This window comes from Erythrolamprus reginae, chromosome Z (genome assembly GCF_031021105.1).
Source record: "Erythrolamprus reginae isolate rEryReg1 chromosome Z, rEryReg1.hap1, whole genome shotgun sequence".
In the NCBI taxonomy this organism is placed as follows: Eukaryota; Metazoa; Chordata; class Lepidosauria; order Squamata; family Dipsadidae; genus Erythrolamprus; species Erythrolamprus reginae.
This window is the reverse complement of record NC_091963.1, coordinates 147,592,602-147,736,432: the sequence shown is the minus strand read 5'-3', so window position 1 is coordinate 147,736,432 and position 143,831 is coordinate 147,592,602. Positions and strand designations below refer to the sequence as shown.

At 45.2% G+C, this 143,831-nt stretch overlaps 4 protein-coding genes and 1 long non-coding RNA gene across 7 annotated transcripts in view; 4 read left to right on the top strand and 1 right to left on the bottom strand.

Moving 5' to 3' along the window:
* The window catches only part of JPH4 (junctophilin 4), a 40,386-nt gene extending 20,514 nt beyond the window's left edge, over positions 1-19,872 (top strand). For both annotated transcript variants that reach the window (XM_070729769.1, XM_070729768.1), the window contains exons 4-6: positions 467-585; positions 6,250-6,848; positions 19,316-19,872. In XM_070729769.1, the coding sequence (XP_070585870.1) occupies positions 467-585; positions 6,250-6,848; positions 19,316-19,396 (799 nt within the window). In that variant the 3' untranslated portion in view covers positions 19,397-19,872. The remainder of the gene's footprint in view (positions 1-466; positions 586-6,249; positions 6,849-19,315) is intronic.
* A 7,883-nt stretch (positions 19,873-27,755) lies between these two features.
* Positions 27,756-64,405, top strand: AP1G2 (adaptor related protein complex 1 subunit gamma 2). The gene is made up of 22 exons (XM_070730063.1): positions 27,756-27,918; positions 30,512-30,716; positions 33,529-33,653; positions 35,234-35,375; positions 35,937-36,033; positions 37,055-37,131; positions 37,271-37,366; positions 38,284-38,364; positions 39,771-39,869; positions 40,186-40,241; positions 43,728-43,841; positions 43,936-44,076; positions 44,192-44,246; positions 44,469-44,591; positions 49,036-49,125; positions 49,758-49,888; positions 51,992-52,096; positions 56,951-57,101; positions 57,713-57,830; positions 60,247-60,413; positions 62,387-62,485; positions 64,180-64,405. The coding sequence occupies exons 2-22, from the start codon at positions 30,513-30,515 to the stop codon at positions 64,282-64,284; spliced, it is 2,376 nt and encodes a 791-aa protein (XP_070586164.1). The 5' UTR covers positions 27,756-27,918; position 30,512; the 3' UTR covers positions 64,285-64,405.
* A 5,528-nt stretch (positions 64,406-69,933) lies between these two features.
* On the bottom strand, positions 69,934-75,290 carry THTPA (thiamine triphosphatase). Of its 2 annotated transcripts, none has more exons than XM_070767073.1 (3): positions 75,128-75,290; positions 72,845-73,456; positions 69,934-71,660 (listed from the first exon to the last, which is right to left on the bottom strand). In XM_070767073.1, exons 1-3 carry the CDS (start codon positions 75,183-75,185, stop codon positions 71,518-71,520), a joined length of 813 nt encoding a protein of 270 aa, XP_070623174.1. In that variant the 5' UTR covers positions 75,186-75,290; the 3' UTR covers positions 69,934-71,517. The 2 variants fall into 2 exon arrangements, with proteins under 2 accessions (XP_070623174.1, XP_070623175.1); XM_070767074.1 differs by lacking the exon at positions 75,128-75,290 and adding an exon at positions 73,656-74,085.
* LOC139175790 (uncharacterized) lies at positions 75,107-79,491 on the top strand. Its single transcript, XR_011560570.1, has 3 exons — positions 75,107-75,443; positions 77,161-77,271; positions 77,842-79,491. It is a non-coding gene; the product is annotated as an uncharacterized lncRNA (long non-coding RNA).
* A 1,838-nt stretch (positions 79,492-81,329) lies between these two features.
* Positions 81,330-125,225, top strand: ZFHX2 (zinc finger homeobox 2). The gene is given in 11 exon segments (XM_070767062.1): positions 81,330-81,365; positions 105,593-108,033; positions 108,965-109,434; positions 111,095-111,326; positions 113,330-113,395; positions 114,375-114,424; positions 116,444-116,644; positions 116,871-117,003; positions 119,195-121,380; positions 121,382-122,636; positions 123,298-125,225. Coding segments are annotated over 10 exon segments (7,821 nt in total). The 5' UTR covers positions 81,330-81,365; positions 105,593-105,647; the 3' UTR covers positions 124,140-125,225.
* The last annotated feature ends 18,606 nt before the right edge of the window (positions 125,226-143,831 follow it).

Sequence of the window (143,831 nt, the reverse complement as noted above, 5' to 3'; positions counted from 1 at the left end):
CTTCTTTCTCCATTGACCCAACACTTACTCCATCAATTCTTTGAGGAGGAGGATGAAAGGCCACCTGAGGAGATTAAGGGAGTCTTTAGAAAGGTCTTTCTTTCCCCATTGACCCAAAACTTTGTCCATTGATTCTTTGAAAATCATGGAGACCCACCATAAGAGAATAGTGTTTAGAAAAGACCTTCCTTCTCCTTTGACCCAACACACTTTCTCCATTGATTCTTTGAGGAAGAATCATGGAGGACCACCATAGGAGGATAGAGTTTAGAAAGGACCTTCCTTCTCCATTGACCCAACACACTTTCTCCATCGATTCTTTGAACATCATGGAGAGCCACCGTAGGAGGACACAGTTCAGAAAGGACCTTCCGTCTCTGTGGAGAATAGAAGAGGAGGAGGAGGAGAAGAGAGTCTTTAAAAAGGTCATTCTTACCCCATTGACCCAAAACTTTCTCCACCTTAGGGCTACAGATGCTCGTCTGAAGGCTGCCGCTGCCCTCGGGGCAGCCGAAAAAGCTCTAGAAGCGTCCCGCTTGGCCAAACTTTTGGCTCAAGAACTACAGCCCATTCTAGCTGATTCAGGTGAGATGCTCGCGTGATGGGTCTCCAGAAGTAAAGATGTTTGTGTGCCAAAAGAGGGGGGCCGGGGGGCACATGCATGCGTGCCCTCACCCATAATTCCATGGGCTCCCTCGTGCATGCAGATGTGACACCCACCCACCCCACTCCCAGCACGCGATGACACACCCATTTCCCACCCTCCACCGGCTTCAGAGCCTTTCTAAGAGCCTGGGGAGGACAAAAACAGCCTTCCTCACCCTCCCAGAGGCCCTCCGGAGGCCGGAAATAGCCCATTTCAAGTTGGCAATCATCAATAAACTGGAACAAGATGTTGGTGTTCAATAATGCTCCCAGAGTCTCGGCAAAGCCGTGTTTTCAGGGCCTTTTGGAAGGCCAGGAGAGTGGAAGTGGTACGAATCTCTAGGGGGAGCTGGCTCCAGAGTGCCGGAGACACCACAGAGAAAGCCCTCTCCCATGGCCCCGCCAGCCAGCATTGTTTGGCAGACGGGACCCGGAGGAGGCCGACTCTGTGGGATCTGATCGGTCGCTGGGATATGTGAGGCAGAAGACAGTCCCGCCAGTAATCTGGTCCTAAGCCATGTGGGCTGTGATGGGCTACCAAAATTTTTACTACCACACTGTGGGCGTGGCTTATGCATTTTGTTTCAACATCTTTCAGTGCAAATTGAGGGTAGAGCTCCATTTTCGCTACCCCACTGCATCCAACCCCTGTCCGGGCAGTAGCCCACCCCTGATTATCTACTGTATAAAGTGTATGTACACACACACACACACACATGCACAGCTCTTCTAAAATTATACACATTCAACCTCATTTACTGCGATAGGAATAACATACCCAGAGCCCAGAAGGGAAAAAAAGAAAAAAAAATGAAAATTTTGCTACCGGTACTACCTACCTGACCGTACCCATAGGAGCCCATCACTGCATGTAGGGCTTTATTATTATTATTATTATTATTATTATTATTATTATTATTATTATTATGTCAGTACAACACAGCAAACCGCCCCGAGTCTTCGGAGAGGGGCGGCATACAAATCTAATAAATTATTATTATTATTATTATTATTATTATTATTATTATTATTATTATTAAATGAGATCACTATGCTGGATTTCGTATTTCATCACCAGTCGGGCGCTTCCCAAGCATCTAGGACTGCGTGATGTAGCGGCGAATTATGTTTGCCAATCCCAGTCAAGCGGCCTTTTGCAATTGACAGATGGAGATTTTGTCAATTCTGATGGTTTTCAAATGTCTGCTGAGATCCTTTGGCACTGCACCCAGCGTGCCAAGTACCACTGGGACCACTTTCACTGGCTTATGCCAGAGTCGTTGCAGCTCGATTTTTAGATCTTCATATTTCACTAATTTCTCTAGCTGCTTCTCCTCAATTCTGCTGTCTCCTGGGATTGACGTTATTATGATGATGATTATTATTATTATTATTATTATTATTATTATTTATTAGATTTGTATGCCGACCCTCAACGTAGACTCGGGGCGGCTCACAACAGTAACAAAGACAATGTAAGAACAAATCTAATAATTTAAAAAACACTAAAAACCCCATTATTAAAAGCAAACATACACACAAACATACCATGTAGGCTCTGTAGGTAATGACCAACACTTTGAATTGTGCTCGGAGATCGACCAGAAGCTAGTGCAGCTTGCAGAGTGTTGGAGTAATATGAATAATAAATAAATAAGTAAGTAAGTAGGTAAGTAAATAAATAAAGGCACACACAGCTGCGTTCTGGACTAACTGAAGTCTCCAAACGCTCTACAAGGATAGCCCTACGCAGAGCGCATTGCAGTAAGCAAGCCTCGAGGTGATGATGGGGTGAGTGACTGTGAATGGAGATTCCTTGTCCAAATAGGGCCTCAACTAGTGCACAAGACGTGCAAATGCCCCCCTAGTAACAGCTGAGAGATGTTGTTCTAGCCTCAGCTGTGGATCTGGGAGGAGTCCCAAGTTGCTGGACCCTCTCTGATGGGGTCAAAGTTCCCCCCTTCCCCAGGGTAATGGATGGACAGAAGGAATTGTCCCTATGGGGTAGAACTCACAACCACTCCGTCTTGTCAGGGTTGAGCTTGAGCCTGTTGACTTTAAGACATCACTCCTCCATCGCATCGATTTAAGTGGTTCCACCCCAGGCGCTTAGTGCACCTAGAAGGGTTCCAGAAGAAGCTTGGGGAGATACGTGAATCCCTTGGCCACAATCCATCTGAGTCCCTTGTAGTTGCCTGGAACAGGGAAGCATCTGGGGCCCTGGATCGGACTGTACCTTTGTGATCACTCCGTGGTGGTGGATCGAGGAAACCTCCCTGGTTTATCGAGAAGCTCCGGAAGATGAAACACCAAAAGAGACATCTAGAGTGACGCTGAAGGTCCAGTAACTCCAAATCTGACCGAACACTACTAAGAGCCTTTATTAGCCTTATTTATTTCTCTTTATTATTAATTAGCCTTATTTATTTCTATTTATTATTTATTTATTTAGTGGCGATACTGGCAGCAAAATGCATTTTTCCCGCATTTATTGCTTCCGCTGACTTGCGCGACTCATTCCCTCCTTCAGGTAGAGGGAACAGAGGACCCCTCGCAAGGCAGAGCTGAGGAATTTGTGCATTTTCTGTCGGATAAAATCACTCAGATTCGGATGGACGTAGACTCCTGATTGGGCAATGCGGACAGACACGACCTTATTGATCCAGACCCTGCATTGAGGGTCTGGTTCAATAAGGTCCAGGAGGGAAGTGTTTTTAGTTTAGTTTAGTTTAGTTTAATCAGATTTGTATGCTGCCCCTCTCCGCAGACTCGGGGCGGCTCACAGCAACAGCAATACAAGACAAATCCAATATTAAATTAATTTTAAGAACACCACAAGTTAAAAACCAATCATACACACTAGCATACCATACACAAATTTTATAAGCCTAGGGGGAAGGAACATGTCAATTCCCCCATGCCTGACGACAGAGGTGGGTTTTAAGGAGCTTACGAAAGGCTAGGAGGGTGGGGGCAACTCTGATATCTGGGGGGAGTTGATTCCAAAGGGTCGGGGCCGCCACAGAGAAGGCTCTTCCCCTGGGTCCCGCCAAACGACATTGTTTAGTTGACAGGACCCGGAGAAGGCCAACTCTGTGGGACCTAACTGGTCGCTGGGATTCGTGCGGCAGAAGGCGGTCCCGGAGATATTCTGGTCCGGTGCCATGAAGGGCTTTATAGGTCATAACCAACACTTTGAATTGTGACCGGAAACTGATCGGCAACCAATGCAGACTGCGGAGTGTTGGTGTGACATGGGCAAATTTAGGAAAGCCCATGATAGCTCTCGCAGCTGCATTCTGCACGATCTGAAGTTTCCGAACACTTTTCAAAGGTAGCCCCATGTAGAGAGCGTTACAGTAGTCGAGCCTCGAGGTGATGAGGGCATGAGTGACTGTGAGCAGTGACTCCCGGTCCAAATAGGGCCGCAACTGGTGCACCAGACGAACCTGGGCAAACGCCCCCCTCGCCACAGCTGAAAGATGTTTCTCTAATGTGAGCTGTGGATCGAGGAGGACGCCCAAGTTGCGGACCCTCTCTGAGGGGGTTAGTGACTCCCCCCCCAGGGTGATGGATGGACAGATGGAATTGTCCTTGGGAGGCAAAACCCACAGCCACTCCGTCTTATCCGGGTTGAGTTTGAGTCTGTTGACACCCATCCAGACCCCAACAGCCTCCAAGCACCGGCACATCACTTCCACTGCTTCGCCGACTGGACAAGGGGTGGAGATGTAAAGCTGGGTATCATCTGCATACTGATGATACCTCACCCCATGCCCTTGGATGATCTCACCCAGCGGTTTCATGTAGATATTAAATAGTAGGGGGGAGAGGACCGACCCCTGAGGCACCCCACAAGGGAGTAACCTAGAGGTCGACCTCTGACCCCCCACTAACACCAACTGCGACCGGCCAGAGAGGAAATAATAGGAAAGTGAACACAAGAACAAGGGGGCACAATCTGAGGTTAGCTGGGGGAAAGATCAGAAGCAACGTGAGAAAATACTATTTTACTGAAAGAGTAGTAGATCCTTGGAACAAACTTCCAGCAGACGTGGTTGGTAAGTCCACAGGAACTGAATTTGAACTAGCCTGGGATAAACATAGATCCATCCTAAGATAAAATACAAGAAATGGTATAAGGGCAGACTAGATGGACCAGGAGGTCTTTTTCTGCCGTCAATCTTCTATGTTTCTACATTTCTAAATGACAGGGGCCGATCTTAGTCCTATTGTGTGGGATGAATTTGAGCCCACGACACCTGAGGAAGTATACAAGGTTATGGGAGCGATGAGTTCCTCCACTTGTTTGTTGGACCGCGTGCCCCTCCTGGCTGGTTTCGTCCAGCAGGGAGGTGTTATGAGACTGGCTCCAGGTTTTGGTCAATGCCTTGTTGAGGGATGGGTTTGTCCCACAACCATTAAAGGTGGCAATTGTGAGGCCCCTCCTCAAGAAGCCTTCCCTGGATCTAGCAGAACTAAGGAATGTTTGTCCAGTTTCCAACCTTCCCTTTCCACCTCATGTCAGATCAGTGAAGCAGCGGATGTGATGTGCCGGTATCTGGACGAGGTGAGGGTCTGGATAGGGATCAACAGGCTCAAACCTAACCCTGACAAGACCAAGTGGCTGTGGATACTGCCTCCGAAGGACTATGTTGACTGTCCTTCCTTGGTTCTCGGGGGGGGGGAGAGAAATTAACCCCCTCAGAACGGGTTCGCAATTTGGATGTCCTTCTAGATTCACAGCTAAGATTAGATTAACACCTGACAGCTGGGGCCACGGGGGACTTTTACACAGGTTCAATTGTGACCCTATTTGGATTGAGAGGCTCTTCTCATGGTCACTCACGCCCTTATCACCTCATGGCTGGGTTATTGCAATGTGCTCTACATGGGGCTATCCCTGAAGAGTGTTTGGAGACTACAGTTGGTCCAGAATGCATCTACACAAGCTGTTGTGAGTACGCCCAGATATACACACACTACATCAATTTTTCGCGAGCTGCACTGGCTTCCTATCAATCTCTGGTCACAATTCAAGGTATTGGTTATTACCTTTAAAACCTACATGGCTCAAGGCCAGAGTATCTTCAAGACCACCTTCTACCACGTACCTCCCAAAAATTGGTAAGATCCCACAGGGTTGGCCTTCTTCGGGTACTATCAGTTAAACAGTGTCGGCTGACGGGTCTGTGGGGGAAAGCCTTCTCTGTGGTTGCACCAACTCTCTGGAATTGGCTACCTCCTGAGTTCCGCACTAACCCCATCTTATTCGCCTTCCGGAAAGCCGGAAAGACCTGGCTTTTCTGATAGGCCTGGGGCCATCAACCTCGGGGGGATGACTAGCAAGGTCAGCCCATGAATGTATGGATGGCTATAATTATTTTAAATTGAAATGTTTATATACTGATTCACGTTCGTTTTTGTTGTGAGCTGCACAGAGTCTCTAGGGAATTGGGTGGCATAATAATATAAACAAACGAACAACGTCCCAGAATTCCCCAGCTGGTATGAATTTCCACCACCAAACTTTTTCGAAGCCAGAGGGTTTTTTTTACACCCATCCCTTCTTTTTTTAACTGCCAATCGCTTCTCCTTCTTCAGAGCCGCGGGGCCGGTTAGATTCGGAAGGCACCGACACCGATTTCCACGAGTACGACAGTCCCCACATCTACGAGAACGGCATCACCCCTTCCGACGTTACCCCGGATCCAAGCTTACCTCCAAGTTACCCTCCCACTCCGCTGCAACCCTGGCGGGGGGATCCCCGGTGGACTTGGCCTCCCTTGGAGAATGGGGGTCCTCGACAGCTGTTCCCTGAGGCCTCAGATGTAGAGGAGGAGTGGGGTTCGCGGGGCAGTTTCCCGTCTCGGACACCGCGGCTCGTTCCCGAGGGGTTGTGGGAAGGCGAGGAGGAACAGGGGCCACTCAGCAGCTACGAAGCTGAGGAAGATTACGAGAGGGTCCCTCAGCACCCTCAGCCAGGCAGCCCAGCTAGCGCTAGCTCGGGCAGCCTCCGAGAAGAGGAGGAGGAAGAGGAGGAAGCAGTGAACGCTTCTAAGACTTATCCCGAGGGGAACCAGGACGATACGGTACTCTTGGGAATTCCAGTTGGTGCAGAACTGAAGAATGAGGAATCGTGCAGGTCTTCTCTTCGGCTGGAGGGACCAGAGAGTCAACAAGCAGTCCAAAGGAGGAGACAGGTAAGTGGTCAATGCATTTTAAGGAGGGTGTGACATCTCAGATGGACATTAGATTCAGTTCTTCCTGGCTGAGTATGGTTTGTGGTAACACTGGCGAGTCTAGATGGGTGACTCCATTTAATCTGAAAGCACCAGGCCCAATGACCTAGATCTGAGCTAAATGTCCAAGATCATCTTCAGAGTAGATGGTCTTGGACATCATCCAAATAAAGAAAGAAGAACATCTAAGGATGCTGGAGACAAAGGTGAGTGCAGTTAACATTGATCCATCACAAAATTCTGCTTTGATCATATATGGTAGTCGCCACCGTCGATTTTTTTTTTACCCTTTCCTGGATACATCCCATCTGTCCAACCAGTTTTCAAGTTATCTCCCATGACCCTTTCCCAATGACAAGGTAACTGATTGAAGTTGATGGAAATTAACCAAGAAGAGAAGCAATCTAGAACTAAGGAGGAACTTTGTCCGAGTGAGGACAATTAACTGGTGGAACAGCTTGCCACCAGAGGTTGTGGGTTTTCCAACACTGGAAGGTTCCAACACTGGAAGAGAGAGGTTGGACAATCATTTCTCTGAGATAGTATAGGTGAACCTTTCCCCCCCCAGGTGCCGAAAGAGCATGTGCGTGCACTATTGTGAATGCATGAGTGCCACACCCATAATTCAGTGCCTGGGGAGGGCTACAACAGCTTCTCCCACCCACCGGAGGCCCTCTGGGGGATGGAAACGACCTGTTTCCAACTTCTGGTGGGCCCAGTAGTATCGTGTCTCACCATCCTCAGGCTCCAAAGGCTTCCCTGGAGCCAAGGGAGGATAAAAACGCCCTCCCCCATCCCTCCAGAGGCTCTCTGAAAGCCAAAAACGCCCTCCCAGAGCCTCTGTGTGAGCCAAAAATCATCTGGCCAGCACACAAATGCACGTTGGAGCTGATGTAGTGCAACGGCTTGTGTGCCAGCAGATATGGCTCTGCTTGCCACCTGTGGCACCTGTGCCACAGGTTCACCATCACTGGTGTAGGGTCTCCGGCTTGAGCAGGGGGTTGGACTAGAAGACCCCCAAGGTCCCTCCCAACTCTGTTATTTTGTTAAGTGAGCTCTTGAATCCTCTGAAGTGTAGCAAGGATTTTTTATTTAGGTTTTGGAAATTCTGCTAAGGACTTTCTCCCATCTGCTGTTCTCTTCATGTGTTGGCCTAACCCCTGCCTCTCCTGGCCAGGGATGATGGGCACTGAAGTCCCACCTTGGCAAGGTACACAAAGCACAGTTCAACCAACTTGGGTTTTGCACAAAACGGTTCGATATTTTGTACTTCTGATGAAAACTGAGATTGGAGGCAACCTTTGGTAAGTGAATCCCAAATATTATGAGAAGCCAAACCTATTGGATGTCTGCCTGTCAGGCCATTGTTAAAAGCATAGAGAGATCTGTCTAGGCCCAGAGAAAGTGGTTCATTAAAAGGAGGCTTGCTGGCCTGAATCCTAAAGTCTGAGTCTTAGTGTTGTGAGAAATCAGCCAATGGCTGTTTATTCAGTAAACCACGATAGCATTTCACAGCTAGTTGTGTGTCATGGACTAATCACTGTTGAAAGACAGAAAAATTATTTATAAGGTAGTCCTCAACCTACCACCACTATTGAGCCCCACATTTCGGTTGCTAAGTGAGAAATTGGTTCAGTCAGTTTTGTTCCGTTTTATGACTTTTCTTACCACCGTTGTTAAGCGAATCACTGCGGTTGTTAAATTAGTAATGCGGTTGTTAAGTGAATCCAGCTTCCCTATTGACTTCGCTTGTCGAAAGGTCGCAAAAGGGGACCACGGGATCCTGAGACACTGCCACCGTCGTAAATATGAGTCATTTGCCATGCATCGTCTGAAAGAAGATCACATGACCATGGAGATACCAACAACGGTTGTTACGTATGAAAAATGGTCCCTTAAAGCTCAAACATTTAAGTCCCTACTGTCCTAAGCTATGATTCAAACATCAAGATGAGCCGGGGTGGCACAGCAGGTAGGGTGCTGTACTGCAGGCCACTGAAGCTGACTGTAGATCTGTAGGTCAGCAGTTCAAATCTCATCACGGGCTCAAGGTTGACTCAGCCTTCCATCCTTCTAAGGTCGGTAAAATGAGGACCCGGATTGTGGGGCAATAGGCTGGCTCTGTTAAAAAGTGCTATTGCTAACATGTTGTAAGCCGCTCTGAGTCTGAGGAGAAGGGCGACATAAAAATTGGATAAATAAAAATAAATAAAATAAATCTTACTAAACCATGGTTAGGTTCCCAGATAAAGCTAAGGCAATAAACCATGATTCCCTGAAGGCTCCAAAATGCAAAAAACAGCCCAATGGGCGAACTGGAAGTTTGGGAAACGGGTTAAACCCGCCTATTGTAACTTGTAAATCATGGTTTATTGTCTTAGCTTTATGTGGGAATGTGGGAATCACGCCTTAGGACAGTAGGAACTTAAATGTTTGAACTTTAAATGTCTTTTCACTCTAAGGATCATTAAGCTTCTTCAGTTCTGTTCACGGATGAGAAGCGAAATGTTTTGAAAGAAACCCCCTCCCCCAAAAGTCCAGTTGCTTTCAGGAAATAACAAATGTTCCAGCGTCATCCATTATTGTAAATAGAGTCGTGGCAGCCATCTTGAATTTTTTTGTATGCCGGCCTTCAACATGCTTAATTGCAACAAAAATGGATGATTTTTGGAAGCTTAAAGCTCAAATATTTAAGTCCCTACTGTCCTAAGGCATGATTCACACACACATGGCAATAAACCATGGTTGGGTTCACAGATAAAGCTAAGGCAATAAATCATGATTTACAAGTTACAATAGGGAGGTTTAATCCTACACACAACCCAACCAAACAGATTATGGTTTAGCAAGAGGTGAAGCACACAGCTTTCTATTCACATATTAGAAACATAGAAACATAGAAGACTGACGGCAGAAAAAGACCTCTTGGTCCATCTAGTCTGCCCTTATATACTATTTCCTGTATTTTATCTTAAAATGGATATATGTTTATCCCAGGCATGTTTAAATTCAGTGACTGTGGATTTACCCACCCACGTCTGCTGGAAGTTTGGTTCCAAGGATCTACTACTCTTTCAGTAAAATAATATTTTCTCATGTTGCTTTTGATCTTTCCCCCAACTAACCTCAGATTGTGTCCCCTTGTTCTTGTGTTCACTTTCCTATTAAAAACACTTCCCTCCTGGACCTTATTTAACCCTTTGACATATTTAAATGGTTTCGATCATGTCCCCCCTTTTCCTTCTGTCCTCCAGACTATACAGATTGAGTTTATGAAGTCTTTCCTGATACGGTTTATGCTGAAGACCTTCCACCATTCTTGGACCCGTTCAATTTTGTCAATCTCTTTAGGTGAGGTCTCCAGAACTGAACACAGTATTCCAAATGGGGTCTCACTACATATTACATATTACAGGGAGTCCTCAACTTGCAACAGTTCGTTTGTTGACCGTTCAAAACTACAAATGCGCTGAAAAAAGGGACTAATGACCGTTTTTCACACTTAACGACCATTGCAGCGTGATTTACATTTGGGTGCTTGGCAACTGACTCATAGTTCATGACGGTTGTGGTGGCCTGGGGGTGTGTGGGTGGTTGTCACACAATCCCCTAAAAAGACCTTCTGACGAGCTTCTTTTTATTGTTATTGTTACTTGTAATTTTATACTGTTGTAAGCCTCCCTGAGTCCTTTGGGATTGAGCGGCATAGAAGTCAAATTAATTATTTTTTTAAAATTAAAAAAAAATAAAGTCATGAAATGGGACCAAAATTCACTCAGGAATCCTCAATCTGAGTATTGCATTGGCAGCTCTGTGTTAGCAAAAACTTCAGAAGAGAATGATTTAGGGGTAGTGATGGGTGAACCAGGCAGTCAGGCGGTAGGGAAAGAAAGTAGGATGCTTGGCTGCATAGCTAGAGGTATAACAAGCAGGAAGAGGGAGATTGTGATCCCGCTATATAGAGCGCTGGTGAGACCCCATTTGGAATACTGTGTTCAGTTCTGAAGACCTCACCTACAAAAAGATATTGATAAAATTGAACGGGTCCAAAGACGGGCTACAAGAATGGTGGAAGGTCTTAAGCATAAAACGTATCAGGAAAGACTTCATGAACTCAATCTGTATAGTCTGGAGGACAGAAGGAAAAGGGGGGACATGATCGAAACATTTAAATGTGTTAAAGGGTTAAATAAGGTTCAGGAGGGAAGTGTTTTTAATAGGAAAATGAACACAAGAACAAGGGGACACAATCTGAAGTTAGTTGGGGGAAAGATCAAAAGCAACATGAGAAAATATTATTTGACTGAAAGAGTAGTAGATCCTTGGAACAAACTTCCAGCAGACGTGGTTGGTCAATCCACAGGAACTGAATGTAAACATGCCTGGGATAACATATATCCATCCTAAGATGAAATACAGAAAATAGTATAAGGGCAGACTAGATGGATCATGAGGTCTTTTTCTGCCGTCAATCTTTTATATTTCTATGTTTCAACAACGGTCTCGCTTAAACAATAAGAAATTTCGGGCCCAATTGTGGACGTTAAGTTGAGGACTGCCGGTACGATGGCTTTGGGAAGGAAAAAAAGGGACTCGCGACACGTTCGCACTTCTAACCGCGGGTCCCTGCATCGCCCGATTGTGGATTTTACACACTTGGTGTATTGTCATTCTCTTCTATTGTGGTGGGCGCAGCTGTATCCCTGGGCCCATGTGCGCCACCGTTTGTGACCTTCCTGGCTGAGCAAAATCAATATGGAAGCTGGCGGAGAAAAGTCACAAAGGCCCGGTCACGTGGCGCCTCGCTTCATGCGCGCTTCATGAGCACCGAAGGCTGAAATTTTATTTTCCATGCTAGTCGCGGTCGCTAAGGTGAGGACTTTCCATTTTGGGCTGAACTGCAGTCTGGAGGCGGGGGAGGGGGAGGGGGAGCAGTCGCAGGAAAGCCGTAGGTTTTGCAAAAACACCCACCCACCCACCGTTGCCAGGAGCATCTCAACACCACCCCCAACCCCAAGAGAAAATAGAAGCCCCCTCCCACTCTGCTAACGCTATCCACGCAACCCGAAACAGCTCTTGTGTGAGGCACACAATTCTACAACTCCCACAATCTACCCAAATAAATTTTCTGTTCTTTCATAGTACGTCTGTCTCTCCCCCCCCCCCACTGTTCTTTCCGCCCCCCCTAAACCTCCCCAATTCTCTTCGGCCCGCTCAAGTATATCCCTGCAAATGTAGCTCTGTCCGACGACGGCAAACTATGATTTGACCCTCTTTGTGGAACCGTGGTTTATCTCCCTCCCCCCCATAAAAACCTCCTCTGGGTCTTTTCACAGTGCATGCCTTTCCCCCTTTCTCCTCTCCCCCCTCCCCAAACTACCTCTCTTACTTTTAATTTTAAATATATGTATATATATATTTAAAATATACAGTATATATTTCGCCCCCCACCTTCTAGAATATAACTAGGAATAAGAAGCAAGAAGGATGGAGGGAAGGAAGGGGGGTTGGGTTGGGAAGAACCGAAACGCCCCCCCTCCCCACCCTCCAGCATCCACAAGGGGATTGGCTAGCTGCCTTCCTCCTGTCGCTAGGCAACCGCATCCTCTCTCCAGCAACGGCATCCTCTTTGGTCCCGCCTTCTTCACTGCAGCATCGGGGTGGGCCTCGCCAGTTGGGCCGTCGGCAAAACCGCAGTGGGGGGGGAGTGTGGGGGGCAGCAGAACTGCAGGTCATCAATAATCCAGCAGTTCTGCTCTCCAGGGGTGGGGAGGCTTGGAGTCAGACGGGAGGTGTGTAGAAAGCAGCAGGAGGCATAGGCCGTGATGCGATCCGGGCGCTGGCTTGGTGGATGTGCCAAGGACAACATTATCCTCGGGGCTGAGGCTGCCAAGTGCCACGCGGGCGCCTAGCAGACCTGGGTGTCTGTGGCAGCGTTGGTGGTGCGAGTGGCCCCTCCTCCTTCTCCCCCCCCTTTCTGTATCCCATATTTTATCCGTCTGCCCGCCCTGTCGGCCTGTGTTTGCACGTAGGGGAGCAGAATGCTGGCTCAGGCAGAATTGTCTCGCTCCTCGGACAATGGTACAGCTTGCACACTTGAAAAGAACAGGCGTAGCACGCTCGGCAAGGAGGGGGAGAGGTCTTCCTCCTTCTTAAGAAGAGCTTGGGCAAGCAGTTGCCTGGAATGGCCTACGTAGGGTCTCCCGGTTGAGCCGGGAGGAGGGGTTGGGCTAGATGGCCTCCAAGGTCCCTTCCAACTTTGTCACTTTGTTACTCTGTTATTCTCTCCTCTTCCTCCTCCTCTTCCCATTCCTCCTCGTCCTTAATGGACTTAACAAATTGACAGAGTTGCATGTCATCTAGTCCAGTGTTTCCCAACCGTGGCCACTTGAAGATATCTGGACTTCAACTCCCAGAATCCCCCACCCAGCGAATTCTGGGAGTTGAAGTCCAGATATCTCCAAGTGGCCAAGGTTGGGAAACACAGGTCTAGTCCATCAAGCAGGAGAACGTACGTCTATCTCCACCTAGGATCGAACTCATAACCTCCTGATTGTGAGGCAAGAGCCCCACCTCTAGGCCGCAGCAGCTGGGTCCAGCTCCTGCTATTTCTCTTCCCCTTTTGAAGAAAGGACTGATGGATAACTGTTTGTCTGAAATGGTACAAGATGTTCTGTTTGAGCAGAAGGGGTTGGACTAGAAGATCTCCAAAGTCCCGTCCAACTCTGTTACTTCCTTTATGCCTCCTCCTCCTCCTCCTCCCCCCCCTCCTTCTCCCCCCCTCCTTCTCCCCCCCTCCTTCTCCCCCCCTCCTTCTCCCCCCTCCCTCCTCCTCCTCCTTTTAAAGAAGGGATTAGATAACCATTTGTCTGAAATGGTATAGACTAGTCTCAACATCCTTTTTGCATTGTGATGACCAAAACTGAATGCCGTATTCCAAGCGTGGCCTTACCAAGGCCTTATAAAGTGGTATTAACACTTCACTTGGTCTTGATTCTATCCCTCTGTTAATGCAGCCTAGAACTGTGTTGGCTTTTTTGGCAGCTGCTGCACAGTGCTGGCTCCTATTTAAATGGTTGTCCACTAGGACTCCAAGATCCCTCTCACGGTTACTACTGTTGAGCAACGCACCACATATACCGTACCTGTGCATTTTGTTTTGCTTGCCTAAATGTAGAGCCTGACTTTTTGTAAGAAAGCTGAGATCCAACCTAGCTGATATTCAAGCCAGTTGGTTCTGAGATAGAACCATTTGGTAGAAATCCTAAGGAAATCTTTGATGAATGAAGAGAAGAGCAACAAAGATGATTAAGGGGTTGGAGGAGGCTAAAACATACAAAGAATTGTTGCCAGAATTGGGAATGTCTAGTTTAAAAGAAAGGAGGATTTAGAGGTGACATGATAGATTAGAATAGAGTAGAGTAGAGTAAAGGAATACTGTAGTAATAGAATAGGAGTAGGAATAGAGTAGGAATAAGAATAGAGTAGAATAGAATAGAATACTGTAGAATAGAATAGAATAGAATAGAATAGAATAGAGTAGCAGAGTTGGAAGGGACCTTGGATGTCTTCTAGTCTAACCCCCTGCTTGGGCAGGAGATTCTACACCACTTCCTACAAGTGGTTATCTTAATAACTTCCAGTGTTGGAGCATTCACAACTTCTGGAGGCAAGCTGTTCCACTGATCAATTGTTCTAACTGTCAAGAAATTTCTCCTTAGTTCTAAGTAGCTTCTCTCCTTGTTTAGTTTCCACCCATCATTGCTTCTTGTTCTACCCTCAGGTGCTTGACTCCCTCTTCTTTGTGGCAACCCCTGAGATGCTGGAACACTGCTATCATGTCTCCCCTGGTTCTTCTTTTGATGAAAACTAGCCATGCCCAGTTCCTGCAACCGTTCTTCATATGTTTGAGCCTCCAGTCCCCTAATCATCTTTGTGGTTCTTCTCTGCACTCTTTCTAGAGTCTCAACATTATTTTGTTTTAAATTACATCATGTGTGCGACCAAAACTGCATGCAATATTTTATTTATTTATTGTTTATTAATTGGACTTTTATGCCGCCCCTCTCCAAGGACTCGGGGCAGCTCACAACATACAATAAAACAATATGAAACATCTTAATCCGATTAATTACTTTAAATTTAAAAAACTCCAGAAACCATAGTAACAGTTGTTTCATTCAATCAACTTTCTCTCAACAAAATAAATAAATAAATAAATCAACAAAATAAATAAATAAACAAACAAACAAACATAGCAGCATAAGTGAATCTTAAGACTCTTTTGGAAGGCCAGGAGGGTGGGGGCAGTGCGAATTTCCGGGGGGGGGGAGCTGATTCCAGAGGGCTGGGCCTCCCACAGAGAAGGCTCTTCCCCTAGGCCCTGTCAAGCGACATTGTTTAGTTGATGGGACCTGGAGAAGGCCACGGTCTCGGATATATTCTGGTCCGATGCCATGTAGGACTTTATTTTTATTTTTTTTGTAAATATTTTTATTATTTTTCAAAAGACAAACATTACAGACACAACACATAACATAAAAAGGAGCTACATTCGCTCCGCTCAAAATAGAAGTCTTCATAGTACAAAAAGGGAAAGCTTATTATTGTTTAGATCAATTCAGAGAACTATAGAAAATACCTTGTACATTTCTCTATTTGTAGACAAATCTAGTAATATATTGAAATATATATACTGTATTTTCTAAAATCATTAACTCATTAAGCATTTTTTAAAATTGAACCAGAGATAAACCCTCTCCCAGATTTTATAAAATTCTGATTCTTCTTGATTATTTAACTGCCTCGTCATCATATCCATCTCAGCACATTCAATAATTTTCTTAATTACATCCTCTTCTTTAGGGGTTTCCATTTCTTTCCATCTTTGTGTAAAAATGATCTTGGCTGCTCCAGAATATGAGTTATTAAAAAAAAATATATTTTTTATATTTATAATTTGTAACACCTAGTAAAAAAATTCTGGGGCTTTCTTTATTTCTTGTGAGGTGATTTTTTTATTATTATTATTATTATTATTATTATTATTATTATTATTATTATTATTATTATTATTATTAGAAACATTGAAGTCTGATGGCAGAAAAAGACCTCATGGTCCATCTAGTCTGCCCTTATACTATTTTCTGTATTTTATCTTAGGATGGATATATGTTTATCCCAGGCATGTTTACATTCAGTTACTGTGGATTTATCTACCACGTCTGCTGAAAGTTTGTTCCAAGGATCTACTACTCTTTCAGTAAAATAATATTTTCTCATGTTGCTTTTGATCTTTCCCCCAACTAACTTCAGATTGTGTTCCCTTGTTCTTGTGTTCACATTATTATTATTATTGTTGTTGTTGTTGTTGTTGTTGTTGTTATTATTATTATTATTATTATTATTTAGATTTGTATGCCGCCCCTCTCTAATCCATCTTTCTACTTTATTCCAGTAGGGTTTAGCTTTTTGGCAAGTCCACCATTGATGATAATAAGAACCAATTTCTTTTTTACATTTCCAACAATTTGGGAATATATTTGGGAACATTTTTGAGAGTCTATTAGGGCAGTGATTTTCAACCTTTTTTGAGCCGCGGCACATTTTTTACATTTACAAAATCCTGGGGCACACCACCAACCAAAATGACACAAAATGACATCCTAAGACACTCTCCTCTCTTTTTCCACCCCTGTCTCCTCCCCACCCTTGTGTGTGTGTGTGTGTGTGTATACACTTTTGAACCATTTCCAAAAACAGGTGAGGGCTGGGGGTTTTTTCTCTCTTATTCTTTGGGTGCTTTTTATCATATGCAGCGGTCCCCAAACTACGGCCCGTGGGCCGCATGCGGCCCACTGAGGCCATTTATCCGGCCCGCAGGTGAGTGACACAACACAGTGTTCCATCTAATTTTCTATGAATAAAATGTGGTATTTTGTTAGTAACTAACATCAATCATTAAAAAAGTTGCAAAAGTTACTTTTCTAATTTTGTCATCCAGTTACATTCATTTTCTTTTAATTAAATTCCCTCCTTAATGTTCCTTCAAAAAGTACACCAATTATATTTCTAACTTATTAACCATTATGCCAAAGTGCTTCCTTCTTTCTTTATACATTTTTCTATAAGCCAAGAAAACCTGCAATCAGATGTTAACAAAAGAAAATTAAAAACAAAACATAAACATATATGAATTTCAGACTTCTTCCCCCGTCTAAATAGTACATTCCCATTTTGTTTTTTACTTTAAAATAAGGTATGTGCAGTGTGCATAGGGATTTGTTCATAGGTTTTTTTTAATTGTCCGGCCCTCCAACAGTCTGAGGGACACTGACCTGGCCCCCTGTGTAAAAAGTTTGGGGACCCCTGATCATATGCTTTAAATCAAGAGTCACTTCTCTCTCTCTTTTGTTTCTCTCTCTTTCCTCTCATTCTCTGTCTCAATCATTTTCTCATTTCTCTTTTTTCCTCCCCTTTTTGCTCATTTCTCTCTCTCTCTCTCCCTTCCTCTCCTTTTCTCTCTCTCTCTTGCTTTCTTTCTCTCTCTTTCTCTCTCTTGCCTTCTTTCTCACTCTTGCTTTCTCTCTCTTTCTCTCTTTTCTTTCTCTCTCTCTCACTCTCTTTCTCTCTTTCTCTTTCTCTTGCTTTCTTTCTTTCTCTCTCTTTCTCTCTTTCTTTCTCTCTCTCTTTCTCACTCTCACTCTCTCAACAAAAAGTTGCGAGACCGGAACCTGAGCTTCCTTCTTCACGGCACACCTGACCATGTCTCACGGCACACTAGTGTGCCACGGCACACTGGTTGAAAAACACTGTATTAGGGGGTAGATGCCATCTATAAAACATCTTACTCTGATTCTCCTTGAAGGAAACTGATTTTGTTATTTTCCAATTATATGTCCATACTCTTCCCCATGTATCTAGATCTATTTCTTTTTCAAAATTCCTGCGCCAACTTATCATGTTATCTTTTAAAATCCAATCGATTGTTTTTGAACTAATCAAATATTTATATGCTTTCCCAATCAATTTTCCTTGATTTTTTATTAGTAATTTCCCTAAAACATTATTCTCTTTTCTGAATGTATACATTCTTACATTTTTTGATATCTAGACTGAATCTGAATCTGTAGGGCTTTATAGGTCATAACCAACACTTTGAATTGAGTCCAGATGAGTAGATTGACTTTGAAACTTAAAGATAAACAAGATTCGGATTATTATAAAATTTGGGGGAAGTTTTATGATTGGATAGAAAATTAAGAGACACATTATGTATATACGTATTAGTAACTGGTTAATTTTGGAAAAATTGAAACAAGAGGATTTGATTTAAGCTTTGCAAGCCAGATGACAAAGATGAGAAATGGGGGTCGCACTATATAATGATATAACACAAAACTTACTTATTTTTTAGACTTAAACATACAGAACTTTATTTTACGATGTCGGTGATCTATTATGAATAGTTTCTTTTATTAAAGATATATAGAAACATAGAAGTCTGACGGCAGAAAAAGACCTCATGGTCCATCTAGTCTGCCCTTATACTATTTTCTGTATTTTATCTTAGGATGGATATATGTTTATCCCAGGCATGTTTAAATTCAGTTACTGTGGATTTATCTACCACGTCTGCTGGAAGTTTATTCCAAGGATCTACTACTCTTTCAGTAAAATAATACTTTCTCATGTTGCTTTTGATCTTTCCCCCAACTAACTTCAGATTGTGTCCCCTTGTTCTTGGGTTCACTTTCCTATTAAAAACACTTCCCTCCTGGACCTTATTTAACCCTTTGACATATTTAAATATTTTGATCATGTCCCCCCTTTTCCATCTGTCCTCCAGACTCTACAGATTGAGTTCATTAAGTCTTTCCTGATAGGTTTTATGCTTAAGACCTTCCACCATTCTTGTAGCCCATTCAATTTTGTCAATATCTTTTTGTAGGTGAGGTCTCCAGAACTGAACACATATATGAACTGAACATATATAGAGAGAATTTTAAATTAGCTATATGATATAAGATTAAATTTAGGTAAAAAAAGATTTTATCATTTTTTACATTGCTGTAACCTTTTGTAGTAAGACGGTGAGGGGAAAAATTTAATTTAGAATTTTAAGAATTGCTAATAATGTATAAAATTAACAGGAAATTTTACACGGGGAGAGATAAGACCCTCCATTGAGCGAGCAATGAGAAAAGAAAAGTTTGTATATACAGTAATTGATTTTAAGCATTGTTATTGTGTTTATAACTAAATATTGTTTTATTTCATGGTGGAGAAAAATAAAAAATAATCTTATACTGGAATTGAATCCAGAAACCAATTGGCAGCCAATGCACATACTGGTGCATGCAATATTCCAAGCGTGGCTTTACCAAGGCTTTACAAAGTGATATTAATATTTTGATCTTCTCTTGCAGGAGTCTCACTTGTTGGTCGTGGCCGCCGTCCTGTTGGTGGACGTGAGTTTGGCTTACCTGTTCTCTCTCTTGCTGGCTTGAGACGGGATGATGACCGAGGACGGAGGAGCTCTTTGTCGTCCTCCCCCTGCCCCCCCTCCCGTCTCCCCTCCCCGTTTCCTCCTCTTCCTCCTCCTCCTCCTCCTTCCCCTGCCCCTACCTCACCCCAAAGAAGTTTGATAACAAACTCTGATCTCTTCCTCCCTTCTCCCACCCACCCGCTCCCTTCTATCTCTTTTTTCACATGTCTTTTACTCCCCCTACTGATCCAGCCGTGGCTTCTGGCTGCCTCTTTAAAACTATAAACTTTCTAGATCGTTTACATCTAAAGGGCTCTCTTTCTACTGGGGATTTTCATTCCCTTCCTTCTGCTTTGCGCTCACACATAAACAAGCATCTCCCTACCCCTGCTTCATTCATCCGTCCGTTCGTCCGTCCGTCCGTTCGTTTTATTGGGTTCTTTTTTTCATCCTTCCCCCCAACCTTTTATTCCCTTCATTGTGGAACCGTTGGGCACCGACTGGTGAAATTTATTATATATAAATTATATATATAATATATATATATATATATATATATATATATATATAAATGTGTGTAATATATATAAAGGCACCGGAGTAAAATTGAGCGAAGGTCCAAGGAGAAAAATTTACCTTCTGGAGAATTAAATATTAGGATGGTTGAATTAGAGAGATTGTCAAAATTCAGTGACCAGTTTGCTTGGAATGAAATTACACACACACATACACACACACAAACAAACAATTCCTACAAATTGAAGTTATAATTTCTAATTTCTAATTTATTAATTTGTATGCCGCTCCTCTCCAAAGAGTCGGGGCGGCTCACAACACAACATAATTATTATAGTATATATATCTATATATATCACATGTTTTTGCTGTATATTATATATATATATATATAATATAATAATAATAACAGAGTTGGAAGGGACCTTAGAGGTCTTCTAGTCCAACCCCCTGTTTAGGCAGGAAGCTCTACATTGCTTCAGACAAATTCACTACTACTTCACTTCTTCAGACAAATTCAAACAACGAAAGTTGTTGGTTCAGGGTTTGTCCCTCCAGCTTTAGAAATGCAGGCAGTTCTCAACTTACAACCAGAATTACCATGGCTAAACAAGGTGTTTTTTAAAAATAAAATAAAATAAAATAAAATAAAGGAGTCGCACTTAATTTTATAGCCTTCTTTGCTGTGGTTGCGTATTGGTAGCCAGCCAGGAAGGTGATCACATTATCCCTGGGTCGGTACAACCGGCCATAAATGTATGCTGGGGGGGGGGATAAACCCCCGGATTTTGTTCACCTGACTTTGAGGATCGTTGTAAGTGCGAGGACTTTTTTTCCCCCAGAGGACTTGTAACTTTTAGCAGATTTGATCCTGGGTAACCTTGGAGGTGGTCTTTAAGTACAAGAACCAATCCTAAATCCTTTTTTTCCCCTGGCGCCCTTGTAACTTGGAACGGTCGCTAAATGAATGGTTGTAACTGGAGGACTACCTGTATAGGCAGGAAGACGGTTCCCATTTCCTCACACAAAAGGCGGATTGGGGTGGGGTTTTTTCCCCCCAGCCTTTGGCTTTCTCCAAATAGATGCTGTCAAAGAAAACACCTGTCTGTCTTTTAGAAATTTGATAAAATGGTGGACAATGTTTTGGTTCCGCCCTCTTTATTTCCTTCCCCTGATCTTTAATTCTCCACCTTAAAAACTAAAACCAAAATACCCTTTTCCTCTGTCTTTGCTTGCTTCCTCTACCGCCGCCCCCCCACTTTCTTTTCAAACAAACTGACAAGGGGGGGGGGAACCCCACCAACCGACTGACAAACCAGACCAAAAGAAGAAACGACAAGCCACCGTCGCCACGCATCCGTTTCATTCATCTTAACGCTTTTATAAATCCTTTTTCTCGCAGCATTTGAATATTTTAAAAACACACGAACAACAAAAAAAACACCTTATAAACTTTTTAACGAGAGAGGGTGAATAGGAGATTCCTGATGCTAGGGTTGGGGGGGGGGAGGAAGGAAGGAAGAAAAAAAAAGGACTTTGGAGAATTTGGGAATTGCGCTGATTTCCCCCCAAAAGGGGCTATGTTGGATGCGTAGGGGTGGGAAAAACAGAGGATGTTTCTGGACCATGCTGCGAGATGATTATCCGAGGAAGCGGAAAGAGGTAGGTAGTATAACGAAGAGGATGCTTCTCTTTGGGGATTATTCCAGCCCCGATTCCTGGGGGTTGCAAAATAATAATAATAATAATAATAATATATATATAAATATATATATATATATATATGACATGGAGAAATTGCAAATTTCTGAGAATGAAGCACTTTAAACAGGCGTGGGCTGTTTCCCACCCATCCATCCCATAAGAAGGTTTACCAGCCAAGAAAGCAAAATGACTCTCCTTTGCCAGGGGTTTGGGAGTTAGGGGCTGGATGGTGGGGAGAAACAGGAGAGATAATTTGCCTTTGGGGGGGAATGTTGACACTCTCCATATGAGGGGGGGGGGGGAGAAAGAAAAGCAAAAAAAGAGGGGGGGAGACAAAAATACCCCCCCCCCTGAACTCAAGAAAAGCTGTGCCTTTGGAAAGAGAGAAAAATGTGCAATAGAAAAAAAGCTCCTGGAACAGCCTGGATTCAAAATCAGATGGAAGATATTTAAAAGGAAAGAAAAAATATCCGGATTTTTTTTTTTTAAAGGCTGTGTCGCGTGCAATACAGAAAAATGCCTTTGGGATATGAAGCGAGGAGAGGCAATTTAAAAAAATTAAATAAAATAAAATGGCAGATGTTGTCAAAAATGAGGGCTTCAGAGGGCAGGGGTCGAGGGTGGGCCCCCGCCTCTCGTTTCAGTTTGGTGGGTGCTTGGGAACGACTGTGGAGGCACGAGAGCCGCGGAAGGAAGAAGAAAAAGAGGGTGGTGATGTTGCGTCCGAGGTCCTTTGGTTTAGGATGGTCTCTCCCTTGCCCCCCCCCCACTCCGTCCGCCCCATAAGGAATCTCTTGTTTGGCTCTTTCCTGGATTTTTGCATGAGGTTGTGACTGAACCTTTGCTGCGTGCCGTGTATACCGAGAATGTCTGTATAGCCAAGAGAAAAAATAATAAAAATAACAAAAAAAAAAAGAGGAAAAATAATAATAATAATAATATGAAATAATCCTACAAATAATCATGAATAACCCTTCTGTACTGGATTTTCTACTGCCTGTTTCCCACCTTCCCTGGCCCTTCCCTTTTTTTCTTCCTTCCCCTTTCTTTCTTTCTTTCTTTCTTTCTTTCTTTGCCTTTTCGACTGGATATTTCTAATTTCGTGTCTTTGGGATTGAGAAAAACAAACAAACACACACACAAAAAAATTAAATAAGTCTTGCAGGAAAAAAAAATAATTTAATAAAATATATTCATTAAAAAAGAACGATGACAATTCTGGAGGTCATGTTGTTTTTCTTGGCGGAGGGGCGGGGGGGGGGAATCCACGTCGGGCCGCACGGTGGTTTGGGATTCCGGGTAATGGTGGAAGTGAAAATAGTGAAGGGGAAACAAAGTCATTTTTAAGGGGAGCAGTGCTTTGCATGTACATGTGTGAATGTGTGGATGTGAGTTTGCATAGGCATTTATTTACTCATTCATTCATTCATTCATTCATTCATTTATTTGATTTTTATGCCCCCTTCTCCTTAGACTCAGGGCGGCTTACAACATGTTAGCAATAGCACTTTTTTAACAGAGCCAGGCTATTGCCCCCACAATCCGGGTCCTCATTTAGGCATACAATCCAGAGATGTGTTTGGATCGGTTCGCCCAAAATTATAGCACCCGGTGTGGACCACACTATAGTATGGTAGCGAAAATTGCGATGCGCTTGCAGCTATGTGTCCTCGATGCATGGCCCCCGTGCCCCTGCGTTCCGGCACCCTGTGCAAGATTTGGCTTCTGTGCATGCGCTGCAAGCGAAATCCCATGCAAAGATGCTCTTGTGCATGAGATTTTGCCAATTTTTGGCATTTTTTTGCTTCTGCACATGGGCGGAAGCAAAGAAATCGCCAAAGATCAGTAAAACCTTGCGCATGCAGGACCGTTCACTTAGCAGCCATTTGCAGTTATGACAAATGAAATTGAAGAGGGGCAGGTCAAATATCCCACAGAGGGCGCTCATGAGCTACAGAAAAACTCAACTTTTTGTTGCCCTCTAGTGTTTGGTTAACAACAGTGGCAGCCCTAACAGCTGGCAGAAGAAAATTTGTACAAAAATTGGGAAGCAATTCTGAGTTGCCCCAACTCATGCACTGTCCTGCTGAAATCATTCTGGGGTGAGAGGAAAAAGGATGAGAGAGGGAAGGGAGGGAGAGAGGAAGGCGAGAAAAATGAAAATAAGAAAAGAAAATTAAGCAAGGGAAGGGAGGAATAAGGGAGGAAGATGGAAAGAGAGAAGTAAAAGAAGGAAATTGAAGGAAGGAATTGGTGAGGGAAATGGAAGGAAGGAGAGAAAGAAAAGAAATGGAAGAAAATTGGAGGAGGGAGAGAGAAGGAAGGAATTGGAGGGGGAAGGAAGGTGAGAAAGAAGGAAAAAATGGAAGAAAATTGAGGGAGGGAAGGAAGGAACCTGAGGGAAGGAGAGAAGAAAGGAATCGGGGGAAAGAAGGAAGAGGAGACAAATAAAAGGGAAGAAAATTGAAGGAGGGAAGAAAGGAATCGGGGAGCGGGAGAGAGAAAGAAGGAAGGAGAGAAAGAAGAAAAAGAAAGGAAAAAAATTGGAGGAGGGAGAGAAAGAGAAGAAGGAGAGAAAGGAAAAGAAATGGAAGAAAATTGAGGGAGGAAAAAAGGGAACCCGAGGGAAGGAGAGAAGAAAGGAATCTGGGGAAAGAAGGAAGGGGAGAGAAGAAAATCGAAGGATGGAAGGAAGCAGGGAGGGAGGGAGAGAAAGGACAGAAAGAAAAAAGGAAAGGAAATTGGAGGAGGGAAAGAGAAGGAATGAATCAGAGAAAGAAAGAGAGAAAGGAAAAGAAATGGAAGAAAATTGAGGGAGGAAAGGAAGGAACCAGGGAAGAAGGAAGGAATCAGGGAGGGGGAAGGAAGGAAGGAGTAAAAGGAAGGGAAGAATATTGAAGGAATTAAGGAAGGAATCGGAGGGGGAGAAGGAAGGAGAGAAAGAAGGATAACAAAGGTAATAAAATTGAAGGAGGGAGAAAGAAGGAAGGAATCAGAGAGAGAAGGAAGGCAAGAAAAAAGGAAAATTGAGGGAGGAAAGGAAGGAAACAGGGAGGTAGAGAGAAGGAAGGAAGGGAAGAATAGAGAGACGGGGGAGGAAAAAGGGAGGGAAGGAAGGAAAAGAGGAAGGAAAGGAATGATGGAAGGATTCTATAATTTCTGCTCTTTATACGGATCTATGGAAACAAACTACTGAACCCGGAAACTAGGCAAGCGGTTCAGTCAATTCTATTCTGAATGTTTTTATATCTATGGTACCGTGAAGCTTCGAGAGGAAAAGCCCTCGCCCTAGAAAGGTGATTTCCGGATGACGACGCTCTAGCCGTTTTGTCAATCATGATCAGAATGGTTTGCTGCCCTCTGCCGCTTGTTTTTGGTTTTTATTTTACATCTCTGGAGTCTCCCCCGCTCTAACAGGTTGCGAAGTGGCCCAGGGAGGCTATTGTTAACCGCTCTCATTGATCCCCAGCGGTTCTTGGCTCAAAATGATGGGTTCTGTAATCCAGCAGATATTTGGAAGTCGCCAGATTGGGTGAAGCTGCGAGACGGCCAGCTTTGCAGATCCGAGATTTCATCCTCATCCTCAGCTTTCCCTTCTGGAACACGTGTAGGGAAAAATGGAATTCAGCACATCTGAATTCACCCTCTTCCTACAATCCTGCAGAAATAACCAGTAAAGGGGAATTTGCCAAAAAAAATTAAAAATCAGTAATTTGCATCAGGCTGGTTTGAAGGTTGGAGCTGGCTTTAAGGAATTGCACGGGGCATTAAAAAAGACAGTGGGAATAAAACTAAAATAAAATTGCTAGCAAAAATAGATACAGGACAATTGGATCTTAGTGCAAACTCACTCCCAGTTTTCTTCTCCCGGTAAAAGATTTTCTGCACAGGGAGTTTGGCTAAAACCTTTGAAAGTTATTTTGCATTGACTGTATTTAACAAACACAATCACTACAATCAGACTTTTCCATCTTTGACAATGTTAAAGATATGTTGGCTTCGAATCCCAGAATTCTCCAGCCAGAGTCCTGGTGGGAAGTCCTATAGTGTGTGATATATTGGTATTATTGTTGTAGCTATTACTACTTTTGCTTTTCTTAGTTTGATAGGTGTTTGTTTGTGTGTGTGTGAGAGAGAGAGAGGGAGAGGGAGATGAATTATAGGTAAATTTAGATTGATATTTGTATAAGAACAAGAGATAGCTGGATGGATTTATATTGATAGACTTGGAGGGAGAAAGAGATGACAGATGATGGATAGATGACACAGATAGCTAGACAGACAGATGATACATAGATGTTGGATGGATGGAGATAGATAGATGATAGATAGATAGATAGATAGATAGATAGATAGATAGATAGATAGATAGATAGATGATAGACAGACAGGCAGCTGATAGATGGACAGACAGATGATAGATAGATAGATAGATAGATAGATAGATAGATAGATGTTGTTATTGTTTTACTACTATTACTACTGCTATTGTTTTTGTTGTTTTGTTGTTATATTATTGTTGTTGTTATTATTATTATTAGTGATAGATAGATAATAAATATTGTAGATGATATAGATGTTAGATAATCATAGATGATAGATAAAGTGATAGATGACACATAGATAGATAATAGATGAATAGACAGATACATTTAGTTGATAGATTTGTATACACAGACGGGTAGACAGACAATTAATATAATTTTGCTTGGCCAGACCAAGCATAATTTAACTCCCACACACCTGATATTAAAACATTATCCTTCTTCATCCCACAGATTATAAGACAGCTAAAATCATTTGAAGCGAGATGGATGAGAATATAAAGCGAATGAATAAATGTATTATGACGGAGGAATGCTCTTCATTCTCTGAGCCTGGCTGTTTTCTTGCAAATGTTTCATGACTCAACTCTGGAACCTCATCAGTGCAATTCTCATTATTTTGCTGAACAGCCATCAAAAGAGCCCGACTCCAAAATGCGTCCACTATCCACTGTCAACTCGTAGTAGTGACCACATATGTTTCCTCCAGAATAATATGCCCCTAACCAGTTGCCTAGAAAATATTTACCTAGTCTTCGGAGAGGGGCGGCATACAAATCTAATAAATTATTATTATTATTATTATTATTATTATTATTATTATTATTATTATTGTTGTTATTATTATTATTATTATTATTATTATTATTATTATTATTATTTTCTTTGATAGGGAAGACCTGATATACAGATATACAGAGTTGGAAGGGACCCCGTAGGTCATCTAGTCCAGTGATTTTCAACCTTTTTTGAGCCACGGCACATTTTTTACATTTACAAAATCCTGGGGCACGCCACCAATCAAAATGACACAAAATGACATTCTAACGCAGTGCATACTATACATCTAGTTAATAATATAGTTTCTAAATGTATTTACTGTATACTCACTTAGTGTGAAACCTGGGCCTGTTTCAATGAACACAAAAAGGGATATCCTGGTAGTTAATGGTAGTTTGGGGACCCATGTTTAATTTCCCCACGGCACATTTGACTATGTCTCACGGCACACTAGTGTGCTGTGGCACACTGGTTGAAAAACACTGCCCTACTGTACCGGTAGCAAACTATAAAAGTGTTCCCTCAATTTTCGCGGGTTCGAACTTCTCGAATAGCCTATACCACAGTTTTTCAAAAAATAGGTAATTAAAAAATATTTTGCTGGTTTTTTTCTATACCACGGTTTTTCCCACCCAATGACATCATATGTCATCGCCAAACTAATAATTTTTGCAAATAAATAAATAAATAAATAAATAAATAAATTGTTAATAAATAATTATGTTTATAAATATCAGGATCACTAAGTGTCTTATTCAATGGCGAGTACCAGTAATAACGGTGAGTAAATGGTTGTTAAGGTAATGGGAAATGGTAATTTAGGAGTTTAAAGTCTTAAGGGATGGCTTGTGATACTGTCCATAGCCAAAAATTGTGTATTTACTTCCGCATCTCTACTTCGCGGAAATTCGACTTTCGCAGGTAGTCTCGGAACGCATCCCCCGTGAAAATCGAGGGAACACTGTACTGCTATATTGGCATATAAAAGACTCCTGTCAACCCCTTCCTTGCATGTCACACATCCTTTGTCCAACAGAGGGCGCCTAGGGCCAAGCTACCTCTGCAAACTCAGGTGAGCTCACCTGCCAAAGTTGGAACCTCTCCGGAACTGCGAGAAAGTTGACTGGGATCCGAAGGAGAGGCAGAGAGAAGGATCCCAGCTGTTGTTTTCCCCGCTTTTCCCCGGAACAGAAGAAAGCCAAGCGGATTTCCTGGACAGGTAAAAGAACATTTTACAGGATAATAAAGATTATTTTGCAGGATAATAAAGATTAATGAAAACAGAGACCGAGAGAGGGAAAGGGAGAAGGAAAACGAAAGTTTCAAGCGACTTCAACGTTCACCGACCTGATCAACCCAATTTGCAAATTATTATTATTATTATTATTATTATTTTCAATCGTCCAGATGGCAAATGGAAGGAAGGATCTTGGTTAATTTAGAGTTGGGCGTTGGAGGCCTCTCGAGCACACACTCAGGAATGTTTGAATGAACGTCCAAGGAGGGGTAGACTTTGAAACAGGAGTCGATCGAGGAGTTTAAGGTTTCACAAAGCAAATGTCAGGCCGAAGCCAAGAATGCTAGCAGCAAATATAATTCCTGATAGAAAGGCTTCCGGTTCCCTCAAACAATGAGCAAAGCCAGGCCAAGTTATTTGTGGGCAGAAATAGATTTTTTTGGGGGGTGGTGGTGAAGGGGAAGAGGCAAAAACCACAAACCAAGCAACAAAATATGCAGCCTTGTTTGCAGGTGGTTAAAATAATTTATATTGTTTTGATATTGCATCCTCTGAGCCGCCCCGAGTCTTTGGAGAGGGGTGGCATACAAATTTAAATAATAATAATAATAATAATAACAACAACAATAACAACAACAATAATAATAGTGTTCGACTTGTGATATTGTGATACAAAATCTAGCATATCAATCTCATTTGCTGTGTATTACTTTTTTTTGTAAATAAAATAATAATTGTTATTGTTATTATTATTATTATCATAATATTTTTTTAAAAAGTGGATTTTTACACGTCTCATGGCATGAAAGTTTTGTTTTCCGGGTTTGGTAATGACCTTTAAAGCCCTACATGGCATTGGACCAGAATACCTCCGGAACCGCCTTCTACCACACGAATCCCAGCGGCCAATAAGGTTCCACAGACTTGGCCTTCTCCGGGTCCCGTCGACCAAACAATGTCATTTGGCGGGCCCTAGGGGAAGAGCCTTCTCTGTGGCGGCCCCGGCCCTCTGGAATCAACTCCCCCCGCAGATTAGAACGGCCCCCACCCTCCTTGTCTTTCGCAAATTACTCAAGACTCACTTATATTGCCAGGCATGGGGGAGTTGAGACATCTCCCCCAGGCTTTTATATTTTATGTTTGGTATGTATGTGCTGTATGGTTTTAATTGCTCGGGTTTTATATATCTTTTCTTTTAATGTTAGATTTGTATCACTATTATATTGTTTTTATTGTTGTTGTGAGCCTCCCCGAGTCTTCGGACAGGGGCGGCATACAAATCTAATAAATTATTATTATTATTATTATTATTATTATTATTATTATTATTATTTCCTACATACTGATTCAAATAGGGGCGGATTCCTCCTACTGCTGCTATCTGTGTACTATGTGTGCAACTTTGAATGTGTTGTGTACGTGTGAGTGCATGCCAGCCATATTTTGCGCAGGAAGCAAAGGCTCATGAGGGGATGTGTGAGTGCGAGATTTTGGTGATTTTTTATTTTTGCTTTCCTGCATGCGCATGAGCCAAAAATAGCTGAACAATCTCTCACACGCACATCTCCTCGTGAGATTTTGCCTCCTGAGCATGCGCAGATGTAAAATCTCATTGGGGCATGCGTGTGTGCGCATGCAACACACCCAAAGCTGCGCGCACAGCTAAATTTTTAATACCGGTGTAGCATCCTTTACTGTTCCGGTAGCAACCCACAGCTAGATACAAATAAGTTTTCAAGTTTCAAGTTTAATTGGATTTGTATGCCGACCCTATCCGAGGACTCGGGGGGAGGGGCTCACAGCATATAAAAGAGACAGTAGTAAACAATCCAATTAACATACATAAAAAAACAATCCTTAAAATTATAATTTTAAAAAACTTCCATTAACAATTCATTCAACAATCATACTAAGAAAAATTCATTGGTCAAGGGGGAAGATCTATGGAACCCCAGGCCTGGCGGCAAAGATGAGTTTTTAAACTCCTGCGGAAGGCCAGCAGGGTGGGGGCAGTGCACATCTCCGGGGGGAGCTGATTCCAGAGGGCCGGGGCCCCCACAGAGAAGGCTCTTCCCCTAGGTCCTGCCAGACACCCAGGGGCTACACTGTCCATGTATTGATGGGATAAAATTTGAATAGAATAGAATAGAATAGAATAGAATAGAATTCTTTATTGGCCATGTGTGATCAGAGACACAAGGAATTTGTCTTTGGTGCATATGCTCTCAGTGTACATAAAATAAGAGATACATTTGTCAAGAATCATGAGGTACAACACTTAATGATTGTCATAGGGGTCAAATAATGAGAAAACAATATTAGTATAAATCTTAAGGAGATAGGTGATAGGAACGGTGAGAAGACCAATAGTAATAGTAATACAGCCTTAGTGAATAGTGGTGAGGGAATTATTTGTTTAGCAGAGTGATGGCGTTCGGTAAAATTTGATTGATTAAAAAAAAAGAGACTTGGAAAAAAAAGAAAATGAAAAATACACATCGTGCAAAGAAGGCAGGAATTTCTAGCAAATCCTGACCAGTTATTTACCTGTTGTGCCTTTCCTTTGTTTATCTAGGATGTCCGAGGGGCCGCTCACCTTGCCGCTCCTAATCCGGACCATCCGGAGTGCCCAGACGCAGGCCGAAGAACGGGAATTGGTACAACGAGAAAGCGCCAAAATTCGGAGTGCCTTTCGGGGCGACGAACCCGGGAATCGAGCCTCCAATTTGGCGAAATTGCTCTACATCTATATGTTGGGCTATCCCGCCCACTTCGGACAGGTACGTACAGCTACGTCCTCGACATACAAAAATCTGTTTAACGACCGTTCAGACTGACCTGGAAAAAGGGGACTTGGAACCGTTTCCCACCCGTTGCAAGCAGCCACATGGTTCAAATTTATTTATTTTATTTATTTATTTATTAGATTTGTATGGCGCCCCTCTCCGAAGACTCGGGGCGGCTCACAACAGCAATAAAAACAATATAACAGTGGAACAAATCTAATATTAAAAACATATAAAACCCTATCATTACTTAAAAACCAAACAGCAACATTCATACCAAACATAAAATAAAGTATTAAAAAGCCTGGGGGAAAAGTGTCTCAACTCCCCCATGCCTGGTGGTATAAGTGAATCTTAAGTAGTTTACGAAAGACAGGAAGGGTGGGGGCCATTCTAATCTCCGGGGGGAGTTGGTTCCAGAGGGCCGGGACCGCCACAGAGAAGGCTCTTCCCCTGGGGCCCGCCAAACGACATTGTTTAGTCGACGGGACCCAGAGAAGGCCAACTCTGTGGAACCTTATCGGTCGCTGGGATTCGTGCGGTAGCAGGCGGTTCCGGAGGTACTCTGGCCCAATGCCATGTAGGGCTTTAAAGGTCATGACCAACACTTTGAATTGTGACCGGAAACCAATCGGCAGCCAGTGCAGACCACGGAGTGTTGTAGAAACGTGGGCGAATCTGGGAAGCCCCACGATGGCTCTCGCGGCCACGTTCTGCACGATATGAAATTTCCGAACACTTTTCAAAGGTAGCCCCATGTAGAGAGCGTTGCAGTAATCGAACCTCGAGGTAATGAGGGCATGAGTGACTGTGAGCAATGACCCCATGTCCAAATAGGGCCGCAACTTGTGCACCAGGCGAACCTGGGCAAATGATCCAAATTCAGACGCTTGGCCACAGGTTCACATTTATAACGCTTGCGGTGTCCCAGGGTTACATAATTTCCCCCTTTTACGACCCCGACAAGCAGAGGGACCCAGATTCATTTAACAGCCGTGTTACTAACATAACAGCTGCAGTGATTCGCTTAACAACCACAGGTGAGAGAGGTCGTAAAACAGGGCCAAATTCACTTACATTATGATCCCAAATTTATGACTGCACCGAAAACAGTGACTTACGGCCGTTTTTTGCACTTGAACGACCGTTGCAACAGCCCCACAACCACGTGGTCCGAATTCAGATGCTTGGCAGGTGACTCGCATTTATGATGCTCGTAGTGTCCTTGGGGGGGTCACACATTTCTGTACAGGAGTTGGGCAGCCTATAAATTTAATAAATTAAATTAAATTTACCTTTTGATAACTTGGCTTGCCAAGTCAGCAGGGAAGCCAGGTTCACTTAGCAACCATGTGCCTAACTTAAAAACAGCTGCAGAGATTCACTTAATGACGGTGGCAAGACATGTTGCAAAACAAAGCAAAATTTGCTTTAATTTGCCTTGCTTAGCATCAAAAATTTGCAATGCATTTATTATTATTATTATTACCGCCTTCTGCTGCACAAATCCCAGCAACCGGTTAGGTCCCACAGAGTTGGCCTTCTCCGGGTCCCGTTGACTAAACAATGTCGTTTGGCGGGACCCAGGGAAAGAGCCTTCTCTGTGGCGGCCCTGACCCTCTGGAACCAACTCCCCCCGGAGATTAGAACTGCCCCCACCCTCCTTGCCTTTCATAAACTTCTTAAGACCCACCTCTGCCGTCAGGCATGGGGGAACTGAGACATCTCTCCCGGGCCTATACAGTTTATACATGGTATGTTTGTGTGTATGTTTGCTTTTAATAATGGGGTTTTTAGTGTTTTTTAAATTATTAGATTTGTTTTTACATTGTCTTTGTTATTGCTGTGAGCCACCCTGAGTCTACAGAGAGGGGCGGCATACAAATCTAATAAATAATAATGATAATGATAATGATATTATTATTATTGTTATTATTATTATTTAGATTTGTCTGCCGCCCCTCTCTGTAGACTCGGGGTGGCTCACAACAACAGTAGATACAATAAAATACAAATCCAATATAAACTATATTAAAAACTCCATTATTATAAAAAACTAACAACTCTAAAACAATCATACCAATCTCATATGTTGAGTCAGGAAAGGTAAAGAGAAAAATCATATCCCCCCATGCTTGGCGGTATAGATGGGTCTTCAACATCTTATGGAAGGTGAGGAGGGTGGGGGCAATTCGAATCTCAGGGGGAAGTTGATTCCAGCAGGCCCGGGCCGCCACAGAGAAGGCTTTTCCCCTAGGTCCCGCCAGATGACATTGCTTAGTCGACGGGACCTGGAGAAGGCCGACTCTGTGGGACCTAATCGGCCGCTGGGATTCGTTCAGCGGAAGGTGGTCCCATAGGTATTCTGGTCTGATAATAATTAATAATAATAATAATTTATTAGATTTGTATACCACCCCTCTCCGAAGACTCGGGGCGGCTCACAACAATAATAAAAACAATATTATAGTAGAACAAATCTAATATTAAAAAAAGATATAAAACCATGTAGGGCGCGTTATGTTCATACGTTGAGGAGTACCCATGATTTTGAAGGAATTCAGTAAAGCGTTTATAAATATATATGAAACACATGCATTAAATTTGCAGCTGACTCCGTTTATTAAAAAGTTTTTAAAAATCTTTTGGTTTTGGATAGACTAAGCGTAAAAATACCGCCTTTCCTCAGCAGCCATTTTGGAAGGCGCCATTTTGATTTCCCACCGTGCCCCTATCTAAATACCACTGCAAAGCATTGTGTGTGGGTGGGAAAGTACTAAATCCTCTTCTTCCTGTTGCAACCCAGATGGAGTGCCTGAAGCTCATCGCCTCCGCCCGGCTCCACGAGAAGCGGATTGGCTACCTCGGGGCTGCCCTCCTATTGGACGAGAAGCAGGACACTCACCTTCTCCTGACCAATAGCCTCAAGAAGTGAGAGGGGGGGGCTTGTTCACATTTGGGGTGTTTCCCTTTCCCCTAGTGGGCTTGAGATCAGATCTGAGACCTCAAAATCGATCCGTGGAATGGATCAAAATGGTTGGGAGATCGAAAGAGGGAGGGAGGTGGATTTCTGCACGAGATTTGCAAGATCCAAAGGGGATTTGGGTGATGCAATCACGCTAAGCCGGGGTAGGCAAAGTTGGCTCTTCTATGACATGTGGACTTCAAGTCCCAGAATTCCTGAGCTAACATGATTGGCTCAGGAATTCTGGGAGTTGAAGTCCACAAGTCATAGAAGAACCAACTTTGCCTACCCTTGCACTAAGCGGCCATGTACATCCTTGCTTCTGGCTTAAGGGGGCGCCGACCCAGCCATTGTCCTTTTGCAGCCTTGTGGGTTGAGCAAACCCAGACAGGAAGGGCATCTAATGGCGGTTAAAGAGTAGCATGGTAGAACATGTGAGCATGGAACTGGGCTTGAGGGGCTCGGAAGAAGAGGTGTCTGAAGGACGTGGTCAAAAAAGTCAAAATGGCGATGGTGACGATGCAGTCAAGGCTCCGCCTATTTCTTGAAGTGTGGGAAGCGGGGAGTGAGAAACCCTCAGACCTCAGTGTCTTTGGGAGGGGTCTGTTGTAACTTTGAACAGTCACTAAGTGACTGGTCGTATGTCGAGGAGTAGATGTAGCATGTAGTTAATGATAGATGTACCATGTAGTTAATGATAGATGCGAGATGATATTAAGATGATAGCTAGATAGTTTATAACTAGATGATTGATAGCTATTTAAATAGACAGATGATAGAAGATGATGCTTAGATCTAGTTAGATAGCTGGCTAGCTAGATAATAATTGGATAGAAGATACGGTAGATAGATAGATAGATAGATAGATAGATAGATAGATAGATAGATAGATAGATAGATAGATAGATAGATAGATGATAGCTAGATTATAGAGATATAGACAGACTGACAGAGGATAGATGGATGGTAGCTGGATGGACAGATAGATGATAGAGATATAGATAGATGATACAGATAGATAGATAGATAGATAGATAGATAGATAGATAGATAGATAGATAGATAGATAGATAGATAGATAGATGATAGAAACATAGATAGATGAGTGAGAGACAGTGAGAGGTGATAGATGGATGGATAGATAGATAGATAGATAGATAGATAGATAGATAGATAATAAAAATATATATAGAGAGAGAGAGAAAGAGAGAGATGATATAAAGATAGATACGTGATAGAAATATAATTAGATAGATGTGAGAGAGAGAGACAGAGAGAGAGAGAGAGAGAGAGGTAATAGAAATATGGATTGATAGATAGGTAGATAATGATGGAGAGATATTGATAGATAGATAACTTTGCAGCTATAAAATCCTTATTACAAAAATACCATGTTTATTTATCTTAAAGCTAATAAAACGGATGCAGTAAAAAATGTACATTAAAATACGGCTTCTCTAAAAATGATTAGAAAACAACGGGTCTAAGTATTAATGTGGAACAAGGGGCAGAGATTTCTCACACGCCTCCTCTCCTTCCCTGCCAGTGACCTCTTGCACAGCAACCCCTGGGTCCAAGGATTGGCACTCAGCACGCTGGGTTCGCTCGGCTCGGCGGCCATGCTGCAGGATTTGGCTCAGGAAATACAGCGGCTGGCAAAAAGCGGGCAGCACATCGTACGAAGGAAGGTGAGACGCCGCGGATTCATTTTCCGGGTTTCGCCATACAGCTAGCCACATCAGATCAGGTTTAGCAGAGTTGGAAGGGACCTTGCAGGTCATCTAGTCCAACGCCCTGGAGACCCTTATATCTGCCTCTACCTAGGATCGAACTGACAACCTCGTGATTGGGAGGACAGAGCTCCACCACTAGGCCACAGGAGCTGGGTGTTGAGTCCTTGAGTTACAATCGTTCATTTAGTGACCGTTCAAAGTCACGACATTCTCTTTAACTTTCAATTTGTATTGGACAAAATAAATAAGTAAGTAAGTAAATAAATAAATAAATAAATAAATCCCAATTCTTGCAGAAAAACGGGCAAAAAAAGGACAGTTTACAAAAAAAACTGGGGCATTTTTGCCTTCCCCCAGCCTTTAGGAGGCCTCCCAAACCCTTTGCCCATCCCATTTTTACATTTTTCTTACTAACTTCTTGGTGCATCTTACAGGCCGAAAAATACGGTAATATATTATACAATATATAAATAGAAATCATAATAATTCCTTTTCAAATGGACCCTCTTTTTCTAGGCCGTGGTCTGTGCTGTGCATATCGTCCGGAAAGTACCCGCTTTGGTAGATATGTTCACACCTCTGGGAGAGCAGTTGTTGAAGGAACAAATTCAAAGTGAGTGGGCCGGGTTTTGAGTCAGAGGTCGGTGGGCAAAATTGGTGAGTTCCTGTTTGTATGGAGATCCATCCGTTACTTGCACCAAGAGTTGAGAGTGCAAACCAGGGCTGCTATTCACTTATCTTCCCTACCGGTTTGCAAGCAAACAGCCTTCCACAACATGCGCATAGTCTCAAAAACATGGATAAATGGGAGGATTACATCCAGGTGGGGGGGTTAGCGAAGTTAGCGCTACCGGTTCTCCCGAACCGGATAGAACCAGCTGAATACCACCCATGCTGCAAACTGATTTCACGGCGGAAAGGTGCAATAGAAGTGTTCTGCCAGGCTCTCTGGTAGGAGTCTCCTGAAAATTCAAGGGTACAAATTTCAGACACACACACGTTTGAAAATTCAAAACAATGTTATTTATCACAAAAATGCAAAATAAACTGAGCACTCTTTTTGTATTGCAAAGAGTACTCGTCCCAAAACAACCGGGTAGTCTGTACAATTTCCCTTAAGCAGTCATTAAGTACTTAGCTAGCAGCTGTGAAGAAACTTCACACCCCTTCGTCTTCCACAAAGTGAAACACACACACTTTGCTCTGCGTTCGTTTCAAAGGCGTGAAAAATCAACAAAGTCCAGAAAATAGCAACACACGATTCCCGAAGAACTGCGATCAGATACTCTTCCACAACAGCCACCAAACACACTGCTATTTATAGCAGCAGCCCTAATTACTGGAGCCCCACCCAAACACAGGTGGCCTCTCATATCTCCTGTAATATGACCTTACTTGGTCTCTTCTACGCCTAATTCTGCGCTTGTGTGGGTCCAAGACATCTTCATCCAAATGGTTAGCAAAAAGATAAGAAAGGGTTAGGGGAAAGATTGGGGGAAAAAGAAAAGAGGGAGAAAAGAGGGAGAAAGGGTTAGGAAGAGGATCAAGAGGGAATGGAAGAAACCGAGCAATTGGGAAGAACGACTGAATGACATTCAACACTCAAAACACGATCAATCTAATTGTTTTTCCAGGCATCCTGTACGGCAGCGTTATGTTAATCGCAGAGATGTGTGAAAAAAGCTTGCAGGCCCTCCAATATTTCTCCAAGGTAATAACAGATAACAACAAAACTATGGAGTTGGAAGGGACCTGGGAGGTCATCTAGTCCAACTGGCGGTGGACAATGGGATCCGGGACCTAGAGCCTCATCGTCCTGATCTTCCCCTTCTCTTTGTTGTCTTCCCCAGTTTGTTCCCCAGCTGGCCGGAATTTTGCGCAACCTAGTGGTGTCTGGATATTGTCCAAATAACACAATCGCGGGCATCAGCGAACCTTTCCTCCAGGTAAGAAGATGGGTGGACGCAAGGCAATTCCTGGGGGAAAATAGAACCCACAGACCTACACTGATCAGCAAAAATGTTCCCAAATTTGGTTTGGGAAAGAAACTACAGTGTCAGGAAACGTATTCCAGGCATTAACTACTCTGTTGTTGAATTCGAATTTTTTGCAATCAAGTGTTCTGTCCCAGTGGTGAACCCACCAAGAAATATGCACAAACGGATTGAAACACTAATTATTAATTACTATTTTTTCTTAACAATCGGGTCTTTGTAAAAGTTCAGGACATCATAAATAAGTATTTTTAATTTTTTAATTTTTTCAAAATGTTTAATTATTTAAAATGTTTAATTATTTAAAATTTTAATGCTTTAAATTTTTATTTTCTTTAATTTTTTTATTTTTTTTATTTTTTTATTTTATAATTTAATTTTTTATTTTTTTCATTTTTTTCATTTTCAAAAAATAAAAATTAAAAATTAAATGTAATTTAAATTATTTTTTTTAAAAAATTCTATTTTTAAATTTTTTTAAAAAAATTAATTTTTACATTTTTACATTTTTTTAACCATTTTGACCAATTGTTTGACCATTCTGACCCACAGTCAAGGTCTTTTTCAAGGGTAGCAGCACTGTAAGTGGTTTCAATAGAGTTACATCATCTGTGATGAGGACGCAGTTGATTTTTATATTATCACAAAAGTTGTTTCATGCAAAGAATGAAGAGAGTTGGTCCTAAAATGCTGCCTTGGGGGCACACTGCTGTTAACAGGTTCAGTGTTTGATAAAGCACTTCTGATTTTGACCGCTTGCTGCTTGTTCAGGCAGGTTCAAAAGTCCCAAGATATGCCCAGCTGGAGCTGTGTGTTTTTCTACATGGGACCAAACTGCTTCCCAGTTCTCTTCCTCTCTCTCCCCAAAGGTTCAGCTCCTACGGCTCCTACGGATTTTAGGACGAGACAACACGGAAGCCAGCGATGCCATGAATGACACTTTGGCGCAGGTCAGCAGGAAGAGGGAAGTTTGGGAAGGAAAGGCTGGGTTGGAGAACTTCAAGGTTAACCCAGAAAATATAGAATTGAATTTAATGTAATGTAATGTAATGTAATGTAATGTAATGTAATGTAATGTAATTAATTTAATTTAATTTAATTTAATTTAATTTAATTGCCACCCAATCACGTGGGACTACAATACTTGTAGTAATATTGTATTGTAAATAAAGTATTGTAGATTACTACAATAATCAGGATGGGAATAGAGAAGACAACATTCTGTTATGACGGGCTATTGGCAATTAGCCCCCTTTGAGTTCAGAATAAGTTTCAAACACACAGCCAAGCTTATATACAGTCTTGCAAAAACAATTCTCAAGCGGAGTCAAATTACTCTCACCCAAAAGTCCTTTGATGCTGGAGTGTGCCAAAACAAAGGAGTAAATGTTGCAGCTATAAAACCACACTGCACACATGCCAAATTCCTCAAAGCTCTTTGGCACTGCAATATGCAAAGTTCCCCAGAGTCCTTGAACACAAAAAGCACTCCACGCTGTTTCAATCTTCTTCCAAAACACTCTCTCGCCAAACAGATAAACGCCCACGCCCCAGCAGTACCAACCTCCCTTATTTATCATGAACTCATTAGCTTAATTACTCCTTGAACAGCTGTACGCTCTTAACTCCTTTGACGCCTGCACAAGTGATCCCTATGTGCCATAATCCTGCACACACGGAGATCCAAAATTTGGTCCTCCATAACAGCTGTCTGCTTCTGCTTGTGAGCCAGCTTCACTGTCTGGTTCAGCTGGCAACCAGGCAGGTTTCCGATAAACCGAGGATTCCCATAAATCTGAACCAGTTCCCCCCAGAGATTAGGATTGCCCCCACCCTCCTTGCCTTTTGCAAACTTCTTAAAACCCACCTCTGCCATCAGGCATGGGGGAACTGAGACATCTCCCCCTGGCCTATATAATTTATGAATGGTATGTTTGTGTGTGTCTCTTTTTTAAAAAAAAATAAGGGTTTTTTAAAGAGTTTTTAATATTAGCTTTGTGATACATTATTTTTTGTTATTGTTGTGAGCTGCCCGAGTCTGCAGAGAGGGGCAGCATACAAATCTAATAAATGAATGAATGAATCAATCAATCAATCAATCAATCAACATCAAAATCCCCAGCTGCAGGGGCTGGCCCAGAGCCAACCACAACACATTCTGTCTTTTAGCCTCTGTCGCGTTCCCAAAGGTCTTAGAACGTGGGAATTCTCCTGAGATTATTTTTTTTAATATAATCGTGTGCTTTGGAAGAAATGCAGAGTGATAATTTTTTTTATTAAAAGGAGAAAATGCTGAGTGACAAAATTCTTATTTTAAAAAGTTTTGGGGTGATGCTTTCTATTTTCCTTCACTCAGGTGGCAACCAACACTGAAACAACGCGAAATGTAGGCAACGCAATCTTGTATGAAACGGTGCTGACAATCATGGGGATACCGTCTACCAGTGGATTGCGGGTACTGTAAAATTGAACACTGCACAATTGCACAATGCAAACGTTAGTGTTTGATTTAAACCAACATTTCTCCCTTTAGCTCAGCCGGCTAAACTCAAATCAAGGTTTCTGAGCACTGACATGTGTTGTAAGGATTGTTAGCTTTGTCTAACACCAAATTCCATCAAATGTTAGCATCTCTTTTGTAAATTCATGAGTCAGGTAGTTCCACAAACTATCCTTGACTCAATCTGCTTTCCTAACCCCACTTTACGTCAGATTCATTTTAAGAATTAAAGGAAATTCTTGGTTTTTTCCCCTCCCCCTTTCATACGCAGGTCCTGGCGATAAATATCCTTGGGCGATTTCTCCTTAACAAAGATAGAAATATCAGGTAAAAAGAAAAGAAAATCGGAATTTAAATCCAGATGGGATAAAACTATTCTGGTCAGGCTGATTAAAAACCTAGGTTTGCTGCTTATCTGAATAGAACCTTGGGGAGAAATAAGAGCCAATGGTGTGTTCTTCAAATTTGGCATTTCATTGAAAAAAATTGGAATATTTTCCTAGCAAAAAAAGAATAGAAAAAGGGAGGGAGGGAGGAGGAAAGGAAGGAAGGAAGGAAGGAAGGAAGGAAGGAAGGAAGGAAGGAAGGAAGGAAGGAAGGGAGAATGTGAGTGAAGAGGGAGGGAACAAATGAATGAATGAAGGGTGAAGAAGGCAGAGAAGGAAGGAAGGTGTTGTGGTTTATTTTTATTTTTTTTATTTATTCATTTGTCCAATACACAAATACATATGAAGAAAAATAGACATGTGGTAATATAAAACAGGGTGAAAGTGAACTTAGAGGAGAGGATATACGAAAGGAAGAGAATATATATGATAAGTGAGAGAAAGGAAAGACAATTGGACAGGGGACGAAAGGCACACCAGTGCACTTATGTATGCCCCTTACTAGCCTCTTAGGAACCTGGAGAGGTCAATCGTGGAGAGTCTAAGGGAGAAATGTTGGGGGTTAGGGGTTGACACTATTGAATCCGGTAATGAGTTCCACGCTTCGATAACTTGATTGTTGAAATCATGTTTTTTACAGTCACGTTTGGAGCGGTTCGTATTAAGTTTGAATCTGTTGCGTGCTCTTGTGTTATTGCGGTTGAAGCTGAAGTAGTCATTGACTGGTAAGACATTGCAGCATATGATCTTGTGGGCAATACTCAGATCGTGTTTTAGGCGCCATAGTTCTAGGCTTTCTAGGCCCAGGATTGTTAGTCTGTTTTCATAGGATATTCTGTTTCGAGTGGAGGAGTGAAGGGCTCTTCTGGTGAAATATCTTTGGACGTTTTCAAGGGTGTTGATGTCTGAGGTGTGGTATGGGTTCCAGACAGATGAGCAGTAGTCTAGGATAGGTCTGGCAAAAGTTTTGTAGGCTCTTGTGAGTAGTGTGAGATTGCCTGAGCAGAAGCTGCGTAGGATCAGGTTAACAACTCTAGAGGCTTTTTTGGTGATATTGTTGCAGTGGGCTTTAGCACTTAGGTCATTCGATATTAGTATTCCAAGGTCTTTTACAGAATGTGGGTTAGCAGTGAGAGATTGTTTATTCAGTTCGTATGTGCGGTTTGGATTCTTTTTGCTGATGTGGAGGGTAGAGCATTTGTTGGTTGATATTTGAAGTTGCCAGGTGTTAGACCAGTCTGAGACTAAGTCCAGGTCTTTTTGGAGAGTGAGTATGTTATCAGTGGTGTTGAAAAGTTTCACATCGTCGGCAAAAAGAACACAGTTGCTTTTGATATGGTCACAGAGATCATTGATGTAGAGAATGAAGAGAGTAGGACCTAGTACGCTTCCCTGGGGAACGCCGCTTATGACAGGGGCGGGGGTGGAGATGGCGTTACCAATTTTGACAATTTGTTGCCTATTTGACAGGAATGCAGTAATCCAGTTGTGGAGGAGTCCTGAGATGCCATAGGATTTGAGTTTTAGGAGTAGTTTGTCGTGGACCACTGAGTCGAAGGCTTTGCAAAAGTCTATAAAAATTGCATCAATGGATTTTCCTTGGTCGAGGAGGGTAGTCCAAATGTTTTTGCAGTGAAGTAGTTGTAGATTGCAGGATAATTTCTTTCTAAATCCAAATTGTTTGTTTGAGAGTAGGTTATTAGATTCTAAGTAGAGGGTGATTGATCGATTTATAATTGATTCCATGATTTTACAAGGGACGCAACAGAGAGATATTGGTCTGTAGTTGTCCACTAGTGAAGGGTCTCCTTTTTTGAAAATTGGGATGACTATTGCTTTTGACCACAGCTTGGGGAGCATGCTGGTCCTGAAGGATTTTTGGAAGATAATGCTTAAGGTTTCAGCAAGAGCAGAAGAAAGTTCCCTTAGGAAGTATGCACAGAGACCGTCAGGTCCAGCAGATAGGGAAGGTTTGAGGTTGACTTCAAGCCAGCTCCTTTGGCTACTGATTTTGACGTAGATGAATGAGAGCCATCTGATTTCAGAAGACCCGTGTAGCTGAAGGATGGATCAGACAGTGAACCAGAAGGAGAGGCAGAGAGAGAAAATGAGCAGGAAGGGATTGGAGAGACAGAGAGGGGAATGGAGTCAGTCTGATCTTCAGCCAGAGTTTTATCTGACTCAGAAGGGGAAGAGTTAGTGAACAATCCTATTCTGAATGCTCGGGTCCGGAGAATGCTGAGAGGACAAGACCAGCTGTGCAAACGCAGAAACAGATTATAGGTCACAGGTGATAAGAATTAATGACGCTGCTGGAACCTTGATAAAAAGGGTTGGAGAGGTTTGTGTGAGAGTCTATTGTTCAGTTTTGAAGAAAGTTTGTTGAATTGTGGTTTCGTGTTTGCTGTGGATTTCTGGACATTCTGTCATGAGTTATTTCTGTGAGTTATTTCTGGCTGACATAAGCCTGAAAGGCTTCTGCACTGACTGGAATAATTAACTCTGACCTATTGAACTCTAAACTAACATTGCTCTGAAACTCCGTGGTTTGCAGTTTTCTGAATATAAAGAACAACCCTTGTTTTATTTTTACAAGCCTGCATGTGTGTATTTGATCATTTACTTAGTTCCTGGTTGGTCCGTGGCCAGGCAGAACAGAAGGAAGCAAGGGAGAATGTGAGTGAAGAAGACAAAGAAGGAAGGGAGGGAGGGAGGGAGGGAGGGAGGGAGAATGTGTGTGAAGAAGACAGAGAAGGAAGGAAGGAAGGAAGGAAGGAAGGAAGGAGGGGAGAATGTGAGTGAAGAAGACAGAGAAGGAAGGAAAGGAGAGAGTGAATGAAGAAGGTAGAGAAGGAAGGAAGGAAAGAAGAATGTGAGTAAAGAAGACAGGGAAGGAAGGAAGGAAAGGAGTGAGTGAAGAAGGTAGAGAAGGAAAGGAAGGAAGGAAGAATGTGAGTGAAGAAGGCAGAGAAAAAATGAAGGAAGGAAATGAAAGTGTGAGTGAAGAAGGAAGGAAGGAAAGGAAGAATGTGAGTAAAGAAGACAAAGAAGAGAGGAAGGAAGGAAATGAAAGTGTGAGTGAAGAAGGAAGGAAGAATGAGTAAAGAAGACAGAGAAGGAAGGAAAGGAGGAAGAATGTGAGTGAAGAAGGCAGAGAAGAGAGGAAGGAAGGAAAGAAGAAAAGAAGGAAGTAGAGGGAGGAAAGAAAGAAATCAAGGAATTTAGGAAGGAGAGGGAAGGAGGAAGGGAATGAAGGAAGCAGAGAGAGGGAGGGAATGGAGAGGATGAAAGAGAGGGAAGGAAAGAAGCAAATCCATTTTAGCTAAATGGCCATTTTTCCGCCCAGAATTCCATCAGGGGGCAGCGGAGCAGGCAAGACTTAATTCCGCATTGATCCGATTAACCTTTGAATTGATGGAATGTTTAGATATGTGGCTCTCACGTCGCTCCAGAAATTGTTGCAAACGGAAAACAACGCTGTCCAGAGACACCGAACTACCGTCCTCGGTTGTTTGACAGATCCCGACTCGACGGTGAAAAGGTGAGAACTGAAGGCCCGGAGATGGGAGAAAGTTCTAATTTTAATATATAGGAAATCGTATTTCTGATTATTTTATTTATTTTTTGCTCTGTAGGAGAGCCCTCCAGCTGAGTTTATCACTCATCAACCACGCTAACATCCGCACAACCACTAAGGAATTGCTGGCCTTCATGGAAAGCAGCACGCCGGATCTGAAGTCGGAGTGTGCTTCCGGATTGTTCTTGGCTGCCGAGAAGTGAGTCATTATTCCACCATTGGCCTGCAAGAGGGCGACAGAGAGCAAGATAAACATATCCAGCTCTGAATGAATCTTAACGAGCTCTCTTCTGCCTTTTGACTCCCTTTCGTAGTTTCGCGCCCAACAAACGGTGGCATATTGATACCATTCTCCAGATTCTGATCATGGTAAGAGCAAGGATCCCTTGGTGTCCACTGGGTGGCAGCAGAGAGACGTAAATAACATTAATCTGCTACTGCCCTCTAGAAGGTTGCATTTGGTAGAGCAGGCAGGGGAGATTTTTGTTAAGAATCTTCCTTTTGCTCCTCCTGGCGGGAGAGTAATGAAAGTCTGAGTAAGCGAAGAGGATCCTGTCAACAAATGTCACCTTCCCAGTACCTCTTTGGCAGGCGGGCTCCTACATCCGGGATGACGCCGTCCCCAACCTCATTCACCTGATTGGAGGTGCCAAGGACCTTCATAGTTATGCTGTGCATCAGCTATATGGTGCAGTGAGCCAAGATATCTCACAGGTATGTATCTGTTTCAGCATTTGCATGTTGTCCTATAGCCGTGATGGCAAACCTAGGCCCTCAACAGTCAGGATTCAGGCCCGGCTACAGCACGGAAACTGCTTTGGTCGCTCTGATGGATGATCTCTGGCGAGCCCGGGACAGGGGTTTATCCTCTGTCCTGGTGCTTCTTGACCTCTCAGCGGCTTTCGATATCATCGACCATGGTATCCTTCTGCGCCGGCTGGAGGGGTTGGGAGTGGGAGGCACTGTTGGTGTTAGTGGGGGGTCAGAGGTCGACCTCTAGGTCGCTCCCTTGTGGGGTACCTCAGGGGTTGGTCCTCTCCCCCCTATTATTTAATATCTACATGAAACCACTGGGTGAGATCATCCAAGGGCATGGGGTGAGGTATCATTAATATGCAGATGATACCCAGCTTTACATCTCCACCCCTTGTCCAGTCAGTGAAGCAGTGGAAGTGATGTGCCGGTGTCTGGAGGCTGTTGGGGTCTGTTGGGGTCTGGATGGGTGGCATCGGACCAGAATATCTCCGGGACCGTCTTCTGCCGCACGAATCCCAGCGACCAGTTAGGTCCCACAGAGCTGGCCTTTTCCGGGTCACGTCGACTAAACAATGTCGTTTGGCGGGACCCAGGGGAAGAGCCTTCTCTGTGGTGGCCCCGACCCTCTGGAACCAACTCTCCCCAGATATCTGAGTTGGCCCCACCCTCCTTGCCTTTTGTAAGCTCCTTAAAACCCACCTCTGTCGTCAGGCATAGGGGAACTGAGATATTCCCTTCCCCCTAGGCTTATAAAATTTATGCATGGTATGTCTGTATGTATGATTGGTTTCTTAAATTGGGTTTTTTTACATTACTTTTAATATTAGATTTGTTCATATTGTCTTTTTATTGTTGTTAGCCGCCCCGAGTCTATGGAGAGGGCGGCATACAAATCTAATAAATAAGTAAGTAAGTAAGTAAGTAAGTAAGTAAGTAAGTAAGTAAGTAAGTAAGTAAGTAAGTAAGTAAGTAAACAAACAAACAAACAAACAAACAAACAAACCTATGGCATGTGTGCCACAGGTGGCACATGGAACCATATGTGCCAGCATGTGAGTCGTTTCTCCGGGACCGCCTTCTGCTGCACGAATCCCAGCGGCCAGTTAGGTCCCACAGAGTGGGTCTTCTCCGGGTCCCGTCAACGAAACAATGCCACTTGGCGGGGCCCAGGAGAAGAGCCTTCTCTGTGGCGGCCCCGGCCCTCTGGAACCAACTCCCCCCAGAGATTAGAACTGCCCCTACCCTCCTTGCCTTTCATAAGCTACTCAAAACCCACCTCTGCCGCCAGGCATGGGGGAATTAAGACTTCTTCCCCCCCCCTAGGCTGATACAACTGTATGTATGGTATGTTTGTACGTATGTTGGTTTTATACATTTAGGGGTTTTAAGTTAGTTTTTAGTATTGGATTTTTTACTGTATATTGTTCATGTATATTGTTCATGACTGTTGTTTGCCGCCCCGAGTTTTCAGAGAGGGGCGGCATATAAATCCAATAAATTGAATTGAATTGAATTGAATTCTCTAGTTCAGTTCCTGGCCAGCTGATTTTCAACTTGCGCAAAGGCTCTGGCAGAGCGTTTTTGTCCTCCTGAGAGCCTCCAGGGGGGCAGGGGAGGCCGTTTTTGCCTTCCTTAGGCTCCAGGGAAGCCTCTGGAACCTGGGGGAGGGCAAAAAATAGGTCTACCGGGCCCACTGGAAGTTGAGAAATGGGGCGAGTAGGGTTGTGCACGCATGCATGGGGGGGTGAGGCAGCCCAGAGAGGTTGTGTATGCATGTGCAGGATGGTGGTGGGACATTGAATTATGGGTGTGCACATGCTTTTGGCACCTGAGGAAAAACAAGGTTTACCATCACTGTCCTAAGGCTTTGCTGTTGTGAGCCGCTCCGAGTCCTTGGAGAGGGGCGGCATACAAATCTAATTAATAATAATAATAATAATAATAATAATAATAATAATAATAATTATTATTATTATTATTATTATTATTATTATTGTTGTTGTTGTTGTTGTTGTTGTTGTTGTTTGTTGTTGTTTTGTTGTTATTATTATTATTATTATTATTATTGTTGTTGTTGTTGTTATTATTATTGTTATTATTATTATTTATTATTATTATTATACCAAGTGTATTGAACTCAAGACTGGCAGGCCATCTGACCTTCCGCTCACCTTAGATTTGGCCCATGGGGCTAACCTGGAAATTGGACCAGCCCGCAATGGTTCTGCGAGCAAAAATGGGGTGCAGTCATCTCCTCCCCCCATTTTTAGCCTGGACATCTGCAGCATCTGGATGGCCAAATTTGAATGGGGGAGGGGCTCGGGAGGGGTCTTTGTGCCCTGTTTTCAGCCTGGATGGTGCACATTTTGGCCAGCGGGGGGCTGCAGGAGGCTATCAAAGCTGGAAAAACAGGATACAGAGGGAGGGGGTCACCCATGGCTCCTCCTACACACTATTTTGTCCAATAGGGTACTGCAGGATGCATCCATTCCATCTTCCCTCCCCCTCCACTTGGCCGGCCCGCAGACAACAACTAACTAATTCAGCCCTCCAAGAAATCCAGTTTGACACCCTGGCCCAGTGATGGTGAACTTATGACACACGTGCCACAAGTGGCACACAGAGCCACATCTGAGAGCACGTGTGGCGTTGCCCTAGCTCAGCTCCAGCGCGCACATGCGTGAGTTGGCTAGCTGATTTTTGGCCTTCTTTTTGGCTGTTTTCACTCTCCCCAAGCTTCAGGAAAGCCTCCTGAACCCTGGGGATGGTGTAAAATGGCCCAACAGGCCAGATGAAACTTCCGGTTGGGCCATTTGCCCATTTTTCACTGTCACCAGGGTTCAGGAGACTTTCCTTAGCCTTGGGATTGGCGAAAAATGGCCCAACCGGCCTAGCGGATATCTGGTAGACTTCATCAAGGCCTGTGTCCATGTGCGCGGGAGGAGGGAGCGGGAGGGTTGTGCCCACGTGCCGTGTAGGGTACTGCATTGTGAGTGTGGGCATGTGTGCAGCCACTATTGCACATGTGCGCCCACACTCTTTTGGCACCCGAGCCAAAAAGGATTCACCATCACTGCTTTGACCTAAACCAGTGTTTCTCATATAGTGGGGCGGCCCGCCATGGGGGGGGGAGCACGGAGCATTGCCAGGGGGCATGTGACTCCGGGGAAAATGCTTTTTCTTTTGCCGCAGTGAGTAGGAGTTTTTTGCACCAAACAAAAGCACCCAGGACAGAGTAAGAGATAGGAAATGGAGACAACAAAACCTTAAGAGACACCGTGGGAAAATATTTAACAGGGATGAAAAGAAAGGAGGAGAGAGACGGAGATAATGAGACAAACATAAGTCTCCCGAAAGCTAAGACGAGGAAATAGGGCAAAGCGTAGGTAGCGCTTGGCTTTACTGTGACTATGGTGGGAGACGAGGAAAGACCGGTATGTTTACTGTGTGTGAAAATGTAAATTAAGGCGTCAGTTAAACACATTATACCCCAATCACGCTGATAAGCCGTTTGAGTTTTTTCAGCAAAAACATGCTGAATATTGCAAACAATTGTCCCGGCGGAGAGTTTGCAGGGGGGCATTAAATGTTTACTTCTTCCTGGAGGTGGCGCAACAGAAAATAATTGAGAAACACTGGCCTTGTGTTAAGTGACTGGTGTTTACCCAGTCACCTCCGAGTGTTTACTGGTCGGATGCCTTTCCTGTTACCAATGCAGAGTTTTGTTCAGCAGATACAGTATATACTCATTGTATCCAGAAAAAGATGTATTTCTCTACCTAGAATTGAACTCACAGCCTCCTCATTGTGAGGCGAGAACTCCACTCAGTTTTTGGCCCAGGGTGAAAAGTAAATATTATAGTCTTGGAGTTACAAGTGGGTCACCTAGCAATTGTTTAATGTTAATAACGGAGCTCCGCAGAATACTTACACCCTGCTTCCAATAATGACCGACATAGTCACTTAAGGAACATAGCAGTCACTTAACAGCCACAATGGTTACTTAATGACAGTCGCAAAAGAAGGTAATCAAGTTGGGGATTTCGTGTGGGTGACTCATTTTATGGCTGTCTTAACATAAAACCATCACTAACAGGTTCCAGTGTGGGAACCCATCCAATTTGATGACCTTTTCACCACTGTCGTTAAGCAAATCACAGGGTCATTAAGCGAATCCAGACTTTGCTTCTTGAAAGCTGGCTGAAAAAGAGGAACGCTCAAACCCCAGGCAGCTGCAAATATGCACCAGGTGGGCAAGTCCAAGAATTGCGATTGCGTGACACTGCAAGAACTGGTCCGTAGTTACTTTTTTTGAGCTAAATGAAGGGTCATAAATCTGAGGACCACATGGATACGGTGGCATAATAGCTATACTTTTGCCTCCGTTTGTGTCCTGTCACAGCAACCTTTGGTCCAAGTGGCTACCTGGTGCCTTGGCGAATACGGACACTTGCTTCTTGACGGGAATTGCAACGAGGTGGAACCACAGCAGGTGAGATCTTCAAGATCCGATGGTGAGAATCCATGACAGGGAAGTTGATCCTCATGAATAACCCAGTTTAAAGTTAATTCCCTTGTTCCCACACCCACAAGTTCATCACGTTGACCAGTCTTCTACCAATGCGTCCTTTACTCCCATCAGCTTCCGGGCAGGTGCTGAACACAGGATGACCTTGGGAATCTAAAAGGAATTTGTTATGGCTACATCTCTACATCCCTCGTGCAGCAGCCCCTCGCAAATTCCCACAACAAGAATGCATTCTAAAATGTGGCAGGCCAAAATGTCTAAGTCCACGATGGTTTCAGCCTGACAGGCAGCCTCCCCTCAAGAAAAAAAGTGTGTCCCGTTATGGAGAGAGAAAATGTATTGTAGAGTTTGGCCTGACAAGTAGCTTTTTAGATGTAGATTGCATTGATGATGACGGCCAGCTATTGCATTGTTGGTTGTTGTTTCCTTGTGTGGCCAAGCCTTCCTTCCTAAGTATTTAATAAACTGAGGTAAATCAGCACTCCTGTTGTCTGACCAGGCTTCAATTATTTTCCTGGCTGTTTTGGAGCCTGCTCAGCCAACAATTGGAGTAGCTGTTGATCCTCGTTGTGCTGTGTCACTTTTTGTCTTCTCAGGTGGACACCGAGGACGTTCTGAGTTTACTGGAACGCGTCCTCCAGTCACATCTGTCCCTGCCCTCCACCCGGGCCTACGCCCTCACTGCCCTCATGAAGCTTGGGACGCGCTTCCAGGACGCCGACATTAAGTGAGTGCAGGGGAAAAAATGATCCTATCGTTGATTCCCGACAAACAGAATTGTTCCGTAAGGTTGGGGGAGGGGATCTTAAATGCATCATCCGACCAAACTCAGTTTACAGTTTTGTGGATTCCTTCTTGTGCAGTGATGGGTTACTTAATGGAACCTGCTTATTCCGGTCGGAAGTTGTGACGGTCGTAAAATGGGTCAGGCACACGACCGACCTGATTTTATAACTTTTTTGCGACCGAGTGACCATCACGGTTGTTAAGTGACTGCCCTGGTCCTCAAGCGACCACCACGATTATTCAAAACTTTGAGGGTAGGTAGTAAGTACCTTTGGGGAGGTCTGTTGTTAAAAATCGAATGGTCGCCGAGTGAGCAAGGGTATTACCTGTAAAATACAATGATACCTCGTCTTATGAACTTAATTGCTTCCGGGATGAGGTTTGAAAGGTGAAAAGTTTGTAAGACGAAACAATGTTCCCCATAAGAATCAATGGGAAAGCGATTAATGCATGCAAGCCCAAAACTCACCCCTTTTGCCAGCCGAAGCGCCTGTTTTTGCACTGCTGGGATTCCCCTGAGGCTCTCCTCCATGGGAAACTCCACCTGGGGATTCCCCGTGCTGCAGGGGAATCTCAGCAGGGGAATCCCAGCAGTGCAAAAACGGGTGCTTCGCCTTCAACGGAAGTCCGGAGGTGGGTTTCCAGTGAGGGGAGCCTCAGCGAAATTGCAGCATCGCAAAAACACAGAAGTCCTCGAAACCCCGAGGACTCCTATGTTTTTGTGATGCTGCGATTTCGCTCAAGCTCCTCTCGCTGGGAAACCCCACCTCCGGACTTCCGTTGCCAGCGAAGCGCCCATTTTTGCGCTGCTGGGATTTACCTGCAGCATCGCAAAAACACAGAAGTCCGGAGGTGGTGTTTTCCATGGAGGGGAGCCTTAGGGGAATCCCAGCAGCGCAAAAACAGGCGCTTCGCTGGCAACAGAAGTCCGGAGGTGGGGCATCCCAGTGGCGGTGGCTCGGGTTTGTAAGGTGAAAAGAATTTGGTAGAAGAGGCAAAAAAAATCTTAAACCCCAGGTTTGTATCTCGAAAAGTTTGTATGACGAGGTATCACTGTATTTTCATCCTGGGCTGGAAAATATGAATTTTCTCTCCTCTGACACTAGAGGCCGCCATAACACACTTTTTACCTCAGGTGAGAGCACCACGATGTGGGTGGCTAGTAGAACTTCCCAGCTGTCAGTGGGACAAACCCTTTTACGATTTCCTTGCCCTTGCCCACCACTCTGACTCAGAATGGGAAACTGTTAACCCCCATAATCCCTAGCTGGCAAAGGATTATGGGAGTTAACTGCATGATGAACTGAAAATTGGAGCTGGTTAAAAACCACTTTTTGAAGCGGGCTTAAAGTTGTGATAGGGCCTTGTTCTTGCAGGAAGTTTTGTCTTTCTGAGGTAAATAGCAGGCCCTGATAGATACATGCAATGCTTAATTTATGACTGGTAATTTATCGATTGTTCAAAGTTACAACGGAGCTCCTCAATGTTTACTTAAGACCTATTTTGAGGGGCTTCTAATGGAAATTTTGTCTTTCTGAGGTAAATAACAGGCCCTGATAGATACACGCAATGCTTAATTTATGACCAGTAACTTATCGATTGTTCAAAGTTACAACGGAGCTCCTCAATGTTTACTTAAGACCTGTTTTGAGGGGCTTCTAATGGCTGCATACGTCTCCACGATCACGTGACCGTGTTTTGGTTGCCTGGCAACTGACTCCCCTTTATGACGGTCACAACCTCCTGCGGTCACATGACTGCAGTTTGTCACCTTCCCAGACGAGCAATCGGTGAGGGAAGCCAGGTCCGCTTAATGACCACAACATCAATGGTTGTAAAAGTTGTTCACCTGCTCGCTCATTCACTTAATGGCTGCATCACTTAGCGACCAAAACACCAGTTTCCATTGTGGTCATAAGTCGAGGACTGCCTGCAAACTGCCCGGAAGTAGGGCCTCGGGGACTGGCGTATCAAGAGGCATAGAAAAGAGATAGTAACTTCCTTTTTCTCTTTATTTTTCTCTCTCCTGTTTCCCAAATCAAAGCCGGATTCGGAGCCTGGTTTCTATTTATTGTAGCTGCCACGATGTGGAATTACAGCAGAGAGCGGTGGAATACAACACCCTTTTCCGAAAATACGATCACCTCAGGTACTTGTTAGGCAGCCTAATTCATCAAAAGCCCAGAGCTCAGCATTAAATGATTTTTTAGTGCAGGGTCAAACAAACCCCTAAGTTACTAGTCCTTATTGTCGGGGTGGTAGTGGTTAGAAACGTGTGTGCATATGTAAAAGGAAAGGAGGGCTTTTATAGTTCTTATAGCTATAGCTATAACTTCTTGCTCTTATAGTATAGGATAGGATAGGATAGGATAGATAATATGGAATAGAATGGAATGGAATAGATTAGAATAGAATAGATTCAAATAGAATAGAATAGAAAGAATAGAATAGAATAGAATGAAAACAGGATAGGATAGATAATATGTAATAGAATGGAATGGAATAGATTAGAATAGAATAGATTAGAATAGAATAGAATAGAATAGAATGAAAGCAGGATAAGATAGGATAGGATAGATAATATGTAATAGAATGGAATGGAATAGATTAGAACAGAATAGATTAGAATAGAATAGATAGAATAGAATAGAATAGAATGAAAACAGGAAAAGATAGGATAGGATAATATGGAATGGAATGGAATAGAGTAGAATAGAATAGAATAGAATAGAATAGAATAGAATAGAAAACAGAGTTGGAAGGACCTTGGAGGTTTTCTAGTCCAACTCCCTGCTTAGGCAGGAAACTCTACAACACTTCAGACATCTTAAAAACTTCCACTGTTGGAGAATTTACAATTTAATTCAATGATTAATTATTCCAACTGTCAGGAAATTTCTCCTAAATTTTAAGTTGCTTCTCTCCTTGTTTACTTTCCACCCCTTGTTTCTTGTTCTACCCTCGGGTGCTTTGGAGAATAGGTTGATTCCCTGGTGTATCATCAGGGCTTATTTCATTTCTTTCTGATCCCTTTACCCTCTTTTCTCCCAAAATCCCTGCCAAACCAAAGCAGGAGACACAATGAGGACAAGAAACGTGGTCATTTTAAAATCAGCCCAATTCCCTCAAACACTTGGGGTAGCTCCCGCCCCCAACCAGTGAGTCATGCAATTTCTAATAAGGTTGATCAAAAATGTTTTTTTAAATATGGTTTTTGTTTTGTTTTTTACATTCTGGATTTTGGTTCCATTTGGTTTAGTTCAGTGTCTCTCAGCCTTGGCAAAGCTGAGAAAGATGTGTGGACTTCAACCATAGTTCCCTCTAAGCTGAGCAGTGAGCAATCGCTCACTTAAAAATCATCATCAACTCAGAGTTTTCCAAACCTGCCCAGAAGCCGAGAGGGAAAGAGTGAGAGGGAAGGAGAGAGAGAGGAAGAGAGGAAGAGAGAGAAACAGATAGAAAAAAGAGAGGAAGGAAAAGAGAAAGAAAAAGAATGGGAGTAAGGAAGAGAGAAAGAAAATCAAAATCTAGTTTGAAACTAGCTCAACTATTTAAGTGGCATTTTGATATTGATAGAGTTGCCCTATTATGAGCTCACTGTTATAGACACACAGTACAGTATTTTATTTTGAAATTCTCTGAGGCAAAACAGGGTGGGTTTTTTGTTTGTTTGTTTGTTTATTTATTTATTTATTTATTTATTTATTGTTTCTGTGCCGCCCAGTCCTGAAGGGACTGCCGCTCAGACACTATACTTTTCCGCCCCCCCCCCAAAAAAAATTAGAGGGAACACTGACTTCAACTCCCACAAGCCCCCATGGCTTTGCAGGCACTGGACTCGGTTTAAAAAGATGGCTCTCGGTTCAAAAGACTAAATTCTCCGGTTTAAAAAGAAGATGGATTCTTTCCATTGAAATCAAAATGGAGACTCTGGGTTAATTTTCTGGTGAATGCTTTGAATTTCGAACAAGATTAGAATCATTCCGTTCCCTTCAAGATGAGTGGACTTCAAGTCCCAGAATTCCAGAGTTATGCAAAGCAGGCTGGAGAATTCTGGGAGTTGAAGTCCACCCATCTTAAAGTACCTAAGGTTGAGAACAAGGGTCTCCAATCTTGGCAACTTTAAGCCTGGCGGACTTCAACTCCCAGAATTCCACAGCCAGCAAAGAGTATTCTTTTGCCTCACAGAATTTGCTTTGGCTGAGGAATTCTGGGAGTTGAAGTCCACCCGTCTTAAAGCTGCCCCAGTTGAGAAACACCAACGGTTCATTCTCTTGAATGATGTCAGCGGAGAAAGATCTAGAACTGTGATGGCAAACCTAGGGCATGCGGAGCTATATTGGAGGGCATGAGAGGCGTTGCCCTGGGTCAGCTCCAGCACACGTGTGTGCTAGTCAGCTGATTTTTGGCCTTGGGGAAGGCCGTTTTGCCCTCTGGATGCTTCAGGAGGCTTCTCTGAAGCTTCAGAGGGCAAAAAACAGCCCAACAGGCAAACCGTCCCAGTCTTTAGTGAGGCCTGTGTGCATAAGAACCTAAGAAGAGCCCTGCTGAATCAGGCCAAAGCCCATCGAGTCCAGCATTGGCCTGCATTGGCTGCCGATCAGTTTCCGGTCACAATTCAAAGTGTTGGTTATGACCTTTAAAGCCCTGCATGGCATTGGACCAGAGTACCTCCAGAACCGCCTGCTACCGCACGAATCCCAGCGACCGATAAGGTCCCACAGACTTGGCCTTCTCCGGGTCCCGTTGACCAAACAATGTCATTTGGCGGGCCCCAGGGGAAGAGCCTTCTCTGTGGCAGCCCCAGCCCTCTGGAATCAACTCCCCCCGGAGATTAGAACTGCCCCCACACTCCTTGTCTTTCGTAAATTACTCAAGACCCATCTATACCGCCAGGCATGGGGGAGTTGAGACACCTTTCCCCCAGGCTTTTTTATATTTATGTTTGGGTATGTATATGTTGTTTGCTTTTTTATATATGATAGCGTTTTATGTGCTTTTTAATATTAGATTTGTTTTTCGCTGGAATATTGTTTTTATTATTGTTGTGAGCCACCCCGAGTCTTCGGAGAGGGGCGGCATACAAATTTAATAAATTGAATTGAATTGAATTCTATGTCACACAGTGGCCCACCAATTGTCCATGGGGTTCTTGAGCAGAAAGAGAAGGCAAGACCCTCCCTTTCCCTTGACCCTCAACAAATGGCATTCAAGGGAATCCTGCCTGCCTCAACCAACATAGAGGCGGCACATGGACATCCGTTTCAATAACCACCATGGATACACTTGGCATCCATGAATCTGTCTAATCCTGCCTTGAAGCTCTCAAAGCTGACAGCTGTCACGACCTCTTCTGGAAGGGAATTCCATCAACCAGCGACCCTCTGGGTGAAGAAATATTTCCCTTTATTTGTCCTCACTTTCCTACCTATGAGCTTTAGGGAGGGCCCCCTCGTCCTAGTATTGTATGATAGAGAAAATATTTTTTCTCTATCCACCTTTTCTATCCCATGCATGATTTTATACACTTCGATCAAGTCACCCCTTAAACGCCGTCTTTCAAGGCTGAAGAGACCAAGGCATTGCAACCTGGTTTCATAAGGGAGGGGCTCCATTTCCTTCATCATTCTTGTTGCCCTTTTTTGCACCTTTTCCAATTCATAGCCTTCTTGAGGTGCGGTGACCAGATGCGTGGGTGGAGGGGATCGTGTGCATGTGCAGGGGCAGCATAGGGGGGAATGCACACGCTTGGAGAGGGAATGAATGAATGTGGGCACTTGTATGCATGCTAGCACATGCACATACACACCCATTTGGCACACAAGCCAAAAAAAGGTTTACATCCCTGACCTAGAATTAAACCTCAAACAGCAGGCTGGACTAGAAGACCTCTAATATGTCAAAGGGTTAAATAAGGTCCAGGAGGGAAGTGTTTTTAATAGGAAAGTGAACACAACAACAAGGGGCCACAATCTGAAGTTAGTTGGGGGAAAGATCAAAAGCAACGTGAGAAAATATGATTTTACTGAAAGAGTATTTATTTTTATTTATTTATTAATAGAGTTGAAAGGGACCGTTAGGTCATCGAGTCCAACCCCCTGCCTGAGCAGGAAACCCTACAGCACCCCAGCCAAATGGAAGTCCAGTCTCCTCTTGAAGGTGTCCAGAGTTGGGGAGTTCACCACCTCCCCTGGCAGGCAGTTCCATTGGTTGATCGCTCTGATCGTCAGGAAGTTCTTCCTTATTTCCAGGTTGAATCTCTCCTTGGTCAGCTTCCAACCATTGTTCCTCGTCCGGCCCTCTGGTGCCCTGGGGAATAAAGAGACCCCCTCCTCACCGTGGCAACCCCTCAAGTATCTGTAAACTGCTATCATGTCCTCTCTAGACCTTCTTTTTTCTAGGCTGCCCATGCCCAGTTCTCTCAATCTCTCTTCGTAAGTCTTGGTTTCGAGTCCCCTAATCATTTTGGTTGCTCTTTTTTGCACCTTCTCCAGAGTTTCAATGTCTTTTTTGTAGTGAGGTGACCAGAATTGGATGCAGTACTCCAGGTGGGGTCTGACCAGGGCATAGTAGAGTGGTATTAGTACTTCCCTGGTCTTGGAGCGTATTCCTCTGTTGATGCAGCTTAGGATTGAGTTGGCTTTTTTGGCTGCTGCTGCACATTGCTGACTCATGTTTAGTTGATTGTCCACCAAGACTCCAAGATCTCTTTTGCAGTCACTACTGCTGAGTGGGGTAGTAGATGCTTGGAACAAAGTTCCAGCAGACGTGGTTGATAAATCCACAGTCACTGAATTTAAACATGCCTGGGATAAACATATATCCATCCTAAGATAAAATACAGAAAATAGTATAAGGGCAGACTAGATGGACCATGAGGTCTTTTTCTGCGGTCAGTCTTCTATGTTTCTAAGGTCCCTTTCAACTCTGTTATTCTGCAATTCAAAGTCGTTTGCATCATCCTCCTTTTTTCAGGCATTCTGTTTTCCCCTTCCTTTACCAGATCCTCCATCCTAGAAAAGATGCCGGTGGTGGAGAAATTCGGTGACGGCAAGGAAAGTCATGAAACAGACCAAAATGGAAATGAGATTGTTACTCCAATTGTCCTGCAGGGGGAGCCATCCACAGAACCCAAACTCCAAGAACCTAACCAGGTGGGAGTTGCAGTGTCTACCTTTGGCCGTTAGGGGGCAGCAGAGACCACGAAAGCCTTTAAAAGAAGCTTAATACGGTATAAATCTGATTATTCCTGCAAGGGGTTTTACATTTAAACCCAATTTTGCTTGGCTGTAGATTACTAGCTTAATTTAATTTAAGTCCTTGTAAAGAGCATCTGGGAAGATACAGATAGTCCTCGACTCATAACAGTTCGTTTAGTGATTGCTTGAAGTTACAACGGCAAGGAAAAAAGTGACTTGTGATCGTTTTTCACACAACTTTCATAGCCTCTCCATGGTCACCCCATCAAACTTCAGGTACTTGGAATCTGACTCATATTTATGACGGTCACAGTGTCCCCCAGGGTCACGCGATCCCCTTTTGAGACCTTCTGACAAGCAAAGTCAAGGGGGAAGTGAGATTAGTTTAACGACTGTAGCCACAACGGTCGTAAAATGGGGCAAAATTCACTTGAACAAATGTTTCGCTTAGTGACAAAAACTTTGGGCCTTGATTGTGGGTGTAAATCTCCTGCTTGAATAGGGGGTTGGATTAGTTGACCATTGAGGTCCCTCCAACACTGTCCTTCTTGTCTTTCTCTGGCTAGGTCTTCGATCTCTTGGACCTCCTCGGAGACCCTGTAGATCCATCTCCTCCTCCATCCAATCCAGTCCATGTGGGAACAGGATCACTTCTTGGCTTGCTTCAAAATCTAAAGCCTTCAGGTAGAACGGGCGGGATCTATTAAGCTAAAGGTGCCTTTCAGCGGTGGGGTTGAAATATTTATTTATTATTTATTAATTCGACATGTATGCCACCCAATCCCGCGAGACTCAGGGTGGCTTACAACAATATAATATAAAATGCAACACAATAATCAAAACAACAAATCAAATCAAAACAACAACAACAATGTGTTCAGCTTCTGATATTGATGCAAAATCCAGCATATCAATCTCGTTTGTGTGTATTACTGTTTTTTGTGTGAAAATAATAATAATAATAATACTGTAATAATATAATAATATAATAATAATAATATGACTTGTGATATTGTGATATGAAATCCAGCATATCGACATCAATCTGACTTGCTGTGTATTTCTGTTTTTTATTTATTTATGTATCTATCTATTTATTTATTTTTATTATAATTATTTAACTACCGGTTCTCTAGCTGGGTAGGCATGGCTGGGTGGTTATGTGACTGGGTGGGTGTGGCCAACTCATCATCACTCATCACACCCAGCTCCACCTCCACCTCCCGACTACTCATCTCAAAGGCAGACATGGGATTGGGCAATTCTGTCACTGGCTGGCCCCGCCCCTTCCTGTTTTTCAGCCATTTTCACACCGTCTTGGGCTGGTCTTTTTTTCCAAAAAACCAGCCTGAAAAACAGGCAGGACCAGTCAGTAATAGGATTAGCCAGTTCATCAAATTGGGCAGGAATTTTAACAACCGGCTCGCCCAAACCATTTCAAACCAGCTGAATCCCACCTTTGGTTCCATCCCATTTAAAACTGTTGAGCCTCTTGGTTTGGATAACCTATTCAGCTAGTCCTCAATTTTTGACCGCAATGGGAGCCCAACAATTCTGTTACTAAACCGAGACAGTTATTCAGTGGAGTTCCACTCCATTGTATCACCTCCATTGTTTGTTTGTTTGTTTGTTCGTTCATTCATTCATTCAATTTTTATGCCGCCCTTCTCCTTAGACTCAGGGCAGCTTACAACATGTTAGCAATAGCACTTTTGAAGAGAGCCAGCCTATTGCCCCCACAATCCGGGTCCTTATTTTACCCACCTCGGAAGGATGGAAGGCTGAGTCAACCTTGAGCCAGTGATGAGATTTGAACCGCTGACCTACAGATCTACAGTCAGCTTCAGTGGCCTGCAGTACTGCACTCTACCTGCTGTGCCACCCCAGCTCCCTTGTTCAGTGAATCGCAGCAGTCGACAAGTTTTGTAACACGAAACACATGTTCAGCGAATTCAGCTGGTCGGAAGGTCTCACAAGGGAATCATGTGACCCAGAGATGTGGCAACGGTCAGAAATATGAGTCAGTTGCCAAGCCTCTGAATTTGGATCATAGAGATGGCTGTGGTCCTGCGTCCCTTGTTTCGATCTAACTTTGGACAGTCGCTTAGCAAACAGTCGTAAGTCGAGGAATATCGTCATAAGTCGAGGACGGTAATTTCTGCGATTGTGTTGGAAGGCCTTCTCATCTTTATTTCTAAGGCCAAACTTCCACTATAGCGGAAAGAAAGATTTCCTGCACAATTCGGATTGCAGGGAGTGTAAATGAAAACTCAGGAAAATGAGAATTTTGATTCCCATCAAATCACAGTGGCAGGAAACATCTGGGAGGGGTTTAAAAATGGAAAAGCGGGGAGAAGATCCTTTAGAGACGACACAGCCGCCCCGACTCTTCGGAGAGGGGTGGCATACAAATCTAATAAATAATAATAATAAATAATAATAATAACAGTTGCAGGCGGGCCTCGACTTACAACGGGTTCATTTAGCGACCGTCGGAAGTTATTTCAAACAAGGACTTATTATTATTATTATTATTATTATTATTATTATTATTATTATTATTATTATTATTAGATTTGTATGCCGCCCCTCTCCGAAGACTCGGGGCGGCTCACAACAGCAATAAAAAAACAGTATAACAATGGAACAAATGTAATAATAAAATATATAAAAAACCCAACAATTAAAAACCATACAGCACATACATACCAAACGTGAAATATAATAAGCCTGGGGGAGATGTCTTAGTTCCCCCATGCCTGGCGATACAGGTGGGTCTTGAGTAACTTGCGAAAGACAAGGAGGGTGGGGGCCGTTCTAATCTCTGGGGGGAGTTGATTCCAGAGGGCCGGGGCCGCCACAGAGAAGGCTCTTCCCCTGGGGCCCGCCAAACGACATTGTTTGGTCGACGGGACCCGGAGAAGGCCAACTCTGTGGGACCTTATTGGCTGCTGCGATTCGTGCGGTAGAAGGCAGTTCCGGAGGTATTCTGGTCCAATGCCATGGATAGGGACAGTCCAAAATTCTTTAAAGTGAAGATGGCTGTCGTTCTCTCACCTCTTGGTTTGTTTGTTTTTAAACTAACCGTTGTTTTCCGCAGAGGCCGCTCCCTCCCGCATGGAGGTTTACAAAGAGAACGGGTTGCTGGTGGAGTTTTCAATGTTCCGGGATCCAGAGAAACCCACGTTGCTGCTGATCACGGCCACGGTGACCAACGCTGCCTTGGGGGACGTGGAGAACTTCTCCATGCAGGTGGCCGTGCCCAAGGTGAGGTGCCCCGGTTGGGGGTCCGTAGAAAGGGTGGGCATTCTTGTTTTCATTTGGCATTTTTCATCAAGAAAGGAAGAAAGATGGGCAGACAGAAAAAAAGATGGTAGGAATGGTATTTCAGTAGAACGAGGAGGAAGAGGAAGAAGGAGAGTAGCAGTAAGAAGGGAGAGGAGGAGGAGTGAGGGAGTTGGAGAGTAGGAATAGGAAGGAGGAAGGTGTAAGTCTTCGGAGAGGGGCGGCATACAAATCTAATCTAAGAGAGTAGGAGTAAGAAGGAGGAGGAGAAGGAAGAAGAGGGAGTAGGAGAGTAGCAGTAAGAAGGAAGAGGAGTAGTAGTGAGGGAGTTGGAGAGTAGGAATAGGAAAGAGGAGGAGGAAGGAGGAGAAGGAGGGAGTAAGTCTTCGGAGAGGGGCGGCATACAAATCTAATCTAAGAGAGTAGGAGTAAGAAGGAGGAGAAGGGAGGAAGAGGAGGGAGTAGGAGAGTAGGGGTGGGAAGGAAGAGGAGGAGGAGGGAGGAAGAGGATGAAGGAGTTGGAGAATAGGAGGAGGAAGGAGGAGGAAGAAGGAGGAGGAGGAGAGTAGGAGTAGAAAGGAGGAGGAGGAGAAATAACAGAGGAGGAGAAGGAAGAAAAAGAGTAGGAGGAGGAATGGGAAGGGAAAGTTGAATGGGAAGGGGAGGGAGAGATGGAGAAGGAGGAGAAGGAGGAGAGGTAGAGGAGGAGGTGGGAAGAATGGAGAGGAAGAGAGAAAAGGAACGAGAAGAGGAAGAAACAAGGATGGGGTTTTTCTGTTGGCTAGATTTGGGTCTCACCATTTTTTTCGTCTTGAGCGTTTTATGTTCATTTACATCTGCCTCCTCCTCCTCCTCTTTTCCCCCTTCCCCCCTTTCTCTGAATCTCCTCCTCACCTATTGCTTCCTCTGCTCCTCACCTACTCCTCACCTCTTCTTCCTTCTCCCTCTCTCTTCACCTCCTCCTTTCCTTCTCTTCTGTCTCTTCTTCTCCATCTTTCCTTCACCTCTCTGCTCTTTCCTTCCTCCTCCCTTTTCTACTTCCTTTCTTCCCACTCATCCTCCTCTTCTTTTTTCCCACCCCTTCTTCCCCTCATTCCTCTCATCTTCTTCTCCCCCTTTCATCCATTCTGTTGTGGTTCGCTCTCATCCTGCACCTATAACCATGGATGCAGAGATAGGGAGGCATGGCACAGACGTCCTGTGTTTCTGGCACCTGAAATGGGTAGTGAAGAAGATGATGGGTCAGAGACTCAGAACAACAGCCAGGGCCTGCTGCACTTCCTCTTAGGAATGAATGTGCACCTCCTATCAGGAATGAATCAGCCCTTCCTGTCTTAAGTGACTTAGGGAAAGAGGAGGAGCCTCTTCTGCATGCTAGCGTGCGAAGGGCATCTAAGAGACTTGAATGGTTGGCTAGGAGAAGAGTCACTCATGAGTAGTACTACTGGTTAATGGGTCACGCCCTCAGGGTATTTAGGAGTTGCTTCTGGTTATTTCCAGCTGGGTAATTATTTGTACTTCTCTCTTTTTTTCTGGGAATCTTGCCAGCTGAAATATCCTCCCTGATTGTTTTGAGTCTACAGAGTCTACGGAGAGTGGCGGCATACAAATCCAATAAATTATTATTATTATTATTATTATTATTATTATTATTATTATTATTATTATTTGGCAGACATATTTATGGATTGTAACTTTCTCCGAAAAGCTTTCGCTTTCTTTGAAAGACGCTTTATTTGTAAATACAGTATACTCCTTGTGCAAAGTAAATTCCTTTATTATTTAATCCCAATGGTCTGCATTTGACTCCTGGAAGGTTTGGGGCTACAACACATTCTTTCCCATTTCTGCCTCTCTTCCTTTCCATCCGTTCCTTCTCTACTTCCTCTTCCCCTCCGCCCCAAATCACACCCCTCAGCCCATGTGGCTTGACCATTCTCTCCTCCTCCTTCTAGTCCTTCCAAGTGGAACTTTTGGCCCCCAGCAGTTCTACAGTCACAAGCCAGGGAGGCTCCGCCGTCACTCAGATCGTCCGAGTATTGAACCCCAAACAGGTAAGGACAAGGAGGGGACCTGATCGGGGCGGATTCTTCCTACCGCTGCTACTGGTACACTGCGTACACAGCTTCAGCTGCGTGTGTGCATGATCGTCCCAGCATGGTTTTGCTTCTGTGCATGCGCAGGAGCCAAAATCTCACAAGGGGATGCACAAGTGTGAGATTTCAGCAATTTTTTTGCTTCCGCGCATGGGCAGAAGCAAAAAATCACTGAAATCTTGTGTGTCTGCACGTCTCGTGGGATTTTGCATCCTGAGCATGCGCAGAAACAAAGTCTTGCTAGGATGCGCAGGCGCATGCAACACATTGAAGCTATGCAGGGAGCTTGATTTTTACTATTGGTGCGGCGTCCTTCATTGTTCTGGTAGCAACCCACTAATGACCATGATCCTATCGAGATATCTGCTTCAGAAATAACAACAACAATAACTCGGGTGGTTTTTAACTTAATTCACTGCCGGTTTGCTTCGTCCCATGCTGTGTGGGTGCACACATGCACAGCACTGAAAAATCTGAAAATAATAATAATAATAATTATTATTATTATTATTATTAATAATAATAATATCCAGCATAGTGATCTCATTTGCTTTATTGTATTGTTGTTTTTGATGATGATGATGATAATGATAATGATAATAATAATAATAGTAATAATAATAATAATAATAATAATAATATACTGTAATAATAATAATAATAATAATAATAATAATAATAATAATAGATTTTGATATCAAAAAGACATTGATAAAATTGAAGAAGTCCAAACATGGGTTACAAGAATGGTGGAAGGTCTTAAGCATAAAACGTATCAGGAAAGACTTAATGAACTCCATCTGCATAGAGGACAGAAGGGAAAGGGGGGACATGATTGAAACATTTAAATGTGTTCAAGGGTTAAATAAGGTTCAGGAGGGAAGTGTTTTTAATAGGAAAGCGAACGCAAGAACAAGGGGGCACAATCCGAGGTTAGTTGGGGGAAAGATCAAAAGCAACATGAGAAAATATTATTTCACTGAAAGAGTAGTAGATGCTTGGAACAAACTTCCAGCAGACGGTTGTTGGTAAATCCACAGTAACTGAATTGAAACATGCCTGGGATAAACATATATCCATCCTAAGATAAAATACGGGGAATAGTATCAGGGCAGACTAGATGGACCATGAGGTCTTTTTCTGCCGTCAATCTTCTATGTTTCTATAATAATAATAATAACAACAATAATAGTAGTAGTAGTAATAGTAATAATAATAATAATAATAGCCCCTGACTATATATACTATATAATCAATTCCGCCTAAATACTACATATATGTACTGTATAACATATATTACATTACATTTTGCTACCTGCCCAGGTGCAATAGCAGAATTGCGCTGGACTCTGCTAGCACTCAGAGCCACAGGGGCAAGCACACACCACTGTTCCCCCTTAGCAGCCCACCTTTGTATATATAGTGTGCAAACAGAAAAGTGGTGCGGTGTCTTAGAGGTGGAGCACAAATGATACCAGAGGGTTTATCATAATTTAAACCGGCCGCTAACCGATCAGTCGTAAATTGAGGACTCCCTGTGCAATGTACAGTATTTTCCCTTTTCTGGGATGTGTGTTAACCCTCCGAGCATTTGGTTATAATATGAAGATTGTGAGGTAATTATTATTTATTTTCTTGTTTCTCGAATCCAGATCCCTCTGCGGATGCGGCTACGCTTTTCCTACACCCTGCCTTCCGGGGCTGTTGTACAACATGTCGAAGAACTCAACTCGTTCCCAGAGAGTGCGTGGAAGTGAATTACTGTAGTAGGTTACTCAGGGAGTAAAGAACTTCTGGAGTAATCCTGGAGTAATTTCTGGGGTACACTGTGTTCCTTGAAATGTGCACTTGAATAAACATGTTTTGTTATACCAGAAAGGTGGTTTTGCCTCAGAGGCACACAAGGTTTACAAAAGGCTTTCCAGGCAGGAAGTCCTCAGTGTATGGGTGTTCATTTAGTGACCACTCAAAGTTATGACAGCACGGGGGAGAAAAAACAGATTAAGGATCGTTTTTCACAGTGATGAACCTTTCAATGTTCTCACGTCACAGGATCAAAATCCAGACACTTGGCAAGTGGTTCAGACTTACGAAGGTCGCACTGCCCTGGGAGTCACATGATCCGCTTTTGCGACCTTCTGACGAGTGAAGTTGACGGGAAAAGCCTGATTCTGGGCGAGTAAGTTATCCACTGCAGTGCTTGCTTCACTTAATATCTGAGGTAAAATGGGGGAGTGGGAAACTCGCCAGACAAATGTTTCACTTAACAATAGAAATTTTGGGGGCGTAAATCAAGGGCTTTATTCTGTGCTGAAGGATATGGGGAGGAGGGGGGATTGCTCCCGCCAAGCCTGTACAAAGCGCAATAGTTTTTACACAGGAAGTCCTTGATTTAGAATAGAATATTCTAGACTATAGACTAGACTAGAATACTGTAGAATAGTGTAGAATATTGTAGAATAGAATAGAATAGAATTCTTTATTGGCCAAGTGTGATTGGACACCCAAGGAATTTGTCTTTGGTGCAAATCCTCTCAGTGTACAAAAAAGAAAATATACGTTCGTCAAGAATCATGAGGTAAAACAATGATTATAGGGGACAAATAAGCAATGAGGAAACAATATTAATAAAAATCTTAAGGACTTATGACAGTTTGGGGCCAAAATTTCCATTGCTATCTGAGACACTCGCTTAAGTGTCTTGCTTAGCGGCAGAAATTTTGAGCTCAGTCACAGTTGCAAAGTTGAGGACTACAATACCTGTATAAAGATATTCGGATAGGGGATTTTATAGGCTTTGCATGTTATGAGGGAACCTAGATGATCCAATGGGTAAGTGAAAGCACGGGAGGAGGAGGAGGTATTGTCATCTACAAGTAGTCCTCGACCTACAACCGCAATTGAGGCCAAAATTTCTGTCATTAAGCAAAAAGTTCGTGAAATGAGCTTTGCACCCCATTTTACAACCTATCTGGCCCCCGTTGTTAAGCGAATCAGTGCACTCGGTAACTTAGCAAACCCGGTTGTTAAGTGAATCTGCCCTTTCCCCCATTGGCTTTGTTTGTCGGAAGGTCACAAAAGGGATTGCATGTTCTTGGGACACAGCAGGCGTTGTAAGTATGAATCAGCTGCCAAGCTGAACTGAAATTTTGACCATTTGAGCACAGGAACACTGCAATGGTCGTGAGAGTGAGACACGGTCGTTAAGTCACTTTTTCCAGTGCCATTGTAACTTCAGTCACTAAATGAACAATTGTAAATCGAGGACTATCAGTATAAGGAAGTTCAAATTTAGAAGCTGATGGGCCTTGAGACTCAGTAACTTGCTACCTAGAAGGGCCAAGAATGTTTTAAAAAGCAAAAGGAATCAAAAATATTGGTTCAAGCCATTAAGTCACTTCGGTCACTAAGTGAACTGTTGAAAATTGAGGACTACCTGCACGAAGCAGCTAAAATCTAGAAACCGATAGGCCTTGAGACTCAATAACCTGCTAGATGGAATGGCCACAAATGCTTTAAAAAGCAAAAATAATCAAGAATATTGCTTCAAGTAAATTTGTCAGGGGTTTTGGTGCCATTGTAACGTCGGTCACTAAATAAACCGTCATAAATCGAGGACTACCTCAAATTTAGAAGCTGATGGGCCTTGAGACTCAGTAACCTGCTAGCTAGAATGGCTAAGGACGCTTTAAAAAACCAAAAAGAATCAATATTGGTTCAAATCATAATTCACTTTTTTCAGTGCCGTTTTAACTTCGGTCACTAAAAGAACTGTTGTAAGTCAAGGATTACCTGCATGAAGAAGACAGTGTTTAGGAGCTGACGGGCCTCGAGACTGCGTAACCTGCTAGCTAGAATTGCCACGAATGTTTTAAAAAGCGAAAGGAATTAAGAATATTGATTGGAGTGAAGTCGTAAGTCACTTTTTCCGGTGCCATTGTTACTTTGGTTGCTAAAGGAACTGTCATTATAAGTTGAGGACTTATAATACTTTCGAAGCAGGGCTTCCCACAGTGCGGGCAGCGCTGGGCCCTTGCGGAGCGTTGGCACGTGCGGAGGTGTAAATATGGGAAATCCCGATGGCTCGTCAGCTCCTTTTCCCCTCTCTCTTCATTTCAACTGCTAGTAAATCAATTGAATTGATCAGCCGGATGGGGAAACTCCACAACAACTGAGCGAGACTAAGTGGAAATCAATGGCGGTAAACGAGGGAAGAGAAGGAGCGGGTTGTCGAATTGACGCGGCGGCCGCGCGCATGGATTTTTCTCCCTTCTGAAGGGATCGATTTGGAGCAGGGATGTCAAAACATGAGGCGCGTGGCCTGCGATGTGGTGGGCCCGTACTGGAAAACGAAAAGGCACCAGCCTGCGTCAGTTCAGCCCAGTCTACCCAACGCGAAGAGCAAACATTTCAGCAGTTTGGGGACTGTCCACGCCCACCAGTTGGTTACATCCAGGGGTGAGCAGCAGGCAGGACAGGGTGGAACGCAGTTCCATCAGTGGAAATGAAGATGCGTGCGCAGCTCCAGCTGATTGACAGCTATCACTTCCTGGATTACTGGTCTCGGCTCAACTCTCCTTTTTTCCCCTGCTGCTACGTCTGCGCTCCTTGCTTTTTCCCTCTTTCCTCCTTCCTGGCCTCGGACGAGCTTCCCTCTCTCCTGCCCGGCTCCCCTCCAGCCTCACGCAGCCATCTCCCACCTGAGGTGCCAGCAGAAGGCATGGGTGGAAGCGGCGCTGGCAGCATTTATGCTTCTGGCAGCACCCGTTCGCCCGGCTACCCAGCCTGAGGCGGGGGGCAACCCAGGAAGGAGAGCGCGGGAAACGCGAAGCAAATTGTCACCCCAGCGAACGACACGGGTAAGGTTGTAAGTCGAGGCCTTGACAGTTCACTTGAACGATGATAGTCGTTCAAGCCACTCTCACCTGGTCCCATGACCGGCAAGCCACTCCTACCCAGTCACATGACCATTAAGCCACGCCCACAAAATAAGCCACACCTACAGTGTGGCAGTAAAAAGTTTGGCTGCCCATTACTGGTTATCTCCAGTGATGGGCTGCTGGTTATGCGGTCCGGTGCACAACTCCAGTGCAAAAAATGGGAGCTGTGCACACAGCTGCACATTATTATTATTATTATTATTATTATTATTATTAATTATTATTAATTAGATTTGTATGCCGCCCCTCTCCGCAGATTCAGGGCGGCTCACAACAGTGACAAAAACAATATACATTGACAAATCTAATAATTCAAAATCTAAAATAACACTTGTACATTTAAAAAGTCTAAAAAGCAAGGAACCCCAATATAAAAAACATACATACAGTCATATCATGCACTAAAGCTACATAGGCAGGGGGAGATGTCTCCGTTCCCCCACGCTTGACGACGGAGGTGGGTTTTAAGGAGTTTACAAAAGGCAAGGAGGGTGGGGGCAATCCTAATCTCTGGAGGGAGCTGATTCCAGAGGGTCGGGGCCGCCACAGAGAAGGCTCTTCCCCTGGGTCCGCCAGATGACATTGTTTAGTCGACAGGACCCGGAGAAGACCAATTCTGTGGGACCTGACCGGTCGCTGGGATTCGTGCGGCAGAAGGCGGTCCCGGAGATATCCTGGTCCGATGCCATGAAGGGCTTTATAGGTCATAACCAACTCTTTGAATTGTGACCGGAAACTGATCGGCAAACAATGCAGACTGCGGAGTGTTGGTGTAACATGGGCATACCTTGGGAAGCCCATGATTGCTCTCGCAGCTGCATTCTGCACATCCCCGACCCACGCCCCTGCACAAGGTTCAGCTATTGCACGTTTTGTGTGAAGACGTTCGTGCGAGCAAGATTTTAGCAATTTTGGGGCGGAAGCAAAAACATTAGTGAAAATTGCCGAAATACCGCTCGCTCACACAAAATTTCACTTGGTGCAAAGAAGCCGGATCTCGCGCAGGATGCACTTGTGGCCGCGACGGCTTCGGAGGGTGTGCCGGTAGTGCTGAAGATAAGCAGCCCTTCACTGCCCAGTAATAGGTGGCAACCAGTATGGCTGGGATCGGGGTTCCACTGGCGGAAATTGAAATGCGCGCGCCTCTCTGTGCCCAGATGCGTGCATACGCGAGAAGATGGCACGCTAAGCTGGAGCCAGCGGGGGGTTCCACTTACTACCAGTCACGCACACACCCGTCGACGCAAGATTTTGCTTCTGCGCATGTGCAGCACTCAAAATCTCATGTAAGAATATTCGTGTGTGAGATTTCACCGATTTTTAGCATTTTTTTTTACTTCTGTAGATGTGCGGAAGCAAAAAAAAAATCACCGAAAATTGGCAAAATCTCACAGGCAAGAGCACCTTTGTGCGAGATTTCGCTTGCTGTGCATGCGCAGAGGCTAAATCTTGTGCCGACAGGTGCGTACGCGGCTGCTGGACCCTCACCTGCCGGTGACGATCCAAGAGGGGGTATCGGTAGCAACCGATAAGTGGAACCCCGTCTAGGTCCAGCTTAGCATGCCATCTTCCAATTTCGTCCATGTCTTGGATCATTAACTATGGCCAAAGCTTCATCCCCCACCATCCTTGGTCAGCCACAGAGGAAGGCCAGCCAACAAGAAGTGACCAGTATTGACCAAACCCACAACGCTTTGTTTAGCCGGAGAACTCAGTTGGGTGTCCCACAAATCTTAAACAAGATGGAGACAAAACAGGGTAACCAGGAATCAAGACGGTGGCCCTAATTGTATCATCCAAGCTCCGCCTCTTTTAATGTATGTCGCAACTTTTGGCTGTTGACTCCTTGCCATAACCAGGTTAAAAGTAGCATGAAGGGTGAAGTCGGCTGAATCAGGAGTCTCCAACCTGGCCACTTTAAGACTTCAACTCCCAGAATTCTCCAGCCAGGTTTGCTCCTAGAATTCCTCAGCTTTGCTGGTTGAGGAATTCTGGGAGTTGAAGTCCACAAGACTTAAAAATTGGCCATGTTTGAAGACCTCTGGGCTAAGAGGGTGTGTTTGGATTTAAAAGTTGGGCTTCCTTTAGATGTTTCTCCTTCCATCTCTTGATCTCCACCACATTTCCAGCTGTTTTAAATCTGATCATTTTTCTACAGATAATTTTAGATAATCCAAGTGATTAAGTAGCCAAGCCCCTCCCTCTTTCAGCCATTGGCTGACCTGCTTCATGTCACGTCAGGCGCATGAAAATCCTGAAGCAGTTCTCAATCTTTACCCCTTTAAGAAGGCTGGACTTCAACTCCCAGAATTCCCCAGCTTTTCCTCTCGTCACAAAGCTGGCTGGGGAATACTGGGAGTTGAAGTCCAGCCTTCTTAAAGGGGGAAAGCGATCGAGAAACACAGTCAAAGGAAAGGTGAAAAGATCACAAACTTTGATTTAAAGAAAAAGGAAAAATAAACTATCTTTGGAAGGAAAAGTAGAGTTTATTTGACTTTTTAAAAAATTTATAGATAATTTCTTTCTTTTTCTTTTATTAGATTTGTATGCCGCTCTTCTCCGAAGACTAGGGGTGGCTCACAAGACACAATATAAAACAATGTGTATAAACAAATCTAATTAATTAAAAACTACAAGCTAACAACCCAATATTAAAACCAGTCAGCCAATTCAATCACAATTAATAGTGGGGGGGTCTTGATCTAATTGCCCCATGCCTGGCGACATAAGTGAGTCTCGAGACTCTTGTGGAAGGCGAGGAGGCTGGGGGCAGTGCAAATCTCTGAAGGGAGCTGATTCTGGAGGGCCAGGGCCACCACAGAGAAGGCTCTTCCTCTAGGCCCTGCTGCCAGATAACATTGTCTGGTCGACGGGACCTGGAGAAGGCCGACTCTGTGGGATCTGACCAGTCACTGGGATTCATGTGGCAGAAGGCGGTCCCGTAAGTAATCTGGTCCAATGCCATGTAGGGCATTGTAGGTCATCACCAATACTTTGAATTGTGTCCGGAAACCAATGGGCAACCAATGCAGTCTGCGGAGTGTTGGAGAAACGGGTGTATTTAGGAAGACCCATGACTGCTTAGCGCGGCAGCATTCTGCACAATTTGTAGTTTCCGAACGCTCTTCAAAAATTGCCCCACGTAGAGAGCATTGCAGTAGTTGAACCTCGAGGTGATAAGGGCATGAGTGACTGTGAGCAGTGACTCTCTGTCCAGATAGGGCCACAACTGGTTCATCAGGCGAACCTCGGCAAACACCCCCCTTGCCACAACCGAAAGGTGATGTTCTAAAGTCAGCTGTGGATCGAGGATGCCCAAGTTGCAGATCCTCTCTGAGGGGGTCAATAATCCCCCCCCGCCCAGGGTAATGGACGGACAAATGGGATTGGCCTTGGGTGGCAAAACCCACAGCCACTCCGTCTTGTCGGGGTTGAGTTTGAGCCTGTTGGCACCCATCCAGACCCTAACAGCCTCTAGGCACCAGCACATCACTTCCACTGCTTCACCGAGTGGACACGGGGTGGAGATGTACAACTGGTTGTCATCAGCGTACTGATGACAACTCACCCCATATCCTTGGATGATTTCACCCAGCGGTTTCAAGTAGATATTAAACAGCAGGGGGGAAGGAATCTACCCCTGACGAACTCCACAAGGGAGGACTCTAGGGGTTGACATCTGGCCCCCCACTAACACCGACTGCGACCGACCGGAGAGGTAGGGGGAGAACCACCATAAAACGGTGCCTCCCACTCCCAGCCCCTCCGGTCGGCGCAGAAGGATACCGTGGTCGATGGTATTGAAAGCTGCTGAGAGGTCAAGAGGCACCAGGATAAACCCCTACCCCAGGCCCGCCAGAGATCATCCGCCAGTGCAACCAAAGCATTTTCCGTGCTGTAGCTGGGCCTGAATCCTGACTGCTGAGGGCCTCGATAATCGGCTTCATCCAAGGACCGCTGGAGCTGGAGCGACACCACCTTCTCAACAATTCTGGACTATCCTGTAGTTTGGAGACGAAACTTTCTCATTCCATCCTGGTTGTTGCCCCATCAGACTTTTTCATTCTGTCCTTCTGTTGTATTTATCACTTTCCGCACAATTCCAGCCTCCGTCAAGGCCTTGTAATGGGCAGGTGTGAATCTGTGCAAATACACCGACATCTTGCCAGGAATGGCGGTCTTTTCTTCCAAGCCTAGCAGAGGAAAAAGGAAGAAAAATAATTCTTTCTATTGACAGGCTACAATAGGGCTTGTCAAACACAAGGCCTGCAGCCAGGATCTGGCCTGTAGGGTGCTTGAACCTGGTCCATGGGCTGGCCTGAAAATATCAAACAACCAGCGTGGCATACCTCTGCCGGCCAAAATGGGCCACATGCAGCCCCCTGCAGCCCATTTTTGGTCTCCCGCCGAACTCTCGCAAAAACAACAGGCCACGTGGGGCCTCAAGGGACCTCAACGCGGCCCATTTTTGTCCGGAAGAGTGCTGCACGAGTTTGTGGAGGCCGAAAATGGGTGTTGCGGGGTTTCTGTGCAGCCCGTTTTTGGCCGGGAGTATGCTGCAAGAGGCTATGGAAGCCAAAAATGAAGCTGCACCCTACTTTTTCTGTAAAAGTTCTGCAGGAGACATCTGTCCTGTCTCCTCCCTCCCTCACCCCTGGCTGGCCCGTGGAGAACTACAATGCGGATCCAGCTTTTGAACAAATCCAGTTTGACACCCCTGGATAAGAACCACGTTTTTTTGAGCATAGAAACATAGAAGACTGACGGCATGGTCCATCTAGTCTGCCCTTATACTATTTCCTGTACTGTATTTTATCTTACAATGGATATATGTTTATCCCAGGCATGTTTACATTCAGTGACTGTGGATTTACCAACCACGTCTGCTGGAAGTTTGTTCCAAGGATCTACTCCTCTTTCAGTGAAATAATATTTTCTCACGTTGCTTTTGATCTTTCCCCCAACTAACTTCAGATTGTGCCCCCTTGTTCTTGTGTTCACTTTCCTATTAAAAACACTTCCCTCCTGAACCTTATTTAACCCTTTAACATATTTAAATGTTTCGATCATGTCCCCCCTTTTCCTTCTGTCCTCCAAACTATACAGATTGAGTTCATGAAGTCTTTCCTGATACGTTTTATGCTTAAGATCTTCCACCATTATTGTAGCCCGTCTTTGGACCCGCTCAATTAGAACCACGTTTTGAGCATAATTCCAGGTGATAACAAATTAATCTGATGCCATCTTAAATCTGAAACTTTCCCAAAGTGCTTTTTTTCAAGCCAAGAAGGCGTTTTAAGATAAAGATGTCCAAATCATTTTTTTTAAAAAAATGAATTTTATCACACGCTCATATACAAACACACAAGACCCTTACCTAGCTGCCTGCAAAACTTCTGAATCTTTTCCAGAGCTTCAGGAACGTCTTCTAACCGCTGGACCACGACTTCCACCTCGCCCACAGCGTAGCCGAAATCAGCCTCATCGAGATCCACGTGCAAATCCCCTACGCGGTATTTGCGACGCGTGGTCACAAAACTAGCAAACACCTCCAAGCCCAGTTCTTCCACTGCTTTGCTCACACAACTCTTCCAGTTCTCTCCGGGATCTCTGTCCAATAAACCACAGAGGCGGGTCACAATACTTTGGGGAGACGTCACCTCTCGGTACTGGGTGGCTACGTGAGACGATCTCGTGTCCTTCGGTGGTTGCAAAAATGGAGCGGATGGATGCTTAGTTATCTCTGCCGCACACGGGGTCTCCTTGCTTCCCATCTCCCCTACCGGGGGACATTTTAGCTCCCAGCCGACCCCCTCGCGTTCCCGCAGCCAGTGATCCTGTCGGGTCAAGGACCAGTCGTGGACGTCGTAGTAGCTGTCGCTAAAAGAGACGTGGCTTTCCAGGATCGCCCCCAGCTCTACTAACTTCTCGATGGTACTAGGCCCGAAAAGAAACTTCTGTTCCACTTCGATAGCTCCGGAAATCTGTCCTGAGGCACAAGAAACACAAACACATTAAAAAAAGAAAAAAGAAAGTATCCAAAATTGAAAAAGAAACATAGAAACATAAAAGACTGACGGCAGAAAAAGACCTCATGGTCCATCTAATAAATAATAATAATAATAATAATAATAATAAATAATAATAATAATAATAATAATAACAACAACAATAATAAATGTTAACACCTGGCACATTTTCCGTGCACAGCACATTTGTGGTTTGTTGCATGGAAAATTTGCACCTGGCACCTTCATGTGCATTGCATGTTGGTGGTTCACCGCATGGAAGTTTTGCACATGGGACATTTGCACGCACTGCATGCCCAGTTTGACACCTGGCGATGCCCAATCATGGTTCACTGCGCGGTGTTTTTTCACGTGGCATGTTCGTAGGCCTTGCCCGTTGATGGTTCACTGCAGTGTGGTTTGGCACGTGGGATTTTCACCTGCACTGCAAGTTCATCGCATGCCGGTTTTGCACCTGGGACCTTCATTGTGCATTGCATGCTCGTTATTCACTGCACAGCTCTATTGCATGTGGGACCTTCGCTTGCATTGCACGTTCCAGATTCACTGCACGTTTTGCACCTGGGGCCAAGATTCACTGCATGGCCCTTTTGCAGGTGGGACCTTCACGTACATCACACACTCCTGGTTCACTGCATGGACACCTGGGACCTTCATGTGTATTGCATGCTCCTGGTTCATTGCACGATGGTTTTGCACCCAGGACCTTCACGACCTGTCGGCGACTACTTCAGCTTCAACCACTACAACACAAGAGCACCCAACAGATTTAAACTTAATATTAACCGCTCCAAACCTGACTGTAAAAAATATGACTTCAGTAACCGAGTTGTCAAAGCGTGGAACTCATTACCGGACTCCATAGAGCCATCCCCAAACCCCCAACACTTTACCCTTAGATTATCCACTGTTGACCTCTCCAGATTCCTAAGAGGTCAGTAAAGGGCGAGTACAAGTGCACTAGAGTGCCTTCCGTCCCCTGCCCTATTGCTCTCCTATATCTCCTATACCTTTCTTCTATTCCTATATCTCTTCTTCCATTGATATGTTCTATTACTACAGTATACGTTCTTTTTTATTATTTCTTAGATATATTTTACTATGAGTATCTCATCTATAACCTTCATCATGTATTTTACTATGTGTATATAGATATATACCCACTAAAACCCTCATTGTGTATTGGACAAACTAACTAACTAAATAAATAAAACATTGCACGCTGATGCTTCACCGCATTTTTGCAAGTGGGACCTTCACTTGCATTGCACATTCCTGGTTCATTGCACGGTGGTTCTGCACCCAGGACCTTCATGTGCATTCCACACTCGTGATTCACCGCCTGGCACTTTTGCACCTGGGATCTTCACACGTGTTGCACACGTACGGTTCCCTACACCGGCACCCGGGACTTTCGTGTGCATTGCACGTTCCTGGTTAGCAGGCCGGTTTAACAGGCAGCAAAAAGTCAGATTTTTTTTGGGGTGGGGGTGTTCGGGGAAGGGGACATTGGGATGAGATTTGTGGCGGGTTCCCTGTTAGCTTAATCGGGATTAATTGCACTCCTTGCCCGTTGCTCCGACTCCGCCCCGGCCCTCCTTCCACCCTTATCCTCGGGACAGCCCACTGACCTTCGTCCGGCTGGAGAGCCGGAGCTGCGGCCTCTTCGGGAGCGGAGCCCCGTTCCATGTTTTGCCAAGGGTTGGAATAACCGTCTGCCGGGCCGAGGACTACAACTCCCGGCCCCCTTTGCAAAAAAAACCCCACAAAACCCCGCCGGTTCCGCCACCAAGCTTTGGCTAAAGCGAAGACAAAAGGACGAGTCCGGAACATTTAATTATAGGTATCGGGGATGAAGGGGAAACCAAAAGCCGCTGCACAAAAGAGGCCGGCGGCCGCGCAAAGGCTCTCGGGACTCGTAGTTTTTTCCCCTGGCCTCCCCAGCAGGTACTTTGACTCCCCCTTTCCTGCTTGCCCCCCCCCCTCTCTTTTTTCCCCCATTTGGCTCCTCTGGCTCGTTCTATTTTTTTTTTTTAATATTCCTCTCACCATGTGACTGTCTCACTCCCCGTTGCCAGGGAAACCCGGAAAGCTGCAATTACGAACGGCGCGGGGGGGGGGGGGTGGGAGGAGAGGGAGGGAAGGGGTGCATTCCCAACCCGGGAGATATTGTGAGGGGGGGGGGGGTGGCAAATAGAAAAAAAAGACCCGGGTTTAACTCCTTGCAAGCCAACGTTCCCAGGTTCCCTGCGGGGGGGGGCAATTCTTCCCTGTATTTTGGGAGGGGGGGGTAGAGATTGAGAGGGGAGGTATGCATAAGACGGACCCGGGTGGAAACAACCCCCCTAGGAGATCTTCCCCACCCTAAGAACATCCCCCCCCCCCTTTTTGCAATAAAAAAATTAAATTAAATTCAATTAAATCCTCTTTAATTTTTGCAATAATTTACTTTTCTTGGCAGGGGTGGGGAGTGTAATCTTCCTTCTTAGAATAAATGATCCAGAGGGACAATTATCATCATCATCATCATCATCTTTATCCTTGCTATAATAATAACAACCAACCAGGCAAAGGTTTTTATAGGTTGCGGCTCTTTTTTTAAAAAAATTAATCCATCCATAAACCAACCAGGTTCTTTTCCTCCATTTTGTGGGGGCAGAAATATGTATATAAAGCGAAGCTTTTCAGTTTTTTTCTGCCCTCTTTTAACACCCTCCATTGGGTTTAGGCTTCAAGTTACGGCCACCCCGGAGCCCCAAAATGGATGTTAAGTGAGAATTGGTTGGGTTTTACGACCGTTCCAACTACCAGTTGGTGGGGGGGGGGGGGTTGTTAAGGGAATCGTTGCAAGCTTAATAAGTGAGTAAACATTGAATCTCGCTTTCTGCCCTGTCCTCTGGTTGATTTGGTCACAGAAAGAGGATCGTTGTGACCGGGGAGAGGGGAGGTTTGCAACCGTCATAAATGTGAGATAAGGGCCTAAATTTTGATTCCCGTGACCATGAGGAGGCCACAACAGACAGAAGTGTGAAATATGGTCATGGGTCTCTTATAGAAGGGGTGTTGTGTCTTCAAACGGTCATTGAATGAACTGTCGTAAATCAAGGACTACCTGTAATAGACTACAGGATAGAAATTCTGCAATCGTCATAAGTGTGAACCTGTAGGCCAAGCATCTTCAGTTTTGACCACATGTGAACATGGGGACGAAAGTGATAAATGTGAAAAAACCAGCCCTAGGTCACTTTTTGTAATTTTGTAAATCGTCACTAAATGTTCTAAGTCGAGGAAGTTGGAAGGATCAGGCCCACAGCTGGGACAGGAAACTCCAATCTTCCATCCACTCTGCAAGGTGGGGAGAGAACATCTGTGTGGTCTGTTTTCTGGACTGCCAAGACTACAGCTGGTCCCCAATTTATGACCAAAACCGAGATTGACATTTCTGTTGCTAAGCAAAGCGGTTGTTAAAGGGAGTTGTATGCCACATATGTCCAATTCCCTTCCCGATTTAACGACCATAATGGAGCCCATTATTTCCATCACTAAGCGATGTTAAGGGAGCCCTATCTGATTTTACAATCTCGCCTTCTCTCTCTCTCTCTGTCTCTTTTTGTGGCCACAGTTGTTAAGTGAATCACATCCAGCTTTTCCCGTTGACTTGTAGGACAATCACCGCTGGGAATGACTGCTGTTGTTAAGTGAATCATGCGGTCGTTGAGCAAATCCGGCTCCCCCCGCTGGCTTTGTCAGAAAGGGGCTAGGACCGTCACAAAAGGTAGGTTGCGTGATCCTGGGACACGGCAATCGGCGTTTATACATGGGTTGTGAGTGCAAGAACCGGTGTTAACTTAATATGGTCATTAAGTCGCTTTGAGTCTTTGGAGAGGGGCTGCATACAAATCTAATTTACTTACTATTATTATTATTATTATTATTATTATTATTATTATTATTATTATTATTATTTCAGTACAACACAGCAAATGAGATCACTATGCTGGATTTCGTATTTCATCACCAGTCGGGCGCTTCCCAAGCACCTAGGACTGCGTAATGTAGCGGTGAATTATTATTATTATTATTATTATTATTATTATTATTATTATTATGCAAATGACTGTCAGGAAGATTCCTTCCTGCACTGGCCTACCTGATCAGGTTGCTGTAAGACTTCCTTCATCTTCCTCGCCGCCCTCATGACCTCCACCAAGTATGAATAATTAAATTAATAATTACAATATTATTATTATTATTTATTATTATTTATTAGATTTGTATACCGCCCCTCTCCGTAGACTTTTAATTAATAATTATAATTATTAATACTAATAATTTATTATTATAGGCAGTACTCAACTGACGACCACAATGTTGCTAAGCGAGGTGTTTGTTAAGTGAGATTTGCCCTATTTTATAACTGTTCTCGCCACAGAGCAAATCCCTGTGGTTGTTAAGTGAGTCACCTGTTTATTAAGTGAATCTGGCTTCCCCGTCGACTGCTTTTCAGAAGGTCACAAAAGGGGATCACATGACTGCAACCGTCATAAACATGAGTCCTTCCGCCAGGCACCTGAATTTTGATCTCACGACCCAAGGAGACGCTGCAACGGTCTTAAGTATGAAAAATAGCCATACGTCTTCCCCCCACTTGCCATTGCAACTTAGAACAGTCGCTAAACGAACTGCTGCAAGTTGAGGACTATCTACAATGAATTAATTCATCTCTAAATAAACTTGTCTATTGAGTTTGATCCTAGGTAGAGGCTGATTATTTCTCTCTCTGGGCATACTGAAAATATATCTGCGGAACAAAACTCCCCATTGGCGACAGGAAGGGCATCTGGCCATTAAAAAACACCATGCTAGCTCCATTCAGTTTTCGTTGATGATGATATTGAGGACTATCTGCAATCAATTAATTCATCCCTAAACAAATTTGGAATTTGAGGACTAATTGCAATCAATCTATCTCTAAATAAACTCAAAAATTGAAGACTCCTGGCATATCCATTAATTCATCCCTAAATGAATTGTTGCAATTTGAGGATTATCTGCAATCAGTCATTTCAAAATATATCATTGTCTGTTGAGGACTTCCCAAAACTGATTATTTCATCCCTAAATGAACTGTTGCAAATTGAGGGCTATCTGCAATGAATTAATTCATTTCTAAAGAAAGATGTAAATGGAGAACTACTGTGTGCCATCTATTAATTTGTCCCTAAGCGAACGGGTGTATATTGAGGACTTCCTAAAACTGATTAATTCATCCCTAAATGAATTCTTGCAATCGGAGGACTACCAGCAATCGATGAATTCAACCCTAATTTGTTTTAATTCAAGGATTATCTGCAATCAATCCATTCATCTTAAAATAAATGGTTGTATATTGAGGACTACCTAAAACTAATTAATTCATTCCTGAATGAACAATGAATAAATTCATTTATAAAGAAAGATGTTGTAAATGGAGAACTATTGTGCCATCGATTAATTCGTCCCTAAGTGAACTGGTGTAAATTGAGAACTACCTAAAACTGATGAATTCATCCCTAAATGAATTATTGCAACTGGAGGATTGTTTATCAGCAATCAAAGAATTCATTGCTAAATGAACTGTTGCGATTCAACGCCTCTCTGCAATGAATGAGTTAATCTCTAAATAAATTCTGGCAGATTGAGGACTTCCCGCATTGAATTAATTCATTCTTAAACCAGTTTGTTGGAAAATTGAGAACTACCTCCAATCATGAATTCATTCCTAAAATGTTGTGAGTCGAAAACTATCAGCAATTGAGTAATTTGTTCCTAAACAAACTTGCAATTCAAGGGCTATCTGGAATCAATTCATCTCTAAATATTCTTGAAAATTGGGGACTGATCAATTTATCCCTTCGAGGACGACCTAAAATCAATTAATTTGTCCCTAAACAGTTGCAATTTGAGGACGATCTGCAAATGAATTAATTCATCTCTAAATAAATGCTTGTAGATTGAGGACTCTGCAGTGAATTAATTCACCTCTTAGCCAATTTGAAAATTGAGGACTGCCTCCAATGGATGAATTCAATCAACAAATTCCTTCCTAAATAAACTCTTGCATAGTGAGGAGTCTCTGCAATCGATTTACGCAAATTTACTCCCTTAAAATGAAAAGCTTGCAATTCCAAGACCATCTCAAGCTTGGATTTCACCCTAAAACTGGGTGAAAATTGGTAGAATTCCCGATGAGGATAATGATGGTGATGATGATAGCTGCTATGGGTTAGAGGTGAAGCTCTTGCCTCACAATCAGAAGATTGTGAGTTCGATCCTAGATAGAGGCAGATGTAGGGTCTCTAGATGGCCTGCAAGGTCCCTTTCAACTCTGTTAATCTGTTACTCTATTCTGTTCTGTTTCAATCCATTCTATTTCTATTCTTCTTCTGTTATCCTCTCCTCTCCTATTCTATTCTATTTGAATTCTACTCTATTTTATTTATTCTGTTCTATTTTACTCTATTCTATTGTTCTACTATCCTATTTTATTCCAATTCTACTCTACTCTAGGCTAGGCAAAGCAAGGCTAGTCTTTCTACTTTATTCTATTCTATTCCATTCTATTCTATTATTCTAGTCTTATTCTTATTCTATTCTAATTCTAATAACTCTTGCTCCCAATGAGGAGGTTGTGAGTTTGATCCTAAGTAGAGGCAGATGCAGGGTCTCCTGCTTGGCTAGGGGGCTTGACTAAATGACCTGTAAGGTTCCAGCTGTGTTAATCTTCTATTCTGTTCTGTTCTATGCTATTCTACTCTACTCTTTTCCTATTCTAATTCTATTTTACTCTTCTATTATCCTGTCCTGTCCTGTTCTATTTTAATTCTACTTTATTTTATTTATTCTAGTCTATTTTTATTCCATCCTTCCATTCTAATTGTACCCTAGCCTTTCTGTTCTATTCTATTCTAATTCTAATTGCACTCTACTCTTTTTACTTTATTCCATTCCAATTCTATTATCCTATCCCCTCCTGTTCTCTTCTATTTTAATTCTACTTTATTTTATTTGTTCTGTTATATTCCAATTTTACTCTATTCTATTCTTCTATTATCCTATCCTATCCTATTCTAATTCTATTGTACTGTATTCTGTTCCTCTCTTCTTAATTCTTATTCTAATCCCAATAACTCTCGCTCCCAATCAGGACCTGCTAGGCTAGAGGCAGAGATAAGAAGGTCTCCCTGCTTGGATGCGAGGGGTTGGGCTAGATGACCTCCCGAGGTCCCTTCCCACTCTTTGCTCTCCGTCCGGCCGCCTCTGGTCCCTCCTTCGGACTGCATTTCCCAGCCTGCCTATAAAAACAAAAAAAAGAAAAAAAAAGAGCGCACCTGCCGAGGAGGAGTGCCCGCCTCCGCTTTGGCCGGGGGGGGGGGGGTGGAAGAGAAGGAAGGGGGCGGGGGCGCGCAAGCCGGGAGCGCGCCTCCCACAGTCCGCGCGCCCGCGCGCGCTCTCGTGTGCCAGAAGGAGGGAGGCGCGAAGGAGGGAGGGAGGGAGGGAGGGGAGGGCTGAATTGATTATTCCATTGTGTTGGAAGGCAGCCGCCAGGTCCGCGGAGCGAGGGAACGAGGCAGGCTGGGAGGCGGACGAGTGTAAATCAATGGGGAAGCCCCGGCGCGGCGAACCCCATCGATTTTTGCCTGCCTGAAAAGCGAGCCGAGGCGGCGGGGAGGAGGAGGAGGAGGAGGAAAGGGGGGAAAGAAAGGGGGGGGCCAAGAAGCCGAGCCCCCCCCTCCTCAAAAGCCCACCCACACCACCCACACCGCCCACCCCGGCGGCTCCAGGCAAACGTCAGCGGCGCCTGCTGGTCCCTGCTCTCTTCCAGCGGAGGTTGTAAGTGGCATCGATTTCCTATCCTTCCAAAGCCCTGCCAGCCGAGCCGAGCCAGCCAGCTAGCTGGAGCGCAGGAGGAGGAGGAGGAGGAGGGAGAGAAGGAAGGAGGAGGAGGAGGAGAGCGGGATGGGCAGAGCGCGAGAGCGGCCAGGAAGAGGAGGGGAAGCAGGCAAAAGAGGAGCTTGCCCGCCTGCCTTGGGCTGTGCCCACCAACTTGCCAGCCCCCTTCCTAGGCAGCCGGCAGGAGGGGGGGGGGGTCGTCCGGGGAGGGGTGGTGGAAAAAGGGGGTGCTGGGGTGGGGGAGGTATGGAGTAGGAGGAAAAGCCGGCCGGAGGAGGAGGAGAAAGGAAGAAGGAAAGAAAAGGGAGGAATAGGGAAGGCAGGTGAAGGAAGGACAGAGAGAGAGAGAGGAGAAGGAGGAAACGAGTGAGGAAGGAAGGAGGAGGAGAGCGGGATGGGCAGAGCGCGAGAGCGGCCAGGAAGAGGAGGGGAAGGAGGCAGGTTGCTCGCCTGCCTGCCTTTGGCTGTGCCCACAAACTTGCCAGCCCTCACCGAGGCAGCCGGAGGGGGAACTCGTCCCGTCCGGAAAAAGGGGATTGGGGGTGGATTGAGAAGGTGGAAAAGCCAGAGGAGGAGGAGGAGAAAAGAAGAAGGAAGGAAAGGAGAGAAATAGGGAAGGCAGGTGGAGAAAAGCCCCCCCCCCAGACAGAGGAGCCCAGCTAGGGGATAAATGAATGCGGGGTTCGGGGCGGGGGAGGGAGTTAGGGAGGCTGTGGGAGAGGACTGATGGATGGATGGTTGGAAGGAGAGAGAGAGAAAGAGGAGGGAAGAAGCAAGTGGGAAATGAAGGAAGGAAGCAAGGAAGGAGAGAGGAGGAGGATGGGGGAAGGAGAAAGGCAGGCAGGAAGGAAGGCGAAAGGGAGGGAGGGGAGGAGGGAAAGAAGGAAGGAAGCAAAAAGGGAGAGGAACAAGAATGAAAGGAGGGAGGGACGAGGGAAGGAAGGAAGGAAGGTGGTGGGAGGAGGGAGGTAGAGAGAAAGGCAGGCAGGCAGGAACAAGGATGTAAAGAAAAAAGGGAAGGAGGAAAGAAAAGGGGGAAGGAAGGAAAGAAGGAAAAATGGAGAAGGGAGAGAAACAAGAATGAAAAGAAGGAAGGAAGGAAGGAAGGAAGGAAGGATGGAAGGAAGGAAGGAAGGAAGGAAGGAACCGCTAGCTGCTTCTGGGGGCTTGACGTCCTGCCGTGGAAGACCCAGGGAGGGGGACCCCAGTGGGCAATGCTGGGGAAAGCGGCTTGGTGGACAGAGACCCTAACCCCATTGGATGTGACAGTGACAGCTCGGAAGCGGGCAAAGGTCTTTGGCCAGGTTTCAGGAGGGGGTGGACCGCTTCCCTGATCTTCCCCCTCACTCTCCTTTTCCCCAAAACTCCCCTAAATAGCGCCCCCCCCGACCCGAGACTGGAGGAGCAATGAAATAAGGGGGGTCCCAGCTCCCCCTTCTGCAGAGGACCCCTCAGCATCGCGGATCCCACTCCTGCCACCAATTGACAAACACCCCTCCCCCCTCCAATTTCTGACTGTCCCAACCTTCCTTCGTTGCCCTCTTACCAGCTTCTCTGGCCCATGGTATCTCCATCCCCAACCCTGGTCCTTCCCTCCATCCCGCTGACAGCAGACGGGGCACAGGATGATGGGAGGAGCAGGAAAGACCCCTTGGCGGAGGTGTCGGACGGCAGGAGAGGCTTCGGGGGCCGCTCGTATTTTTCCTCCCGGCGACAGACTGCTGACACGGGGCTCCCTTAGCAACTCATTTAATTGATTTTGCAATCTTTCTTCTTCCTCTCCTCTCCCCTGCCCTCCCTCTCTTCGCTCACTCACTCCCTTTTTCTGACCTTTCTTCCTTCCCTTCCTCTTCTATCTTTCCTTCACCTTTCACCTTCTATACTTCCATCCGCCTGCCCTCCCTCTATTTTTCTCCTTCCTTCCTTCCTTCCTTCCTTCCTCTTCTACTTTTCCTTCCTTCTTTAATTTCATCTTCTATGTTTCGTTCCCTTTGCGCTCCCTATATTTTTCTCCTTCCTTCCTTCCTTTTCTATTTTCCTTCCTTCCTTTTTTCCCCTTCTATGTTTCGTTCCCCTCTGCCCTCCCTCTATTTTTCTCCTTCCATCCTTCCTCTTCTATTTTTCCTTCCTTCCTTCTTTTACCTTCTGTGTTTCGTTCCCTTTGCGCTCCCTCTATTTTTCTCCTTCCTTCCTTTTTCTATTTTTCCTTCCTTCCTTTTTTCCCCTTCTATGTTTCGTTCCCTCTGCCCTCCCTCTATTTTTCTCCTTCCTTCCTTCCTTCCTCTTCTATTTTTCCTTCCTTCCTTCTTTCACCTTCTATGTTTAGTTCCCCCTGCCCTCCCTCTATTTTTCTCCTTCCTTCTTTCCTTCCTCTTCTATTTTCCTTCCTTCCTTCTTTCACCTTCTATGTTTAGTTCCCTCTGCCCTCCCTCTATTTTTCTCCTTCCTTCCTTCCTTCCTTCCTTCCTCTTCTATTTTCCTTCCTTCCTTCTTTCCCTTCTATGTTTCGTTCCCTCTGCCCTCCCTCTATTTTTCTCCTTCCTTCCTTCCTTCCTTCCTTCCTTCCTTCCTTCCTTCCTTCCTTCCTGTCCCCCTCTCGATCCCATCTGTTCCTGACTTAAATTATCACTGTTGGATACAACAGAATTAAAAACTCACAAACTTAAATGCACCAACTATGAATTCACTGTAGAGATCTATTTGATAGAGTGGGTAAACTGCGAAAAGAGGCAACGGGTCATCATTTAATTGCAGAAACGAGGGCCTCCCTCCCTCCCTTCCTTTCCCCTCCCTCTCCCCCTCCCCCCTCCCCTGGGTTCATCTGGCGAATTTATTCATGGGTGGAAATAGCAGAAGAGTTAAACCCCGCCGCCGCCAAAAAAAAAAAAAAAAGTTAGCCGACAGGTACATTTGTTTGGGCTGGCATCTTTCGAACTCGGCATCCTGGCTTCTCCAAAAGGGGAGCGAGGCGGATACCTTAAAACCCGTTTCTTGTTTTGGGGCACATTTTTGGGTGAGGGTAGGGGGTCAGTCGGGGTTGGACACCTTTTTTTGCGCCTCTGCTAAATGGGTGAAAAAAAATAGATGGACACAGAGCTATGGAATGGGCACTCTGCGTATGCTCAGGGAGACCGTTGACTTTGCCGTTTGCATACCGATCACCTGCAAATTGAGGCTCCACCGGGCAGCGTTTCTGCGGTTTTTAGGGCTGTTGTATGGAACAACACCGCATTTCCCGCAGAAAGTCTTTTGAGAGGAAAATATGGGGGGGAACTGAGTTCTTATAATAAGATACTTTGATTTTATTTTATTTATTTATATGATACGCATTGGCAGTACACAAAGATATCATAATGTTTATTGTCCTGGATTTTTTTTTGAGATCTGGCGAAGAGGACGAGGGAAGCCCCCCAAAATCCGTAAGGGTGTGTGTGTGGGAGTGTGTGAATGTAAAATTGTAACCTTGTTCTTTAAAGGGATAAAAACGCCGACTTCCCCGCCATGAGTCGAGACAGGTGTTTAAACGGAAGGGTGGGAATATTTCCCGCAGCTTTGGGATGTGTACTTTTTCTTTCCTTCCAAAAAACAAACTTTGCAGAAGGCGGACAATAACATCCATAGTAAATAAATAAGTAAATAATTTGGTGTGAGGTTTGCCAGGTTAGGAAATCTCATTTCCACAGATTCCTCCAAATTTTGCGAGGCAGAAAACCCAAAACGAAACAAAAAGGATTTTGAGCATTGCAGGTTTTCCTGGATTAATTCTTTGGCTAGTTGGGGGTTTTTTGGGGGGGGTGGGGGGGTGGATGGATTAATCAGTCAAAACAAAGTGACCGAAATAAATTTCTCCAGTGGGTGGTTTTAAACAGCTCTCTTGGCACAGAAGCCTCGATCCTTTTGTCTTCGATCAGCCGTTGCCTTCGCTTTTGCACGGTTATAAGGTGCCTGAAAAACCCTTTTCCCCCATCCCGATTCCTTTATTTGAAAAAAATTATCTTTTAAAAAGTCTGCTTTATTTTCGACCGGACCCAGTTCCATAGAAACGGAAAGGTAGACTGAGGTCAGGGGGGTACCACATGCCATTATAGCCGCCATACAAAGCCATCGAGACAATGCGTTTCTTTGCACAAAGGGTTGGTGGCGGTAGCTGTGTCACAATTGTGGGAAATAATCATAATTTTCCTTTAAAGGCTGGAAAAAAGAGGAAGAAATTCAAACAGGGCTGGTGTCTGAAGTGAGGGCCGCTTACAAAAATGTCCTCGTCCGATTTGTATCCTATTTTTTTAAAAAATAATTGGATGGTCTTTGGCGTTTTTCAAGGGTCCCAATCTTCCTGAGTTGAACGGCTGCAGTTTGCTAGAGGAGGTTGTTCGGTTTTATATTTTGGTTTTTTCCCCCCCTGCACCTGCCGGCTCTTTCGTCCAAAAAAATCATCCCGTGATCAAAAACTTCCCCTTCAGGCCTACAAGCGAAATGACTCAATCGAACTGCATCCTTCGAACTCTCCCGAGCTGTCGCAGCCTCTACGAAATGCCAATATTTAACGGTGAGATGTATAGGCTGCTGCTCCTTTCCCAAAGTCCACAAATTGGTTAAAAAGGAAGGAAAAAGAGCTTTATATGCATTGTGCAATACCGGCAGGAGGGAGTATATACGGGTAGCTCAGGGTTGAACCGCGGGGTTCTCGGTAGTGTTTGAGCTTGGCGGTTTTCTCGCAAGACATTTCGGGACCCAACTAGGTAACATCAGCAGGGCTAGGAAGGGAATGGGGTTTTGCCGAGTGGTGGAGAAGGGGAGGAAGAGGGAGCATTGTAGGGCCCTTGGGGCTCTCTTGAGCTGGGTGGTTTTCTTATGACCAAGCTATGTCACATCCTCAATGCCCTATCGCAACAGTCACTCTTGCTCTCATCACCTCTACTGCAACACTCCCTACATGGGGCTACCTTTGAAGAGTGTTCGGAAACTCCAGATTGTGCAGAATGCGGCCGCGAGAGCTATCGTAGGGCTACCTAGATTTGCCCAACACTCTCCAACACTCCGCGGCCTGCATTGGCTCCTGATCAGTTTTCGGTCACAATTCAAAGTGTTGGTAATGACCTATAAAGCCCTACATGGCATCAGTTCAGAACACCTCCAGGACCGCCTTCTGCCACACAAACCCCAGCAACCAATTAGGTCTCACAGAGTTGGCCTTCTCCGGGTCCCGTCGACTAAACAATGTCGGTTGGCGGCTCCAGGGGTGAGCCTTCTCTGTGGCGGCCCCGGCCCTCTCGAATCAACTCCCCCCAGAGATTAGAACCTTGCCTTTTGTAAATTGCTAAAGACCCACCTATGTCGCCAGGCATGGTGGAATTAAGATACCCCCAGGCATATATAGTTTATGCATGGAATGATTGTGTTGCATGGTTTTAATGTTGGGGTTTTAAATGTTTTTTAATATTAGATTTGTTATACTGTGTTATTTTGTTGTGAGCCGCTCCGAATCCATGGAGAGGGGTGGCATACAAATCTAATAAATTATTATTATTATTATTATTATTATTATTATTATTATTATTATTATTATTAATGCCAGGAACTGAGAACGTTACCTAGTATGGTGGTAAAATGTCTGTGAGAAAAGCACTAAGCTCACAGAGCAGTAAGGAGCCCCCACCTCTCGCAGCCCATAATGTATGACACTTGCTGGCTCGCCATCCCCAAGTGATGCTTTCAAGAGAGCTGGTAAACTGAACCTCCACCCACCGAGGCAGTCTACCTTCAAACACCAAATTGAAGGCCAAGCATAACCTGAAAGCTGTCACTTACTCTGCTACAATAATTTAGACCAGGGGTCAGCAACCTTAAATACTCCAAGAGCCACAAAGGTCCTAACCGGAAGCCCCTCCCCTGTGTTCAATTTTGGAGTTGATAGGAAAATTTGTTCCCCTACCATAGAGTCTCCTCCTAGCGTGGCGGACTTCTTCCTCTATCTGTCCTAACCTCCTAACCTGTTCCCCTACCATAGAGTCTCCTCCTAGCGCAGAGGACTTCTTCCTCTATCTGTCCTAACCTCCTAACCTGTTCCCCTACCATAGAGTCTCCTCCTAGCGCAGAGGACTTCTTCCTCTATCTGCCCTAACCTCCTAACACGTTCCCCTACCATAGAGTCTCCTCCTAGCGCAGAGGACCTCTACCTCTATCTGCCCTAACCTCCTAACCCGTTCCCCCTACCATAGAGTCTCCTCCTAGCGCAGAGGACCTCTTCCTCTATCTGTCCTAACCTCCTAACCCGTTCCCCTACCATAGAGTCTCCTCCTAGCGCAGAGGACCTCTTCCTCTATCTGTCCTAACCTCCTAACCCGTTCCCCTACCATAGAGTCTCCTCCTAGCGCAGAGGACCTCTTCCTCTATCTGTCCTAACCTCCTAACCCGTTCCCCTACCATAGAGTCTCCTCCTAGCGCAGAGGACCTCTTCCTCTATCTGTCCTAACCTCCTAACCTGTTCCCCTACCATAGAGTCTCCTCCTAGCGCAGAGGACCTCTTCCTCTATCTGTCGTAACCTCCTAACCTGTTCCCCTACCATAGAGTCTCCTCCTAGCGCAGAGGACCTCTTCCTCTATCTGTCCTAACCTCCTAACCTGTTCCCCTACCATAGAGTCTCCTCCTAGCGCAGAGGACCTCTTCCTCTATCTGTCCTAACCTCCTAACCTGTTCCCCTACCATAGAGTCTCCTCCTAGCGCAGAGGACCTCTTCCTCTATCTGTCCTAACCTCCTAACCTGTTCCCCTACCATAGAGTCTCCTCCTAGCGCAGAGGACCTCTTCCTCTATCTGTCCTAACCTCCTAACCTGTTCCCCTACCATAGAGTCTCCTCCTAGCGCAGAGGACCTCTTCTTCTATCTGTCCTAACCTCCTAACCTGTTCCCCTACCATAGAGTCTCCTAGCACGGAGGACTTCTTCCTATTTATTTTATTTATTCATTTAATTGGATTTGTATACCGCTCCTCTCCAAGAACTCGGGGCGGCTCACAACATATCCAAAGACACAATAGTACAATAATCCAATTAATATACATAAAAATAATCTTTAAAAATTCTAACTTTAAAAACTTTCATTAACATTCATTCAATAAAATCATACTAAAAACATTCATTGGTCAGGGGGAAGACCTAATAACCCCAGGCCTGGCGACAAAGATGAGTTCTTAAACTCTTTCGAAAGGCAAGGAGGGTGGGGGCTATCTGTCCTAACCAGTCTCCTCCTGTTGCGCCCTGCTTTACCCACCCCAAAACCAGAAGCTCTTCTGGAAATTTTGCTGCCGACTGCCACAGGGAGCCGCAGCAGAGGGACGAAAGAGCCACATGCGGCTCTAGAACCACCGGTTGCTGACCACTGATTTAGACGCTCAATTTTTTTGTATCCTTCCAGATGTTGATGGAAGGAGATCTGTGGCTTTCCAACTGTTGATGGCAGGCAAGATCCCTTTGATCTCCATGACAATTTCCATGTTGGTCTCACCCCCCTTCTAAAGAAAGATATGCGGGATTATAGCCCCTTCAATCTCCAGATAGGTATTGTAGTCAGTAGTGGGTTGGACCGGTACGGGCGACACTATAGTTGGGTAGCGGAAAGGGAGATGCGGACGCATCTCCATGTCCATGATGCATGCACATGCGTGCACACATGTGATTCGGCTTCTGTGCATGCGCTGGAAGTGAAATGTCCCGTGAAGACACGTATGAGAGATTTTCCCAATTTTTAATGGTTTTTTTGCTTCTGCACATGCGCGGAAGGAAAGAAATTGCCGAAAATTGGTGAAAGCACTTGCACATGAGTGCCCTCACGGGAGATTTCACTTCCGGCGCATGCACAGAAACTGAATCTCATGCCAACGCATGTATGTCCATCTGCCGAACATGCGTGCACCTGCCCCAGTCTCCGGGAGTGCCGCGATAGTGCTGGAGACGAGGAACCCTTGCCTGATTGTAGCCCTTCATTGCCTGAATGAAAAATCTCATTTTTAACAGTCAAACTTTCCATCAGTTCTTGTTCAATCAAACTGCAGGATATTTGAGTATAGATTTATTTTTTTTGGTCATGCCTCTTCTAAAGAATTGTATTCCAACACTAGCAACTGGATGATCTGTGCTTCACTAGGAAACTGAACTCTTTAGCATGGAGTAGTAGAACGTGTAAACTTCTGCTCCATAGGCTGGATGAGTCCTGTGCTGGCAGTTGGAACAGAGTTCTTTTCAGGTGGGGTGGGGGAGTAGAACATCCAACTCCTTAGCATATCAGAGCATGTTAATAATAATATAAGAAACAACTAACGATCTGATGGTCATGTCAGACAATCCTTTCTTAGCAAGCACCTTAGAAGCCAAGGGGAACAGACGTGGCAAGTTTCAAATTTGTAGGCTTTACAGTTCTGGAGCTTTCGTGATGATGTGTGAGTGGTATTTCATTCATATATATGGACTGTGTTCTTTGGAGCACCGGAACTGCAGTGAACATTGGTGTGCATGTCACAGGTTTCACAGGTTTTGTGTACGCAAGAATCTGTACATCGCACAAAATTAGAAGGGCCAAAACATCAAAAAATTGCAAAGAATCTGGGCGTTACTATAATAATTCCTATTTAAGGCCTAAGCAATAAGAATAATTTTAAAAGGCATTTGAAAACTGCACAACAACAACAAGCACACAAAGCCGCCAGGAAGTGTGGTTAAACCCCCGCAGGTGCCACACTTTTACGTGTTTTGTGAAAAAGTGGCTAGGGGAAAAAAAACCTTAAAAAGCGCCATGTCTACAGGTAGTTCTCGACTTACAACCTTTCACTTAGTGACAGTTCAAAGTTACGACGGATTGTCGATCGTTTTTCACACTTAACGACTGTTGAAGCAACCCCCGTGGTCGTGCTTGGCAACTGATTCACACTTATGACGGTCGCAGTATCCAAGGCCCACACGATCCCCATAGTTTTGCGGGCCTTCTGACGTGCAAGGTCCACGGAGGAAGCTGGATTCACTTAATGACCGTGTCACTAACTGAATGACTGCAGGCAGGAATTCCCTTCACAACGGTGGTGAGGGAGGTTGTAAAACGGAGCAAGGCTCACTTAACGACCGTCTCGCTTAGCAGGAGAAATGTGAGGCTCAATTGTGGTCGTAAGTTGAGGACCTTAGTAAACCTCAGCATGCAAGTGAAGAATAAAGCATTATAAAAAGTGGGTAAGTTGTGATATAATAGGAGAAAGTCATAATTGAGGCAGTCTTTGATTAATAACCATATGTTTAGTGACCGACCGAAGTTTCAGCACCAAAAAAAAAAAAGATTTAGTACAGGTCCTCACACTTACAACAGTTACATCATCTTGGGAAGGGGTGTCACGTGACCTCCATTTTTGGCTCCCAGGTGGCTCCCAACATCCATCCATCCATCCATCCATCCATCCATCCATCCATCCATCCATCCTTCCATCCATCCATCCATCCATCCATTCATTTGATTTCTATGCTGTCCAATGCTATAGGCTTACAACAATATAAAACACAATAAAATAACATGCAGAGTCAACGGAGGGAGCAGGATTCACTTAATGACTGCCTGATTCTCTTAACAAGGGCAGAGATTTGCTTAAGTGTGGTTTTAAAAAAAAGGTCATATAAATATCAGACGTGACTCACTTAACAATGAACTTTTTAACAATCAACTTTTTAGCAGCCGGATTCCCAATTATGGTCCTATGTTGAGGACTATACAGGTGTGTGTGTTGGGGGGAAATAAATATATGTGTGTGTGTGTATTATCTATCTATCAATCTATCTATCCACTGTGGCCATCCACCCATCTGTCAATCCATCATCCCTCTATCATCTTTATCATACCATACAAATCTAATAAACTAAACTATTTATTTATCATCTATCCATTGTTTGTCTGTCTGTCCATCCATCCGTCCATCCATCCATCCATCATCCCTCTATCATCTTTCTCTTTATCATTTATCATCTATCCATCATCTGTCTGTCTCTCTGTCCGTCCATCCCTCTATCAATCAATCATCCCTCTATCATCTTTATCATTTATTTATCATCTATCCATCATCTGTCTGTCTGTCTATCTGTCTGTCTATCTGTCTGTCTATCTGTCTGTCTGTCCATCCATCCATCCATCCATCCATCATCCCTCTATCATCTTTCTTTTTATCATTTATCAGCTATCCATCATCTACCTACCTACCTATCTACCTACCTATCTAGTCTATTTGTCTGTGCATCCATGCATCAATCCATCCCTCATCCCTCTATCATCTCTTCCTCTCTATCATCTATTCATCATCTCTTTCTATCTAAAAATAAAATTAATGTACAGTATAAAAAAACCCCCAAATTTCAAGTGAAAAAACTGAGCACATACAGTATGTGTTTTAAGTAGCATGTTTTAGGGACATACATAATTGGGGGTCAAAAATAACACTTCTTGTGCGTCATTGTCAGATGTACCTACGGACAGTCCTCAGTTTATGACCACCATTGAACCCAATTTTTCTGTTACTAAGCAAAACATTTGCTAAGTGAGTTTTGCCTGCCCCTTTGTTGCCAGAGTTGTTAAGTGAATCACGATAGTGACTCAGTTGCTACGCGAATCCGGCTTCCCCCGTTAACTTGGTTAGTCACAAAAGCTGTCCGCGTGATTCCAGGGGCCCTGTGACCACCATAAGTATGAAGCAAGCATCCAAATTTCGATCACGTGAGCACAGGGCTGCTTTGATGGACATTAAGTGTGAAAAATGGTCGTGAATCCCTCCCCCCCCCCGTGCCTTTGTAACTTTGAACGGTCACTAAACAGACTCTTGTTAAGTTGAAGACTACCTGCATTGTGTACACACCACAATACCGTTGCCGAGTCTGGATTGGTTGACTTCAACAGTGTGTGTAGCTTGTTGTGACGCACAATAATTCTAAAGGACACTAAATTTGTAACTTTGTTCCTCAGTTCTGGGCGGTCAGAAACTTTGGCTGATAAATAGCCCTTTGAAAAATAGCCCTGCAAATAGTTCGACACCCATGAAGGCAGTAATGCCACATCATTTGCATTCTGTGTAGGGAACCTTAAGTTGCTAGTCCCTGTGGAGGCAAAGTTGCATTTTTCCCCGTTGGCCTTGCAAAATTGCAGAAATTAAGTGTCAGATTCCAGTATTGTTTTTTCTTAAAAAAAACCTCCTCTCTTTCTATATGCAAAAAACAAAACCCCCTAAAGTTTTGGGAGTGAGACATGGACAAACACATGAATTGCATTTTGATGGAAACTGGATAAAAGTGGTTTTTTAATGCGATTTTTATTTGACACATTTAAAGGATTTGAAATGAATCTTTGGCCCTTTCTTGGGGATTTGGATTTTTTTTTTTTTAAAGAAGCAATATATCACCTATTTGTCAGATTGAACTTGGCTGGAAATAACTGTATTTGCTAATCGGCAATGAGAGCTGGATTTTATTTATTTATTTAATATTTATTTATTTATTAGATTTTTATACCCCCCCTTTCCCACAGACTCAGGGCAGCTTACAACAAAATAAATATAACAGTACAATATATAAGAAATCTAATTTAAAATTAGATCTAAACCCCCAATACATTAAAAAAAATCATCCTCATTCATCCCATATACATTTTCCCAGAATTCCCTAGCGCCACAGCAAAGAATTCTGGGAATTTTTTCTTAAATTCTCAAAAAATGAAGAGAATTAATTTAGTCTCTTTTGCAATTGTCTCAATCTATTGCCCTTTTTGTGTGTGTGTTTGTGTGTGTTAGATATATAGATTTTCCCAGAATTCCATAGCAGGCGTAGCTTTTCCTGGATGGGGAATTCTGGGAGTTGGAGTCCAGGCATCTTAAAGCTACCAAAACTAGTTTATTGGGAACTGTACCCTTACAGAAGTGGGACATTTTGTCTCTCATCACAACTTATATTATAACCAGGGTTTGTTTGTTTTTTACGGCTTAAACATTTTAACACCCTTCTTTGCTCCTCAAGTAGCTAGTCCTCCACTTAACGACCGCCATCAACATTTCTGTTGCTAAGCGAAGCAGCCATAAAATAAGTCACATCACATTTTGTGCCTTTTTTTTTTGCCAGAGTTGTAAATGTGAATCTCTGTGGGCGTTAAGTGAATCATGCTGTCATTAAACGAATCCACCTTCCCGGAAGTTTGCAGGTGGTGAAGCCGCAATTGTCCTAAGAACATACCAGTTGCCAATACTCTAAATTTGGGGTCACGTGAGTGAGTGTAGAGATGCTACAAATGTGGTTAAGTCTGAAAACAGGACCTAAATGCCTGTAAATGCCATCATAACTTTGAACAGTCACTAAGCGAACGGATGTAAGTCAAAGACTTTGTTCTCAAAATTAACAGTCCCAAATGAACAATTATGAGACTGGACAGTCACTTGTCTGAAATGGGTGTAGTACAATTTCCTGCTTGAGCTGGGGGGGAGGGGTTGGACTAGATAACCTCCGAGATCCCTTCCAACTCTGTGATTCTAGTTATTTGACTTCCATTTTGTCTCCTTGGTTGAAATCTTCCCTACATCCCAGGGCAGTTTGTTGAGGACTAGCCACTTGGTCAGCCCAAATATTCCCACTTTAACGTGCTTTTGTTCTGTGTGTTATCCTGCTAGCCACACCGAACAGAATAACAAGATTTGGGTAAAAAAATGTTAGGGAAAAGGTCATCCCTTGTTTATTTTGCATTTTTAAATTTTCGTTGTTGTTGTTCTGTTCTTTGCCAGTTTTCTCCAGTTGGTTCTTTATTTTGCAGAGAGCAAAAGGAAAAAAAAAAAAAGAGCCGGAAATAAAACAATGGGGCCCCAAATCCTTTTTATTTTCCTTTAAAACAGAGTGCCATTTTAAAAAATCACTCCCCTTTTTTTTGCATTGGGAGAACCTTGCTGGAAAAGCTTAATTTTTTTCCTCCCCTCCTTTCTCTCCCTCTCTTTCTACACACTCCTTACTATGAATGCAATATCCCAGCCTGCCATCTTTGATGGGATTTTTTTTTTTTTTTTTTTGCAATTGGCTTTAAATTGTAATGCCCTTGGAGAGGACATAACCTCATATCACAATCTGGCACGCATGCGCCAGCCAGCCAGCCACACACACGGGTGCCTACACAACCCTCGCCCAAGCCCATTTGATGCTCTTCCCCCCTTCCCAAAGAGTTAGCAAAACTCCCCTGTTTCCCTCCTAAAAAAATCTGATATACAGTATAGGAAGTTCACTTCCAGGTCTTAAAGGGATAGCAACACCTTAGGCAGGATGGATGCATGGATGGATAGATAGATAGGCGATAGATAGATAGATAGATAGATAGATAGATAGATAGATAGATAGATAGACAGATAGATAGACAGACATAGATAGATAGATAGATAGATAGATAGATAGATAGATAGATAGATATGAGAAAGAGAATAGACAGATGATATATAGATATAGATGAGAAAGGAAAGGTGATTGATAGAATAGATGAGAAAGAGATAGATAGGTAGGTAGGTAGATAGATAGGTAGATAAATATGAGAAAGAGAATAGACAGATGATATATAGACATAGATGAGAAAGAGATAGGTAGGTATATAGATAGATAGATAGATAGATAGATAGATAGATAGATAGATAGATAGATAGATGTGAGAAAGGCTAGACAAATGATATTGATGAGAAACAGCATAGATGGATGGATGGATGGATGGATAGATATAGAAAAGAAATAGAGGATATATATTAATAGATACACACACAGAGAGAGGACAGATGTTAGATACCGATAGATGAGAGGTAGATATAGATGAGAAAGAGGATAGATAGACAATAGATAGAGAGACAGATATAGAAGAGAAAGAGGATAGATTAATAGAAAAATAGATGATATACACAATGGGAGAATGGATGGATGGATGAATAGGTAGGTAGGTAGATAGGTAAATAGATGGTAGGTAGGTAGATGGATGGATGGATAGATAGATAGATGGATGGATGGATAGATAGATATAGAAAAGAAAGAGAGGATATATTAATAGATAAGATAGATGATACACACACACAGAGAGGACAGATGATAGATACCATAGATGAGAGAAAGAGGATAGATAGACAATAGATAGACAGACAGACATAGAAGAGAAAGGGGATAGATTAATAGAAAAATAGATGATATACACAGGGAGAGAATGAGCCCACCTACCCCAAAGCACCTTTGGAAAAAAGACCCCCCACCCTCTCTTCCCAAAAGTGCACCATTCGCTTGTCTTATTTGCAAGGCTTCCCTGCCGTTATAGCATCTCTTTCGAGGGGGGGGGGGGGAGAGGAGGAGGAGGGGGGAGGAAGGAGCAAAGGTGCGTGGCTTCTCCACTTCCCCCTCTACAAATTAGCTTTGGAGTGTGTGTGGGGGGGGGGGGGGGCGGTCGCCCATGGCGAGCCATTTCCTCCTCTTCCTCCTTTCTCCCACCCCCTCCCCATTGTATGCAAACGAGATGCAAATGATGGAAGCTTCCAAAAAAAAAAAGAAAAGACCGCACAAGACAGGATTAAACAAAAGCGAAAGTGGCGGCGGGGGGGGGGAGGGGGAGGGTGCGCGACACCTCGCGTCTCTATGTTCGCTAGAGCCCAGCAGCGCATCCTCCCCTCCCCATTTTTCTCTCTTTCCCTACGCAATTGCTCCTTTGGGGAGGGGGGGGAAGCAAAAAAAAAGAGAATGCAATATTGGAAAGGAGGGGGAGGTGCCTCTCGCAAGCCCCCCTCCCCACAAATCTTGCAGAGCGTCCCCCCTCCCCTTAAAAGAAAAAGGGGAGGGGTGCACACACACACATACACAAGTCTCCTTGAACGCTGGTGGGTTTGGGGATTTTTAAATTTATTTACAGTACTTTGCAAATATTGGAGGGGGGCTTCGGGGGCGAGAAGCCTGCGGATCGGGGATTTGGAGGAGTGGGATGTAAGTGGGGGAGGGAGTCCCATGGCAGGGGGGGGAAGGTGGAGCAGCTCGGCCTGGCCCCTCCCTCTCCTGAAACACCCCCCCCACCCCCCGCGCGCAGAGTAATTTAAAGCGGCGCCTGTCACCGCGCTCTGCGTTTTATTGACTGGCGCTGCCTCCCTGTCACCCCGCGACATTAATCTCCCCGTTAATCGCCCTGCCGGAGACCCCCCCCCTCTTTTTTCCTTCCTTCTCTCTTTCTCTCTGCCTCCCCTGCTGCAGCCCCCGCCCGTCCTGCCGGCACGCCACATGGGCTCGGTTGCCCCTTCCTTCCTCTCCCGTTGCCCCCTCCCCCGCCAAATAAAGTCCTTTCTTTCTCCCTTCTTCCTCCGTCTCTCCTTCCTTCCTCTTTTCTTTTCTCTCCTTCCTTTTTTCCCTCCCTTCTTTCTCCCTCTCCTTCCTTTCTCTTTCTCTCCTCCCTTCACTCTCCCATCTTTCCTTCCTTCCTTCCTTTCCCTTCTTCCTTTCTCTCCCTTCTTTCTCTTTCTTTCTCCCTCTCTTCCTTTCTCTTATTTTCTTTATTTCTCTCCCTTCTTTCTCTTTCTCCCTTTCTCTCTCTCACCCTTCTTTCTCCCTACTTCTTCCTTTCTCTCCTTCTTTCTTTCTCCCTCCCTTCCCCCCTCTCTCTCCTTCATTTTTCTTTCTCTCTTTCCCTCTTTTGTTGCAACGGCCAGCCCCGGACCTCGCCCTTCCCCTTCTCTCTCTCGGTCATCCCCGCGCTTTGTCCTCCTCCCCCCATCCTCCTCCTTGTGCCTGTGTGCACGGTGTGTGCAAGCATATACTATAGTGTCCGTCCATAGGGTGCGTGCACGGCTGCCTAGCGTGTATAATGCACGCGTCCATATATATCACGCCTTCCGTGCAGGCACGCATGCATCCTGCCCGCGGCGCATCCACGCACGTATGGACGGATGCACAGCTGGCCTAACGCTGCGGGAACAACAATGCACGCGTGTTTGCCGCATGCGGGGCGTGCGTGGGTGTCAAAGCGTGCGCACGGTTGTACGCCCGCATCATGTACAGAGTGCCTACACGTGAATGCGATCCTTGCCTCTGCGTTTCATGCACGCCCGTCCACATAAGGCGCTTCTTAAGTTTCGCGTGTCATTTCCCCAATACCCCCTTCTCTTTTCACGTGGCTCTTCCACGCGGGGACTGACGTCCAGACACACACTTGCACACTCAAACACACAGAGAGGCAGGTGTCTGTCTTCTTATTCCTTTTCTTTCCCGTTCGCTTCTTCTCCTTTTCTCTCCATCCTCCTTTTCTCTCTCTCTCTCTCCTTTTTCTCTCTCCCTCACCATCTTCCTTTTTCTCTCCATCCTCCTTTTCTCTTTATCCCTTTTCTGTCTCCATCCTTTTTCTCTCCATCCTCCTCTCTCTCTCTCTTTTTCTCTCTCCATCCTCCTTTTTTCCTCTCTCCATCCTTTTCTCTCTCCCTCTCCATTCCCCCCTCGCCTTCCCCGACTCTTCCACACGCCGCTCGCCTCCCCTCCATGCCCCCCCCCACAACCTTTGTATGCCTGCAATAAATATGCAACAGCCCTCTAATTACACCTCCCGCCTCCTTTTCTCCTTAATGAGACAATTTGCATCGACTAACCAGCCTGTGGAAGGGGGAGGGGAGGGGGGGGAAGGGAAGAAGCCAGCACAGAGGTGGGTGGGGGGTAGCAAAAAGGGGAAGGGGGCTAGGACAGAGGAAGAGAGCCTGGAACCCTCCCTCCCTTTCTCCCAGCTAAGACTGTTGGGTTGTGCAATCCCCAGGCCTGCTGATGGCTCTCCTACCTCTCCTAAAAGTTGAATTGAGGCAGGTTTGCAAGGGTCTTTCCTTAAATCTCTCCCCTCTTTAGTTTCCACGCTTGGGGATTTGGGGTGGGTGAGCATAGCGGGCTGGGAGTCAGAAGATGGCAGTGTCCCAAAACATCATTTATTAATTTTTTTAAAGCATTGGGCATGAAATTGAAATTATTTTTAAACAACCGTAGGAAAGAATCCAATTGACGGTCATTCATTCATTCATTCATTCATTCATTCATTCATTTATTTATTCATTCATTCATTCATTCATTCAATTTTTATGCTGCCCTTCTCCTTAGACTCAGGGCGGCTTACAACATGTTAGCAATAGCACTTTTTAACAGAGCTAGGCTATTGCCCCCACAATCCGGGTCCTCATTTTACCCACCTCGGAAGGATGGAAGGCTGAGTCAACCTTGAGCCGGAGATGAGATTTGAACTGCTGACCTTCAGATCTACAGTCAGCTTCAGTGGCCTGCAGTACAGCCCTCTACCTGCTGCGCCACCCCGGCTTTAGCTTGAGCTGCTAAACCACCATTCATAATTAAAACAGCATTGCAATATGTTGGTCAATGCTGGATTATTCCCCAGAAGGTCAACATCACTTGGAAATCCCACTTTTTTTTTTTTTTTTTGGCAATCCAACTGGTGATTAGAGGTAGAATTACCTTCATTCAGTTTAGTACAGGTCCTCCTGGATTTTCGACAGTTCGTTTAGTGACCATTCCAAGTTTATTTATTTTATTTATTTAATTCGATTTCTAGGCCGCCCAATCCCGAAGGACTCAGGGCGGCTTACAACAACAATATAAATACAAAACAATACAAAAGAAGTCAAATTTAAAATCTAAAAAAATTATAAAACCCTAATTAAGAAACCCTACAAATTAACCAATCACAACAACATGCATACTAAACATTCATACGATTTGGCCAGGATGGTTGTTAATTCATGGGTCCCCCAGGCCTGCGGGCAAAGCCAGGTCTTAGTGGCCTTGCGGAAGGCCAGTAGGGTGGGAGCAGTACGGACATGGGAGGGGGGAGAGTTGATTTCATAGAGCCGGGGCAGCCACAGAGAAGGCTCTACCTCGTGGCCCTGCCAACTTGTGTTGCTTAGCTCAGTGTTTCCCAACCTTGGCAACTTGAAGAGATCTGGACTTCAACTCCCTGGACTTCAATTCGCTGGCTGGGGAATTCTGGGAGTTGAAGTCCAGATCTCTTCAAGTTGCCAAGGTTGGGAAACACTGGCTTAGCTGATGGGACCTGGAGGAGGGCAACTGTGTGCTGTTACAGGTCTCTGGGAGGTATGTGACAAGAGGCAGCCCCTTTGATAGTCTGGCCCTGAGCCATGTAGGGTTTTATAGATAATAACCAACACCTTGAATTGTGCCCAGAGAATAACAGGGAGCCATTGCAGCTCGTATATGGGTGTACTGAGATACCCCCATGATGGCTTGTGCGGCTGCATTCTGGACTATTTGGAGTCTCCGAACACTCTTCAAGGGTAGCCCCATGTACAGCTCATTGCAATAATCAAGACGGGAGGTGACGAGGGCCTGAGTGACTGTATGTAGTGCCTCCTGGTCCAAGTAGGGCTGCAACTGGTGAACCAGACGAACCTGGGCAAAGGTCCCCCTGGCCACAGCCGAGAGTGGTGATCAAGGCTCAGCTGTGGATCCAGTAGGATACCCAAATTGCGGACCATCTCTGAGGGGGGTCAATGTCCCCCCCGCTCCCCAGAACAATGGATGGACAGATCGGATGGTCCTTAGGGGGAAGTGCCCACAGCCACTCGGTCTTGTCTGGGCTGAGCTTGAGCACTGGTAAAAGTGTGGTTTATTTATTTATTTATTTATCTATCTATCTATCTATCTATCTATCTATCTATCTATTTATATCTATCTATCTATCTATCTATCTATCTATCTATCTATCTATCTATCTATCTATCTATTGATTGGATTTGTATGCCGCCCCTCTCCGTGGACTCGGGGCGGCTAACAAGAGTGGTAAAAACAGCACGTATAAATCCAATACTAAAACAGCTAAAAACCCTTGTTATAAAACCAATCATACATACAAACATACCATGCATAAATTGTAGAAGCCTAGGGGGAGAGAATACCTCAGTTCCCCCATGCCTGACGGCAGAGGCGGGTTTTGAGGAGCTTACAAAAGGCAAGGAGGGTGGGGGCTATTCTAATCTCTGGGGGGAGTTGGTTCCAGAGGGCCGGGGCCGCCACAGAGAAGGCTCTTCCCCTGGGCCCCACCAAACAACATTGTTTAGTTTGCACAATCACAACCTTTGTAGCGTTCCCAATAATTATGGGATCAAAACTTGGCCACCGATTCATACTTATAACCGTCGCTGCGTCCTGGGGAGGATCACGCGATCTCTTTTTGCGACATTTTGACAACCAAAGTCAATGGAGAAGCCAGATTCACTTAACAACGGGATTGCTAACTTAATTGCAGCGTTTCACTTAACAACAGTGGCGAGAAAGGTTGTAAAATGTGGCAATTAATCTCACTTAACAACAAATTCCACTGTGGCTATAAGTAGAGGAGTACCTGTATTTAACCAAACTCAATGCAGACAGTCCTAGACTTACGACCGCAAGCGAGCCCAAAATTTCTGTCGCTAAATGAGACAGTCATCAAGTGAGGGGTTTTTTTTTCTCATTGGGCAACCTTCCTCAGTCCTGGGTATAACTGCAGTTGTTAAGGAAATTGTTTGGTCATTAAACAAATCAGGCTTCCCCCATGGACTTCGCTTGCTGGGAAGTTGACTAGACTTGTGATTACACAACCCCACGGCACTGCAACCATCATAAAAACGAGTTGGTTGCCAAGCGGCCGAATTTTGATCACGTTACCATGGGGATTCTGCGATGGTTGTTGAATGTAAATAAATCTTTTTTTTCCACTGCCAGTGTAACTTTGGACGGTCACTAAACGAATCATCATAAGTCGGAGATTCGAATTACCCCCACCCTCCCCGTCTTCCTCAAGACGTTAAAGACCCACTTATGTCGCCAGGCATGGGGGAGGCAGATCCCCCCCCCTTGCTGATTATAGCACTTGAGAATTGTATGATTGTGTAGTACTGTACTGATTGTTTTCTAATAAGGGATTTTTTGCTGTTGTAACCTTCATAGCATTGTACAATCAAAATTTAGATACCGCCTCATACTTACGACCATTGCTGTGACCCAAAGTCCCGTGATCCCCTTTTTATGACCTTCAGACTAGCAATTGGACCAGAGTACCTCCGGAACTGCCTGCTACCGCATGAATCCCAGCGACCGATAAGGTCCCACAGAGTTGGCCTTCTCCGGGTCCCGTCGACTAAACAATGTCGTCTGGCGGGCTCCAGGGGAAGAGCCTTCTCTGTGGCAGCCCCGGCCCTCTGGAATCAACTCCCCCCGGAGATTAGAACTGCCCCCACCCTCCTTGCCTTTCGTAAACTACTCAAGACCCACCTATACCGCCAGGCATGGGGGATTTGAGACATCTTTCCCCCAGGCTCCTTATAATTTATGTTTGGTATGTATGTGTTGTCTGGTTTTAATATGATAGGGTTTTAGTTATTTCTTTTAATATTAGATTTGTGTCACTATAATATTGTTTTTATCATTGTTGTGAGCCGCCCCGAGTCTTCGGAGAGGGGCGGCATACAAATCTAATAAATAATAATAATAATAATAATAATAATAATAATAATAATAATAATAATAATAATAAAGTCCATGGGGGAAACCCGATTCGTTTAACAGTCGGGTTACTAACTTATCACCTGCAGTGATCCGCTCCAGAACTGTGGCGAGAAAGGTCGTAAAATGAGGCAAAACTCACGTTCCCCCTTAAAACAAGAGAAATTTTGGGGCTTCCTTGGTATCGTAAATTGAGGACTACCTGTATCTGAAAAAGACCATGCAGAAATTCTAATTTGATTTTAATCCGAATTGGTTTTGCGGCCGAGGTTACAGTCCAGACGTTGGGAGTAATTTACCTCAGGATGTTGAGCAAAAACAACCCAAATCTTACAAGAAAATAGAAAAATCCGATGCTCAATTGCTGGATTACATTGTTTCAAGAGCGGGGACGCTCAGGTGTTTTGCTGACGGACAGTTCGATTAGGAGCAATTTCAGCACTCGCCAGCCAGCGAGCCACTTACTGACAGGGAAACAATCAGCCGTATCGATGTAAATAGCTTTGAATACAAATAGTTTTGCATTATCGGATGAAGGCTGGAAGGCCGACGCAGGAAAAAACCCAGCTTTCAAAACAACGAGACATTCCATCTCACTGGCTTCTAAAAATTTGCCTTTGAAAGTGAAGAACTATGTAGAAAAAAAGCAAAGACATAGACAAACGAGTTGTACGCTGGTTAGGTTAAAAAAAAAAAATCAAAATGGAGGCCGCAACGCTGAGGTGAAAGATTGAGGCTGGTTCTTAGCTGTTGCGTGTGTTGGGTTTTTTGATGGTACAGTGTTCCCTCAATTTTTGCGGGTTCAAACTTCGCGAATAGCCTATACCACGGTTTTTCAAAAAATATTAATTAAAAAATACTTCACGGGTTTTTTTCTACACCATGGTTTTTCCTGCCCGATGACGTCATACGTCATCGCCAAACTAATAATTTTTGCAAATAAATAACAAAAATAATAATTATTGTTAATAAATAATTATGTTTATAAATATCAGGATCACTAAGTGTCTTATTCAAAGGTGAGTACCAGTAATAATGGTGAGTAAATGGTTGTTAAGGGAATGGGAAATGGTAATTTAGGAGTTTAAAGTGTTAAGGGAAGGCTTGGGATACTGTTCATAGCCAAAAGTGGTGTATTTCATTCTTCATCTCTACTTCGCAGAAATTCGACTTTCGCGGGTGGTCTCAGAACTCATCCCCCGCAAAAATCGAGGGAACACTGTATTTTTTTAGGCTGATTAAAATGGAAAGGATTTTAGCTCTACAGGCAGACCTCGACTTACGATGATTCATTTAGTAGCCGTTCAAAATTACACCGGCACTGAAAAAAAGGGAATTTATTTATTACTTAGATTTGTATGCCGCCCCTCCCCGCAGACTCGGGGTGGCTAACAACAGTAAATAAGACAATATAAACAAATCTAATATTAAAAGTAATTAAAAAAACCCCAATTTAAGAAAAACCAATCATACATACAGATATACCATGCATAAATTTTATAAGCCTGTCCTGGAAAACCCATTACTAAGCAAGATGATTGTGTCATGAGCCATGTCCTCCAGAAGAGAAGGATTTAGGGGTAGTGATTTCTGACAGTTTCAAAATGGGTGAACAGTGCAGTCAGGTGGTAGGGAAAGCAAGTAGGATGCTTGGCTGCATAGCTGGAGGTATAACAAGCAGGAAGAGGGAGATTATGATCCTGCTATATAGAGTGCTGGTGAGACCCCATTTGGAATAATACTGTGTTCAGTTCTGGAGACCTCACCTACAAAAAGATATTGACAAAATTGAACGGGTCCAAAGATGGGCTACAAGAATGGTGGAAGGTCTTAAGCATAAAACGTATCAGGAAAGACTTAATGAACTCAATCTGTATAGTCTGGAGGACAGAAGGAAAAGGGGGGACATGATCGAAACATTTAAATATGTCAAAGGGTTAAATAAGGTCCAGGAGGGAAGTGTTTTTAATAGGAAAGTGAACACAAGAACAAGGGGACACAATCTGAAGTTAGTTGGGGGAAAGACCAAAAGCAACATGAGAAAATATTATTTTACTGAAAGAGTAGTAGATCCTTGAAACAAACTTCCAGCAGACGTGTTTGGTAAATCCACAGGAACTGAATTTAAACATGCCTGGGATAAACATATATCCATCCTAAGATAAAAATACAGGAAATAGTATAAGGGCAAACTAGATGGACCATGAGGTCTTTTTCTGCCGTCAGTCTTCTATGTTTCTATGTCCTATTTTACAACCTTGCCATCATTGTTATGTGAATCACTGCAATTTTTAATATGAGTAACAATGGTCGTTGACTTGGCTTGTCAGAAGCAATCACATGACTCTAGGATAGTGCGACCATCATAAATAGTTGGTTGCCAAGTGTCCTGAATATGGATCATGTGTGACCACGGGATGCTGCAACGGCTGTAAGATGGGAAAATGGTCATGTCACATTTTTCACTGTAGTTGTAACTTCGAATGGTCACTAAACGAACAGTTGTAAGTCGAGGACTAGCTGCACGTGAGTGAAAATACAGTTCCAAACACTTGGGGAAACAATCAAAAATATATATTGTGTGGTGCGCACACCTGTACAACTCTAGGACTGTCCTCATCCTTCTCAGTCGACTTTTAGTTACATTTGCATTGCAAATATCTTTTCGTAAGGATCAGACTTTCCCGTCAGTCCTCGACGTACGACCATCAGAACGTACGACATGCGACCACAATTGCTGCCAGAAAAACCCTCGTTAAGATATCTAGTTTGGATGTGTGCTGTGCCTGGTTTTACGAATTGCCATGGTGGTTAAGTGAATCAGTGCCATGGTTAAATTAGTATCCTGGTTGTTAAGTGAACCTGGTTTCCCCTAGGGACTTTGCTTGTCAGAAGGTTGCAAAAGAGGATCGCATGAACCCCAGGACATTGCGACTGTCACGAATAGGATTCGGTTGCCAAGCATCCCAATTTGGATTACATGATCGTGTGAAAGGTCATGATTGTAAAACATGGTCGTAAATCCCTTTTTTTCCAGTGCCGTTATAACTTGGAGCAATCACTCATCGAAGTGTTCAAAGTCGAGGACAATCAACAAGGGGGTTGTGACATGATTTTTACAACCTTGCCACAGTCTTTAAACAAATCAGTGCAGTGGTTAAATTAGTATCCCGGTTGTTAAGTGAATCCAGCTTCCCCCTTTACTTCGCCTGTGAGGTCACAAAAGGGGAATCATGCCACGGCCATAAGTGTGAGTCGGTTGCCCAGCATCCGAATGTTGATCATGTGACCATAGGGGGGCTGGGACAGCCGTTAAATGTGAAAAACGGCCCTTGTTCCCTTTTCTATTCCATTGTAACTTTTGGACGGTCACTAAAAGAACAGTTGTAAGTCGAGGGTTGTCTGTAATCTTTTCTAGCACTCTTGAGATCCACTGGACTGATTGCAAGCCGGAACGCTAAGTGTGTATTAGTACAGGGGTCTGTGGACTACAACTCCCAGAATTCCTCAGCCAAGCCAAGCCGGCTGAGGAACTCTGGGAGTTGAAGTCTGCAAGTCTTAACAGTTAAGGTGGTATCCACCTTAAGGTGGGATTCACACGTGTTTTGTCTTCTCTTGTTTTTTTTGCAGGGTCTCGGCTCCTGTGCTGAGATGATCCCTCCGTACTCCTCCCGCCTGCACCGCCATGGATGCTCCCTCTAACTCCTCCTTTTCCTCCTCTAACTCCTCCCACTCCTCCGCTGCTGCCCCACCAGCAGACGGACAGGATGACCGGGCCGCGATTCGGCCTGCTCAGGGCTCTCCTGCCTTGCCACCCACCAAAGAACCCCCCCTCTGGGACCCTGCCTCTTCCCCCTCACCCCATCCTAATGATGTCATGAGACCCTGCACCAGTGCCCAAGCTGCCACCCTCAGCTTGGCCAAGTTCCCCGCTGCCGTCTCGTCTACCCCACAGCTCCAAACCGATCCCAGCCCATCCTTGCCAAATCCGCCCTCTTTCCCTCTAGGCCCGCCACTGGCCGAAGATGGGGTCCGGCCAGAAGAACAAAGAGACGAGGACAGTGGGCGCGAGGCCCAGCTCTTCTTCGCCGCCGACGGTTCGGTGTACCTCCTCACTAGCGGCCACGTTCTCTTACCAAAGGGCTCCCCCGTCACCGCCACTCCTCAAGTGTCCATTCTCCACATCCAGGACAGTGGAGGTTCTACCCAAGGCTTTATGTCTGTTGACCAAATGTCCCAGAATACCTCAGCGCCAGGAGGGGTGACTCCTCAAGGCGCCTTCTACAGTTACCGACTGGCCGGGGCCCCAGCTCAAAGTACGCCTGCCAAAAACGCTGCCACCAAATCCAAAGATGCCCCCACTGGCCCCGTGGAGAATGAGGAAGCCACCCGTGGCCAAGACAAGGGGATGCCAGGGGGTCCTGTGTGGCTCTGCCTGACGTGCCGCCTCTCGTTCAACCAGGGCCGTACCTTGGCATCTCATGCCCGTACGGTGCATGACGTCCAGCTCAGCAACGAGAAACGCCAGGCCTTGGATGGAGGGGCTTCGGCTGTATTCCAGGGCACTGACCTGGGCTTCCTAGAACCAAATAACCCCACCACCGAGGCAGACCTCAATGCCAGAATGTGTAGCAGATGGGTGAATGTAAAAGAGGAGGAGGAAGAGGAGGAGGAGAAGAACGAGAAGAGAAGCCCAGAAAGACGATGCGAGCCATCAGATACCAAAGATTCAAGGGTCGGCGGCACGCACTGGGCAAATGGTTCCATGGACGAGAAACCAGAAGAGGAAAAGGAGGAGGAGGAAGAGGAGGAGGAGGAAGAGGTGGCACAAGTTGATGACAGGAAAGAGAAGGAACGGCTTCCAGACCAAAGTTCACCAGATACATCAAGCGCACCCTTGGCCGCTAACATCCCTCTCTCAGAGACACTGCTGACCAAGGTCCCAAATTCTGACCACACAGGGCCACCCCAGGAAGACATCAACAAGGAGAGGACCACCGACAAGATCTTGAAGGAAAGACTGATGCATGAGGTCCCTTGTGTGGACTTAGCGGCCGAAATCAGCAGGGCCGAGTCTGTTCCCAAAGCCGAAAGCGTTTCCAATGAGACCAACCAAATGTGTGCTGGTCCAGCCAGCGACATCAGCACCACCGACTTGGCGGACGGCCTGATCAGTGTAGGGATGGCCAACGAAGCAATGACGGTCGGGTTTGAGATCAACAATGGAATCGGGAGCAATAGCCACAACAGTGGAGGACCCACGCTTAGCTTTGGGGAAGATTTTACGGCGATGGCATATTCGGGGTTGACTTTGTCAGGCCACATGTCACTGCTGCACTCGCGCAACTCCTGCAAGACACTCAAATGTCCCAAATGCAACTGGCATTATAAGTACCAGCAGACTCTGGACGTCCACATGAAGGAGAAACACCCAGAGAACAACAGCCACTGTGCCTACTGTAGCACGGGCGGTCCCCACCCGCGCCTGGCTCGCGGTGAGAGCTACAACTGCGGTTACAAACCCTACCGCTGTGAGGCTTGCAATTATTCCACCACTACTAAAGGCAACCTCAGCATCCACATGCAGTCTGATAAACACCTGGCCAACCTACAAGGCTACCAAGCCACAGGAGGCAACGGTCCGCCCGTGGCTCCTCCGGTGGCACCATCCCCATCGTCCCCCGAGGAGAAGGAGCCGAAGGGCAAGTCATCCTGGCAATGCAAGGTGTGCAGTTATGAGACCAACATCTCCCGTAACTTACGGATCCACATGACGTCCGAGAAGCACATGCAGAACATGCTGTTGCTCCATCAAGGATTGCCGTTGACTTTGCCGGGACTTTTGGGACAACCTCAGACCCCTCCAGGAGGCAAGGCTCAGACTGAGCTCTTTCCATTTTATGGGGCACAGGCTCTAAGCCATGGCCACCACTCACATCCCCATCAAGTACATGCAGGGAGCAACCCACCAATGAGGGCAGATAAGCCCATGGAACAACCCCAACTTTTGCTCAACGGAGGCTTCCAACATCTCAGCACAGCGGGGCGAAAGATGGCTACCTTGGGGACAGGTAAGACTTTCTATTCTTGGTGTCTAAGTCTTGTCTACAAGGACCCCAAGCTTGACTTTGTTCCTTGACTTGTTGTTGTTCTTCATCCATGCATGGTCCACCATTGCTTAAAGATCTCTGGCATTTTCAATTTATCTCTCTCTGTCTTACATCCATGGTTATCATGTCTTGTGCACCATTGTATCCTTAAAATTAACTAAGTTTCTTTTCCAAGTTGTGGACCAACCACTGTTATTTTAGTTAGTTTAGCAATAGCGCTCCTACACCGCATTTCACAACCCATAGAAGATTCAGGGATTTCCCCCCCCCTACAATCTGGGTCCTCATTGTGGCCGACCTCGAAAGGTCTGAGTCAACTTCGAGCGGGTCAGGGTCAAGCATCTGACACTGGGCAGAATTAGTCTGCAGTACTACATTCTCCCTTTCACGGAAGTGTTTCCCAACCAGGGAAGGCCTTGCTGTCTTCAGCGCTACCAGTGCGCCCTCTGAGGCCGTCACAGGCACACATGTCCAGTGGGAACATGTGCACTTGTCAGCGCAGGATTTGGCTTCTGCACATGCACAACAAGCAAAATCTCATGTGAGGATGCGCCAAAGCGAGATTTCGGCAATTTCCAATGATATTTTTGCTTCCGCGCATGCACAGAAGCAAAAAAAATCAAGATGCAAAATCTGAAGCCAAAACTCATCCCCAAAATTGCTACCGCAATGTAGCACCTTACCATTCCGATAGCAGGCCCTCACTGTGAATCCCAAGTGCAGGAACTATCAAGAGGGTGGATTTCAACTCCTAGAATTTCCCAGCCAGGAGTACTGGCTGGGGAATTCTGGGAGGGGAAGTCCACCTGTCGGAAAGTTCTCGCGGTAGGAAGACACTGCCCTATACGAGAATGTGAAATCCACGTCCCCACTTTGTTTCTCGTCTCTGCAGCCCCCGCCTCTCTCTCTCCGGAACCTGTTCCCCCGTCCTCGCCACCAGTCCCGTCTGGACCCGACTTGCTGTCCCCCCAGAGATTGTTCAGCTGTCTGGTGTGCCAAGTCTTCAGCACCGACAGTCTGGATAGCCTGCTCCGGCACGCCTCCACCCCGCGCTCCCTGCCGGAGATGGAATGGAAAGAAATCTCTGGCGACCTTCACCGTTGTCGGCTCTGTGCTTACGGCACCCAACTGAAAGCCAACTTCCAGCTTCACCTGAAGACAGACAAGCACGCCTTGAAATACCAGCTGGCTGCTCATCTGCGGGAAGGGGGCAGCTTAGCTGCGCACCTGGGGGTGGAGCTCCCTCTGGGACCTCCCCTCCACCTTCATTGCAACCTGTGTGAATATGAGACCAACAGCAAGGAAAAAATCCAGCTTCACGTCGCCGGCACCGGCCACCAGGAAGCATTGCAAGGTTACAAGGTACCAAATTTTGGGGAAAGATGCCGCGAAAAGCAGAATTTTGAGAATAATATTCAGTGCAGGTAGTCCCCGATTTAACGGCCACGACGGATTTACGTCACTAAAGGAGGCATGTGTGGGGGTTTTGCCCAATTTTGAGCCAATTTACGTGGCTAAGGGAGGGGTATGCAGTTTTGCCCAGTTTTTCTTCCCATATTAATGACTGCAGTTGTTAAATTGGTAACACTGTTGTTACGTGAACGCAGCTTCCCCACTGCTTGTTCAGAAGGTCACTAAAGGGGGGTGGGGGCGGGTATCGCAGGATCCCAGGGCATGGCAACCGTCATAAATGCGAGTCAGTTGCCAAGCCTCTCTGAATTCTGGGAGTTAAAGTCCACACACTCGCGGTGGCAACAGTCATCTATGTAGGGGGGGGGGAGGGAAGCTCCTTTGTAATATCCAACCATCACTAAACAAACGGTCGTAAGTCGAGGACTGCCTGGACAAGTGTAACTGAAAAGGGGTGCAGCAGATGTCCCTGAAGGGGTACGGCAGAGGTCCCTAACTGGAACCCCAGAATAAAGTGTAGAGAAGATGATTAGGGGACTGGAGGCTAAAACATACAAAGAACAGTTGCAGGAACGGGGTATGTGTAGTTTAGAAACATAGAAGTCTGATGGCAGAAAAAGACCTCATGGTCCATCTAGTCTGCCCTTATACTATTTCCTGTATTTTATCTTAGGATGGTTATATGTTTATCTCAGGCATGTTTAAATTCAGTTACTGTGGATTTACCAACCACGTCTGCTGGAAGTTTGTTCCAAGCATCTACTACTCTTTCAGTAGTTTGATGAAAAGAAGGACCAGGGGAGACACGATAACAGTGTTCCAATATCTCAGGGATTGCCACAAAGAAGAGGGAGTCCATCTATTCTCCAAAGCACCCAAAGGCAGGATAAGGAAGATAACAGAATATCGGAGTTGGAAGGAGACCCCGTTCCATTCCAGATAAGGCTACCCAAGCTTCAAGTTTTGGAGATCTCACAACTTCTGGTGGCAAGTCATTCCGCTGGTTAATTGTCCTCACTGTTAGGAAGGGTTTTTCCCCCCTTCATTCCAGGTTGCCTCTCCCCTTGATTAGTTTCCAATCTGTTGCTTCTGGTCCTTTGGAAAAACAGATCACGAAAGAGAGATAACACAATCCAGGAGAAATTTCCCGACAGCGGCGAAGAATTCACCGGTGGAACAGCTCGCCTCAAGAACTTGTGAGAGCTCCAACGATTGAGGAAATTGGACTGCCATTTGTCGGAATATGGTGAAGAGACTCCTGCTTGGGCAGGGGTTGGACTAGATGACCTACAAGGTCCCTTCCAACTCTGTTGCTGTTACACAAGAGATTGGACAGCCATTTGTCCGGAATGGGTACAGGCTTGATTGGAGGGGTTGGACTGCAAGACCTCTGAGGTGCCTTTCAACCCTAATATTCTAAAAAAAAGGTACGGATGAAGGCCTCTTACAAATAGGTTTAAATACCAAGAGGGTATGGAAAAAGGCACGGGGGAAGAGAGACCACAAGGTAACCTATGACCGCATATTGGTGGTCCCATTAGGCTTGCAGACCAGGAAGACACAGGCGTGTCCTCTTCTCCCTTCTTCGAACCTCTTTTTGTTTCGCCCCTAGTTGCTTCTGGAGATGGAGTCTGCCTCGGTATCCCTGCCCCTCGCCAAACCCACACAGTTCCGCTGCCTCCTGTGTAACATCGACTCGCCTAACCGCCTGGCCATGATCCAGCACCTCCGCTCGCCTCTCCATCGTGAGGCTCATGGCCAGTGGCGCCTCCAGCTGCTGCAGAACGGCGAAGGCACGTTGGGCCTTGAAAGATATGTCTGTTTTGTGCCCGCCAACTCCGCAGGTAAGCCGCCGTTCAGCTTGCGGGTGGGATCGCACGGCGGACTGTCGAGGCATGTTGAGTCCGAAGGGTGGGGATGTGTGAAATGTTGATATATGTGTGTGTGTGTGTGTAGATTGGGAGGGTGGGAGAGAGGCAGGACACACAACCACACTGTGAAGAGGTCTGCAGAAGGGGCACGCCAACTCAACCCTGAGTGGGTAGGAATTGACAAAGTCAGAGTCAATTTCTTAAGCCAGAGAGTAGCGGTTTCTTAAACCTGCTGAATGTTTGAGTCTGCGTCTCGCAGTGCGGCCCCGCCGAGCGCAGTACGTCCCCGTTCTTCCTCCTCCTCCCTGCCAACCCCCGCTCAGCCTCCTCCTCCTTTTCTCGTTGCACACACACACATGCACACCCAGCTTCATAATGGATTATGACAGATACTGGGGGAGGTTGCTTAGCAACCTGCGGGAAGAATGAAGGAGAAGAGAAATGAGACCGAGATACGTACGGACCACAGCAGCCGGGGAGAAGTTGGAAGGGGAGAAGGGGGTGGCGGGGAAGGAAAGAGATATATATATTTCTCCCTGCCCCCACCAAGCCGAGGCTGCCGACTCACCCACCTGCCCACCTCCCTTCCCCCAGTCCTCCCACACCGGAGGAACCCTTTCCGAGCTATGGCAATTGGCCGTCTTCCCAGATTTATGGGTTTGCCGATCCGCCTGACCTTACGTCCTTACCTGGCACAGGAAATCAATAGGGATCAGCAGGACGGGGTTTTTTCTTTTTTAAAAAAATACATATATAGAGGGGAAGGGGCGCCATTAGGCAATGCATGATTGAAAGCAGGGTGATGGCCCACAACCCCACTGGCCAGGCCTTTCACCTCTATGCGGAAGAACTGGAGGGACGGACGGACGCAGAGAACGGCCGTAGCAATCCGGGCCTACAGCCGTGATGGGAATGGGACACGATCCCGGGAAGGGTTTAGGGGTGCGGGAAATTCTTGCACCGTACATATTGGGCCCCTTGTCAGTGAGAAACGGGGGTCTTGGCGTTGCGGCGGGTGTATCGAGCCGCGCTAATTGAGTTGCTGATGGTGGTGAGGCCATGTCTATCGGCCAGGGAGGCTAGCCCCGTTCGATATTAATGATCCCCGCTCGGGTTGAGAGTTTAATTAGTCGCTGACGAGGATAAAGGCTTGGATCGTGCGTCATTTGGGTTTTTCACAGCCTGGAGGGTGGAATTCCCTCTCTCTCTTTCTCTCTCTCCCATCTTTTTCCTCCTCTTTTTTTGGCATTATTTTGAGTTTCTGGTCTTGGGTAAAATACAAGGATGCAAGACATCTTAACCTCTATAAAGGGCAATTCAGTTTGTCAACATAGAACGGTGGGCGCAAACACAGGTCAGTTGTCCACTCCCTGGCCCAGGAAGATTGGGGAAAACAGTACTTGGAGCCCATTGGGAAACTACCCACCACTGGCAAGCCCTTGACTGCCGGCTGCAATGGAGCCCAGCATTTATGTCGCTCAGTGAGACCTTGGTTAAGTGAGGTTTTTGCCCGGTTGTATGACATTCCTTGCCATGTTCGTGAAGAGAATCCCAGCAATTCTTAACTCAGTAACAGTGGTTCAGTGAATCGTTGTACTTGTTATGCTAGGAACACCGTTGTTAAGTTGAATCACCACATCAGTGGTTAGGAATCCCGGTTGTTAACTGAATCTTTGTAGTGGTTGTTAGGAATCCCGGTTGTTAAGTGAACCCGGCTTCTCCAACCCCCCTTGGCTTGGCTTGTCAGGAGGTCGCAAAAGGCAAGCAAATCCGAATGTGAATCATATGTCGTTGGGGATTGCTGCAACGGTCGTAAGGGTGAATATTGGTAGTAAGTCCCTTTTTTCCTCCCCCAGTGCCGTTGTAAATTCCAAGGGTTGCTAAAATGAACCGTTGTAAAGCGAGGACTTCCTGTTTGGGAGAGCACCTCCTTTTTTCATTGATTTTTCTTCCTGTCTTCTTCTCGCCATCTCCAGGAAAGGAATCTCTTCCGGATAGTTTAACACCTGAAAAAGAAAAGCAGAATAAACCACGGATAGCCGGTGAGTAACTTTGTGGGTTACGCAAGCCACGTGCCCAGTGCAAATAGTCCTCAACTTAAAACGATCATACTGGAGCCCAAAGTTTCCATTACGAAGGGAGACCACTTGTGCCTTTGACCCCAATTTACAAACTTGCTTGCCCCGCAGTCGTTCACCGAATTGCCGCCCTTGATAATAAACAAGTTGCCCAGTTGTCCAATGAATCCTCAATGTGCCACGGTTCGTATAGTGGCCGTTCTTAAAGTGACTGCACTGACCTAACGTGATTCAAAATTCGGACACTCGGGCAACTGAAGGGCAGGAGGAGGTGCCAAGCGTTCCCTGTTTGCGACCTCCTGAGCAGCAAAGTTAGCGGGGGGAGCTAGTTTCATTTAACGCCCGGGTGACTGACAACCACTGTGGTGATTTGCTTCGCAACGGCGGCGAGAAAGGCTGCAGAGTGGGGCAAGATTCACCTGACAAGCGTCTCGCTTAGCAAGAGAAATTTGGGGGCTCAATTGTGGTCATAAATCGAGGACTAGCTCAGTGTGTGTATGTGTGTGTGTGTGAGAGAGAGATAATGAGAATTATATGCCCCAATCTCTCCCCAGTACCCACCGTTCCAAATTCAAGCAAATTTCAATCATTGGCTTTCTTTTCTTTCTCTTTTTCCCGTTTCTCCCACCTTTCTTCCTTTTTTCTCCCTCACTTCTTTCTTTTTTCCTTCCTTCCCTCCCTCTCCCCTTTGTTCCTTTTGCCTTCCTCCTTCCTTTCTTTGTTCCCTCCCTCCTTATTCCCTTTTATTCTTCTTTTCCTCCCTCCTCTTCTTCCACTCCTCCCTATTCCCCTCCGTCCTTCCTCTTCTACCTTTCCTTCCTCCCTCTTCTATATTTCCTTCTCTCCTCCTTCCCTCTATTTTTCTTCCTTCCTTCCTTTCCTTTCCTCCCTCCCTCCCTCCTTCCTAACAAAATGTGATTTCCCCCCCTCTTCTTCCTAACAGCTTCCGATGAGACCGAAGCAGCATGTTTTGGCAGTGTGGGGGATATTACGGTGAGTTGGACCAGTCTCGTTTAGATTTTGTGTTAACGAAGTGGGTGGGGGGCTATGGGTGGCATCTGAACAGCCAAGGAGCTCAGCCACCCCTCCCTGCCTTTGCCCCCTGCCCCCTTCCCGCAAGCCTGCCTCCCACCCAAATTTCAGGCGGCCTCGTCTTAAACCCACATCCAACGCTGCCCCCTTTCTCCAAATGCACAGGCCCCCAAGTCTTCGGCAGGGGCGCAAATGTTTCTGAATTAAAACTCCAAAATTAATTAGCGTGTCGTCGGGCGGAGGCAGTAGGGTGGGTGGGCGAAGAGAGATGATTCACCCACGCAACGACAATTGTGTGCAGTCAAGTGTGAACGGAGGAGGTTAATAATGGGGACCGCCAGACACACTTTGCCTGCCAACCTAGGTTTTTTTCCCCCCTCCTCTCTTTTCTCTCTCTCTCTCTCTCTTTTCCCCCTTAAAAAAAAATGGTAATGACGGATTGGAGTTTTATACCGACTTAATAGCAGGAGCTCCATCAAAAAAGGGTTTTTGAAAAACGGCTCAGATTCTCCGTTTCTGGAGCCCTGCTTAGGGCCAGGGTGGGTGGGTAGTCTGGGGCTTAGAGGGGTGTGTGTGTGTGTGGGATGCAGGGGCTGGGGATGATGGGCCTGGTTTGCTCTTTTTTTGTGTAGGGGGGGCGGACTTCCACGGTTTGTTAAACAAAGCACGCCGAGGTGCCTTTCTCTCTGCTTTTGTTCAGATTCAAAGCATCTCTCGGGTCGCTCGTTTTGAGAATGGTTTTTTTTTTTAAAGAAAGAGAGAGAGAGAGAGAAAGAAAGAAAGACAGAAAGAAAGAAAGAAAGCGAGCTCTTGTCTAGAAGGGTTTGGGATAACTGTAATTGGATTTCCGAATTTGGCAAAAAGACCAATTTAATCCTGCTTCTTGGGTGGTGGATTAAGAATAACCCAGAATTCCTTCCATCCCTCCCTCTTTCCTTTCTCCTCTGCTTTTCTCTCCTTCCTTCCTTCTATTGCTTCTTTCCTTTCTTCCTCTTTGATCTTTTCTCTCCTTCCTTCCTTCCTTCGTCTTCTATCCTGTTTTCCACCTGTTCCTCTTCTATATTCTTTCTCTCCTTCCCATTTTATTCTCTTTTCTTCCTTCTTGTTCTATATTGTCCTTCCTTCCTCCCACTCTCCATTCCTCTTCTATTTTTCTTCTTCCCTCCTTCATCCTTCCCTCCTTCCTCTTCTTTTTCTTCCTTCCCTCCTTTCCTTTCTCTTCTATCTTCTTTTCTCCCCTCTTTCCTCTTCAAACTTTTCTCTCCTTTCTTCATCGTCCATCCTTTTTTCTTTCCTTCATTCCTCTTCTATATTTTCTCTCCTTCTTTTCTCTTTTCTTTCCTTTCTTCCTGTTCTATATGTCCTTCCTCCCACCCTCTATCCTTCCATCTCTTTCCTCCCTTCCTCTTCTATCTTTTCCTTCCTTCCTCTTCTATACTTCTCTCCTTCCTTCCTCTTCTATCTTTTCCTTCCTTCCTTCCTTCTTTCCTTCCCTCTCTCTCCCCCTTCCTCTTCTATTTTTTCTCCTTCCCTCCCTCCTTTCTTCCTATTCTATCCTCTCCTTCTTTCCTTCCTCTTCTATATTTCTCCTTTTGTTCTTTCTTCCTTCCTTCTTTCCTCTTCTGTCTTTTCCTTCCTCCCTCCCTCCCTCTTTTCCCGGCTGAGGAATTCTGGGAATCGAAGTGCACAAGTCTTAATGTCACCAACTTTGGCAGCCCTGGCACAACAGTGACTGTCACAGCTTGTTCGAATTGTGCATGCCTGGTGTGCATACAACAGATTGCTGCCGCCATTTTGGCTTTTTTTGCCTCTGCCACCAATATATCTTGGAAAAGAGGCGTGCCAATCCTTTTTTCGGGGGTGCTGGTGGTATCCTTATACGGTTGAACCCATCCTGGAGGTTTTGGCGCTCTCTCGCTTTTAATTCCTCCCCATTTCCATTTTAATTCTTCCCGCTATTTCCTCCTTCCGCCACCCCAGGTCTTCTGCTGTCCTTACTGCAACTACGTCGACCAATCGGCCGAAGCCGTGCGGGCACACACCGTCTCCCAGCATGCCGTGCAGCCCAAGTTTCACTGCCCGCTGTGCCAGGAGCAGCTGGTCGGCCGGGCCAACCTCCACTTCCATCTCAGCCACGTTCACAATGTGGTGCCCGAATGCGTGGAGAAGCTGCTACTGGTGGTGGGTGCAAGGGCCATGGGGCCCTCCTTCCCCTCCATCCCCCCCCCCGTTCAATCCTTCGGGGAAGTTTCTCTGCCTGCTGAACCCGGGGAGAGAAGCTCAACCTGTTGAATGGGTGCCCGTCTTCATGGGATCTAAGGGAATTTGTTGGCTAAGCCTTGATGGGGAACATTTTTGGGTGGGGAGGGGGGTACCCTTTTAAAATTATGTTTTGTTTCTGCTTCAGGCAACTACGGTTGAAATTACTTTTGCCACCAAGATTGTTTCCGGGGTCCCTCTTCCTCCTGACCCACCCAAACCAGTTGGCACCCTCAGCCTAGAGCAAGCGGCCAGACCGGATGCCCCAAGCCCCTTTATTGGTAACTGATTTGTTGCTCCATTCCATTCCATTCCATTCCATTCCATATTTTCTATTCTGTTCTGTTCTATTCTGTTCCATTCCATTCCGTTCTATTCTATTATTTTTTTAACTTATTCTATTTTATTTACTTCAACTTATTCTAATTCTGCTCTGCTCTCTTTTCTATTCTATTCCATTCTATTTTTTATTCCGTTATTCCATTTTCCATTATTCTATTCTATTCTGTTCCATTCCCTACATTCTCTTATTCTATTCCATTCTCTATTCTATTCTCTCCTATTCTGTTCCATTCTATTCTTCTACTATTTTATTTTCCTCAACTTATTCTATTTTCTCCATCTTTATTTTTTATTTTTTTTTTATAAAAAAAAGTTTTATTTATAAACATGACACACTAAACAAAGAGATTTAAAAACATTGGACATTTGTGTGGCAAATCTGTGTTGCATTTCTTATTGTGCTCACAACCTATTACACAACTATTTTACATATTTATTGTAGCCCGGTCGTATACATTGATCTTATTTATATATCTAGTCCTATTTTTTCCATCTTCTCTTCTCTTCTGCAACTTATTTTATTTTATTTTACAGGCAGGCCTCGACTTAAGGACCATCCATTGGCTACAAATCAGGAGGTTGTGAATTCTAGTCCCGCCTTATGCACAAAAACGGGCTGGAGTCAGGTCTCCCCTAGGCCTAGGAAGCAGGCAATGGCAAATCATTCCGGGGGTGGCGTAGGGGTGGGCTCTTGTCAAGAAAACTGCAGGGATCAATCCTAGACGTTCACCAAAATCAGAACCGTCACCTTTAAAAGTAATTAAGCAAATGCATTTCTTTTACATTGGCTCTGGCCTCTGTTGGGGGTGGGGGGAGTGTATGACTTCTGCCTCCTGCTGGAGGAAGGGCATTTATTTATATCCCCTCTTATTGTTTTTATTTTATTATTTTATTTTATTTGTTTATTTAAAAGTTCAGGTGGCAAACATACCTAATACAGTAGTAGCTCGTGATACGAACCCCTCGTCTTAAGAACTTTTTGAGATACGAATCCAGGGTTTGGGATTTTTGTGCCTCTTCTTATGAACTTTTTTCGCCTTACGAACCCGCTGCCCCGAACGCCAAACCCGGACGTTTGGCAAAATTTCGGGTTCGGCGTTTGGGTTCGGGAGAACGCCGAGAAGCCCTGCTGCCCAGCTGTCACCTTTGCAGAAGAGCGTGGAGCTGTCGGCCGGTCGGGAGGCTCTAACGGAGGTGGGGAATCCCAATAGGGAAATCCATGGGCGGAGCTTTCCTTCCTGGCCAGCCAAAACGTGGACTCCAGGAAGGACGTCTTCGTGACGTCAAAGCTCCACCCATGGAATTCCTCATTGGGATACGCGGCTCTTCTGCAAAGGTGACAGCTGGGCAGTGGCGCTTCTCGGCGGCCTCCCGAACCCGTACCCGAACTTTGCCGAACTTTTTGGATTTGGGAGGACACCGAGAAGCCCCCGGCTGTTTCAAAAGGTGACAGCCAAGTGGCGGCACCCAGCGGAGCGCCGTTTTTGTGATTTTTCTTTCTTTCACGCATTAATCTGTTTTACATTGTTTCCTTTGGGAAACATTATTTCGTCTTACGAACTTTTCGCCTTACGAACCTCCTCCTGGAACCAATTAAGTTCGTAACATGAGGTGTCACTGTATTTCCTTCTCCCTCTTCCCCCTAGGTGAGCTGGGCTCTGACAGAGTAACTGACCCAAGGTCACCCAGCTGGCTTTCTCACCTGAGACAGAACTGGAACTCTTGGTGATTGGCCATTTTTATGCCTGAGGCGGGACTAGAACTCAATGTCCTTTGGTGATTGGCCCCAAGACACCCAGCCAGCTTTCATGCCTCAGACAGAACTAGAATCCCGTCTCCTACTGGTTGGCCCAAATTCACCCAGCCACATTTATGTCTGAGGCGAGACTAGAACTCAATGTCCCTTGCTGATTGACCCAAAGTCACCCAGCTGGCTTTCACTCCTCCCAGTCTCCTGATGATTGGCCCAAAGTGAAACAGCTAGTCCTCCATCTAACTTTCATTCCTCAGGCAGAACTATAACTCTCAGTTTCCTGGTTTCTAGCCTGCTGTCTTGCCCTCTGGCTGAGACACCACTAGCCAAGGCTAACCCTAACCCTCTTCCCTCTCTCTTCCTTCTCTTTTCAACAGCACCTGCCATAGAGGAGAAAGCCTCTCCACCGCCAGTACTTTCCCCTGAAACGCCCCCACCTTCTGTCGCCGCCTCCCCACCTCCTAAGGAGCAGGCGGAAAAGCAACTTCCTGCCTCTCCACCCCCTCCTCCTCCTCCTCCCCCTCCTGCCGTCACTCCTCAGGAGCCAGAAGAGGATGAACTTTTGCACCCGAACCTCATCCCCGAAGAGCAGCAACCACCAGCACCAGTCCTCGTGGAACCCCTCGAGTCCTCTCAGCCGCTCCTGCTTAATCCAGATTCCCGCCACCCGCTGTCCTACCGCAAGGCAACCAATTTCGCCTTGGATAAATTCTTGGATCCCGCCCGCCCCTACAAGTGCACCATTTGCAAAGAGTCCTTCACCCAGAAGAACATCCTGCTGGTGCATTACAATTCAGTATCCCACCTCCACAAGATGAAAAAGGCCTCGGCGGACCCGTCTGTGTCCTCTCGCGGGGAACCCGGCACGCCCGGGACTCTCCAGCCGTCTTCAGACAAACCCTACAAGTGTACCACCTGCCGGGTTTCTTACAACCAGAGCTCCACCTTGGAGATCCACATGCGCTCCGTGTTGCACCAGACCCGCTCCCGCGTGGCCAAGATGGAAGCTGTAGGCAAGGCCGACATGACCCCTGCTGAACTGGAGCCTGCCAACGAGACCCCTCTAGAGACCGAGGTCCCCAGCTGCATCCAGGTGCCCGCCCTCCCATTTCTCACTCCACCTGCAGCAGAACTGCCCCGCTTCCCTACGCCTCTTTTCACCCCACCACTGTTGCCCCCCTTTCCTCTGGTGCCGGAATCCCTTCTTAAGCTACAGCAGCAACAACAACAGCTGCTACTCCCTTTTTATTTACATGATCTTAAGGTGGCCCCCAAATTGGCTTTAGCCACTCCAACCCTGGCCCTCCCAACCTCGTCACCTGTCCTGCTTCCACCCCTGCCCCCCAAAGAAGAACCGCCCCCCACGGTCGCTGCGAGTAGCTCCAAGGCAGAGGCAGTTGAAGAGACCGAAGGGGAAGAAGTAGATGGGAGTCAAGCAGGGAATGAGGTTTCTCGCACAGCAGCCAAAGCCCTCCTGGAGAATTTTGGCTTCGAGTTAGTGATCCAGTACAACGAGGGCAAGCAAGCTGCCGCTGTACCTGCTACCATGCCCCTGCGTCCCCCTGCGGGCAAACTGCAATGCGGCACTTGTGGGAAACAGTTCTCTAACATGCTCATTTTGAAAACCCACGAGGAGCACATTCACCGGCGGTTCCTGCCCTTTGAAGCGCTCAGTCGCTATGCTGCGCAGTTCCGGAAAAGTTATGACAGTATGTATCCTCCCCCTCCATCTGTACTCCCAATTGAGACAACTGCGGTCACCACTACTGCCACAACAGCAGTTTCAACAGTCACTGCCGCAGCCATGGAGAATACTACCGTCACTGTGACGCAACCATCTATACAGCTGGAGATTCCCTCTCTCTGTCCTCCATTTTTAATGCAACCCATGCCGGTGGTTGTGCCCCCACCAGAAAATGAGACTCCGTGTGTACCTCCTGAATGCCTGAAGTCTCTGTGGTTTCGAGGGGAGGAAGAGGAAGGCAAAAGCGCATCGTCAGTCCTGGATCTGGCCCGCGGTAGCTTCCCTACAACCCGGCGTTTCTCTCGTACCAAATTCACTGAGTTCCAGTCTCAGGCTCTCCAGTCCTTCTTTGAGTCAAGCGCTTATCCCAAAGATGGTGAGGTGGAGCGTCTGTCTTCCCTTTTGGGATTGTCCAATAGAGTCATCGTGGTCTGGTTCCAAAACGCGCGTCAGAAAGCCCGAAAGAGTGGCGGGAACGAAGCAAGCACGGGCAATTGCGGAAACGCTGCCATGCAGCTGGCTTGCAAAAAATGTTGGACAGCCTTCCGCTGCATCTTTGAGCTGGTGCGCCACCTGAAGAAGTGTTACAATGATCAGCTGGATGAGGGGGAAGGAGATGAGGAAGAGAATGAAGGTCCAGAGGAGGAGCAGGAGCAGGAGGAGGAAGAGGAAGGGGATGAGAAACGAGAAATCTTGGGACCTGGTGGGGATATGAAGACAGATGGTGCTGGAGACAAACCCATGGAAGAAGAGCAGCCCACCCCTTCTGTACCCCCAGACATCTCCAAGAGCCATCCTTGTGATCAATGCACCGCAATTTTTTTCAAGCAGTGACCTCCTGAATATCCACCGCATTAGTCACCTCCCAGCAGCTGGCCCTCCTTTGGCTTCGACGGGTCCTCAACCTCCCCTTGACATGACTCCCTTAGTATTTGGTGACCGCCTGGTCCAACCAGATCCTTCCCGGGCACAGAAGCGAAAACACGAAGATGGGACTTTGTCTCCCACTGGAAGTGAAACAGCCAGCGTTGCTGGGGGGGATAACGAACCTCCCCGTGACAAGCGTCTGCGTACCACCATTTTGCCCGAACAACTGGAGATTCTCTACCGCTGGTACATGCAAGATTCGAACCCCACCCGGAAAATGCTTGACTGCATTTCTGAAGAAGTTGCACTGAAAAAGAGAGTCGTCCAGGTGTGGTTCCAGAACACAAGAGCCCGTGAACGAAAGGGCCAGTTTCGGTGTAACACCAGCACCGCCACCCCAACCAGCAAGCTCCTACCAGCACAAATTAACACTTTCCCAAAGTTCAACCCTGCACCACGGGATGCCCCTATTCATTATGGTGGGTCCTTCACACCCAACCTCTCTGTGATTAACCTGCAGCCCCTTCTAACTAAGTCAGACATTGTCATGGAGTCACAGATCCAGGAAGAAATGGTGGAAGAAGAATTATCTAAGGAGCACGAAGACCGAAGCTTGTCGGGAGGAGAGCTGAGCGATTCTTCCTCCTCTACCTCCTCAGCTGACCTGGACTTCTCCAGCCAGAGGAATCGAATGATGGATGGAAGTTCTGGAGAGTATCATGATTCCCTGGGGCAGAGACGGTATCGTACCCAAATGTCCAGCGTACAGCTGAAGATCATGAAGGCATGTTATGAGGTCTACCGTACTCCAACCATGCAGGAATGCGAGGTGCTGGGGGAGGAGATAGGACTCCCCAAACGGGTGATTCAGGTGTGGTTTCAGAATGCGCGGGCGAAAGAGAAAAAGGCCAAGGCTGCCTCCGGCGGGACCAGTGGTGGTGATGAGGCCCCCTCCGCTGCTCGGGCTCAATCTGAATGCCGCTACTGTGAAGTCAAGTACGATTTCTACGTTTCTTGTCGTGGGCACCTCTTTTCTCGCGGCCACCTAGCTCGGCTAAAGGAGGCCATCAGATCCCAGCTCAAGAGCGAGAGCAAGTGCTACGAGCTGGTGTCAGACAAAGGAGCACCCTCCCCAACCAGGCTGGGCGTGCCGGTAACTCCTACAGCCATGCCATCTTCTCATGGGACCAAGCCCCCTTTTGTGCCAGGTGAGTGGGATTGTAGAATGGTGGACATCCGTAGGTAGTTGGAGAGCCTTGGGGTTGAGTGGAATGGCGGGTTTAACTGTACAACGTACCGTACTGTACTGTGCAACGTACTGTACTATGCAATGTACTATATTGTACGCTTACTGTATGACATCCTCCCTGCTGTAGGAATGCCCCATTCTGATCTTTCCAGGAACACCTCTGATATTCCACAGAGCCCTCCGACATTTCCAAAATCCGCTCCGATGCACATTTGACCTGGAAGGTTGGCGGACCACATTTTTATTTCCCGGTTTCCTTCCAGGATTCACTAATCATCATTTCCATGCCTTCCGTCCTTCCTTGACATCTTCGCTGTTTTGTGTGTGTGTGTATGTGTGTGTGTGAAAGAGAGATGGGGAGGGGGGCGATATGCAGAGAGCCGAGGAGTTTTACAATTCCCTCTATTTTGGCATCGAGGGTGGCAGGTGGCCTCCCGCTTCAGAGGAGGTGGCCGTGATGCTACAGAAGTGGAATGGGTCAACTCGCAAGGGCAGGATGATGGTTCTGCAATTTCAACTGTGGGGGGAGGGGAGGAGGTGATTTTAGAAAGGATACATTTTCCCAAAGAGAGATGGAAGCTGCCCTCGATTCATCTTTTTTTTCTCTCCTACTCAAACAGGCATGCCTGCTTCTTCTGCGGGGATCCTGAGCTCCCCTATGGCCACCTGTCAGCCAGGCCTCTCCTTACCTCAGCATCTGCCATCGGATCCTGGCCAGGTCGTCCCCTTAACTGAGCCTGCTCCTATTCCTGCTCCCGAGACCACTCCCACTGACATTCAGGCCGAACCGACTTCAAATCCAGCCCAGGAACCCTCCTTGTCCTCCACTGCCACACTGAAGAACCTCAAGACATTGAAGGCTGCGGTGCCGGCCCTGTTGGGAGGCCAGTTTCTGCCCTTCCCATTGCCAGCAGCGGCTACCGCGGCTGCCGCTGCCCCCTCTCTTTTTGGAGCGCAACTGCCTGGGGCATATTTTCAGCAGCTCTACGGCATGAAGAAGGGGCTGTTTCCCATGAATCCGGTCATACCTCAGACACTTATGGGGCTGCTGCCTAGCCCTTTGCTCCCGACGCCAACACCTGAGCCCCCCGTCGAGGTGTCCGAGGCCCCCGGGATCTCTACAGTCGACGTGACCCACCAGTACCTTTGTCGCCAGTGCAAGGCCGCCTTTGAGAGCGAGGGGGCGGCCGTTGCCCATCAAGCCGCGCTCTGCTACTTTGGGCGCCAGGCACCGGCACCGCCCCTGCGCGTGCCTGTGTGCACCTACCACTGCCTGGCCTGCGAGGTGCTCGTGAGCGGCCGGGAAGCACTGGGAGCCCACCTGCGCTCCAGTGCTCACCGGCGCAAGGCCGGCTCCACCACAGCAACCGCCTCGGTGTTTGCCAAAGAGGAATCCAAATTACCTCACTCGGACTCCAATCCAAAAAGTAACGCTACCTCTACGACACTACTAGCTTTATAGAGATGGATGCTGTACCGCCATCGACGGAGACAGATTGACTAGCGAACGAACCTATGGGTGGGCGGAGGCCCGTGAGGACCACCCCTCTGCTTCCACCCAAACAGTCCTTCGAGGTCCATTTCCGACCCAGGTTGCCCCGTTTCTCACTGCCAGCCAGGAAGCTTTCTCGAGAAGGGGTTCCCTCGTATCCCGTCCCCAAGCGGACTTCAAGGGCACGAGTCCCCATCCCCAATTTTTATTCCAAATGTCACTCTGCTTCCACCAGAGGTTGAGCCAAACACAGCCCATCCCTTGGGGATGCCTTGGTCCTTACTAAGCTTTCTAGAGGGTACCCAACTCAACACTGGCTGTTGTAGATGTTCTTCTCCTAGCTTTTCATCACACTGAACTGCTCTCTCCTTTGTCCCATTCAGGCGTCTCCACAGATGCTAATTCCCTACCTTCCCCCACTCCTGTCTCCCAGATCACAAGATCCTGAGGCCAGATCCCACAAGATTGGCAGCTCACGACATCCTCCAGAGTCCCGATCCACCTATTTCTTCTATTCCTGAGTCTTCCGCCTCCTGTGCTACCGACGGACGGGTCCCTCTATGTACGTCTTCAGCCACATTCCAACCTGCTGCAAACATCTCAAGAAGATGCCTCCTAAATTTTAATGATGCTCCCCCCCACCCTGCTTTTATAATATCAAAACGACGTCACCTCTCTTCACCTTAAATTCTTCTAAAATTCTTCACCCACCTGTCCCATAACTCCTGTTTTCCCAAGCTGCAGGTGGCACCGAACTTTCCCTCGAGCCGCCTGGGCTACCATCTATCCAATCTCTTCCACCCACCTCGTCGAAGACACACTTGCTGGCCAATCCTGAAGTCCATCCTACACGCAAGTCTCCTCTCTCTCACATACACACACACACATGTGCGCACACACACTTACACACCTATATGTCCCCTCCCTCCCTTCCCATAAAAACTTGTTAACTCTTAACCTTCCGCTCTTTTTACTGTGTCACCAACCGAAAAATAAAAAGGCCAAAAAATGAAAGCAAAGAAAGAATGAATGAAAAAATAAAATGAAATAAGAAAACTCCGGAGGAGATGAAATTTAAGACAGGAGGGAAAGGATGAAAAGTGAGAAATTCCTGTCTCTCAATGTCAACCAAGACCAACCCTCAAAATCAAAACAAAAAACGCATGTGCTGACCATTTTTGTATATTAAGAACTGTTTTTCAAGGACGGATGGACAAATCCCTGAACTGTTTGATGGATTTGATCAGTAACCAAACAGGGCAAGAGTTTAATCTTTCCCGTAATTTTATTTTATTTTATTTCATCTCTCTCCTCTTTCTTTTTTCCCACCCGCCCCCAGCTGGGTCTTTTCCTGCCCTGCGGGAACCAAATAAAACCCAACAACCTCAACTTGTCTTTTTCCTCCTGATAGACGTGAGTTCTGTCTCGGCGCAGGGAAACGACACAAAACCTAAAACTCCGATGGCTTTAAAAGAAAATAAAATAAAAAATTAAATGAGAAAGAACTCACTGAACGAATGACTCTCGTCAAACACACGGACGCCGTTCCCAGGTGCCAGGTGCGTCTGACAAACCTTGCAAAAAATGAAAAAACTAAAAACACTCAAAAAACCCTCTTTAGGAATCCAAAGCTCTTAAAAAAAACTTCTATACAATAACCAAAAAAATAAAAGAGAGAGAGAGAGAGAAAGAACACCCACCAACAAAAGAAAAAGAGTCATAAAAAGCAAACTGGAAATAATTTTTTTTAAAGACATAAGATGAAGGAGTAAAAACTAAAAAAACAACCCCAAAATGTTTCTTTCCTGCCTTTGTAACACTTATTTTGGAAGGGGGGGGGCAATCTTTTGACTCCCCCCCCCAATGGCGTATTTTCTATTTTCCTTCCAGCGGACAAAGATGGACGTGAATTTTTAGAACTGGAAGAAGATGGAAACTTGTGGGTTTAAAAGAAGGAGACGCAAAAATTAAAACCTGCCACCCTTACCCAGATACCAAACCAATGACCCGGAGGGGGGGGGAAGCTGAACAGAAGAACAGCTGATCCGTCAACACCCCCCCCCCCAAATTTTCAACTCTCCTTCAACCTCTACAACGCCACACCCCAGACTTTGGGGGGGGGAAATGTCTTTCTGTTGTGTATTTAAAGTGAGGGGGTGGGAAGGTTGGGGGAATGGCTTAAAAAAAAAAGAAAATAAAAATTATATTAAAGAAAAACATCTCGTAGGGAAAGAAAAGATCACACGCCAGATGATCGCGGTACAAAAGGGGGAAGACGACAAATTTGCGGATTTTTGTTTCGGTTTGAATTCCTCGTTTAAGACATTGCACATTTCCACATATCTTTAAGTTCTCCTGAGTTTCTGAACTTGCACACGTTTTTTGTTCCGAATGCAGGGGTGGTTGAGGTAATGGGTTGCTAGCCGGTATGCACCACACTGCGTACCGGTAGCGAAAATGGGGCTGCACGCGCAGCTCCGGAGGACTGGCAGGCATGCGGGCACGTCCAAGCAAGATTTGGCTTCTGTGCATGTGTAGGAAGTGAAATCTTGTGAGAAGACACGTACATGTGAGAGAGTTTGGCAATTTTCGGCGATTTCTTGGTTCCACACATGCGTGGAAGCAAAAAAATCGCCGAAACCTCCTCACAAGATTTCGCTTCCTGCGCGTGCACAGAAGCCAAATCTCATTCGGACTCGTGAGTGTGCCCGCTGGATGCACACGCGCTGATCACCTGGAGCTGCACGCGCATCGCACTGGTAGTGGCAATAAGTAGGAATCCCTGCCTGGGCGTGTGATGGTGGTGGGTTGTCTCACCGGTTCACCTCGGTTTGGGCAAACTGGTGGCGGCGGCAGGAGGCTCCGCCCACCTGCCTAGACATCACCAAGGACGATCTGCACATGAGAAGAAGATGTGGGTGCACCCGTAGTCAAGGTAAGTGAAGTATATTAACCTGGGATGCGAAATATTTTCATCACAACCTGCAAACTGACCGCGCCAGAGCTTTTCCTAATGAAAATACAGGCAGTGCTCGCCTTAACAACCATTTGCTTGGCGAAAGCTGAAAATTGTGCCAACTGGTCCTCATATTTTATGACCCTTCGTAGCGGCCCTACAGCCACGTGACCATGATTCTGGCACTTGGCAATAGACATGTATACCGCTTCACAGTGATTTACAGCCCTCTAATCGGTTTACAGAGTCAGCCTGTTGTCTCCAACAACCTGAGTCCTCATTTTACTGACCTCGAAAGGATGGAAGGCTGAGTCAACCTTGAGATGGTCAGGACCGAACTGCTTGCTGTCAGCAGTGAGCGGGTAGGATAAGATAGGTTAGCATTAGCACTTAGACTTATAAACTCCTTTACAGTCCTCTCTAAGCTGTTTACAAAATCACCATCTTGTCTGCAACAATCTGGGTTCTCATTTTACTGATCTTGGAAGGATGGAAGACTGAGTCAACCTTGAGTCGCTTCTCAATTATTTTCTGTTACACACACACCACAGGAAGAAGTAAACATTTTCCCCATCCCCAACTCTCCGCTGCAACTGTAAATAGTATCACAGCTCGCCCCGCTCGCATGCCACCTCCAAATTGTGCCTCACTGTAAGACGCACGTCCTACCTGACACTTATACCGGTAACTCTGTTCCTTGGTGTTTGTTTATTTATTTATTAAATTTATGGGCCGCCCTTCTCCTCACAGACTCAGGGCGTCTTACAGGATAAAATATAGACAACAATAAAAATAGTACAAATACAATTAAAATATTTTTTAACACCTTTCACAAGGCGAAGAGAGAGGGGTGGTGGTGGTGTGAATCTCTGAGGGGAGTTGTTTCCAGAGGATTGGGGCCACAACAGAGAAAGCTCTTCCCTATGGACCCGCCAGTCATTGTTTGGCTGATGGGACCCAGAGAAGGCCAGATTCTGCGCGACCTAACCAGTTGCTGGGATACATGAGGCAGAAGATGGTCCCGAAAATAATCTGGTCCAATGCTATGTAGGGCTTTATAGGTAATGACCAACACCTTGAATTGTGGGAGTATCTGGGTATGCCCAACCCTGCTCTCGCAGAGATTAATTGAAGTCTCTGAACATTCAAGGGTAGCCCCAAGCACAGCGCATTGTAGTAATCGAGCCTCAAGATAATGAGGACATAGGTGACTGTGAGAAGAGACTCTCTGTCCAAATAGGCCTGCAACTGGGACCTGGGACAGCAGAGAGATGTTGCTTTAACCTCAGCTGTGGATCGAGGAGGACTCTCAAGTTACGGATCTGCTCTGAAGTAGTCAAAATCCTCCCCCCCGCAGTGATGGACGGACAGATAGAATTGTCCTTGAGAGGCAAAACCTTCAGCCACTCCATCTTGTCAGGGTTGAGCTTCAGCTGGATGGCGCCCATCCAGTGTTGTGTCCAGGGCAGCCCGTTTTATAAAAGACAACGTCTCACGAGCTCAAGAAGCTTGATTGAACCCGTGAGGTGTTTTCTTTTAGAACGGGCTGCCTTGGACACAACGCTGAGGAACACGACAGCGGTACTGGTACATGTATCAGGTAGGACACGCGTCCTACTCCCTGTGGCAAAAAAAGTATGTTCTCCGGGGTCACGGGCCCCCACTGGTATCCCTCCATGACCTCCCAAGTCAGGAACACCCCTCTATTTGAGAAGCACCATCTCAAACAAAGCATCTAAAATCGGCTTGGAATTGTGGGAATTGGCTTGGTGTTGGCTGGGGAATTCTGGGAGTTGAAGTCCACCTGTCTTAAAGTCACCATTTTGGAGACCCCTGAAATGGGGACGAATTAGCAATGCCCCCATTTTCACCTTCAAGAGAGACCGAAACAATGCTAGGGAGAAGAACAACCCGCTTAGAAAAATTCACTTAGTGACCGTTCAAAGTTAGTGATTGTTCAACGGTGCTGGCAAAAAAAAAAAGCAAGTTATTACTGTTTGTCAGCGTTGCAACATTTGCAGCATCCCCAGTCACGCAACCAAAATTCAGAGGCTTGGTTATTGGTTCATATTTGTGACGGTCGCAGTGTCCTAGGATCACATGATTTCCCCTTTTTGCAGCCTCGCAAGCCAAGTCAATGAAGAAGTCAGATTCACTTAACAACCGGGTTACTGACTTAACAACTGTTGCGATTCACTTAACAACCCAAGTGATAAAAGGTCATAAAATAGGGCAAGACTCCCTTCACACATTGTCTTCACACATTAGCAACATAAATTTTGGGCTCAATTGTGGTTGTAAGTCAAGGACTACATGTATTTGAAAAATACGGAATAGCCAAATACCGGTCATCCTTGATTTATGACCATTCTGGTTAGTGACGGTTTCAAGTTGCAACAGCGCTGAGAAAAAAAGGATTTACAACCGTCCTCACGCTTACGCCCCCATAATAATCATTCTCTTTAATGACCTCAAAATTCTTTGGGTGGTATCTTGGGCAACTGAATAGAGCAGACCGTTTACTGGCCAGATGCCCTTCCTGTTGCCAATGTGGAGGATTTTTTTTTCAGCTCATAAATTCTCAGTGTGCTCAGAGAGAGAAATATCTCCCTCTACCGAGGATGAGGGATGAGCCAGGGTGGCGCAGCAGGTAGAGTGCTGTACTGCAGGCCACTGAAGCTGATTTGTAGATCTGAAGGTCAGCGGTTCAAATCTCATCACCGGCTCAAGGTTGACTCAGCCTTCCATCCTTCCGAGGTGGGTAAAATGAGGACCTGGATTGTGGGGGCAATAGCCTGGCTCTGTTAAAAAAAAGTGCTCTTCCTAACATGTTGTAAGCCGCCCTGAGTCTAAGGAGAAGGGCGGCATAAAAATCGAATGAATGAATGAATGAATGAATAAATCGAACTCACATCCTCCTGACTGTGAGGCGAGAGCTCCACGTCTAGCCCACCACACCATGCCACTTAATATGTCTTCATAACAACGTGATTAAAGTTTAGCTCCTTGGCAACTGGCTCATATTTATGATAGTTGGGATGTCGGGGTGTGCTGGACTCATGGGTTCCCCTTTTGCGATCGGAGTAAAGTCAACAGGGAAAAGCCAGATTCACTTAACAACAGTGTAACTAATGTATCTACCATGATGATTCATTCAACAACTGTGGCAAAATAAAATGGGGGCAAACCTCGCTTCGCAATTGTCTTGTTTAGAAGATGGTGGTCTCAAATCGAGGCCTACCTGCATGGAGGTCTAACTGCTCCTCTTAGTTCTTTCTATAGACTTCTGGTTCCCCGATTCCACCAGGCTGTATTTGATTTAATTGAGGGCAGTGGCCCAGCACACTGAAGCCTCAGTAAATCAACTTTTCGGATTAACCTGACAAGTCACAGAAAAAAACTAACCAAGGTTACAGCTAACCAGGTTTGGGATGTCGCCCTACTGTAGCCCTCGACAGGTCATTAAATGAATGTCTCAGCCTCCCTGCCTTATTTTAATCTGTCAGTTTGATTGTCACTGGAGGTGGGATTCAAATAATTTCTCTGTCAGTTCGCCCACGCATGTGCATGCTCACTTCGTTCAAGTGCGCACTTTCCACGCATGCATTTGGCTGTCTATGTATGTCCTTTGCTCACATGTGCGTGGCTTGAAAAGGTGGCTAAATAGGACAGCATAGCACCGCCGGTCGCTAGTACCAATTCAGTCAAACCGTCTGACTAACATAATGCCACCCTTTCTTTCTTTCTTTCTTTCTTTCTTTCTTTCTTTCTTTCTTTCTTTCTTTCTTTCTTTCTTTTTATTTTATTTATATGCCGCCGACTCTTGTAATGTCTTGTAATGTTGTCGACATGTGAGAAATACTGTTCTAGATTCAATACCTCAAAATTTTACCTCAGCTTTCCAAAGGGCCAACAAAATGAAGAACTCGGCAAAACCACTAGAAGGTTTGCTCTTGAAATATACAAAATAAGATACAAAATCAGGGCAAAAAAGGGTTGGCAAGGGAGTGAACCAGACGAGATAGCGTTTAGGCGTCCGAGAATTCCATTTTATAAAGATGAGTTTCTAGTCCTCATGAGGAGCCAAATTAAAACTGGCTGGAAGAAGAAAAGCTAAAACTTTTTTTTTTTTTTACAAAGGACTTTACAACTTTGGTGCAAACAAAAAAAAATGGTAGCACAATTAATCACTGCCGTACGTTGTCTTGCATAGTGACACAATGGAATTAAAAGTGACGTTTTGATGTGGATGCCTTCCCAAAATATCAGAGCCTTTTTACTCTGCAGGTAGTCCTCGACTTACTACCACAATTGAGCCCAACATTTCTGTCACTAGCATTGGTTAAGTGCATTTTGCTCCCTTTTACGGCCTTTCTTGCCACAGTCGTTAAACAAATCACTGCAGCTGTTAAGTCAATGACAGGGTTGTTAAGTGAATCTGGTTCTGCTTGTTGGGAGGTCTCCAAAGGGGATCACATGACCCCAGGACCCTGCAACCTTTGTAAACATGAGTCAGTTGCTAAGCGTCTGAATTTATCACCTGACCATGGGGATATGGCAATGGTCATTAAGTGTGAAAAAATAGTCATAATTTGCTTTTTCAGTGCTGTTTTAACTTGGTCACTAAACAAAAGGTTTTAAATGGAGGACAACCTGTATTGCCAAGATAAGCACAATCCCGATTGGCAAAAATATTCAGTGACAAATCTAAAACTTAAACGGACAAATCGCAGATTCGCAACTGACACCTGCCTAGCTTTTGGCGAATTGTTTTAACCCAGTTAAGACTTTAACCCTGGCTTCTCTCAACCATTAAGCTCAACTAACGTTCCGCTTGCCATAGGGTTGCCATCGCGGCCTATACAATTTCAGAAAATGGTTGTCAAATCTCTTCCAAGTCTTGAATGAATGCCAAAACATAGAAACATTGAAACATAGGAGATTGATGGCAGAAAAAAAACCTCATGGTCCATCTGGTCTGCCCTTATACTATTTCCTTTATTTTATCCTAGGATGGATCTATGCTTATCCCAGGCATGTTTAAATTCAGTGACTGTGGATTTACCAACCACGTCTGCTGGAAGTTTGTTCCAAGGATCTACTACTCTTACAGGAAAATAATATTTTCTCATGTTGCTTTTGATCTTTCCCCCAACTAACCTCACATTGTGTCCCCTTGTTCTTGTGTTCACTTTCCTATTAAAAACACTTCCCTCCTGAACCTTATTTAACCCTTTAATGAATTTAAATGTTTCGATCACGTCCCCACTTTCCCTTCTGTCCTCCAGAGTCTACAGATGGAGTTCATGAAGTCTTTCCTGATACGTTTTATGCTTAAGACCTTTCACCATTTTTGTAGCCCGTCTTTGGACCCGTTCAATTTTAGCAAACATCCTTGGAATTTCTCCCAAGATTTCTGAACGTTTATCTGTAGTCCTCAAACTTACAACCATAATGGAGCCTTCCTTATTACAGTCCTAAGCCACGATGGTTATAAAATGTGACCAGTGTGATTTTACACCCTTTTTGGGGGGGGGGGCAGTGTTCCTTAAACACTGCAGATACTTTGCTGTGCAGGCCAATTTTCTTGAAAACCAGAAGTAAATCAACATTTTTGGGGGTGGGGGTGGGAATAATAAAACAGAGTCATGTGACCTCCTCCCAGGATACTGAAAACACTCTTAAATTTGAACTGTCAAAAATGTAGTCGCATGACCTGGGGAGGTCCCACCACCCATCAGAAGCTCAGAACTAGACTAGAGATGTGCATCATAATTTTGAAGTAAATAATAATAATAATAATAATAATAATAATAATAATAATAATAATGATTTATTAGATGTGTATGCCGCCCCTCTCCGAAGACTCGGGGCAGCTCACAACAATGATAAAAACAATATTATAGTAGCACAAATTTAATATTAAAAGAAATAACTAAAACCCTATCATATTAAAACCAAACAACACATACATATCAAACATAAATTATAAAGAGCCTGGGGGAAAGATGTCTCAAATCCCCCATAAGCAATGTCACAAGGCGAGAACCACTGTGTTTTTCCAAAAATAAGGCCCGGCCTTTTTTTTTTGCCTCCAAAAGAGGCATTAGGTCTTATTTTCAGGGGAAGTTTTCCACTGTTTTCTAACCTCGCGGAGGCAGCACCAGCGGATTCGCTTAACAACTGTGGGAAGAAAGGTCATAAAATGGGGCAAAACTGACTGAAAAAGTGTTTCGCTTAGCGACAGAAACATTGGGCTCAATTGTGGGCACAAGCCAGGGACTGCCTGCACACATACGACAGTCGCAGGGTCCCACCACAGTCACGTGATCCCCCCTTGCGTGACCTTCTCACAAGCACAGTCAGTGAGGAAAGCAGATTCATTTAACAACCGTGTTACTAATTTTAAGAACCGCAACAATTCATTTAACAAATATGGCGAGAAACGTCATGAGGCAAAGCTCACTTCACAACATGAACTTTGGGGTCAACTGTGGTCATAAGTCAAGGAGTAGCAAATGGGTGTGGAACTGCTGAAAGGACTGTTGCAAACATTTACAAGCCATTTGGACTGTTCAGAGATGACGCAATGACTCTCAGAGAGAGTAGTAACGTCCAGATGACTGCAAAGAATATAAATCTTTCTATCGTCCATCATTCATTAAGTCTTTTCTGATAAGTTTTATGCTTAAGACTTTCCACCATTCTTGTAGCCTGTCTTTGGACCCGTTCAATTTTGTCAATATCTTTTTGTAGGTGAGGTCTCCAGAACTAAACACAGAATTCCAAATGTGGTCTCACCAGTGCTCTATACAGCGGGATCACAATCTCCCTCTTCCTGCTTGTTATACCTCTAGCTATGCAGCCAAGTATTCTACTTGCTTTCCTGTTCATCCATTTTGAGACTGGCAGAAATCACTACCCCTAAATCCTTCTCTTCTGAAGTTTTTGCTAACACAGAACTGCCAATACAATACTCAGATTGAGGATTCCTTTTCCCCAAGTGCATTATTTTACATTTGGAAACATTACACTACAGCTTCCATTGCTTTGACCATTTATCTAGTAAAGCTAAATTGTTTGCCATATTACAGATGGAACCAGGAATATCAACCCTATTGCACAGTCATCGGCAAATAGGCAAACCTTCCCTGCCAAACCTTCCCCTATGTCACTCACAAAAAATAGGTCCCAGAACAGACCCTTGTGGCACACCACTTCCAACCAGTCTCTGCTCAGAATACTCGCCATTAACAACAACCCTCTGATGTCTACGCTTCAGCCAGCTGCAAATCCACTGAACTATCCAGGGATTATGTGCAATCTTCACTAATTTATATATCAGCTCTTTATGTGGAACTGTATCAAAGGCTTTGTTGAAGTCCAGATAGGCAATATCCACGGCACCACCTTGATCCAACACCTTTGTGACACAGTCAAAGAAATCAATGAGATTAGTCTGACATGATTTGCCTTCAGTAAAGCCATGCTGATTTGGGTCCAATATGTTATTGGTTTTTAGGTGCTGATTTATCCTCTTTTTGAGTAGAGTCTCCACCATTTTAATTATAACTGATGTCAAGCTAACTGGCCTGTAGTTACCAGCTTCTTTTCTACTGCCCTTCTTGTGGATAGGCACAACACTGGCCATTCTCCAATCCTCAGGAACATCTCCTGTTAACAGGGATTGGTTAAACAAATCAGTCAGGGGGGTAGCAATGACAGATCTGAGTTCTTTAAGAACTCTGGGGTGGATGCCATCTGGACCCATTGCCTTATTTATCTTTAATCGTTCAAGTTCTTCTAAAACAGCGGCTTCTAAGATCTCTGGAGCTGAATCCGTACAGCTGGAAGCAATGCTATATCCATCCATAGTATTATATTATAAGATGTCTTTTGAGAAAACTGAACAGAAGTAGCTATTGAAATGGTCAGCCATCTCCTTATTCCCATAATGCATGTATTATTCCTGGTACTAAGCTTCGTGATGCTGCAGTTTTTCTTCTTCCTATCACTAATATATCTGAAGAAGGTTTTATCCCCCTTCTTTACAGATTTGGCAATTTCTTCCTCTTTTGAGGCTTTAGCAGCATATATTATCTGTTTCGCCTCCTTCTGTCTCATTTTATACACCTCTCTGTCAGCTATACTTCCAGACTCTTTATACCTCCTATAGGCAGCCTTTTTTTCATTGACTATAGCCCTTACATCATTGCTATCCCATAACGGTTTCTTCTTCCTTTTACCTTTAGTAATTTGTCTTACATACAGTCCAGTGGCTTTTAAGATGGCCTTCTTTAATACAGTCCACTGGGTGCTCGCTCCTGCCATTTTATCCCTTTATACATCTGTCAGCTATACTTCCAGACTCTTTATACCTCCTATAGGCAGCCTTTTTTTCATTGACTATAGCCTGACATCATTGCTAAACCTTTAATTCATTATTTAAATATTTCCCCATTGCATTAAAATTTGTTTTTCTGAAATCCAATACTTTGGTTGCGGCATAGGATAGCTCACAATCAGTTTTTACATCAAACCACAAACATAGATGGTCACTGCAACCTAAATTATCTGAAACTCTGAAACCCAATTCCCACTCGTAAAGACTAAATCTAGAATATTCTCCCCTCTAGTCAGTGTCTTAACCAACTATGCCAGAGCTTCTCCTGTAAAGGCCTCTACTATATTCTTACTTTTGCATGTAAGGGCACTGGGGATATTCCAGTCAACATCAGGCATGTTGAAATCACCCATAACCACAATATCTCCCTTCACTGCCATTTGGGTAATTTCATCCACCATCTTGTTGTCATGTTCCTCAGATTGCCCTGGAGGCCTACAGATCACCCCAATTCTAATGACAGAACCCTCTTTAGTTTGCAGGCAAACCCAGAGAATCTCCAGTTCTTTACATGTACTTTGAATTAGTGTTGCTTTAAATCCCTACATAGCTTAGGGCCAAGCTACTTACGGGACCGTCTTCTTCCGCCTCATACTTCCTAGTGACTGATTAGGGCCCACAGGGTTGGCCTACTCCAGGCCGCATTGCCTCTCTGTAATCCAGCTACCTCTGAAGATTCCGGAAAGCCACGAAAACCTGCAGGCCTGGGGCCGTTGAGCAACACCATCTAACTCTGGCCTAGAAGTAAGGAATGTTTTCGTCTTGGGGTTTTAAATTGTGTTGTTTTTTTAAATATTGTTTTTAATCTGCTGTACGCCGCGCAAGGAATTGGGTGGTTTATAATACAATTCTTTATTGGCGAAGTGTGATTGCACAGACAAGGAATTTGTCTTTGGTGCATATGCTCTGTGTACATAAAAGAATAAGATACATTTGTCAAGAATCATGAGGTACAACACTTAATGATTGTCATATAAATTTAATAAATTAAATTAAATCATCTACCCTTTGTATCTATCTATCTATCTGTCTGTCTGTCTGTCTGTCTGTCTGTCTGTCTATCTATCTATCTATCCACCTACCTACCCACCCACCCATCTATTGTCTATCTAGCATCTAAAATCTATCTGTCTGTCTGTCTATCTATTTATCTACCTACCTACCTACCTACCTACCTACCTACCTATCGTCTATCCAGCATCTAAAATCTATCTATCTGCCTGCCTTTTTCTTTCTTTCTTTCTTTCTTTCTTTCTTTCTTTCTTTCTTTCTTTCTTTCTTTCTTTCTTTCTTTCTTTCTTTCTGCCTGCCTGCCTGCCTGCCTGCCTGCCTGCCTGCCTGCCTGCCTGCCTGCCTGCCTGCCTGCCTGCCTGCCTGCCTGCCTGCCTGCCTGCCTGCCTGCCTGCCTGCCTGCCTATCTATCTATCTATCTATCTATCTATCTATCTATCTATCTATCTATCTATCTATCTATCTATCTATCATCATCTTCCCCTCCATCTACAGTATATACACACATACAATACATACACATACATAAATTGTTTTTAAGGGGTCTTGGGTTTTGTTTTTAGGTTGTGAGCCGCCAAGAGTCCTTTGGGAGTTGGGCGGCATATAAACCCAAAGAAACAAACATACAATACATGCACACATACATACATACATGCACACGCACACTTCCAGCTCACGATTTCAGCTCATGATTTCAATGTTAAACCCAAAGAAACTAAGGAAACTAGGGGAACCACTGAACACCAGGAAGGCTTGCAAAAAAACTTCCCTCCTGCTAAAACTGCCTGTAAAATTAGGGGTTTTTAGATGTCCACATTTTGATATTTCTGCTTGCCAACATCTGTTTTTAACTCTTTCAGAATTGGAAAATAATTATTGTCGGGCGAAAACGACCAGTGCCAAATTTATTACCCCCATAACAAAGAGACGCGGCTTCATCCTTCCATCAATTAATCGCATTTCAAAAGTGGGAAGTTTTAATGAACGTGCCAATCCTGTTTTTGGAGAATGGCCTTGTCCAATCTAGAGCCAGTTTTGACCAAGGTTGGCTAAGATTTTCATCACAATAAGCAATATTTCAGACTGGAAGGATACAGACTGCCCTTGACTTATGGCAATTCGGTTAGTGACCATCCGAAGTGACAACAGCAATGAAAAAAGTAATTTGTGATCATTTTTTTCATATGAGCTTTGGAGCATTCCCTTTCCTCAATTTGATCAAAATTTAGACGTTAGGCAACCAACTTGTATCTATGACATCCACAGTATCCCAGGGTCATCTGATCTCCTTTTGCGACCTCCTGACAAAGAAATGTCAATGGGGAAACCAGATTCACTTAATAATCGAGTAGATTCCCCTCACGACTATGGCAAAGAAAGGTTGTAAAATGGAGGAAACTTCACTTAACAACCGTCTCACTTAGCCACATAAATTTTAGGCTCAATTTTGGAACCTATATTGTTAAGCGAATGAAATAGCCAGGCAACATGATGTTTATGAAGCACTGGATATGTAACGAGTAGAAAATTAATGAATTCTTTTTTAAAAGGAAGAAAAAAAATTAGGATCCATTGCATGTCGTAAGTCGAGGACTCCCTATTTGTGAATGCTTTCAACTCAGGGCCACATATTTTAATAACATCCCTAACCCCTGGCCATTAGGGATCTCTAATCTATATACAGTGGTACCACCTCTACTTAAGAACGCCTCTACTTAAGAACTTTTCTAGATAAGAACCAGGTGTTCAAGATTTCTTAAGAACCATTTTCTACTTAAGAACCTGAGCCCAGAAAAATTTCCCAGGAAATTTGAGTGGCATGAAGGCCAGGCCAGTCTCCTACCATTCCCCCTTTAATCCCGGCTATCGTGGGCTTTTCTGGGCTGCCAGGAGCCTTTTAGTTTAGTTTAGTTTAGTTTAATCAGATTTGTATGCCGCCCCTCTCCGCAGACTCGGGGCGGCTCACAGCAACAGCAATACAAGACAAATCCAATATTAAATTAATTTTAAGAACACCACAAGTTAAAAACCAATCATACACACTAGCATACCATACATAAATTTTATAAGCCTAGGGGGAAGGAACATGTCAATTCCCCCATGCCTGACGACAGAGGTGGGTTTTAAGGAGCTTACGAAAGGCTAGGAGGGTGGGGGCAACTCTGATATCTGGGGGGAGTTGATTCCAAAGGGTCGGGGCCACCACAGAGAAGGCTCTTCCCCTGGGTCCCGCCAAACGACATTGTTTAGTTGACGGGACCCGGAGAAGGCCAACTCTGTGGGACCTAACTGGTCGCTGGGATTCGTGCGGCAGAAGGCGGTCCCGGAGATATTCTGGTCCGGTGCCATGAAGGGCTTTATAGGTCATAACCAACACTTTGAATTGTGACCGGAAACTGATCGGCAACCAATGCAGACTGCGGAGTGTTGGTGTGACATGGGCAAATTTAGGAAAGCCCATGATAGCTCTCGCAGCTGCATTCTGCACGATCTGAAGTTTCCGAACACTTTTCAAAGGTAGCCCCATGTAGAGAGCGTTACAGTAGTCGAGCCTCGAGGTGATGAGGGCATGAGTGACTGTGAGCAGTGACTCCCGGTCCAAATAGGGCCGCAACTGGTGCACCAGGCGAACCTGGGCAAACGCCCCCCTCGCCACAGCTGAAAGATGTTTCTCTAATGTGAGCTGTGGATCGAGGAGGACGCCCAAGTTGCGGACCCTCTCTGAGGGGGTTAGTGACTCCCCCCCCCAGGGTGATGGATGGACAGATGGAATTGTCCTTGGGAGGCAAAACCCACAGCCACTCCGTCTTATCCGGGTTGAGTTTTGGTGGCGCTTAAGGAGGCTTTGGCAGTCCAGAGCGAATGGAGTGTTTTCCTTTCTCTGGGCGCTTGGAGAGGGAATAAACCACTACCACTTCACTGTGGTGACTCCCTCATACTACCTCCCACACACCTCGCGCAAGGTTCCGTTTCCCCCAACTAACCTCAGATTGTGCCTCCTTGTTCTTGCATTCACTTTCCTATTAAAAACACCTTACTTAACCCTTTAACATATTTAAATGTTTTGATCATGTCCCCCCTTTTCCTTCTGTCCTCCAGACTATACAGATGTTCATGAAGTCTTTCCTGATCAGTTTTATGCTTAAGACCTTCCACTATTCTTGTAGCCCGTCTTTGGACCCGTTCAATTTGATCAATATCTTTTTATAGGTGAGGTCTCCAGAACTGGACACAGTACAGTGATCCCTCGATTTTCGCGATCTCGATCTTCGCGAAACGCTATATCGCGATTTTTCCCACCCGATGACGTCACTCTCTTCCTTCCTTTCTCATCTTTCTTTCTCTCTCTCTTTCTCTATCTTGCTTCTTCCTCTCTCACACTCTCTTCCTCCCTCTCTCATCTCTTTCTTTCCTTCTCTCTCTTTCTCTATCTCTCCCCCTCTTGCTGGCGGGCGGCGGGCGGGCGAGCAGGGACATCAGCGAGGAGCCGGGGTTTGCGGCGGGGAAATCCCGATCTTCGTCTGCTCGCTGCTGCTGCCACCGAGCAGATCAGCTGCTGGGCGGCCGCAGCAGCAGCGAGCAGACGAAGATCGGGGTTTCCCCGCCGCCCACGCAAACTCCACCATCTGCGCATGCGCGGCCATGGAAAAAAGGGCGCGCATGCGCAGATGGTGTTTTTACTTCCGCAACCCTACATCGCGAAAAATCGATTATCGCGAGGGGTCTTGGAACGGAACCCTCGCGATAATCGAGGGATCACTGTATTCCAAATGTGACTTAGATGAGTGGATAGAAGGGGAACTTACCAAATTTACAGTTGATACTAAATTGGCAGGAATAGCCAACGTGATAAGGCTTGAAATCGAGATGGATCTGGACAGACTCGAACCCTGAGCCCCCTCTAACAAAATGAAATTCAACATAGAGAAAAGTCAAGCCTTACACTTGGCGAAGAAAAACCAAAAGTTAGACTGGGTGAAACCAGTATTAATAGCAGTAATTGGGGAGGAGTCTTAGTGGACAACCAGTTAAATATGAGCCAGCCGTGTGCCAATACAACCCTAAATTGCATTAACAGAGGGATACAACTGAGATCAAGGGAGGTACTAATACTGCTCTGTAAAATCTTGGTAAGACCACACCTGCGGTACTGCATCGTTTTGAGTCACCACACTATAAAAAAGATGTTTGAGACTCTAGAAAAAGTGCAGAGAAGAGCTAACCACGGTGCCTAAATATATACTGAGTGACCAAGCACCCAGTAATTTTGACTGTGTGATCCTGAGGGTCATAAGTTCAAGGACTGGTCAAAAGTCACTTTTTCAGTGCTGACGTAATTTTGAATGTTTGTTGAAGGTAAGGTTGCAAGTCAAGGATTACTTGTGTGTAATTACTTGGACTATTTGTACATTACTTTTGTGCTAGAAATGAACTCAAGATGGTGTTTCTGACTTTACTCTACATAATTTAGATAGAAACATAGAAGGCAGAAAAAGACCTCATGGTCCATCTAGTCTGTCTGCCCTTATACTATTTCCTGTATTTTATCTTACAATGGATATATGTTTATCCCAGGCATGTTTAAATTAAGTTACTGTGGATTTACCAACCACGTCTGCTGGAAGTTTGTTCCAAAGATCTACTACTCTTTCAGTGAAATAATATTTCCTCACGTTGCTTTTGATCTTTCCCCCAACTAACTTCAGATTGTGTCCCCTTGTTCTTGTGTTCACTTTCCTATTAAAAACACTTCCCTCCTGGACCTTATTTAACCCTTTAACATATTTAAATGTTTCAATCATGTCTCCCCTTTTCCTTCTGTCCTCCAGACTATACAGGTTGAGTTCATGAAGTCTTTCCTGATACGTTTTATGCTTAAGACCTTCCACCATTTTTGTAGCCCGTCTTTGGACCCGTTTACGATAGAAGCAAGCTGGAGGCTATATGATGAACTGGGCATGGCTATTTCTAGGGAAGAGGCGGACCAGGGGAGACATGAGAACAGTCTTCCAATATTTGAGGAGGAGGCCATATTTGGACAGGGAGTCATTGCTCACAGTCACTCATGCCCTCATCACCTTGAGGTTTGACTACTGCAATGCTCTCTCCATGGGGCTATCTTTGAAAAATGTTCGGAAACTCCAGATTGTGCAGAATGCGGCCGCGAGAACTATCGTGGGGTTACCTAGATTCGCCCACGTCTCTCCAACACTCCGTGGCCTGCACTGGCTGCCAATCAGTTTCCAGTCGCAATTCAAAGTGTTGGTAATGACCTATAAAGCCCTACATGGCATCGGACCAGAATACCTCCGGAACCGTCTTCTGCCGCACGAATCCCAGCGACCGATAAGGTCCCACAGAGTTGGTCTTCTCCGGGTCCCGTCAACTAAACAGTGCCATCTGGCGGGCCCTAGGGGAAGAGCCTTCTCTGTGGCGGCCCCGGCCCTCTGGAACCAACTCCCCCCAGAGATCAGAACTGCCCCCATCCTCCTTGTCTTTTGTAAATTGCTTAAGACCCATCCATATCGCAAGGCATGGGGGAATTGAGACATCTCCCCCAGGCTTATAGAGTTTTATGTATGGTATGCTTGTGTTGTATGGTTTTTTTAGATGTTTTTTAAATATTAGATTTGTTACATTGTTATATTGTTACTATTCTTATTGTGAGCCGCCCCCAGTCTGCGGAGAGGGGCAGCATACAAATCTAATAAATTATTAAATTAATTATTATTATAAGGGAAAAATCAACTGGCTAGCATTTAAATATCTTAAGGCTTGCTTAAAACTGAAACCAAATGATTTTTTTTAAAAATAAAAAGCAAATTAAAAACTCAGGAAGGGCCAAATTAAACTGCAGACGGCAGAAACAGGAAGAAGCCAATGGAGGGAAAAAAGAAAGAAAAAAAAGAGAAAAGAAATACCAACAGCTAAAGAACACAGAAAGCCAATAATATTGTATTTCACTTGTTGATTTGAATTAGTTCTCCAATTTCTTAGCTGCGGGGCTAATTTCGCCCTAGCCCCAAATCGTTCGCTCCGAATGATTGGTGTGTGTGTGAATGACATAAACGATTATCCTTATCGAACCGCCTGTAATTAGTTAAGTATTTTTTTTTTTCATCCCCACCCCTCCTTCTAAAGCGGTAATCCTACCCTCGCCAAAAAAGAAACTCGGAGGAAATCCCTTTGAACTCCGGAAAAAAACAATCTAGAACTAGAAAATGATTAAGGTGCCTGAGAATAATGATGGTTCCGTTATTTACGGGCACAGGCACCTATAGGAAGGACCCTATGGATTTTCAATCGAGTCTAACTTCAACGAAACAAAAAAAGCCCATTTAAAAGGGAATTTAAAATAGCTTACTCCAATCCAAATAAGGGGAAAAAACATGATTTTTTAAAAAAGCAAATATAATGACTCCCCAAATTCATAAAATAGAGTAGGGGAAGCAAATTTTAAATATTCCCATGCACACTGCCCCCCCCTCCACCCCTTTTACATCTTCGGCCCTTTGTCCAAAGACTGGTGTATTTTGTAATAGTCCGTCAGCTACACCTCTGAACCTACCCACCGCCAAGCATCACTGGACTTGTAGTCCACTGGTTGGTGCATGCGAAAGCTTCACTGGCTCCTTCTGGAGAGAAGGAGGCACCCAGGATATCTCCTGGTCTCAGTCGGCCAGCCAGCCAGCTGTGCACTGCCCCAACCCACTCAGGCCATTCCGATAGGCCTACAAGAAAGAAAGGTTGAATCTCACCTCCATGGTCGGCGAAGGAAGACTTGGGCGGAGGCTTTGAGCTCCTGGACCGGATTCCGTAGATATCAGTAGTCCCAGGTGGGAAAATGGGGAAAAGAGAGAGAACGGCTGGAGAAGGGGAGGGAGGGAGGGAGGGAGGGAGGGAGGGAGGGAGGAAGGAAGGAAGGAAGGAAGGAAGGAAGGAAGGAAGGAAGGAAAGATAGGGAGGAAAAATGAAACAAGGCTAGAAAGGAAGGAAAAGATGGACGGAATGAATAAATGTATGAGGAAGGGAGAGAGGAAGGAAGGAAGGAAAAGATGGATGGACGGAATGAATGAAAGAATGAGGGAGGGAGGGAGGAAGGAAAAGAGAAAAAATAAAAAAGAAGGGTAGGAAGGAAGGAAAAGATGGACGGAATAAAGGAAAGAAGGAAGGAAAAGATACGGAGGCTTAGAAGGGAAACGTGAATGGAAGGATGAAAAAGGCAGAGAAGGAAGAAAAATGAGGGATGACAAAGGAAGGAAGGAGGGAGGAAAGAAGGAAGGAAAAAGCA

Bases quoted from the DNA above. Each gene is read 5' to 3' on its own strand.
- AP1G2 (XM_070730063.1), top strand. From the start codon at position 30,513: ATGTCCGAGGGGCCGCTCACCTTGCCGCTCCTAATCCGGACCATCCGG. The intron at 37,132-37,270 runs GTAATAACAGAT...TGTCTTCCCCAG, and splicing joins CCCTCCAATATTTCTCCAAG to TTTGTTCCCCAGCTGGCCGG. The intron at 38,365-39,770 runs GTCAGCAGGAAG...TCCTTCACTCAG, and splicing joins TGAATGACACTTTGGCGCAG to GTGGCAACCAACACTGAAAC.
- THTPA (XM_070767073.1), bottom strand. From the start codon at position 75,185: ATGGAACGGGGCTCCGCTCCCGAAGAGGCCGCAGCTCCGGCTCTCCAG. The intron at 73,457-75,127 runs GTCAGTGGGCTG...CTTGTGCCTCAG, and splicing joins GGCTCTCCAGCCGGACGAAG to GACAGATTTCCGGAGCTATC. The intron at 71,661-72,844 runs GTAAGGGTCTTG...TTCCTCTGCTAG, and splicing joins GAAGTTTTGCAGGCAGCTAG to GCTTGGAAGAAAAGACCGCC.